The following is a 144,179-nucleotide window of genomic DNA, read 5'->3' on the forward strand; positions in this document are numbered from 1 at the left end:
AGGAGCTCCCCGGTCAATATAAAGACCTTTAAAGGTGAGCATACTTTTGCATTATTCTACCTGGCTCCTACCACTACCTCCACAAAACCCTACAGATTTGAGCACATAATCTAGGCTGACAGTTCATTCCAATACTGAGAGAGAGCTGAGTTCTTGGAGTTACCAACTTTTCAGGTAAGATTTTAGACCTAGACCTTCTCAGTGATATTGCAAATGCCATGGCACTATTTGAATAACAGCAGAGCATTCTTATAGTATTCTAGCCAACATTCCCCTATTAACCAACACCATCAAAAATAGATTATCTAGTAATTTAGCAATTGTGAGGCCTTACTATGCTTAAATTGGCTGCTACATTTGCATATATAACAGTGGTTGCACTTCAGAAAGTAATCCATTGTAAAGCACTTTGGGATGTCAAACTATATAAATGCGAACTTGTTTATTCTTTCTTTCCCATTCTCTCTGGCCCCCCTCCATTCATTAGCTGGCTTAGTTTGTCTTCTCAGGTGAATGCAAAGGATTTCATGCTGTTCTTCTAAGAAGAGCAGGAGAGTTCTCCTGATGTCCTGACTAGCATTTATCCTTCAATCCATACCATAGAATTATATGGTTACAGAACAGAGGAAGTCATTCGCCCCTCCGTGTGGCTGCAAGAGCAACTCAGCTAGCCCCACTCTGCTGCCCTTTCCCTGTAGCCCTACAATTTTTTACTCTTCAGATAATTATCCAATTTCCTTCTGAACGCCACCACACAATTTTCCTCCATCATGCTCTCAGGCATTGCATTTGAACTAAATGCTGCATAAAAAAAGATTTTCCTTATGTTGCCTTTGGTTCTTTTGCTACTCACCTTAAATCAGTGTCCTCTGGCACTTGATTCTTCTACCAATGGGAACAGATCTCCCTAGCTACTGACCTCTCATGACTTTGAATACCTCTATCAAATTTTCTCTCAACATTCTCTAAGAAGAACAACCCCAACTTTTCAAATCTAGCCATGTAACTGAAGTCCCTCATCCCTGGAGCCATTGGAACTTATTTTCATAAGTCTTTTTTGTACCACCTCTATAACTTCACATATTTCCTAAAGTATGGTGTCCAGAATTGAGCAGAATACTCTAGATGAGGCTGAACTAGTGTCTTTTAAAGGTTCACCATAACTCCCTTGCTTTTGCATAACCTGTGTCTATCTATAAAGCCCAGGTTCCTATATGCCCTATTAAGCACTTTCCCAACCTGCCCTGTCATCTCCGATGATTTGTGCAGATATACCCCCAGTCCCTCTGGTCCTGTATTCCCTTTAGAATTGTTTGGTTTATCTTATACTGCCTGTCCTCATTTTTCTGACCAAAATGTGTCACTTCACACTTCTTTGCATTAAACTCAGCTGCTAACTGTCTGTTCATTGCACCAGTCTGTCTATGTCCTCTTGATGTCTATCACTATTCTCCTCACAGATCACAATACTTCCAAGTTTTGTGTCATCTGCAAATTTTGAAACGCACCCTGCATATGCAAGTTTAATATAAGATCAAGAAAAACAGTGATCCTAGTACCAACCCCTGGAGAACCCCACTGCATACCTTCATTCAGTCTGAAAAACAACCATTCACCATTACTCAGTTTCCTCTCACTCAGCCAAATTTGTATCAATGCTACCACTGTCCCTTTTATTCCCTGACTTTAATTTTGCTAACAAGCCTGTTTTGTGGCACATTATCAAATGCCTTTTGGAAGTCCATGTACACTACATCAATCACATTACCCTCATCAACCCTCTATGTCACTTCATCAAAAAGTCAGTCAAGTTAGTTAAACACAATTTTCCTTTAACAAATCCATGCTGGCTTTCTCTAATTAATCCATATTTGTCTAAGTTACTTGTTAATTTTGTCCCAGATTAAAGTTCCTAAAAGCTTTCTCACCATTGAGGTTAAACTGACTGGTCTGTAGTTGCTGAGCTTATCCTTGCTGCCTTTTTTGAACAATAACATTTAAAATTCTCCAATACTCTGGCACCACCCCTGTATTTTAGAAGCATTGGAAGATTATGGCCAGTGCCTTTTCAACTTCTACCCTTACTTCCTTCAGTATCCTTGCATGCATCTCATCCGGTCCTAGGGAGGTATCAACTTTCAGTAAGGCCAGCCTTTCTAATACCTCTTTTTTAAAATCAATTTTCAGTCAATTGAGTGCCGAAGCTACCTTCTCTTTCACTATAACTTTAGCTGCGTCTTCTTCCTTGGCAACATGTTCATTTAGTATCTCAGCCATGCCCACTGCCACCATGCTTAAATCCCCTTTTAGGTCCGTAATTAGGCCCACCCCACCTTTTACTATCCTTTCTACTATTTATATGCCTATAGAAGACTCTTAGATTCCCTTTTGTACTAGCTGCCAGTCTCATCTCATACTCTGTCTTTGCTTCTCTTATTACTTTTTCACTTCTCCTCTAAACTTTCTTTTCAGCTTGGTTCTCACATGTATTATCAACCTGATACCTGTCATTATATAAAGCTAAAAAAAGTTTAATTGGTCTTTTCTTTAATGGGATATGGGCATTGCTGGCAAAGCCTGCATTTATTGCCCATCCCTAATTGCCCTTAAGAAGGTGGTGGTGAACCGACTGCCTGAACCATTGCGGTCCGTGTGGTAAGTACACTCAGAGTGCTGTTAGGGAGTGAGTTCAAGGATTTTGACCCAGCGGCAGTGAAGGAGCGGTTATATATTTCCAAGCCAGTGTATGACTTGTGGAGGGGTTTGCAGGTGGTGCTGTTTCCATGTTCCTGCTGCTCTTGTCCTTCAAAGTGGTAGAGGTCTGAGTTTGGAAGGTACTGTTGCAGGAGGCTTGACGAGTGCTGCAGCGGATCTTATTGATGATACCCATTGCAGCATAGTGTGTTGGTGATGAAGGGAGTGAGTATTTAAGGTGTGGATGGGATGTCAGTCAAGCTAGGTGCTTTGTTCTGGATGGTCTCGAGCTTCTTCAGTGCTGTTGGAACCACGCTCATCAATGCAAGTGGAGAGTTTCCATCACACTCCTGACTTGTGCCTTATAGATGATGAACATGCTTTGAGGAGTCAGGAGGTGAATTACTTGCCACAGAATTCCTATCCTCTGACCTGCTCTTGTAGCCACAACATTTATGTGATGGTCCAGTTAAGTTTCTGGTCACCCCAGGATGTTGATGGTAGGAAATTCAGTGATGTTAATGGCCTTGAATGTCAAGGGGAGATTATTAGATTCTCTCTTATTGGAGATGGTCATTGCCTGGACCTTGCTGTATACTAGTTAGCTGCCACTTTCCCCTTCTATTACAGAATTAACTACACTTCTAAAGTACTGAATAGGATGTCCCAAAGCACCTCATAGTCAAAGATTGTGAGAAAGGTATTCTCTAAATACAAGTTCTTCCTTCTTTGCATAGTTCTCAGGATTTAGCACTGCTTCTCCTATACCCAAGGCACCCAACCAGGAGAGTCCAATTGAAAGGTGACGTTATCCTAGCTTTAATGGTGTAAGTAAAAGTATAATGTTAATAATAATGGGATAATAGCATTAACTGAACTATTTTTGGATAGTCCTTTCTTGATTTCTGTTGGAAGGGCAGGAGCAACAGCGAATCTTGGATACAATTGAACCATTCATCACCCAGTTAGATATTACAGATGTTTTCAACAAAGAAGTTCCAAATGAATTATTTGACATATTGCTATTCATTTTTAAGTTGCAATACAATATATGGCGGACAGTCCATGATATTTAGCATTCTGAGCAAGGATATTTAGTGTGAAGTCAATTGGCACCTTATTCTAGCATGTCAGACAGAGGTGTGAATTACAGTTCACCTGTAATCCTTATAGTGGGTGATCAGATTCTGTTATTGGATAGTTATACATTAAACATCAAATTGTGACTTTTTTTGGTTTAGGTGGATTTCTATCATGTTGGAACCATAACTGTTTCAACCAACCCCCACTCTCCCCCCCCCCCCCCCACCCCCCCGCCGACTTGTATCATTTTATTTTCAGTTCATTTGGATGCATGTTTGTTCCTCCCTGTCAAATATTAAAAGCATGTTTGTTCTCTTAATTTGGTTACATGTATCTCAGAGAAACGAATACATTTTGTGGTATCAAACAGAGGTAGCTTATAATTTATAACAGGTGGTATTAAATGTCATTTGATTTTCCTAGAATTGTGTGTGTTTTCATTAGTTAGTTATCCTATAGTTGCTTTAAACACTTTTAGGTTAGATATTTGAATTGCAGATTTTGTTGAAACTTATGTACCTGGTTAGATATATTATGACTGTTTCAATAAAACTGGAGGCAGCACAGTATGGATTGAAACATTTATTATGATAATATATTGTAACTTAGATTAGTTTATAAGATTTTCTTCAAAATAATGTTTATTTAGTATGGGATTTAACAGGAAATTATTCTAAAATATTTAAATCTATTTTGTGTTTTACCATGGCAGGTGGAGAAAACAGAACATCTTAGTAATTAATAAAAAAAAAGATTATTTAGAAGAAAAATATTTTAATCCTTCTGTAACATGACAAGTCTTTCAAAATTAAAGAAACTATTATAAATTCAAAATTTTGGACAAACAATTAAGCAAAAGTATTTGTAACAATTGGAGTGAAGGCTCAAATGTCCAAACTGTAACTTTCAGCATGTATTTCATGTGATGCATAATTATAAAAATAACTTCATCAGTGTTGAAAGGAAGTCTGTGGGAGTTATGACTATGCATTGGCAGGAAGTGACAACTTTTGAATTTCCTGAGGTACGTAAAACAGCATGCATAACTGACCAATTAGAATTCTATCCCAGTCCCCTTTTGTGTACACCCTTTCACCTTTAGATTTCCAGATTTTTAACCAGTTTAAGTAATTTCGTTCATGCTGAAAGTCTGCTGCAAACTAAATGGATTGGCAATTGAATTAAAAACACCTGTAAATTACTTACATGAAGAGGATAAATTTGCTGTTTTTAGTTTGACTGTTAAGGGCTTTAAATTTGAGAATGAAATTTGAAAAACGGGAATTCAAAGGACAAGATCAATTTCATTATTATACTGCATTTACACAGAGAAATTCCAGCCTGTTTGTATTAATGATGTTCTGTTTTAGTTGATTCCCACTTATTCCATACAGTTGAGATTTAAATATGTCGTAAATCATGAGACTATGGTCCCATGGAAATGATGATTTGCTAGAAATGCGTGGTGTGACTATAGCTATTGCACGAACTATTTTTAAATGAGTAATTTTGAATGAGAACCACAGAAATTTCAAAGTAATTTCTGTCTTCATTTTCTCCTCTTGCAATACCATTGTAACAGGTCAGTTATACTGAAAAACTTGCATTTTTTTTCAAACGTTTTGTTGAAAATAAAGTTTAGGTAAATCACTAATTTGTAATTGAAAATATTTTTCACACCTCTTTACCTACTGGGGGATTTCAATGCTGGAGTGGGCAGGGACCATGAGGCATGGTTCCCCCTGCCTTGGACATCATGGTCTGGGAAAGCTAAATGAGAATGGACAGAGACTACTTGAGCTTTGCTGCTACTATGAGCTTTGTGTAACTAACATCTTCTTTCGGAGCAAACTATGCCACAAGGTGTCCTGGAGACATCCAAGATCAGGGCAGTAGCACCAGCTGAATCTGATCATCATTCAGATGTGACTCTCTCAACAGTATTCTCAACACACGCAGCTGCACAGCACTGACTGTGACACACGTCACTCCCTGGTGTGCACTAGGGTCAGGATTCAACCCTTGAAGTCTTTTCATTCAAAGCGGAAATGCCATCCATGTAGCAACATCAGCCATTTTGCCTACCCAGATAAAAATTGACTGTTCCGTGACTCGGCATTCACGTTCTCTGGCATTCCCACACAGAGCGTAGAAGCAAAGTGGAACAAACTTCAAGACAGTGTTTACAATACTGCACTCTTAACATATGGAAAGCAAGAGTGAAAAAATGCTGACTGGTTCGTGGCTAACATCACTGTGATGGAACCTGTCATTAAACTCGAGCGGTCTGCTGACATTAATTATGAGAGATTTGAGCAAGAAAACTCTGAATGCACAAAGACCTGCTCAGAGTAAAGTCCAACCAACTGCTAGGCACCAGTGACTATTGTTACAATTCTGCCAGAATATCCAGATGTTTTTCAACACAGGGAATGTGAAGGGCATGTATGAAGAGATCAGAAAGACCACGGTTCCATCAGCAAAGAAAAGTGGTCCATTGAAAACAAAGGCAGGGGAGGTCATCACTGACTAATAAACAGTTGGGGAGATAGGTGGAACACTACCTTGAGTTGTATTCTATGGATAACACTGTCACCGAGGAAGTTCTAGACACCATAAAAAGCCTGCCTGTGAGGGCAGAGCTGGGCCAGGATTTCCTGGTCGGCAAGTGGGGGGCGGGGCCCGCTCACCGATGCATAAACTCCCGACATCACCCCACCCCATTTCAATTTTCAGGTCGATGGGGGCTCAGCCGAATCAGCTATGTGCCCACCGACCTGTCAATGGCCTATTGAGGCCATTGACAAAGTAATTAACGTATTTAGTGGACCTGCCCATCCAACCTTAAGGTTGGAGGGCAGGCCGGGAGCCCTGACGGGCATTGGTAAAAACATGAAACCTCATCCACGGGCGGGATGAGGTTTCATGTATGTTTATAAATTTTTAATTAAAGTGAAACTGAAAGTGATGGACATGTCCCAACTCAGGTGACAGTGTCACATGAGGGGACATGTCAGGGAAATTTTTTTTCTTTTTTCAATATTTTTTAATGTGTAGTCGATCTCCCTGAGGCAGCACAAAGCCTCAGGGAGATCTGTGCGCTCTTTAGTGCGCATGCGTGAAAGAGTACATTCTTGGCTCAGGGAATCCCCCCCCCTCCCCCCCCAAACACAGAGAGTGCATAGCGCTTCCTTGTGGACGTCACATTGAGTGGGCCTTAATTGGTCTGCCCACGTAAGATGGCGGTGTGCCCCTGATTGGGGGCACCGATCGGAGGCATGCCTCCACGTGCCCGCTCTTGAACTTCTCCCCTCATGGGGGGAAAATTCTGCCCCTGGACATCGAACCCACAGTGGAGGAGCTTAGCAAAGGTATTGACTCGCTTGCCATGGGCAAAGCTCCTGTTGCTAATGCTATACTGCCTGAACTCATCAAGCACAGGAAACCGGTATTCCTGCAACATGTGCATGATTTTATCTGTCTTTGCTAGAGGGAGGGGACAGTGGGCCAGGAGATGTGTGATGTGAAAATGCATGACCCTGTGCAAGAACATGAGTGACCCAGTGATTGCAAGGCACCTACCTGTTGAGCATCACAGGAAAAGTATTTGCGCATGTTGGTCTTGTCAGTCTGCAGATCCTGGCTGAACAAATCTATCCCCAATCCCAGTCTGGTTCGAACTTGAAGATCTACAACTGACATGATCTTCACTGTCCGCTATATACTGCCTTCATCGATGTCACCAAGGCATGAGAGCAGAAGTGGTCCATTTAAACTGCTGGTGAAAATTGGCTGCCCACTGAAGATGCTCAGTGTGATCTCTTTTCATGGTGTCATGATGGGTAATGTCACCTATGACGTGGCAGCATTGGAATCCTTGGAGATCTGCAGTGTGATCAAACAGGATTGTGTTCTGGTGCTTACTTGGTATTTTCTTCTGTTTGCTCATGCCATATGCCTTCAGGCCAGCTACAGAGTGTGTCTACTTACATTCCAGAACTGATGGAAAGGTGTTCAGCCTTGCTCGTCTGAGATTCAAGACAAAGGTGACCAAGTCCTTCATCAGAGTTTTGCTCTACGCTGATGATGCTGCACTAGCATTCCATACTGAGGAACATTTGCAGTGGCAAGTGAACATACTCTTTCAAGCCTGTAAAGAGTGTGGTTTGACCATCAGCATCAGGAAGAAAAATGTCATACCAGTATATGAAGTAGGAGCAGGAGTAGGCCATTTGGCCCCTTGAGCCTGCTCCACCATTCGGTAAGTTCTTGGCTGATTTGATTGTAACCTCAACTCCACATTCGCACCTACCCAGCTTCTGCTGCTTTTTGAGGAAGAGAGTTCCAAAGACTCATGACCCTCTGAAAGAAAATCTCTCCTAATTTCTGTTTTAAATGGGTGACCCCTTGTTTTTAAGCAGTGACCCTTAGTTCTAGATTCTCCCACAAGGGGATACATCCTCTCCATGTCGACCCCGTCAAGACCCCACAGGATCTTTTATGTTTCAATTAAGTCACCTCTTACTCTTCTAAACTCCATCGGATACAAGCCTAGACTATCCAACCTTTGCCCATAAGATAACCCGCCCATCCTAGTTATTAGTCTAGTAAACCTTCTCTGAACTGCTTCCAATGCATTTACATCCTTCCTTAAATAAGGAGACCAATACTGTACACAATACTCCAGATGTGGTCTCACCAATGCCCTGTATAACTGATGCATAACCTCCCTGTTTTTTTATTCAATTCCCTTTGCAATAACTAATAACATTCTGTTGGCTTTTTCAATTATTTGTTGTACCTGCATACTAACCTTTGGTGACTCATGCACTAGGACACCCAGATCCCTCTGCGTCTCAGAGCCCTGCACCATTTAGATAATATGCTTTTTTTTTATTCTTCCTGCCAATACGGACAATTTCACATTTTCCCACATTGTAGTCTATTTGTCAGATCTTTGTACGCTCACTTAACCTAGCTATATCCCTTTGTAGCCTCCTTATGTCATCTTCACAACTTAATTTCCAATCTTTGTGTCATCAACAAATTTAGCAACCATACCATCGGTCCCTTCATCCAACTCATTTATATAAGATTTAAAAAGTTGAGGCCCCAGCACTGATTCCTGTGACATTTCATCTTGTCAAGCAGAAAATGACCCTGTTATGGCTACTTTCTGTTTTCTGTTTGCCAGGCAATGTATTATCCATGCCAATATGTTAGCCCCTACACTATGAGCTTTTATTTTCTATAAAAACCTTTGATGTGGCACCTTATCAAATACTTTCTGGAAATCTAAGAACTGTATGTCCACTGGTCCTCCTTTATCCACAGCACGTTACTTCAAAGAACTCCAATAAATTGTTAAATGTGATTTCCCTCTCTCAAAATCATATTGGCTCTGCCTTATTGCCTTGAAATTTTCCAACTGCCCTGCTATAATGTCCTTAATAATAGCTTCTAACATTTTCCCTATGAGAAGTGTTAAGCTAACTGGCCTGTAGTTTCCTGGTTTCTGTCTACCCCGCACCACCAGCACCCCCCCGCCAACCTTTTGAATAAAAGAGTTACATTCGGTATTTTCCAATCTAATGGAATCTTCCCCGAATCTGGGGAATTTTGGAAAATTAAAATCAATGCATCAACAATCTCACTAGCCACTTTTAAGACCCTAGGATGAAGTCCATCACAATCCGGGGACTTGTCAGCCCACAGCTCCAACAATTTGTTTAGTACCACTTCCCTGGTGATTGTAATTTCATGAGTTCCTCCCTCCCTTCCATTTCCTGATCCAGGATGTTGCCATATCGCCATCTATCGGCATTGACAATGTGACGCTGGAGGTTGTTGATAGCTTCACATATTGTGGCTCCGCAATCAACAGCAATCTGTCACTTGATGCTGAAATTAACACTTAAAAGTTGCAACTGTTATGTCCAAACTGAGTAAGAGAGTCGAACAACAGCAGCCTAAATGAGAACACCAAACTGAGAGTCTACTAAGCCAGTGTCCTCAGCATACTCCTCTGCAATGGTGAGACCTGGACAATATATGTTAGGCAGGAGAAAACACTGAACAGCTTCCACCTTTGCTGTCTCAGCTGTATCTTCAGCATCTCTTGGCAGAACACAGTTACCAATTCAGAGGTTCTGGAGTGTGCTAATTTCATCAGCATACACTCATTGTTAAGATAAGGATACCTGTGATGGCTTGGCCACGTTTGTCAGATGGATGACGGCCATATAACCAAAGACATTCCATATGGTGAATTGGCCACTGAGTCATGACCTCCTAGGTGTCCTTACCTCCGCTACAAGGACACCTGCAAGTGAGATATGAAGATGGCAGACATTGACACTGACAACTGGGAGACAGTTGTTGACAACTATTGGAGGCTGACTGTTTGGAGTAGCAGTGGAAGAGGCGAACAGAAACAAAAAGCTTATCTGGCCGAGAAGAGGGCCCAGAGGAAACAAAGCCAATGAATCGTGCATCTTCTCAGCCCAGGAGAAATGCAGCAGGAACTGCCATGCCAGAGAGGTCTCCTGAGCCACACTAGTTGATGCCCAATACAGGGATAACCACTACAGCGGAAACCATTGTCTTATGAGATGGCAGGCTGCCATACCCAATTGAAAATACTTTTCAAAACGAACATTCTAAGCACTTACATTGAAATTTACCTGTTAATGAAAGGCACCAAATAAGTATTTCTGTATGACTTTAAGTCCACTTCACTTCAGATACATTTCCTTTTGCCCAACACAAAAATCCACAAACAGAAGTTCTGAAGAAGAGTTGCATTGGGCTTGAAATGTTAACTCTGTTTCTCTCTCCACAGATGCTGCCAGACCTGCTGAGTTTTTCCACCACTTTTTGTTTTTATTGCAAACATCCACAAACAAGCCCACACTTACTATGAAATGAAATTTAACATTATATGCAAAATAAGCTGGGATTGCAGGCTGCAGGATGAACAGTGAGCTGTGCACTGAAAATAATGCTAGTAGTCAAATGATCTTGATCTCTGACTTGTGTTTGAAGTACATCCCCACCCACTGCAACCCCTAACTTTCCCAAGGTTGTAAATCAGTACTTGTTGGTACACTGTACAACTAGTGAGAGCTATAATTGCAGCTTTTTGCACAGTTGAATTGTTCGCAACACCTTCTAGTCCAGAACATGCGGAATCCTGCCTGAATGACATGTCCCCCGCACACCTATTGCCTCCAACACCTTGTTTTTGCTGCAGCATCATGTACCACACCATGGGGCAGAAATTTTCACTTAGTGGGCAAGTATGCGTCCGACCTGTTTGAGCGTGAAATGGTGCGCATTAACGTCGGCTGAGCACGCTGACATCAAGGCGCAGTTGTGCAATAGTTTGGTCAGCGGGTGCTTGCCAGAATTGGTAGGGTGCCTGGTGACAAAAGGTCTGTTAAGGCCTTTTAATTAAAATTTTGACTACCTGTCCAGCCTAATGGTTGGCAGGCAGGCGAAAAGGCCAAATGACCTTTGCATTTTTTTTGGAAACCTCATCCATGGGTGGGATGAGGTTTCCAAAAGCAAATAAAATAAAAGTTTTGCAATTGAATTAATAACATGTCTCTACTCATGTGGCAGTTACACGAGGGTACATGTTTTATTACCTTTTTATTTTTTTCATTTTTTTTAATATCTCTTCATCACCCTGAGGCAGCTCCATGCCTCAGGGAGATTATGCATCGCTCACTCGCGCGCATGCACGAAGTTTGTGTTTGGCCCGCTCACCTTCCTTACGCGCTCCTGTACAGGCAGCGTTCAGCGCTACCACTCACGTTTTATGTTGGGCGAGCCTTGATTAGTCCACCAGTGTGAAATCGCAGCGCGGTGGCAATCGCGGGCAGTGGACAGCTTCCCAACCACCCCCACCCGCCCCCACCGAGCCTGCCCGCCAAGGGCAAAATTCTGCCCATGGAATAACGTCTATGGGTGTTTGCGCTTTAGACATGCAGCCTTGCCAAGCTGGCTATGTCCAGCAACAGTGGCTCAAAGCTAGATGAGGCTCCATCCCAGCTTTGCAACCAGGTGTTTCACCATTGTCTAGCTGAAGCATTTATGCTGCACAAGTAATTAACTCTGTTCTCACTAATAATGCTACTTAAATCTGTCCTTCCCTTAACCAGAAGGCATGAAAGATACAGGTGTCTTGTCACAGAGGTATAATGTTGAACACTAATCCCGTTGCAATGAGCGTCACTCGATTGACAGGAGACTTAATTTTATCCAAGCTTGAGGTCAGTAGTCTCTATTTGCCCACATTGTTCTCTATGAAGAATCAAAGGACTGAAATTCGCCCAGACATGCTTGTCTTACCTACCCAATCTCTCCTGGACAACCAGTTACTGAGTAAAAGCAGATGAAGGCAACCAGCTTGACAATTTGATTATCTTATGATGTTCCCCAAGGAACTTGGAGAAAAATAAAGCTCCTTTATGGGGGAAGTGCTGCTTTAAATTCATATCTACAGTCTATGGCTATTGCGCACACAGTTAAATAAATGGACCAGACTAGGACACAAAAATGTAGCCATTGTGATGTTGGACTAGCAACACAGAGTTCAAATCCTACCATCACAAACTTTTAATTCTTTCATGGGATGTGCACATCACTGGCAAAGCCAGCATTTGTTTTCCATCACTAATTGCCGGTAAGCTGACTTCTTGAACCGCTGCTGTCCATCTGGTGTAGATAGACCCACAGTGCCACAGTGCTGTGGCGGCTCTTTGATGGAACTGTCCAATTTACTCTCATAAACCCCATAATTGTGAAACACAATCCAACAAATCTTGTAATTCGCAGGCTAGCATTCATAAAATGAACAATTATCGTTTTCACTCATTGTATGGTAATTGTACCAATGCCATAAAAACCTATTGGTTCACTGATGCTCTTCAGGGAAGGGCGCATGCCAAAACTACCCTATTTTTGAATAACGTCAGGCTGAAATGCTAGCCAGCTCTCTATCCAAGCTGTTCCACTATGCCACTAGCATTATCCAACAGGTATGTCACAAAAACAGAATATGTCTAACCCAGTCAATTATTCCATTAACAGCCTCCTCCTACTAATAGTCCCAATTAAGCAACACCTACTCACCAATAAACTGCTCATCAGAGTCTTGATCCAGAATGCCCTTGAATTAAAGTAGCATTCAATCAATGAAGGAGCCCCAGTAAAACTGAGGGCAGTGGGCACGATGAGGTGAAGGCATTGTTCTGAGTCAATAGGAAAACTTCCCAATGAATGAATTTATACTTAAGATAAAGGGTTGAGGTTGTTAGAGTTCAACCATTGCAGCCCTCGAAGATTGTAGGACCTCTTCAGAGAATTGTCTTTGGCCCAGCTTTCACTTCTGCTTCATCAAGCCCTCTCTATGAGGGTTCAGGAATGGGGCTGTTCACGTAGCTTAGCTCCATTCATAACTCCTCTGAACTGCAATTGTACATTTCAGCCTGTAGCAAGCGTTGGACAACATCCAGACTTAGTTTGACAAGTGGCAGGCAATATTCATGCCACATGACTGCCAGATAATAAGGGAAGTCCAACGACTTTTCCAAATTTCAAAGGCATCAGCATTTCCAAACATCTTGGGGGCCATCACTGATCAAAAACTGAACTGGACAAGCAATATCAACGCCATGGCCATAAAATCAGAGCAGAAGATGGATTCTCTGTGTTGATTGGCTCACCTCCCACCCCCCATATCTCCACCACATGCAAGGTTCATCAGGAATGTGGTGATGGAATGTGTAGGAACAGGTGTAGCTGCAAGAATACTCAAGGAGCTCAATACTATCCAAGGCAGTGTTGTTTACTTGATTGATGTCCACATTACCAGAATGAACATTTACTTCCTTTATCACCAATGCATTATGGCCACAGTACTGAAATGGCCCTTGTCAAAGTCACAAATTACATCCATGGTAAACTGTTCCTCCTGTCTGCAGCTTTGGACATTCTTGACCATACTGTCCTCCCGAGAACAGTATCTCACTCCATTTTCCAGCTTGGTGCAAGTACCCTTGCCTGGTTCAATTCTTATCTATCTTGTTATAGCCAGAGACTCATCTCAATGAGGAGATGGTGACATAATGGTAATGTCAATGGTCTCGTAATCCAGAGGCCCAGGCTAATGTCAGAGGATGTGGGTTCAAATTCCGCCATAGTAGCTGGCAGAATTTAAATCCAATTAATAAAACCTGAAACTAAAAGCTAGTCTCAATAATGGAAACCATTGTTGTAAAAACCCATCTGGTTCACTAGGGAAGGAAATCTGCCATCCTTACCTGGTCTGGCCTTGATGTGACTCCAGACCTGCAGCAATGTGGTTGATACTTCACTGACCTCTCAGTTGTGCATAAAAGTAAAACAAAACTGGACAGACCACCTGTCATCAACTTAAGCGCTGGCAACAACAATGGCACACCCAGCCCTGTTGCCCCAGCAAAGTCCTCCTCACTAACATGAGGGGGCTTGTGCCAAAATTGGGAGATCTCTCCCACAGACTAGTCAAGCAACAGCCTGACATCACCGAATCATGCCTTACAGCCAATGTCTCAGACACTACCATTGCCATCCTTGGGTATGCCTAGGACAACCTAGTGATTTCCACCTACTGCCCTCCCTGAGCTGATGAATCCGTACTCCTCCATATTGATCAGCACTTGAAGGAAGTACTGAGAGTGGCAAAGGTACAGAATGTACTCTGGGTGGAGGACTTCAATGTCCATCACTAATTGTGGCTCAGCAGCACCACTATGACCAAGTCCTAAAGAACATATCTGCCAGACTAGGCCTACGGCAGGTGTTGAGACAACAAACGAGGGGAAAATCTACTAGACCTGGTCCTTACTCAACTACCTGTCACAGATGAAACTGTCCATGACAGTATTGGTAACAATGACTACTGCATAGTCCTTGTGAAGACAAAGTTCCATCATCACACTGAACATACCCTCCAGTGTGTTATGTGGCACGACCACTGTGCTTAATGGGATAAATTCAGAACACGTTTAGCAGCTCAAAACTGTGTATCTATGAGGCACATCAGCAGCAGAATTATATGCAACCACAATCTATAACCTCATAGCCTGGCATATCTCTCACTGTACCATTATCATTGTTATGATCTGGCTAGGGACCAATAACTTTTTGTTTAAAATAGACAAAAATTGAATTCTTTGTTGTTTAAGAGAATAAAGCCACAAGATGTCTTAAACAAACTGAAGAATTTTTACTATACAAGAGTCAACTAAGCAAACACTAAATGCTATCTATCCTATACTTGCACATCCAGAATTAACATGAGCTAAATATGCATTAACTGGCAAACTGTGGTCAAATATGAACTGTGAATTGTACATTAAATGTCAAATAAAGCTAAGTCCACTTTTACTAATTTACTCAGCAGTCCACTTAGATTTTAGGGATCACTGTAAGTCACAAAGCCCTGCAGACTCTGTCCTCCTCATGAGGAATTTCAGTTCCTCTCCTTCAAAGAGCCAGTCTGATCTCCAGCCGACAGCAGCTCTACTCCACCCAAGTTACATGGGTACAACCCTCACCAAAACGCACACTATTCCGAGTGCCTCTCATCTCTACTCCCAGACCCAGCCTTCTTGGTCTTCTTTTCCATCTGAACTGACCTCCTTCGAGATTGAATCCCTCTGTGTTGGCCAGGCTACACTGCAGCCTCTGGATGACAGGGCCCCAGCTCCCCAGCTGAGCTGCTGCCAACAATTCTGACTAGGATTAACCTGTGTCCTGTTAAATCTTTCAACAGGATTCAGGCTGCCCTAAGGCAGGGTCTGATGTATCAAAACCTGGTACACACTGTATCTTGAATGTTACAATATGTAGTTTGCCAACAGGTGCTAAATTACAATGGCTCAATACCCTCACACCATCAAGCCAAGGGATCAACCTTGGTTCAATGAAAAGTGCAGGAGGGCATACCAGGAGCAGAACCAGGCATACCTAAAAATGAGGTGTCAACCTGCTGAAGCTATAACACAGAACTACTTGCTTCTGCTTCTGCTTTATTTATGTTGGCATCATGGACCAAGACCCATATCCTGCCAATATTTATATGGGTAGCACTAGCTGTGATGGTAGCCCTGATAAAGAAAGTTTTTCAATGGAAATAATCTAAACGGGAATCTTGAAGATTTCAAGTGATGGAGCTGTGATTATTTCCTTTGGCAGCCTGTTCCATTGTGCGATTGTTCTTGGGAGGAAAAATTGTTGATACGCTCTCTTGGGGCAGAATTTTACACTGATCGGCAGGCGTGCTCCAGAACGGATCAGGTGTGAAATCATGTAAGATGTTGTTGGGCAAGTTCCCTGATGTCATCCCACGCTCGCGTGATATTTCAGTCAGTAGGTGCGCGCAAAAGTTGCAAGTGTGCCTACCAACAATTCAGAGGGCAATTAAGCCCATTAACGGAGCAAGTGATTCCAAATTTTTGTGGTCCATCCAACCTTGCAGTTGGCGGATGGGTGAATCGGCTAGGGGAACTTTGCATTTTTCATGAAACCTCATCCAAGTGCAGGATGAGGTTTCCGTTATTAAGTAAAATAAAAGTCAAAATCTATGGACAGCACTTTTATCATCTATGGACAGCCCACCGATTCTCACAGCTACCTTGACTACAGCTCCTCACATCCTGCTTCCTGTAACGACACCATCCAATTCTCTCAGTCCCTTCACCTCTGTTGCATCTGTTCCGATGATGCCACTTTCCAAAACAGTTTTTCTGACATGTCTTCCTTCTTCCTTAACCGAGGTTTTCCACCCACGGTGGTTGACAGGGCACTCAACTGTGTTCAGCCTATCCGCTGCGCCTCCACCCTCACACTTTCCTCTCCCAAGCTGTTCCAGTATGGTTACAACACTGGCATCCACCCGACAATATGGCAAAGCTTGGCCATAGATTTAGGAGGCTTTTGAAGGTGAAGCTGAAAGTACAAAGTTGGTGTTGTTTGGGGAGGGAGTTTCAAAGGTGGAGCTGAAGGCAGAATAGGAGGAGGGAAGGACGCACAGAAAACCAGAGTCAAGGGAGTAGATGGGCTGTAAAGCTGGCGAACGTTGCAGAACCAGGTTGGGCAAGACAGTGAAAGTATTTCTAGGCAGGGTTTTCAATTTGATCTACTGAAGGGTAGGAAGCCAATGTAGGTCAGCAAGGATGAAAGTAATGATTAGTGGGATTGCTGAGGAAGGTGTGTAGTGGTGGATGGTGCAATGCGCAGGACAATATATAGGAGGCGAAATTTTTGGATGATTTGGATTTATGGAGGGTGGAAGTTGGAGAAGTCATCTAAAGGTGCCAAAAGTGAAAATAGGGAATTTTACGGTGTGGAAGGGAACTGTGCTGTGAAAGTAAACAGTTTCAGCTTTCATTCAAATTCAATTAGTGTACCTCAATTAGTACAGTGCCTTACAGAAAAATACAAAAATGAATTGAGTAGATGATGGTCTGTAAATGCTTATGAAACCAATTGTTCTCTCTTTGGTGAGTGCTTCAGCCCAAAGAACATGGAAAGCGCTTATTTTTAAACGCTTATATGTAAGAAAATACTAAATAGTTTTGGATATAAGACAATATCGATTAGTCTCCTAAAAGTCAGAAGGCGGCAAAAAATTTGGGATCGAAGGGTTACATCTTCATCCATAGTATGTTAATGATTGACAGGACATTAAAAAAGTGCAGTAGTGGTGAAAATTAAACATTGTAATGTTATTGATATTACACTAATTAGAGTTTCTGGCTATTACTAATTGGAATAAAAAGGAAATCAAGAATTAGAGCATAAATATCAACACCGACCAGGTGGGCTGAAATTACTTAATTTTTTTTTGTTTGTTCATGGGATATAGGTGTCACTGGCAAGGCTAGCAATTATTGCCCATTCCTCACTTTTCTTTAGAAGGTGCTAATGAATGCCTTCCTGAATCAGTGCAGTCCTTGAGGTATAAGGACACTCGTAATGCTATTGGGGGGAATTCCAGGATTTTGACCCAGCAATGATTAAGGAATCTAGAGAAAATTCCAAGTCAAGATGGCCAGTGACTTTGGTGGGGTGGGGAAAACTTGCAGGTGATGGTGTTCCTATGCACCTGTTGCCTTTGTTCTTCCAGGTGGTAGAGGTTGTGAATTTGGAAGGTGCTGAAGAAGGACCCTTGGAGAGTTGTTGCAGTGCATCTGGTAGATGGTACACACTGAAACCATGGTATGTCAGTGGTGGAGGGGGTGAATGTTTAAGATAGTGGATGGGGTGCTAATCAAGCGGGCTGTTTTGTCTTGGATTGTGTTGAGTTGGAATTGAACTCATCCAGGCAAGTGGGGAGTATTCCATCATACTCCCGGCTTGTGCCTTGTAGATGATGGAAAGGGGGTAAATGAATTGCTCCAGAATATCCAACCTCTGACCTGCTCATGCATAGTATTTATATATATGGTCTAGTTAAGCCTTTGGATTTCTGGCCTAGTAACATAACCACCATGTTAATGTTCCACATAATGATATGGTATGTAATTCTACTCTGTGTAAAAAAATTGTCAATTTTCATATTTAATGTAAATTTTCTTCTCCATTTAGTATTGCTGCAATTCAATGCTGAGATTATAGTGCCACTTCTCTGTACACAATTACATTGCTAATGCTAGAAATAAGCAAGCATTCTATCAATTGCTTCTTTTCTAACAGACACTTCAATGCCAATGTCAATTCTAATAGTTGAGCAGTTTTATGCATGTGTTTATGTAGAAATGTTCAGAAATATTTTGCATACTTAGAAAGCTGTAGTAACATTTGCTGTCTGCTCACACTCTTATGAAGCTCATGTCGAGAAATATACTGGAAATTTGATGAGTACAAATATTGCTGCAAAACAGATGGAAATAATACATGTAGAAATGATTCAATGATATTATACAAAAATTCAATATTTTAGTTTAAATTTGAGGTCAGTAATTTAATTAGTCAATATTTACAAATTAGGGAACAGCAAGGTGTCTTAGTACAGCTGATGTGTTTAAACAGAAGCCAAAAGTAAATCAGAATCCGTGGACACAAAACGAATTCATAGTGACCTATACAGGCAAGATAATCACAGAAAAATGACGTGTGTTTTATAACTATTAACTCAAAATTGAAATGTTTATCATATATGTGTAATCCAACAATAGCTATGGTTCAGGAACCTATTCATTACACATAGAAGCCAACTAGATCAGCACTCGTGATTTTATTTCTATTGCACCAAGTGACATTACATGATGATCATTGTGATTATAAACTTTTATTAGTACAGCAGTAACACAGACCAAAATATAGGAAATACCTGCAAGCATTCTCTGCTTGAAGCTCTTATATTTTGAAGCAGCCACATAAGATCGATGCAGATAAAGGAATGAAACTGCACTTTGGTCCATTAAGACTGGAGGTGTACCACACTGTAAAAACTCAAACCCTTGAAGAGTCATCTTCCACAGAGGGAGCCTCATACCTCATAGTTTTATTTTGCTGGGTATTCTCCTGAGTTATACTTCTAATTTTGCATTGATATGCACTAAAATCACTTTGCATTGATAAAGTAGCAGTACAGTCTCCACATTAAAATTGTGAAGGAGTAGTCACATTTTAAATGTATCCCCAAAATATTATGGGGGTACAGCAGTGTAATGGCTATGTTATTAAACTACATATACAGAAACTGAATGAATAACTCAGCAAAAATAAGTTCAAATGCCACCGTGGCAGCTGAAAATTTGAATTCAGTTTTTAAATATCTGGAAATAAATATCAATAAAAGCGACCATTCAGCTGTTCGATTGTTGGGAAAACCCCAACCAATTCACCAAGGGAAGGGAAGCTGGCCTGTGTTGTGATTCCAGTCCCATATCAATGTTAACAATTAGCTATCCTTAGGGGTGACCTTGAAAGTTGGTCAGTAGTATAAAACTACTTCATGGTTCAAGAAAAGGGTCCCCAACCTCCTCAGAGCAGTTAGGGATGGGCAATAAAGGGCAGCCACGCAAGTGATATCAACATCCCGAGAATGAAAGATTTTTTAAAAATTAAATATTTTAGGCAATCTGTTAAATTCAAAGGTTGTTGGGGGTAGGCAGATGTGGACTTGAGGCCACAATCAGATCAGCCGTGATATCATTGAATGGTGGAGCATGCTCAAGGGGCTGAATGGCCTACTCTCGCACCTAATTTGTATGCACGTATGATTGTAAATTATACTTGCTTTAAAATACCTGTGCTGTAACTAAATTCTGGTAAATTTTGAAATATTAAGTGTACTGAATTTAAATGTGATGCTGAATGATCATACCATGTAAAAAGTTAAAAATTTAGAAAAATCGTTTGAAACAAATTGGTGTTAGTAAAGAATTTGAGGGAAAAGCACAAAATATGAACATTTTAAATTGTGTATCACAACAACAATGAATTTCTCTTGATCCTTGGGACATCTCGGACTCTATTTCCATTCACCTGTAACCACTGAATAAACACAGTTTCTAGCCGATGTGTAAAGCTTCGGCCAGTTCTTGGAAAAGGAGTTACGGGGATCTGTAATCAAACAAAATAAAAGTTGATGTATATAATTCAGCAGGAGCTTTACAATGTGATGTGCTAAAATGCTGACATTTACTGTAAGTTCAACTTTAATTTTTTAAATATGGTTACTAATTTTTCGAACAAAATGTACAGGGAATTCTCCCTTCCATCTCGCCCCAAAGTAATTGCTATTTGATTTCTTCATTCAGGAATTTCTTCCCTTCCTCCAGGGAGCTGCTGCAATCTGATTAACACAACATGAGCAAAGTCAGGAATTTACCACCTGGGGAAAGCATGTTGTGCAAATTATTGTATTGATGGACAGGAAATCAACTAAAAAAAACCTAGTATGTTCAATGTTATAGGAATACAGTTCCTAGTCCATTTACATGGATTAGAAAATGAAGTGTAATGGAATGTCCAAAATAGAAATGGAAGAACTGACATTCGTGTATTCAATACAATAGAGGGGTTTTAAACCAGAAGATGGGAAAGCCATCTGAATGAGGATGGAGCTGCATTCCTTCTCAATACAAAGTTATGAATCCCTTTCTACATTCTCTCCCTTTCATGGACTATCTGCAAAGGTGGGTTGTCTATAAGTGGAATGAAAGAATGAAACAATAAGGAGATGACCGGTTTCTCCAACCTTCCCCAATGACTCGAGCATGTGCAAGTCTCCTTTTGCCATCTCTATTTGAGTCATGCTTGGTAACTCTCTGGACTGGAGATTGAACTTGTTACCATTGCTACCACCACCACTCAATATAGGCCAAAATAAAAAGAAAAAAGTTTGACATATTTGAATAGTTCAGGCAATGTCCTGAGAGCAAACATTGTTAGTCAAATAAGTAAATATAATCACTGATTGGGTGGCAATTTGATGCATGTGCTACAATGAATATAGGATTTTAAACAACTTCGGCTAAATTTTTTAATGTACATTTAAATCCGTATAAGTCTTTTAATGTCTTCCCTCAGAAGATCCAAAAAATACAATATGAACACTCAGCATTAAATTTCAAAGTCAAGGAAGTAAAAGACTGCACAGGATAAGAGGCTGCACCTGACAAAGTGCACCAACCTGATGAAAGTGCTGAATGCTCAGGCAGCCAGAAAGAGCACGATGTAATCTCCTCTGCCATGGCTAAAATTAGAAGTGACTGAGGCCATGATTAATGAGCTTTCCTACAGCAGAAATAGTCTGACTCCAAGGACCAAAATGAAACAGGACATAAAGAGTCCAAGTAGTCAGGCTTTGAAGGCTTGTGTAAAGCCATTCAATGGAGAAAAATAATGAAAACCAATCTCTCTGGAGGTGTCAAAGTTGAAGGAGCATACAGGTAATTCTTGCCAAAACTAAGTATTTCCACCAGTCTTGAATTTCTTAATTTCTGGAAAAGTTAGTATATCTTTGATATAAAAGTTAGTATATCTTCTATTCATAGCACAAGGCACTTTAAATTGCTTATACTGTCCATTCAGACATAATCATAGAGTCATCCAAAATCTATTATGAGTACATCGCCTAAATGAGAATGAGACAGAAGTTTCTCTACCTAGATTGTATGATATTCCCTACTGAAGGCTTAAGCAGTGAGAAACTCAATAACTGACTATCCCTCATGACCTCAGCCCTCCCTACGTAATCTCCTTCAACCCCACAATCCTCAGGATTATTTGCATTCCTCCCATTCTGGCCTCTGAGGCTTCCTTGATTTTAAATTGCTCCACCACTGGTACATGTGCCTCCAGCTGCCAAGGTGCTAAGCTCTGGAATTCCTCCCCTAAACCTCTCTCCCTCCTTTAAAATGCTTTTTAAAACCTATCTCTTTGGCTAAGCTTTGATCATCTGGCCTAATTGCTCCTATTTGTCTCAGTGTGAAACGTTGTTTGGTTATGGCTCCTGTGAAGTACCTCGGAATGTTTTACCACATTAAAGCCACATTAAAGGGTGTGTGTCAGAGGTAGTCCCTTCTGCAGGAGTCAGCTGCAACCTACTGGATGGATAACTGCATCTGGTCCTCTACACTCACCCAGCTCTCACCTGTGGCTCCATGTAGCTGCTTGTGCACGGTAGCAACCACACCTTGGGTAACTGCGTAAGTTTACAGGTCAGACTAGGTGAGGGTTGTATGCAGACTAGTGTCCACATGAGAGAGAACGCCCATCTCCAACCACTCTTTGTCAAGTGCACAAAAAACTGCCTTAATGGATGTAGCAGAGGGAATGGTATTCCTTTACTGGTACTGAAAGCATCGCAGCACAGCTTTGAGGACAGCTGTAAAGTTAATCAGCATGGGCACAGGAGGTACTGCAGATCATCCACAGTAGTTGACCATATCTCCAGTCATCTTGCAAACCACTGGGAACAGATATGCACGAATGAGAGGATGTTTCTTGTGAGCATACCTTACCAACTCTTTCACACACATCCTGTTATATCCCAAATCCCACACACTATGGGGAATCGTCCCAGATTTGCACTAAGCGCGGTAGTGGGTGGGTAAAATGCCGCTTTACCTGCCGGCTGTGATAACGGGTTTTCATGCCATATTGTCCCAAACCCGCCACATACTTGTGCATTCCCGGGAAACACACCGCTTCAATGGTGGGAGGGCTCTGATTCACCTGCCATGTCATCACCTCGTTGCTTCATCACGCCAGGAATAACCAGTTCTGAAGAAGTCATATGGACTCAAAACATTAACCCCGTCTTTCTCTCCACAGACGCTGTCAGACCTGCTGAGTTTTTCCAGCAATTTTTGTTTTTGCATAACATTTAAAGTACTGCCTCGCTCAGAGCTTTCAACCCAGGACTGTAGCAAAGAAGACATGGCCCCGAAAGGCAAGAAGACTGCAGCCCTTGAGGGCCTTTGGATGCTGTGGAGGCCCACTGTGATGTCCTCTACCCCCGCTCTGGCTGCGAGAGGGGCAGCTACATTACCACTCTAGCTTGATAGGCAATGGCAGTGGTGATCAGTGCCAATGCTGCACAGAAGAGGTTGGCCATCCAATGCAGATAGAGGATGAATGATCTCATCTGTGCAGCAAGGGTATGGCAACCATCTCATCACTTTAAACTCACACACTCAAAAACCCATCACACATTCACTGTCAGCTCACTCACTGCCAACTAAAGGGACATCACCACCCATTCTCACACACATACCCTCACATGTCCATCAGGTCTCATCTCCTCTGGAAACTGCCTCCTCAGCCCTTACCATCTTGAGGCCACTGGCACAGATCAACATGCATCCCCACACACACCCTGGGATACCCTCCTTCCCCAGTACAGCCCTCGCCCTGCAGCCTCTATCCTTGCCTGAGGCCACCTCTCCCCCTTCCCCAAGCAAGACCTTACCCTTCAGCCGTTGAAAAGCCACTGAAATATGGCTGATCTGGTAGATAGAGATCTACCTGTGAGCCCCCCTAAAAGTGATGTGGTGCTGTCTGTGACACCTGGCGCTGATGACTGCGAGCGCTGACTGAAGCAAGGTAGGCAAACAAACCTTGAAGTCCCAAGCGAAGTGCAGCCCACCCAAGTGCATACCTTATATATGCCGTTGTGAAACACTTCAGTGTGTTTTTCTGCCAATGTTGGCGGATGATCCAGCGGGGGTGGGGTGGGCTGGCCTTATAATGAGGTTCCCAACATCCGATAGTGGGGAACGCAGTCTGCCATCGGCGTGCGGAGCAGACAATCATAAACTGGTTTCACGACGTCGTGAAACTGATTTTTGGCCTTCTCGCCATTTTGTCAGCCCTCACCACCGAACACGCCCGATGCCGGCGGGCATGGAAAATCCCAGCCTATAATATATTCCAGGCAAGACAAAAAGAAACAACGGGACTCTACTTAGCTTCTTGGAGCGTATAAATTCTACTCGATAACGACAGCATTTCCTGAGCCCAGCTCAGGCTGGCAGGGCACTATTGTGATACGATATTGATATTGCTGCTGTAGGCAAAACCTGTCCTACAGAGGAAGGCCAGCTAAGAGAGCCATCAGCAGGCTACACATCCTTCTGGATAGGCAAGTGAAAAGTGGGAGGCAAGAGGCAGGTGCTATTAAGTTTGACAGCATGAAAAATTTTGAATACTCTTCCTAGGGGCATAAAAACACCACCTCATGACTCTATGCCTACATCTGGTGAACAAATATGTGACAACCATTAGTGCATACACTCCAACAATGACTAACTATGAGGATATCAAGGACAAATTCTACGAGGACCTGCACAAAGCTATTGCAAATACTCCACAGGAGGACATGTTATTTGTGATGGCGGATTTCAATGCAGGGTTAGGAGCTATCGGGCTTGGGATGGTGTCCTGGGGAATCAAGGTGTGGGGAAAAGCAACAACAATGACATGCTTCTGCTGAGCCTTTGCAACCTCTGGAATATGTCAATCATTAGCATCATCTTGGATGCACCCAAGATCTAATCACTGGCATCAGGTTGACTTTATCATCACCCGGCAGAATCATGTAAAAAATGTTATGATCACCAGGGTTAAAAGGAGTGGAGTGCTCTACAGACCAAAGAATGCGACACTCCAAAACAAATTTACTATTTCACAGAAGTCCAAAATGCACTATACCCTCCCAAGAAAGCGAGATGTGCAGAAACTGGCATCCTCAGAGAGCTGTGAAACAATTCAGTGTCAGACTTGAGGAACAGGGTTGTCCTCCAAAGAAAGTTCAGTTCTTAATGTTGAAGTGGTATGGTCAATCTTCAAGGGCAGAATCTTCTGTCTGTCGGATGGCCTGGTCGGGAGCGGCCGCACCGCCATTTTACATGGGTGGGCCAATTAAGGCTTGTGATGCGCGCCCAGTAGTGCTCAGTGCTACCTGTGTGGGCGGGGAGATGAAGGAGAGTCAGGGCCTGCACACAAAAGAGTGCAGAAATCTCCTTGAGGCACGGAGCTGCCTCAGGGAGATTAAGTTAAGATTCAAAGTTTCAAATAAAGAAAGAATAAAATTATTTAGACATGTCCCCTCATGTGACAGTGTCACATGAGCTGCAACATGTTTATGAATTGTTTGAAAAATATTTATTAATTTAATAAACCCTTCATGAAACCTCATCCTGCCCGTGGATGAGTTTTCATGCAAAACACAAAGGCTGTCTGGGCTCTTCGCCTGCCTGCCAACCTTAAGGTTTTTGGGCAGTGTTCAGAATTAGTTTAATTAGTTTATTAGTGGCCTTAACAGGCCTTTGACAGTTCGGCGGGCGCATGCTGAAGGCGATTACATGCCCACAGAATGGAAGATCGGAATGAGGCGCGGTGACATCGGGACGCACGCCCACACGCCGACGAGAAAATTCTGCCCCAAGTTTTGGAAGCTGTCAATGATGTCCCGGGAACATAGTAAAGAAATCACCAAGGTTGGTTTGATGAAAATGCTGATCAAATTAAGGAACTGCTACAGGAGGAAAATGTGTATTCAGCTTGGCTGGGAAATAAAGATACTTTCGCTGCTAAGAAATCATTCCAGGAGAGCAAAAGGAACCTGCAATGAAAACTACAGAGGATGCAAGACAATGATGGGCCAAACAAGCCAGAGGGCTTCAAATCTGTGCTGATCAGCACAAGCTAAGGAATTTCTATGAAGCCCTGAAAATTGTGTATGCTCCTCTCTCACGCAGCTACCCACCTGTTCTTAGCACTGACAGGAAAATCTCCTGACAAACAGGACAGTTATCAGAGCGCTGGTCGAGCACTATAGGGTGTGTTTAACCACCCATACACTGTAAATGGGGTAGCTATGGCCAAGCTTTTAGACTGGCTCAAATGTGATAACCTGGACAGCAAACCCTCTGTTAGAGAGGTTGACGAAGCCATCAGACCCCTACCCACATGGAAAGCTCCAGGATGCCAGGAGAAATTTGCAAATCTGCTGGCCATCAAACTCACAATTACATCACATAATGCGGGATCAACAAACCATTTCCCAGGAGTTCAAAGATGCCACCATTGTTCACTTGTACAAAGAAAAGGACAAAAACCTGTGTGTGACAACCACAGAGGAATCTCTCCGCTTGTAATAGCGGTAAGATTCTAGAAAAAGTTCTACTCAACAAATTGGTAAGCCACATAGAATAATGCGTACTGACAGAATGTCAAAGTGTGTTCAGGAAAGATAGAGGAACTTGCAACATGATCTCCACCCTTCAGCAAATACAGGAGAAATGCCATGAACAACAAATGAAACTACTGTGCCTTTGTTGACATGATGAAGGCCTTTGACACAATAAATAGACAGGCCTTGTGGAAAGTCTTAGCCACACTTTGATGTCCTGTCAGAGTTGAGAATCTGATACAGCAGTTTCATGATGGAATTATGGTCAGAGTCACTGACTGTGGTGAATACACTGACCCCGTTGATATAACTAGTGGTGTGAAGCAGGGGTGTGCCATGGCCCCTGTGCTCTTCAGAATATTCTTTGCTGTCATGCTTTCTGGAGTATTTGATGGAAAGGTTGATGGAATCTATGTCCAATTCAGAACATATGGTAATTTCTTCAACTTGAGGCAACTGAAATCTTCAACTAAGGCGTCAGAGATGATGAAATGGGAATTGCTGTTGGTCAATGAGTGTGCCCTAATGTCACACAGTGAGCATGGTTTTCAAACAATGACAAAAGTGGCTGGTGACTATGGACTAACCATCAGCTCAAGGGAGACAGCGAAACTCCACCAACCATCACCAAATTCTGACTATACCCCACTACTATAACTATCAATGACACAATGCTGAAGATCTGTATATGAGCTCACCGATCTTGGAAGCACAACCTCCAGAAATGTCTGCATTGACAGCGAGGTGATAACTAGAATTGCCAGAACAAGCTCAGCTTTTGCCCATTTATGCAAGTTACTGTGGAGGAAGCGAAGTACCAATTTCACAACAAAACTTGCTATGTATAAAGCTGTGGTAATACCTTCCCTCATATATGCCTGTGAGATACGGACTACCTACTCCAGACATAATAAACAGTTGGACAGCTCTCACATGCGAGGCATTCAGAACATCATGGTCATCAAATGGGAGGACAAAATGCCCAACACTGAGGTACTTCAAAAAGCAGTAATGTCTGGGCCCAGGCATTTTCAGATGGCAGAGTTTCCCTTCCTGCCATCCAAAGAGTTGATATTACCTGTCCCACAGCCATTTAACGCTCCAATGAATGTTAATTGGCTGGAGGTCGGACTTCTGCCCCTCAGTTGGGAGGAAGCTCCGCCTCAGAGAACTACCAGCCAATCTGATTGGCCGTTAGCTCTAGTCCCGGCAGTGCCAGAAGCTGCATTGGACAGGGTTGGTACTGTAAGCAGTCTCTGGAGTCAAAGTCCCGGCAGTCCAGCATCTGGTAAGTTTTGGGGGTTTTAGGGCAGGGAGGAGAGGTGCGACTTGAGGGGCATAAGCAGAGATGGGGGGCTTGTGGAGTTGCTTGTGGAGAGGCTAGGGAGGGAGGAGACAGCTGGAGCAGCCAGATGTTTTGGGAGGGGAGGCACCCAATGGTAAATGGAGGCGCCCCACCCCTACCCCCCTTTCCTGCACGTGGCGTGAGCAGGGTCACTTTTCTGACTTCTCCCATGCCTCTGAACTCCTCCTGCCAACCTGAAAATTGAGGCTGGGAGGGAAATGGCCCTTAAGTGGTATTTAATTGGCTATATAAGGGCCTCAATTGGAGCGGGGGCATGGAGGCCAGCCTAGGCCTCACTTGTCCGACCATAAAATTGTGGGAGCCAGTGGGAAGGCCATCTGAAGAATTTTATGGCCACACCCGCACCTACAAACCTGCTGGTGGGGGAACATACCATTCTGCCCCTGGAACTGAAGTACTCATGTTCAGAGTCTAGCTCAGATGGAGTGGACATGACGGACGATAAAATCCCTAAGGTGGTCATGTATTCGTAACTTAAACTTGGACACCCCTGAACGATAGGACAAGATTAAGGTTCAAGGACGCCTTGAAGTCAAACCTCAGGAAATGTGGCATGTCCACCACTGACTGGGAAAAAATGAACAAGAACTACCTGGCGAGCAACCTCAAGTACTTTGTTGTTTCCTTTGAACAGCAAAGAATACAGGCAACTAAGGACAAAAGGCAAGTTAGAAAGACCAGGCAATCCCAACAAAAATCAGACAATTCATCCTTGCCTGCACTTTGGGAAGCCATGTAGATCTGAAATCAGGCTCCACCGCCATGTTCGAATGCACAACAGATGACTTTACACACATAAGAAATAGCCATCAGCAATAAGAGGAACTGATGATCACGATGATAAATTCAATTTGTGCTGCCCTATAGGTGGATGCACCAAAACGGCTCATAGGAGTGCGGGGTGGGGGGGGGGGGGGGATTCTCCAGGTATTCTGACACCATTGATCCTTCAACAAACATGAAACATTAAATATGGCACCCAGAGCGCTGAAGCAGCAAGGTGATGGTGTGGCGGGCGAATGAGAGCCCGCCTGCCACGGAAATGGCGTGTTTCCTGGGACTACATAACTAATGCAGTGGGTTTCCAATGACACGGCGTGAAAAGCTGCCATTGCGGCTGAAGGGTAAAACATTTTTTTTTAACTTGCCCGCTGCCGCACTTAGTGCAAATCTGGGATGATTCTATCCACTGTCTTGGATAAATCGCAATTCTTCCAGCTCAATACTGGTAAGACCAAAGACAATGGGTGGAATTTAATTCCATGTGACAGGAAACATGGTGGCCAGGCCCACTTAATCATGGGAGAGGCAACACAGGAAAACCTCCCACAATTAAGCCGGAGGTGAGAAGGGGCCACTGCAAGAAACTTGCCCACTTGGGGTAGGATGCCAACTAATGAGCCCATTGTCACCAATTGTCCTAGAGCCCACCAAAATTTAGTGGTAGCTCAGTGATTAAATGGGAATCATACAGTTTCCCTGTGCCCCCCCAAGGCCCATCCATCAGAGACCATAAGACATAGGAGCAGAAATTAGGCCATTCGGCCCATCAAGTCTGCTTCGCCATTCAATCATGGCTGAAAAGTTTCTCAACCCCATTCTCCCACCTTCTCCCCGTAACCTTTGATCCCCTTACCAATCAAGAACCTATCTATCTCGGTCTTACATACATTCAATGACCTGGCCTCCGCAGCCTTCTGTGGCAATGAATTCCATAGATTCACCACTCTCTGGCTAAAGAAGTTTCTCCTCATCTCTGTTCTAAAAGATCTTCCCTTTACTCTGAGGCTGTGCCCTTGGGTCCTAGTCTCTCCTACTAATGGAAACATCTTCCCCACCCCCACTCTATCCAGGCCTTTCAGTATTCTCTAAGTTTCAATCAGATCCCCCCTCATCCTTCTAAACTCCATCAAGTATAGACCCAGAGCCCTCAAACATTCCTCATATGTTAAGCATTTCATTCCTGGGATCATTCTCATGAACCTCCTCTGGCCCCTCTCCAGGGCCAGTACATCCTTCCTGAGATACAGGGCCCAAAATTGCTCACAATATTCTAAATGTGGTCTGACCAGAGCCTTATAAAGCCTCAGAAGCACATCCCTGTTTTTATATTCTAGTCCTCTCGAAATAAATGCCAACATTGCATTTGCCTTCCTAACCACCGACTCAACTGCAAGTTAACCTTAAGAAAATCCTGGACTGGGACTCCCAAGTCCCTTTGCATTCCAGATTTTGGAATTCTCTCCCCATTTAGAAAATAGTCTATGCCTCTATTCTTCCTACCAAAGTGCATGACCTCACACTTCTCCACTTTGTATTCCATCTGCTACTTCTTTGCCCATTCTCCTAACCTGTCTAAATCTTTCTGCAGCCTCCCCGCCTCCTCAATACTACCTGTCCCTCCACCTATCTTTGTATCATCTGCAAACTTAGCCAGAATGCCCTCAGTTCCTTCATCTAAATCATTAATGTATAAAGTGAAAAATTGTGGTCCCAACACTGACCCTTGCGGAACTCCACTAGTCACTGACCGCCATCCTGAGAAGGACCCCCTTATCCCCACTCTCTGCCTCTTGCCAGACTGCCAATCTTCTATCCATGCTAATATCTTGCCTCTAACACCATGGGCTCTTATCTTACTGAGCAGCCTCCTATGCGGCACCTTGTCAAAGGCCTTCTGGAAGTCCCAGTAGAAAATATCTATTGGCTCTCCTTTGTCTAACCTGCTCGTTACCCCCTCAAAGAATTCTAACAGATTTGTCAGGCATGACCTCCCCTTGATGAAACCATGCTGATTTTGCCCTATTTTACCATGCACTTGCAAGTATTCTGAAATCTCATCCTTAATAATGGACTCTAAAATCTTACCAACGACCGAGGTCAGGCTAATTGGCCTGTAATTTCCCATCTTTTGCCTCACTCCCTTCTTAAACAGGGGGTTACATTAGCGATTTTCCAGTCCTCTGGGACCCTCCCTGACTCCAGTGATTCCTGGAAGATCACCACTAACCCCTCCACTATCTCCTTAGCTATCTCCTTCAGAACGCCGGGGTGTAAGCTATCTAGTCCTGGGCTCTCCTTCCTTTTCAGTTTATTCATAATTTTCCGTGAAGTTGAATCCAACCCCCCCACCCCGCTCCCCCCCGCCACTACATGCTAACCTTCTGCTTTTTTTCCCATTAGTCATACTTCTTGCAGTTTCACCCTTCCCTTCCCTCCCACTTTCTAGCTTAAAGTCCTGCTGACCACCCTATTTATCCTTTTCGCTAGAACATTGGTCCCAGATCGGTTCAGGTGGAGACCGTCCTAACGATACAGATCCCTCCTGTCCCAATACTGATGCCAGTGCCCCATGAAATGGAACCCCTCTTTCCCGCACCACTCCTTTAGCCACCTGTTTACTTCCCTTATTCCTGCGTCCCTATGCCAATTTGCACGTGGCTCGGGTAGTAATCCGGAGATTATAACCCTTGAGGACCTGTTCTTTAATTTAGTTCCTAGTTCCTGATAATCCACAAACAGGTCCTCTTTCCTAGTCTTACCTATGTTATTTGTCCCGACGTGGACCACAACAACTGGATCTTCCCCCTCCCTCTCTAAAATCCTTTCAAGCCAGTCAGAGATGTCCCTCACCCCGGTACCGGGCAGGCCACATACCATGCGGGATCTCGATTCTGCTTACAAAGGATGCTATCAATTCCCCTAATTATAGAATCCTCTACAACTACCACTTGTCTTTTTGCTCCCCCCTCTTGAATGGCCTCCTGTGCCACGGTGCTGTGGTCAGCTGGCTCATCCTCCCTACAGCCCTCTTCCTCATCCACACAGGGAGCAAGTACCTCGTACCAGTTGGACAAGATCAAGAGCTGAAGCCCCTCTGTTCCTGCCTCACTTGCAGTCACACCCTACTGACCCTGACCACTGACTGAACTTGAGGTAGTGAATCTACTGGGTGTGACCGCCTCCTGAAACAAAGCGTCCAGGTAACTCTCCCCCTCCCGGATGTGCCGCAGCATCCGGAGCTCGGACTCCAGCTCATCAATTCTGAGCTGGAGTTCCTTCAGCAACCAACACTTGCTGCAGATATGGTCACTGCAGCTCGCAATGGGATCTGCCAGCTCCCACATCATACAGCTACATATCAGCCTACGAGGGAGTGTGGGGGTGGGGAAGGGGGTGGGTGTTCCTTTGCTGTCAGGCACTCTGTGCATGATTGAGGGACTCGGCATTGGAAAGGTGGGGTGGAGGTGCTAAAAGCTACGCCTTGCCCTTGTCTCTGACCTGTTGCCCTCCTTCCCCCATGAACCCCATCCTGCCTTCACTCACCTGTGTCCAGGGATGCAGTGACTAACCCTGGTGAAGGCCTCAATGCATTACTGGCAACAGTGGTGCTGTCAGCAATGGAGAGCTGCCAGCCCCTAATTGGTTGGCAGCTCTCTGCAGGGGGGCTACTTCAGCTATTGGGGTCCTAAATCGCAGAATGCTGGCCAGTCAAGTGCCTGAGAGGCACATAATTTTGTTGTGCTTCTCCCACGGAAATGAAATGGGACTCTTGCTGGTTCTCCAACTAATGGGTGAGACCTCTGTCACCTACATTAAATTCAGTTCATTGTCTTCAGCCTCACCATAAACTTTATTATTGTCACTGATTCATTCCCATTCCTGGCCACCAAATCAGTTTGAGCCAGACTGCTCACAAACTTGGCATCCTATTCTAGTTCTTGTATTCACTTTACAAAAAGGCTGTAGAAACATTGGAGAAAATGTGCAAATAATATTTACAAGGATGAGACCAGAACTGAGAGAATGCAGCTTTCAAGAAGGGCAGAACAGGCTAGGGTTCTTTCTTCAGGTCAGCTGCTCCCCAGAATGCAAATTTTGTGCCTTCAGCCTTTCTTACATTTAAGTATTTTCCCCTCCAATATGAGTGAAGCAATATTACATAACCTGTAGACCCCACCATCGTTGAAGCACCAGGACAAGTTATAGAAAGTGGCTTTCCCTAGATTGAGCAAATCAACATTGGTTGTCAACAGCTAGATAGGGAAAGAGTTGAGAACAGTAAGAATGAGCAAAGCCAGGGAAGAGCAACCAACAGCTAAATCTGAAAGGGTAAAAGATAAGACAAAAACAGTAGCAATCAATTATAAATTGATAAGAAGAAAAGGACATCCTTCTCCCAACTATTCCCTACCTTCATCAAATGGATTCATCCACATTGGGCAAAAAAATAAATCCTAGGAAAGTAGGCAAAAGAATCTAAAAGACACGTATGGACGATTACCAGGGTGTGTACGTACAGAAGCACTTAGATACCCACCAAATTATCTCCCTCAATATAGATGCCAAGAATCTGACATCCAAGATGTTAACTACAATGAACCGCATTTAAAATAAATATTTCAAAATCTTGCACAACAATGGCATCAAAAACCTCAAAAGAAAACATAACCTTTACTTGGCACAGAAGTTTTAAATTTAATACACATATATTAAAAAAGACAAGTTATCAAATTTAGTAACTACTATGTGTATATTTTTTATTTTACCCTGGTTTGGATTAGTGTCTTGGTGCCATTTTCAGTCACAGTAGTAACTTTTGGCAGTGCACTAAGCATTTCCAGGTCTGAACGGCAGCCCATCCTGTCCTCTAGAAACCAGATGTCACCTTGCCCAATGTCCTATATAGCATAAACAAGGGGGAAAAAGTGTAAATCAATCTGTACAAAAATAAATCAGATGTTTAAAATCAGTACTAGTTGTAGGGTAACAGGTTAGATTCAGGGTTATGATTCTATGATAGTATATAGCCTATAGAGTTACATTGCTAAATAAAGATTTTCCACAACAAGTTTACAATTTTGGGGAAAAAAAATAAAGCTATTGTCAAATTCCTTTAGTCACATAGCAATATATAATGTTGAGATAAATACGGTGGCAAATAAAATACATTTAAAAACTTTAAATTGTTGCCATTTTATTGGTGGCTGGAGAAAACTGTTTCACAAATTAAAATCAATTTCAAAGTTAAAATGGAACTGTTCAAAAGTTGTCCATTCCCAAACTTCAAATAGTACTAATAGATTGTTTAAATAATCCAAAAACAGTCAAAATGTGATTAGAACATTGAATCATATAGCACAGGAAGAGGCCATTTGGCCCATGATGCCTGTGTTGGCTTTTGAAGGAGCTATCTAATTAGTTTCAAACCCCTGCTCTTTTCTTTATAGCCCTGCAAATTTTCCTCTCCATATATTTATCCACTTTCCTTTTGAAAGATATTAATGCATCTGCATCCACAACTCTTTCAGGTAGTGCATTCTACATTATAACAACTCACTATGTAAAAAATGTTATCCCTCTCCTGTTTTTGTGCCAATTACTTTAAATATGTGTCCTCCAATTACTGACCAACCTGCCAATGAAAACAGTTTCTCCCTATTTACACCTTCAAAACCACTCATAATGTTGAATAACTTTACTAAATCTCTCTTTAGTCTTCTCTAGTCTTGCCACATAACTGAATTCCCTCATCCCTGAAACCATTCTAGTAAATCTCCATTGCACTCTCTCTCCAAAGCCTTGATATCCTTCATAAAGTGTGATGCCCAGAACTGGACTCAATATCCTAGCTGAGGCCTAACCAGTGATTTACAAAGATTTAGCATAACTTCCTTGCTTTTGTAACTGTATCTCCGGGCTGAATTTTACGCTGATCAGGTGGGCGTGTGCCTGACCCGATCAGGCGTGAAATCGCAGGAGATGACATTGGGCAAGTGTCTCCGAAGTCACCCGGCGCTCGCGCAAAAGTCGGAAGCGCACCCACCGACAATTAAGAGGGCTATTAAGCCCATTAACCGTGCAATTGTCTGTCATTTTACGTAGCCAGTCCAACCTTGCGGTTGGCAAACGGACAAATTGGCCAGGCAGCCTTTACATTTTTCATCAAACCTCATCCAAGGGCGGGCTGAGGTTTCCATTATTAAATAAAATAAAAACAGAAATCAATGGATAGCATTTTTATAATCTATTTATTCAGGTGCCTGATTGCGATGCTGGACATTTTTTTCCTGATTTTTCAAAACTTTATTTCCTGGGTTTCGGGTCTTTAGCTCCCTGAGGCAGTTATCTGCCTTCAGGGAGTTTTTTGTCAGCACTCACCCATGCCCACGTTAATGTCATCACCCGCCCTCCTTCTGCCCCTACCCCGGCAGCGCTGATCTTTTCAGCGCATGCTTCACACGGGCCAGCCAGCGTGAAATCGCGGTCCGGGCCGATCGCGATCAGCGGTCCGTTTCCCGACCACTCCCTGGCCTGCCAATCGTGCCTTCCCGTCGAGCTGAAAATTCAGACCTTTATAAAGCCAAGGATCCTTAAGCTTTATTTTTTTTTTAAAAAAAAACCTCATTAATTCGCCCTGCACCTTCAAAGACTTGTGGATGTAAACCCCCAAATTTCCCTGTTCCTGCATCCCCTTTAAAATTGCACCATATATTTATATTGTCTCTCCTCAACATTCCTTCCAAATCCAAAATGTTTGCATTAACCAACCATTTTAAATCCTACCTTACCATTAACAAAGTTTCGAGACAAAATTATTATGATTGCATCCTCAATAAAAACAATTTCCGAGGGCAGACCAGGTTTGCTGAAACACAAGCCTGCTACTTAACTGGTTAACTTTGTGCTGTGAAGTCTCGGCCAACTTTGGCATTAGTAACAAGGTATCATATATAGTATTAACACCGAGTAGTTATAATTTACTGGCACTAACAGATCTTTGTTCATAAATATATAAAGGATTTTGATAAATTATTGATTATTAATAAAGTTTGTGAATAAACAATAAACAACATTTAATTGTGACAATTACCCTGAAGCACTAGCTTTTACTGAGTGAAGACATAGCACTACCCTTTGGTTACAAGAGACTAAATTCAACTCAAAAGCTCAGATAAAGAAAAGAAAAATTTATTACATTGGAATTTGCTGTGAGAAGAGAATGAAAGGCAAGAGCCCTTAGTTTTTCAATGGGATTTTGAACAGGACATTGTTGTCAGTGGGATATCTAACTGGTCTGGTGCATCTGGGACCTGTGTGAACAAGGCAAGCAACCATGTATTTCTTTAAACAATAAGATTGAAAAAAATCATTAATGAGCAGTGTAGTCTGAATCAAAAAATGTCAGTTAGAAAAACAAAGTCAATGTCGCATTGGGTAGAGAAAGTAAAATAAAGAAAAGGCAGGAAAGTTTGAATTAAGAAAGAGGGAGATTAATGACAAAGTAGAAGTTAAAAATCTTTAAATCTTCAACGTTAATTAAAAGCTGAAGGAATGACATTTCACACTTGTAGAAGTTCATTTCCAGTGCCAGAGAGGTTGTTAAGTAGTTATTAAGACTTCCAACACTGCTAATAGCATACTTAGACTGGAATGGTCAAGTCCTAACTTGCTATAGTGAGCTTAGTCAATTTCTGCAAAGTCAGTACAGAAGAGACATGCTGTTCAATGCATTTGAATGGAGAGTCAGAAGTCAAGATGCTGTTTTTATGCAGTTCATGGAGGGGAAATGCATTGTAGACAACAACTTCAGGATTTTTACATTTACTGATAAACACACGCATGTTCACTGGAAGTTGCTGTCCAATTTGTGCGTTAGTAATAGTGAGAGCAATTAACCTAACCAGAGGAGGAGGCTCCAAAAGTATCCCCCATCTTAATGATGGGCAAGCCCAGCATGTCAGAGGAAAAGATAAGGCTAAAGCATTTGCAACCATCTTCAGCCAGAAGTGCTGAGTGAATCATCCATCTCAACCTCCTCCCGAGGTCCCTTTTAGTTGCCAGTCTTCAAACAAATCAATTCACTCCATGTGATATCAAGAAATGGCTGATGGCTATGAATACAGCAAAGGCATAGGTCCTGACAGGATCCCGGCTGTTGTACTGAAGACTTGCACTCCAGAACTAGTCCTGCCCTTAGCCAAGCTGTTCCAGTACAGCTAAAACACAGGCATCTACTAGACAATGTGAAAAATTGTCCAAGCATGTCCTGTCCACAAAAAGCAGGACAAATCCACTTTGAATAATTACTACCCTGTCAGTCTACTCTCAGTCATCAGCAAAGTGATTGAAGGTGTCGTCAACAGTGCCGTCAAGCAACAAGCTACTCACCAATGCTCAGATTGGGTATTGTCAGAGCCACTCGGCTCCTGACCTCATCACAGTCTTTCTCCAAATGTGGACCAAAGAGCTAAATTCAAGAGGTGAGAGGGATTGCCCTTGACATTAAGGCAGCACTTGCCTCAGTGTGGCATCAAGGAGCCCTAGCAAAATTGAAGTCAATGGGAATCAGGATGAAAACTCTCCACTGATTGGAGTCATTCTCAACACAAAGGAAGGTGGTTGTGGTTGCTGGAGGTCAATTACCAATGCACCAGGACATTGCTGCAGAAATAGTAGTGTCATAGGTTCAGCCATCTTCAGCTGCTTCATCAATGAGCTCTCCTCCATCATAAAGTCAGAAGTGGGGATGTTCGCTAATGATTGCATAAGTATTCAGAACCATTCACAACCCGCAGATACTGAAGCACTCTGTGCTTGCATGCAGAAAGATCGGGGCAAGTAACAATTGCCGCACAAGCAATGACCACCTCCAACAAGACAGAATATGATCATTTTCTCTTGACGGTCAATGACATTACCATCCCTGAATCCTCCACCATCAACATCCTGGGGTTACCATTGACTAGAAACATAACTAGACCAGCCATATAAATACGGCTAAGACAGCAGGTCAGAGGCTAAGAATTTCTGTAGCGACTAACTCACCTTCTGACTTCCAAAACATCATCCACCATCTACAAGGCATAGGTCAGGAGTGTGATGGAATACTCTCCACTTGCCTGGATGAGTGCAGCTCCAACGATACTCAAGAAGCTCGACACCATCCAAGACAAAGTAGCCCGCTTAATCAGCATCCCATTCACCTCCTTAAAGATTCACCCCTCCACCACTTCCACACAGTGGCTGCAGTGTAAACCATCTATAAGCTACACTGGAGCAATACGCCAAGTTTCCTTCGACAGTACCTTCCAAACTCAAAACCTCTACCACCTAGAAGGAAGGACAAGGACAGCAGATGTACAGCCACCTACAAGTTCCCCTGCAAGCCACACACCATCCTGACTTGGAGCTATATTGCCATTCCCTCACTGTCACTGGGTCAAAATCCTGGAACTCTCTCCCTAACAGCACTGTGGATTTACCTACACCACATGGACTGCACCGTCCATGAAGGCGGCTCACCACCACCTTTTCAAAGGTAATTCAGGATGAGCAACAAATGCTGGCTTTGTCAGAGATGCTCACATTCCAAGAATGAATAAAAATAATTAGCCTTACCATCATTTCCTCAGGAAAGCCTAACCCTTTATGTCTAAAATCAACTGCACAGAAATCCTTATCAGCAAAAATCGCTACATATACAACTAATATAATAGTCATATCATTAAAAAGCAAATGATCTCGTTATTATCTGATTGCTGTTTGTAGGACCTTTGGGGGAGGGGGGAAGGACAAGGAATGGGATCTCCATTTTACAGGATGTAAACTTTGATGTAATTTGCACAGAAATCTAAAGCCATTTCCTGATTGTGCCAAAAGTTAGAACTCTCATATGCGCAAGAGGAAACCCTGCACGAGGGGCATGCCCTCTGTTCTGGGATACTTGCATGCATCAAATTTGATCATGTTTTGATAGATGTTGGTAATTCATTACATACAATATGTTATCAGCATATGGAGAGATTTTCTGCACAGTTTCTCTGGCTTGTGCTTGGTAGATGTCCAGATTTGCTCTGATACATTCTGCTGTAGACTCTGCAACCAGAGGAATGTGCAGACAGGATAGAGTTTTGATGGAGGGGGAATACAGGAAACTCATGGTAATTAGTGAAGTGCGAAGGCAGGATTTTCATTTACCTCTGCAGTATATTGTTAAAAGACATTCCTTTAAATGTCTTGAGGGGGAAATGTCTATTCTTATTAGCCGAATTTCTATCTGGTGTCCAGGGAAACTACCAGAGCAGGAATATTGGTGCTACTGCAATGTGAGTCGCATTGAATAATGACCTTGTGTAATTCTTCAAAGTAATCTTGTATTATGCAGAGAGACAATATAAAATAAAGGGTAAAATTCTAAAAGGGATGCATGAGCAGAATGATCTGGGTGTATTTGTGCATAAATCATTGAAGATGGCAGGACAGGTTGAGAGCGCAGTTAATAAAACATTCAGTACCCTGGGCTTTATCAATAGGGGCGCACTGTACAAAAGCAAGCAAGTTAGAATAAAGTCGTATAAAACACTAGATTGGCCTCAACTGGTGTACTGCGTCCATTTCTGGGCATCACACTTTAGGAAGGATGTAAAGGCATTAGAAAGGGTGCAGAAAAAGTACATAAGAATGGTTCTGGGATGAATAATTCAGTCACGCAGAAGGATTGGAGAAGTTGGGACTGTTTTTTCTTGGAGAAGAAAAGGTCGAGAAGTGATCTGATAAAGGTATTCAAAATCATGAGAGGTTTGGATAGAGTAAGTAGGGAGAAGCTGTTTCTATTGGTGGAATGAATCAGAAGGCACAGATTTAAGGTAATTGGCAAAAGAAGCAATGGCGACATGAGGAAGAACTTTCAAGCAGCCAGTAGTTAGGAGCTGGAATGCAGTACCTGAGAATGTGGAGAAGGCAAAGTGAATTGAGACTTTCAAAAGGGAATTGGATCATTATCAGAAAAGGAAGAAAAATTGCAGGGCTATGGGGAAAAGGCAGCAGAATGGCACTAGGTGTATTGCCCTTTTAGAGAGCCGGTACAGAAGTGACAGGCCAAATGGCCTCCTTCTGTACTGTAACCATTCTATAATTCTATAAGCCATCTGATTTACATGGAGCAACCTGAAAGTTCAGATCTTGGTCAATAGTTAGTTGTCTGCTTTGAGGACTTACATTGGTATGTGTGAAACGCATTAGGTGTGGTTGTACTTTATTACACAATACTGTAATTGCGTTGATGGCTTCTGAGGAGGTATTTGTCACCAGCGCAAATGGAGGAATTTCAACGTGAGAGGGATCAGCATGGAGATTAAAGCCTTGATCAGGTCCTGGGACCTTCCTAGAAAAGGGAATTTTCATGGTCTGTTGGACCTAGCTGGCTAATTTGGTGCATTGAGCAATTATGTGCTTTCCACAGAGCCAAGAGTGCCAGGTTACATTGGTATTGAACAGTTTCTTGTTACATAATTTGGGACTTGTTTTTAGAGTGAGGTATAAAAGCTTAAAACTACTCTGCTGTTCTCAGTGTGCTGAGAAGAGTGTTATGAGAAATTGCCCCAGTTTGTATTCCTCTTCTTAATATTTGGTACTAGCAGGCCAGAGAGGCTTTTCAGTGACCTGATAACCTGTTATTTAGTCTTTCTTTGGTCAATATCAGGACTGTTTCAGTATTTTCTGGTGGTCTCAAGAAAAAGTAAAGTTTGGTAAAACAGTAAAACATGTTAATATAAAAAGGAAAGCTATTTATATCATGCTTGCAATTAATCCTTTGACCCTACTTCAAAAAAGTGCAAAAGATCTCTTTCACAGTTATTTTGTAGCTTGGACACATTACATTCAATCTTAAAAGTGTGGTCTATCAAATCACATTAAATAGCATTGTTTTAGTAATATGGACCTGCTATATTTTTATTCCTACTTCCATTTGTAGAGCTCCTTTGTTTTGTTTAACTCTTAATTGTGAACAATTCAATAAAACCATTCATAAAGATGTTTAAGTAACATCTTGGTTCCTCTCAGGTGATTAATCTCCAGCTTTAGTGCTGCAGAGCACCACCTAGTGGAAATGAGTGCATTAAAGCTATTCTGCATTTCACTGCAACAAGAATTTGGTTTTGGAACAAGTCATATACTAAAATTATAGTAATTACAAAATAAAGCAAGTCATTTATTCTTTCATGGGAATTGAGCATTGCTGACAAGGCCAGTTTTTGTTGCCCATTCCTATAAACCCATGAACTGAGTGGCATACCACACCATTTTAGAGGACAGTTAAGAGTCAATCACATTGCTGTGGGTCTGGAGTCACATGTAGGCCAGACCAGGTAAGAACGGCAGGTTTCCTTCCCTAAAGGACATTAGTGAAACAGATAGGGTTTTGTGACAATCGATAATGGTTTCATAGCTGCCATTACTGACACTAGCTTTTAAATTCCAGATTAATTCCGATATATTTAACTAAAGAAACAAACCAGATGTGCTTAAATAGAATATTATGAATGAACATATGTAGATTAAATAGGACATGCCAGTCAATTGTGAAACTACAATTCAATCAGTCAGGTAAAATTAAATCTTTTTTTCATTTAGACAGATACAGTACACTTGTAATTCAAGGCTAACTCAACTTATTAGATAGTTCATGTGCTTCAGGACAGTATTTTTACTTTGCTTCTTTCTTTATGTTGCCTCTCTTATCACCCCACACAACTACTGTGGGAGGTTCCCATAGATCTATATTTGACCCACTTTTTCCTCATCTATGTGCTATCCTGAAAGCTATCATCTGCAAATATTAGCTCAACATCCAACCAAAGAACTCCCTGCCAATCTCTCAATCTTTCAACTGACTGTGTTGTCAGACTGTTCTCCAATAATCATCTTGGATAGCCTACAATTTCCTCTCTCTAAATATTAGAAAACTGAACCATTAGTGGAATCTTGTGCCCTCCCCTGTGGTGAGTTTGGTGGCAAGGGGTATTTCATCAGGTGGGAGGGTGGTGGGTGGGGACCCTGACACCTTCCAGCCTCCACCCCAATTAGGTCCGTGGTGAGAAGGCCCGTGGATGACGTGTTTGCTTGTGGGTTCCCAGAGAGTTTCCCTCGTTCAAAGGCACTCAGTGCCTGATCAAGGGACCTAGCAAGGTGGTGGGGGCTGTAGTGATGGGAGTTCTGAAAGCCAACCCCATGCCCTTGCTGCTGACACCTCTCCCTCACCCTATCCTGTGACCCCTACCCCACGACCCCCTTCCCACCATCACTCACCCTGTGCCTGGGTCCCTCCTTAATCTGAGGCATCGGTGGGTGTAGTACCAGCAGTTGTCACCAATTCACCAGTAACGCTGCTGATTACAGAAGAGCTACCTGCAGCCTTTTTTAAATTCGTTCATGGGATATGGATGTCACTGGCTAGGCCAGCATTTATTGCCCATCCCTAATTGCCCTTGTTCTGAGGATATTTAAGAATCAACCACATTGCTGTGGGTCTGGAGTCACATGTAGGCCTGACCAGGCATGTAGGATGGCAGATTTCCTTCCCTAAAGGACATTAGCGAAACAGATGGGTTTTTACAACAATCGGCAAAGGTTTCATGGTCATCAGACTATTAATTCCAATTTTTTTTTATTGAATTCAAATTTCACCATCTGCCATGGTGGGATTCGAACCCAGGCCCCCAGAGCATTACCCTGGGTCTCTGGAATACTAATCCAGAGACAATACCACTATGCCTTTGGTTGGCTGGCAGCCCTTGGCAGATCAAGCTTCTGCCCCCCCCCCCCCCCAAGATCCTTGATCCCAGGAGAGACCTGCTGCTGGCTTGTCAAATGCCTGAGTGGCACAAGATGCGATGGGCTTTCTTGAAAAGAAGTGACACAGGTGCCTCACTGGCTCCAGACGGTGCCGAGATCCCCGTTGCCTCCACAACATTTCACCCATTGTCCTTGCCCTCAACCACGGAGTCTCTAACCTTTAACGGCCCAAATCCCTCCCCAGCTGTTGTCTCAGTATAAATAAGACTGTGTGCAACTACAGTGTCCTATTAATCCTGAGCTGTCAATCCCATATTCTTCTCCATCATGAAGGCTAACAACTTCCATCCCGTTTTCGTCAGTCATCTTCCACCAAACCTCCAGACAACTATTTCAATGTCCACCAGTTTAGTCTCCATTCCTCCCTATTCTGTAAAATTCTCCAAAGAGTTGTTACCCATACTCAAACCAGCAATAAGTTCATCAAGTTCAACACTCCTGTTCTTCCCACATTGTCTCCCGATACTCTAGAAAGCTCAAATTTAAAATTCTCAATTTTGTATTTGAATTGCTCCTTCCCAATCTCCAAACTCCTTGAGTCTTACTATCTCATTATTCCTCCGTCCATTTCTGTACCCACCCCCACTTTACACTACTGTTGGCAGCTGAATCTTGCTGTCATATCCAGCTTTAACTAGTCTTTATTGCTTAAACTATCTAATGCCTTAGTTTGAACTTATTAACATACCACTGATGGTTGCCAACTTTCCAGAATTCTCCTGGAGTCTCCAGGAAATAAAGATTAAACCCCAGGACACTGCTGAAGAAAAATCATCGGCGCATTAAAGATGGTGCTTTTAAAAAAAAAAATGACAGTTCCAAGTTAAATCTTGTAAACTAGCTCCAATTTTCTTATATTCAAACTTTTCACATGACTAGCTTAAGATTGTACCTCCTTCCCTAGCCACAGTAATCAGACCTACAAGCAAGTTTAGCACTGTCCATTATATGTTAGCTTTGACCTTCAGGTAACTTTTCTGTTTAAGCACTTGCTAATCTCCCTTATGTAATGGATTTACTGGTTTAGATATGACAGAACTAGAGTGTGCCATTTTGTCTGTAACCTCAATAATTAGCAATTGTTAAACAGTATCATATTGTAGTTTTATAAGTCATGAGGTCTCAAATGCAAAGTAATCTTTATGAATGAAATAAAGTGAAGTTCATTGTTTCTCTATGTGTGGACCTTGACTCAATGGTACCATATTTACCTCTGAGTCATAAGATTGAATGTTCAAGTCCGACTCCAGGGACTTGTGCACACAATCTCCAATTCTCAGAGGTGCCGTATTTTGTATGAGACATCAAATCAAGAGTCTGGTGGATAGAAAAAAATCCCAGGACATGGGATTTCTCCTGTTTTTCTAACCACCATTTGTTTCTCAGCGAACACCACTGAAATTAATTAATTATCTGGTCATTTATCTCATTACTGTTTGTGGGAATTGACTGCTATTTTTGCCCACATTACCATAGTGATTACATTTTAAAAGTGCTAATTGGCTGTTACGCTCTTTGGGATGTCTTGCAGATTTAAAAGGCACCGCAAAAATACAAATTTTATCTTAGTGTTTATTACATTAATACATATTTATTGATTTCAATGAAGGTTAACGCAAACATAGAGATCAACGTCATATACACTAGACAAACTAGTTACCTTTGTTTCTTTTTTAAAATTGAAAATCTGTGGTGTGAGGACTCATTCAGTGACTGTAACTATATATTACTACTATGAGCCACAGATACGGTGATTCAAACGCTGGACTCTTACCGGATGCACTGGAAGTATTTAGAGTAGGACTAAGTGGAAAGAAGTTTTGGATAGTTAACGTTTTGGTACAATATATAAATGAGTTGCACAGGATTATCTTGCCTTTTGATTTTGGTCAATTCCCAGTGTAGAAAGGAGCTTCTGTCGAGTGTGCGATACATTCCAGCTGGATCTTGAGGACACTTTATTTAAATCTTGAAGGACTTCCCAGGCACTTGGAAATTCAGGACTGAAACAGAACAACAATACGAAGAAATAGACAAAATGGTTTGTACACTTGTGTGTTTGCTGTTTAGCCTGTACAGCAAGTAGGTGGGGTTGAGGGAATGAGACATTAATTCATTCAGACTTCCTCAATTAAATTTGCTGACAAATATTGATAGAATGTGCCACTGCATGGTGATGTTTGGTGTGGAATTCCAACCCAGCGCTGATGAAGGAACACTGTCATATGTCCAAAAATAGGTTTAAAGGTTGGTGCTCAAACATTTGAATTACCATCCTGTACCAATGTGAGAGATTAACACCTAACTGACAGCCAAGAAAACTCACTTAAAGAGCAGTCCCGATTTCAGTTAATAGGGAATTAGATTCTTGCAAAAACTCTTGGAACACAAAGTTCTCTCTGGCTCCTTGAATATCACCCTGCTCTTCTTCTGCTCTCAATCTTTTCTGTCATGATTTTTATGCCTGTTTAGTATGTCTTTCTGCCTGTGTCTGCCCTGTCCCCTTCTGTTTCTCTGCAGCTCCTACTCTTGTTTTGCAACGTTAAGAGTAAATCTTGACGTTGCTCAATTCCCAAAGGATTCGAGAGTCAAAGCTGTGTAATCCGTGATGGGTTTGTGAACTGAACTGTGAGCAGTCTCTTTTGTGGGTTGAATGGGAATTGCACAGAATGATGCTGGATTGTAGTAACATGCTGCTGTAAAAACCTCAAAAGGTTTGAGATAACAACACGAGTTAGAAATAAATGCAAGATTTAAACTCAGCATTACAAAACAAGAGTAGGAGCTGCAGAGACAGCAGAAAGGGACAGAGACAGAGAAACATACAAAACAGGCAGAGAGACACATGCAAGAAAAGGCCGGGAAGAGAGAAAGAGCAGGGTGATATTCTAGGAGCTGGAGAGAACTTTGTGTTCCAAGAGTTTTTGCAAGAATCTAATTCACTATTAACTGAAGTCAGCACTGCTTTTTAAATGAGTTTTCTGGGCTGTAAGTTGGGAGATAATCTCACACATCGGTACACAATGGGAATTCAAATGTTTGAGCACCAACCTTAAACCTATTTTTGGATGAATAACACTGTTCCTTCATCAGCACCAGGTCAAAATTCTGGAATTCCTTATAACACATTGGGGAAGCATCAGCACGAGCACTGCAGCACTTCAAATAGATGGTCCACCATCATCACCTCAGGAGCAGGCAATAAATGGGGTCCTGCCAACATTGCCCATAATCACATGAACAAAAGATTTTAAAAATGAGAACAAAATCATCTCTGTATATTTTCCACAGAATAATTTATACACAGTTAGTTAGAATTTGGCCTTATAGTTATGGGAGCAGAGTGGGTCAATCATGGAACTAAGCTGCATTGGTCAATTTATTTTTGTTGAACCTGGACTGATAAGTAGTTGATCAGAGACTTCACACAACAGGTAAGATGCACTATTTAGAGTGCTACATGTCCAGCTGTTAGTTGTCAGTTTATTGTGTGTTCTAGGCCTATGGCAGTTTTTCATTTAATTTGTTCTCATCTGAGTGGTTGGATGACATGTCTTCCAGGCAGACAGTATGTCACAGTATTTAACAGTAATAGGAACTTTAGTAATGGCATGTCTCAGATTACCATATTAATTATGAAAAGGCTGCTTTTGTTGCTAACGCTGTGCACGTGCTGTTCTAATGTTTTACACCTTGATGTCATTGCGAGTGACAGAGTAGGTTGTGGCCAGTAGAAAAGATGGTGCTGCTCATATTGTCACGGCTGTGTTTTAGGTGGTGTCCTTTAATTCCAAATTGAAGCAGATTGGCTGGAGTGCCTGTCACTCACGAAGAGGGAGTCAGTTTTCCAGGTCGGGGCCCCAGCCAGACTTGGGCCTCATGCAGTGGTCCAAGCGGGAGTCAGGTGGAGGGTTTACAGAGGAGAGGGGTTGATGGGTGAGGGGGAGGAAAGGGATGGGTGTGAGGAGGAGGGGGAGGTGGATGGGCGTGAGGAGGAGGGGAATGGGTGTGGGAAGAGGAGGGGGTGGGGGTGAGATGAGGAAGAGGTAGATGGATGTGAGGAGGAGGGGTATGGGGATGGGGTATGAGGAGATGAAGGATGCTATACCAAGGGAGGTTTGATTTATCAAACTTTTATCTCCCTTTCACTAAAAGGAGCTTTCATGGCTAGAACACATGGGAGAATAAAAAGTTTTATAATTATAGAGAGCAAAAAACATGCAAGGAGTTTAGAAATAGTTTTTCTTTTAAAAATTAGGAGGTAAGCAAGCAGAGGGAAATATTTTTAATATGCTTTAGCTGCAGTATAACCTCCTTTAACCAAACTATTTGGGGAACATGGAAATCAATTTACATGAGTTGAGATGAATTGTGGTTCACCGTACATATTTAGATCACAGAGTTACTCCTTCCGGCAGGAGGGTGGTGATGGAATTTGGGACAGGAGTAACCAATTTTTATTTTTTTTTAGGCTTCACAGCAAGTCACAATCATGTGTGATGCATCTGGGAGGGGGAAAGTTACTTGGATGCTTTGTTCCAAGAGGCAGTCACACCCCTTAGGTGAAGTACTTCAGATTTGGACATGGCCAGGGATAGGAGGGTGTGACTAAGAGTGAGACAGGCATGGGGATCGGGAAGGTTGCAATGAAGGCACCTCAGCCCTTGCAACTGTCCAACAGGCTCGAGGTTCTTGCAACTTTTATGGACGAGAGCAGGGACTGCAGGGAGGATAAGCAAACTGACCACAGCACTGTGGTGCAGGGAGCCATTCAAGTGGGGGAAGTAAAATGTAATGCAGCATAGTTAGGGGGAAGATGCTGCTCTTTTCAGCTGAGAGCAAGAGTACTGAAGGCTGTGTTGCATGCCCGATGCCAGAGTTAAATATATTTCCTCAGGGTTGGAGAAGAACTTGGAGTGCAAGGTGAAGGGTCCAGTTGTCATGGCCCATGTGGGTATCAATGACAGGTAGGACTAAGAAAGAGATTCTTTTGAGAGAGTATGAGCAGCTAAGGACTAAATTAAGAAACAGAGGTGCAAAGATAATAATTTCTGAATTACCAGCTAAGCCACGACCAAATTGGCATAGGGTAAATAAGGCTAGGGAGTTGAATTCGTGACTCAAAGATTTATGTGGGAGAAATGGGTTTTGACTCATGTGGCACTTGTACCAGTACTGGGGAAAGAGGGAGATGTGATGTTGGGAATGCCTTTTCCTGAACCATGCTGGGACCAAAATACTGGCAAATGGTATAATTAGGGCTCTAGAAAGAGATTTAAACTAAATAGTTGGGAGGAGGTGGCAGGGTGCGTGTGAGGAGAGATTTGGAAGGTTAAAAAGCAAGGACATGGCAATAGTGCAGGGTAGCGATGAGGGTATGGTGACCAGAATACGACGGGAAAGGATAGAGCATTCAAACATAAGGTTGCACCAGCAAATAAGTTAGGGAAAAATAGTAAAAAAAGACTGAATACAAGGCTCTTTATCTGAATGCACACATGATTTGTAGCAAGATGGATGAATTGATAGTACAAATAGAAATAAACAAGTATGATATGAGAGCAATTGTAGAGACATGGTTGCAAAGTGACCATGCCAAATATTCAAGGGTATTTGACATTTTGGAAGAACACGACAAAAGTAAAAGAAGGTGGATAACTTTGTTAATGAAGGAGGAGATCAGTACAGCAGTGAGAATTGATATTGGTTTGGGGGATCAAAATGTAGAATCAATTTCGGTGAAGATAAGAAATAGCAAAAAGGAAAGAAGTCACCAGTGGGAGTTGTTTACAGGTCCCCTAACAGTAGCTGCACTGTAGGACAGGGTATACAACAAGAAATCATGGGGGCTTGGAAGAAAGGTACTGCAATAATCATGGGAGATTTTAATCTTCATGTAGATCAGACGAACCAACTTGGCAAAAATAGCTTAGAGGATGAGTTCATGGAATGTATTCAGGTTAGTTTCTTACAGCAACAAATACTTGAACCAACCAGGGAACAGACTATTTTAGACCTGGTAATGTGTAATGAGACACGATTAATTAAGGACCTCATAGGCAAGAGTGATCATAACATGGTGGAATTTAACATTCGGTTTGAGGGTAGTAAATTTGGGCCTGAAACTAGTCTTAATCTTAAATAAAGGCAATTACAAGGGTATGGAGATGGGAGTTGGCTAAAGTGAAATGAGAAAATAGGTTAAAAGGTGAGAAGGTAGAGAAACAGTGACAGACATTTAAGGAGTTATTTTATAACTCTCAACAAAGCCATATTCGATTGAGAAAGAAAGATGCTATGAAAGGCTGCACCATCTGTGGCTAACTAAGGAAGTTAAGGATGATGTCACATTGAAAGAAACTGCATATAATGCTGCAAAGATTAGGCCTGAAGATTGGTAAAATTTTAGAAATCAGCAAGGAATGACTAAAAAAAAGGGAGAAATTGGAAAATGAGAAAAAACTTGCAAAAATTATTTAAAAAAACTGAGTATAAACTTCTGCATGAATAAAAATGAAGAGAGCAGCTTAAGTAAGCATTGGTGCCTTACAGGACGAGCCTGGGTAATTAATAATGGGAAATAAGAAAATGGAAGAGGTTTTGAAAAGTATTTTGTATCTGTTTTCACAGCAAACGAAACAGAAAGTATCCCAAGAATAACAGAAAATCAAAAGACAAAGGGGAGGGAGGAACAATCACAATCACTAGAGAAAAAGTACTAGGAAAACTAATGGGACTAAAGGTTGACAAGACCCCTGGACCTGATGGTCTGCATTCTGGGTTCTTAAAGGATCTGACTGCAGAAATAGTGGATGGATTGGATGTAAACCTAGATTTTGGAATTGTCCCAGTGAATTGGAAAGCTGGAAATGTACAGTTTAAGATAGGGCCGAGAGAGAGGAAGCAGGATACTATAACTCAGTTAGTCTAACAACTGTCATTGCTGGAGTCTATTATTAAAGAAGTAGTAGCAGGACAGTTAGAAAAATCATAATACAATCAGGTAGAGTCATGATGGTTTTGTGAAAGAGAAATCATGTTTAACAAATTTATCAGAGTTCTTTGAGTATATAACAAGCTGGTTGGATAAAGGGGAACCAGTAGATGTAATGTATTTGGATTTCCAAGAGGCATTCGATAAGGTGCCTCATAAAAGGTTATTGCATAAGATAAAAGCTCCAGGTGTTGGGGTGATATATTAGCATGGATAGAGGTTTGGCTAATTAACAGGAAGCAGCAGAGTCAGGATAAAATGGGTAATTTTCAGGTTGTCAAATTGTAACTAGTAGGTTGTCACAAGCATCATTGCTGGGGCCTAAACTATTTTAAATTTATATTAATGACTTGGATGAAGGGACCGAGCGTACTGTAGCTAAATTTGCTGACAATACAAATATAGGTAGGAAAGCAAATTGTGAGGAGGATACAAAGTAAAGGGATATAGATAGGTTAAGTGACTGGATAAAAATTTGGCAGATGGAATATAATGTGGGAAAATGTGAGGTTGTCCACTTTGGCATAAATAATAGAAAAGCAGAGTATTATTTAAATGGAAAGAGATTGCAGAAATCTGAGGTAGAGGGACCTGGTTGTTCTTGTACTTGAATCACTAAAAATCAGCATGCAGGCGCAGCAACAAATTAAGAAGGCAAGTGGAATGTTGGCCTTTATTGCAAAGTGGATGGATTATAAAAGTAGACAAGTCTTGCTATAGCTGCACAGCACAATGGTGAGACCACACCTGAGGCTGCATCTTTCGGTCGGTGAGCAGGGGATGGGGCCCATTCACCAACATGTGAAATGACTTGGACTGACTTTGGGCATGCATCCCAAAAATCATTTAGATTTTCAGTTCGGCGGGCACGCAGCCGACTCTGCTGTGTGCTCGCTGAACTGTCAATGTCCACTTAAGGACTTTAAAAAAGTAATTAAGCTAATTAAAGGACCTATCCGTCGAACCTTAAGGTTGGTGGGCAGGCGAGGGGGCCAGGCGGACTTTAGAAAAAACATGAAACCTCATCCACGGGCTGGATGAGGTTTTATGAGGGCTTTAAAGTGCTCATGAAATGTTGAAATAAAAGAAATTGACATGTCCCAGCTCATGTGACAGTGTCACATGAGGGGACATATCAGGAATTTTTTTCTATACTTCCACAAATTTTTTAAACTTCCAGCAATCGCCCTGAGACAGCACTTTGCCTTAGGGAGATCTGTGTGCTCTTTCATGCGCACTCCCGGCTCAGGGAATCTCCCCCCCACCTGCACAGGGAGCGCACAGCATTTCTGAGTGGATGTCACACTGGGTGTGCCTTAATTGGCCCGCCTATGTGAAATGGCCCGCTCCCGCACATTCCCCCTAACGGTGGTAAATGTTGCCTTTGGAGTACGTGTGCAGTTTGGCCTCCTTGTTTAAGGAGGGCTACACTTGCACTGGAAACAGTTCAGAGAAGATTCACTAAGCTGATCCCTGGGATGAAGGGTTTGTCTTAAGAAGAAAGGTTGAGCACGTTGGGCCTATACTCACTGGAGTTTAGAAGAATGAGAGGTGATTTTATTGACACAAGATTCTGAGGAGGCTTGACAGGGTAGATGCTGGGAGAAGGTTTCTCTTTATTGGGAATCTAGAACAAGAGGACACAGTTTAAAAATAAGGGGTCTCCCATTTAAGACGGAGATGAGGAGAAATTTCTTCCCTCAGAGGATTGTTAGTCTTCTGAATTCTCTTCCATTGAGAGCGGTGGAGGCTGGGACATTAAATTAAATTAAATTAATTGAAGACTGAGTTACCCAGATTTTTTTATCAACAAGAGAATTAATGGTACAGGAGGGCAGGCAGGAAAGTGGAGTTAAGGCCACAATCAGATCAGTTATCACCTTATTGAATGGCAGAGCAGGCTCAGAGACCCTCCTGTTCCTATTTCTTATGATCTTATAGCCACCCACTAAGTCATGGGAAGGATGTCTGATGTCCAAATGCCTTCATTTATGCCTCATTCAAGCTAATTGCCTTTCTGGGCAACACACTTGAAAAAAATAACTGATTTGATGGTACCTGGCTAAGTTCCAGCAGAAAGGAACTATCACCCTCTTGTGCTCATTTTGCCAAGGACACTAGTAGTTGTAAGTTTGCAAAAAAACTCTGTCTGCACCTTTATGTTTTCCTCTCCCTTGCATTTCATTTGTAACTCGCTCATCCTTTTGTTTGTTTCCCTTACTGTAACTCTACTTTTGTTTCTCTTTCTCTCTCAGTATTGCCCCTCCTCCATCACTTTAATTTCTCTCATTTTACATTTTCTCTTTCTCTTTCTTACCTTTCTTTTCACTCCTGGAGCTAAAGAGCTTCCCTTAGCTTCCTTGCTATTATTGCAGGTGTCTCAGGTGTTGGATACTCAGGGCTCTCTGCATGTGCTCTCTTTCCTCTCTGGTTTCTTCTACGTTCCATCAAACTTAGTGTTTACAGGATGCTGGCATTCGAGGATCTCAGCCTTGCTCTCATCTGTGTATTCATGGCTCTCACATTCACTCTCTTCCTCCTGTGACCTTGTCCCATTTCTGCCCTTCACTTCTCTTACTCACTTTCTATCTCAGCTTTCTGGTTCTCCCTCTCTTGCACAGCTTATTTATCCTGGACTCTGTGTCATTTCATATTTCACCTTCCTCTTGGGCCTTGGCTGGAAGTTGGTGGCACTGCTGAGCAGACTCTTTGCAACAATGATTGGGAAATGAAACACAATCTATCTGCCTATGCCACTGATGCAATCATACTGCTGGTCTGCATCTATCTATCTTGTACTGAAGCGATGGCATTCTTTTCTAGAAATATCTACTTCCCAGAATCCTAGGCCTGAAAATAACGCAGAAACTACAGAGATATGAACATACAAAAAAAAAAGACAGAAAAAGACCAGCTGGTTCATTTGAGTCTGTTGCATTGAACCATGTGGCAATATGACCCCCAATGCTCCTTACATATTAGCAGACACGGAGTCTCCTGGCAGAAGCAAAAAAAAAACAGATTAAAAAAAACCCGCTGGGTTAATTCAAGAGAAAAATAATTCTGGAAAAATTTCTCACCAATCTCAAATGGTAGATCAAAAATGGGTTCCAGGAGATAATAATTGTCACAAAATATATTACCCAATAATTGTACAGTGAAGGAGTACTGGTACAGTGTGACACTGACTAACTTGAAACTACTTGCAAAGCCCAAGACTTGTCACAATCTCACCCTTTCCCTCTGCTGCCCTGAGATATAGCTTCAAACTGCTTCTGCCTCAGAATTCAACCCTTTCCTTAGATTCTCTACATCCCATTTTCCCTATCCCTAAATTATTTTAAAAGGTACCTTCTTCCTCCTCCCCTGCTTCCATAAAATACCCTTCACAGAAAATCACTAGCTTCACATCCTATATATGATGTATCTTTTCTGTCCATCATCCCCCTTCTGCTCAAAAATAACCCATGTGCACACATGCACACACTTATAGAAATGCTCAAAATCATTTCTCTATTCTGGTCAAAATCTGCTTTCTTCTCTTGGTTATTGAGGAAGGATGATTGATCGAGTGAGTGCAGCCATTAAGTTTGTAAAATTAATGCTATCACATTTAAAAAAAATGTTACTAACCACAGAGTTTAGAGTACAAATTAGATCAATTTTACTTTGAATTAGAGTGCAGGGGTGTGGTCCAAAGGTTGGCTTGGAGTTGCAGCATTCAACACTCACATGCCTCAGATGTTTTATGGCCTCCTCACACAAAGTGACTAGTAATTTTTTATTCGTTATGGGACGTGGGCATCAGTGGCAAGATTAGTACTTGTTTCCCATCCTTAATTGCCCTTGAGAGCAGTTAAGAGCCAACCACATTGCCGTGGGTCTGGAATCACATTTAGGCTAGGCCAGGTAAGGATGGCAGATTTCCTTCCCTTAAGGTCTTTAGCGAACTGGATGGGTTTTTATGATAATCGACGATAGTTTCAATGTTTCAATTACTGAGACTAGCTTTCAATTCCAAATTTTTTTTGCCAATGGACTTTATGGATCTAATCATGAAAGCTTGCAGACTATAGTTTGGACACTTCCAGACTAACAGTATAGCTCAATGTCTGTTATTGACAAGAATTGTATCTTGACTGGGGTATTTCTATAGATTGTTAAACTCCGGTTCTTTAATTATCTGTTGATAACCTAAAAGGAAATGATTGATCCTTTGCTGACTCTCTGTAGGCAGCCGAAAATAAGTAATTAAAGTGTTCCAGCTTAACAATCTAGACAAGCACACTGCATAGATTCCATTCTCATCAATTTGACAGATGGTAGCTCGGATTGCAACTATGACATGACCTCAATGTTGCACCTTTCCTATCCGGTTGGAAAACTATTCAGCATGAGCTACTCAGAGAATGAAGCTCCAGTTTTCAGAACCTGTACATGTCTATTGGGATATTTTTGTGACTGAGCTAACTTCAGAAAGAGCAATAGATCATAGATTAGTACAGCACAGAAGGACGATTTGGCCCATCAAGTTTCCCACTTAGTTAATTAATAATTCTTGTTCGAACCGGAATTTATCATCATTAGATGGCATTGTTGTTTCTTACTTTGTTATATTGATTTTTGCAGTCACTTGATGAGTCCCATTTTGTGTCTGAAATGTGTCAAAGTTGTCTAGCTGACCAAGAAAGTTGTTAGCCCATGCTAGATTATATGCTTAAATCTTGGAGCATGGTTTTAGTTCACAGATTCTGTTTCAGTGCTGAGTGTACTGCTAACACTAAGCCAAGCTGATAAACTGTATCATCTATTTCTTGTACAGTGAGGCTACAAAACTTCAGTTTCACAGCTGCTCTAACAGAACTCATTTACTGTAATGTTCATTTACCTTGTCTTTGCTTTAATGGCATCACTTTCTTCTCCATGTATCTTGAGAAGTGTTGGGATGTCTTCAAAGGAATGTTTCATCGGTTCAGATGGAAAGGAGTTCTGAAAAACCTTCTCCAAGAGATTCCTTGTATCAGCCTAAAGAATTAAGATATTTCAGATGCAATATTCTTTGATGTTTCACTTTTCCAAGGTCACAAGATAATTACGGATGAGAAAGCCCATTCAGCCCATCTTATTCGTATGTCAATGTGGCTTAGTCAGTTGCACTCTGTGGTAGCGCAAGGTTCTGGATTCATGTCCCATTCCAGGACTTGAGCATAAAACTCTAGGCTGACACCTCCAGTGCAGCTCTGAGGGAGTGCTGCACTGTCAGTAGTGCCAACTTTTGGATGAGACATTGAACTCAGGCTTCTTCTGCCTGCTCAGGTGGATGTGAAAGATTCCATGACACTATTCCAAAGAAGAGCAGGGGAGTTGTCCTGATCAATATTTATCCCTCAGTCAATCACAAAAACAGACTAACTCGTCAGTTTCACATTGCTGTTTGTGGAAGTTTGCTCTGAGCAATTGTCTTGTATTAGATCATATCTCAGACACCTTCTTTACAGGCTAAAAAGAAAAACAAGTTTCAACAGCCCTTCTTTACAACTTGGGTATTAGGTATTCGATAGTAGCCTAATGGTTCTTCTCTACATTGCCACCACCACTTGTTTATCTATTGTGTGTGTCAGCTACCAGAGCTAGTGTGAATATTCAAGGTGTGCCCTAGTCAGAGCACCAACAATTTGATCATGAAAGTGGAAGGATTGAGAGAGGTGGTGGAGAGGTAGAGCTGGGCTTCATCAGCACCCAAGTCAAACCTCCATTTGTTGGGACTACCCTCATCTGGTTCCATTCATGCCTATCTAATTGCAAGCAGAAGAACATCTCTAACTTCTCTAGCTTTGCCTCCAACACCATTACCCCTGAAATCCCTCAAGGATCTATTCTCGACTCTTCCTCATCTGTATGTCCATCCTTGGATGTGTGTGCCAACTTCCAGATGCACACTGAAGATGTCCAGCTCTCCCTTCCCATCATCTTTCCTGACCCCTCCAACTGACTTTGTGATATTAGCCAGTTTACCTGACATTCAGTCCACAATGAGCCACAGAATCTTCTAACTAAGCATTAGGAAGACTTCTCTCCTGTTATTGTCAGGCTGAACCAGATTGTTTTCAACCTCAGTATCCTATTCATACGAACATACAAATTAGGAGCAGAAGTAGGCAATTCGGGCCCTTGAGCCACCTCCACCATTCAATAAGATCGTGGCTGATCTGTTTGTGTTTTGAGTTCTACATTCCCATCTTTCCTCGATAGCCTTTGATTCCCTTGCCTAACGAGAATCTAATGTCATGCTGAACTTCAGATCTATTCTGCAGCATTATTCCTATCTCAGTCAATTTGCTGCTGAAGCCACCATCCACACTGTTGCCACCTCCAGACTCAACTCTGTCAATTTTCCCTTGAATGACCTTCCATCCTCCACTCCCCTGAAACCTCAACTCTTCTGAAACCGCGATGCTCATATTTTGTCCTTCAACAAGTGTTACGTGGCATAATCCTGGCTTTCACTGAGCTACATTGGTTCCCAGTCCTCCAATGCCTCCAACTGAAAATTCTCCTTTGCCTGGATGCCTCCCTCTCCATCTCTAAGACCCTCTTTAAAACCCATTTCTTTCACCAAGGTTTTAGTCACCTCTCCTAAAATGTCCATTTTTGGCTTAGCCACTGAAGTGCCTTGAATCATTTTTCTACATTCATGGTGCTATAAACAAGAACAATTTGCATTTATTTTAACATAGTTACTTGTCCCACATCACTTCACAGGAGCATTAACAAATCAAATTTGACAATATAAATATGAATTGCTGTGTTTATCATATTTCGAGGTTTCTATCCATGTTTCCATTGAAAGGGTTTCGATATGATGAATGTTCAATGTATGGATTTTCAATTGAAGGGAGATTAAAAGGGAAAGGGGCTCATTGGACCAATTCCTGGATAAGGGAATTGTCCTAGGAGGGATTGAGTAAATGAGGCATTTATTCTCTACAGTTTAGAAGAATGATAGGTGATCTCATTGAAACATATGAAATTGATAAGAGGCTTGTGAGGGTAGATGCCAGGAAAATGTTTCCCTTAGTTGGGACTCCAGAACTAGGGTTCACAGTCTCAGAATAAGGAATCAGCCATTTAGGACTGAGATGAGGAGAAATATTTTCACTCAGAGGTTGTGAAACTTTGGAGCTCTCTATTGCTGAAAGCTATGGATGCTCATTCATTGAATATATTCAAGTCAGAGATTGATAGAGTTTTGAATACTAAGGAAATCAAGGGAAATGAGTGTAATACTGAAAGGTGCAGCTGTGGGAGAAGATCAGCTATAATCTTATTGAATGGGGGACTGACTCTAGGAGCCAAATGGCTTATGTCCAAGGTTAGAATTTTCCTCACAGATACATGCCCCAGTTGTTGGATTGATGAGGTGATTGATATGGTATTAAACCAGGCATTGAAACTTCTTAAAAATTCATTTACGGGATGTGAGTGTTGCTGGCTAGGCCAGCATTTATTATCCATCTCTAATTACCTTGAGAAGGTGTTGGTGAATTGCCTTCTTGAACTGCTGCAGTCCATGTGATGCAGGTACACCCAGAGTGCTGTTAGGGAAGGAGTTCCAGGATTTTAACCCAGCGCCAGTGAAGGAACAGCGATATATTTCCAAGTCAGGATGGTGAGTGGCTTGAAGGGGGACTTACAGGTGCTGGTGTTCACATGTATCTGCTGCCCTTGTCCTTCTAGACGATAGTGGTAATGGGTTTCGAAGGTGCTGTGGAAGGAGCCTTGGTGAGTTTCTGCAATGCATCTTGTAGATGGTGCACACTGATTCCACTGTGTGTCGGTGGTGGAGGGAGTGAATGTTTGTGGAAGGGGTGCCAATCAAGCTGGCTGCTTTGTCCTGGATGGTGTCAAGCCTCTTGAGTGTTGTGGGAGCTGCACTCATCCTTGCAGGGAGAGTATTCCATCATACTCCTGACTTGTGCCTTGTAGATGGTGGACAGGCATTGGGGAGTCAGGAGGTGAGTTAGTCGCCAAAGGATTCCTAGCTTCTGATTTGCTCCTGTAGCCACACTATTTATATGGCTAGTCCAGTTCAGTTTCTGGTCAATGGTAATCCCCAAAATGTTGATAGTGAGTGATTCGGCGATGGTAATGCCATTGAATGTCAAGGGGTGATGGTTAGATTCTCTCTTGTTGGAGATGGTCCATTCCCTGGCACTTGTATGGCGCAAATGTTACTTGCCACTTGTCAGCCCAAGCCTGGATATTGTCCAGGTCTTGCTGCATTTGTACATAGACAGTTTCAGCATCTGCAGAGTCGTGAATGGTGCTGAACCTTGTACAATCGTCAATGAACATCCCCAGTTCTGACCTTATGATGGAAGGAGGGTCATTGATGAAGGAGCTGAAGATTGTTGGGCCTAGGATAATATCCTGCAGTGATGTCCTGGAACTGAGATGACTGACCTCCAACCATCTTCCTTTGTGCTAGGTATGCCTCCAACCAGTGGAGAGTTTTTCCCCTGATTCTCACTGACTCCAGTTTTATACAGGCTCCTTGAAGCCACAATTGGTCAAATGTTGTCTTGGTGTCAAGGGCAGTCACTTTTACCTCACCTCTGGAGTTCAGCTCTTTTGTTCATGTTTGAACCAAGGCTGTAATGAGATCAGAAGCTGAGTGACCCTGGCGGAACCCAAACTGAGCATCAGTGAGTAGGTCATTTCTATGTTAGTGCTGCCTGATAGCACTGTCAATGATCACTTTACTGATGATGGAGAGTAGACTGATGGGCCGGTAATTGGCCAGGTTGGATTTGTCCTGCACTTTATGTACAGGACATACCTGGGCAATTTTCCACATTGTCCGGGTAGATGCCAGTGTTGTAGCTGTACTGTAAAAGCTTGGTTAGGAGCGCAGCAAGTTCTGGGCACAAGTCTTCAGAACTATTGCCAAAATGTTGTCAGGGCCTATAGCCTTTGCAGTATCCAGTGCTTTCAGCCATTTCTTGATATCACGTGGAGTGTATCGAATTGGCTGAAGATTGGCACCTGTGATGCTGGGGACCTTCAGTGGAGGCCGAAATAGATCAACTACTCAGCACTTCTGGCTGAAGATTGTTGCGAATGCTTCAGCCTTATTTTTTGCACTGATATGCTGGGCTCCTCCATCATTGGGGATGGGAATATTTGTGGAGGCTCCTCCTCCAGTGAGCTGTTTAATTGTCCACCAGCATTTGCGACTGGATAAGACAGGACTGCAGAGCTTCGATCTGATCCATTGGTTGTAGAATCGCTTAGCTCTGCCTATCACTTGCTGCTTATGCTGTTTGGCACGCAAGTAGTCCTGTGTTGTAGCTTCACCAGGTTGACACCTCATGTTTAGGTATGCTGGTGCTGCTCCTGACATGCCCTCCTGCACTCTTCAGTGAACCAGGGTTGACCCCTGGCTTGGTAGTAATGGTACAGTGGGGTATATGCTGGGCAATGAGGTTACAGATTGTGGTTGAGTACAGTTCTGATGCTGCTGTATTGTACTCAACCACATCACCATCATAGACAATAGGCAAGCCATTACCTGATCTCAGGTGCTTTTAACTGGACAGCTCTAACAAAGAGCTGCCAAAAGCAAGATGACCGAAATGGCCTCCTTCTGTGCTGCATGATTTTAATCTCTTATTCATTGACAAAGTAATGGGATAAGTCATCAACAATGCTATCAAGTGGCACTTACTCAGCAATGCCCAGTACTGGTTTTGTAAAGGCCACGCTGCACTACAACATTGAACCAAACTTGCAGATAATACTGAATTCCAGAAGTGAGGCAAGTGACTGCCCTTGACATCAAGGCAGCATTAGATAGAGTGTAGCCACAACCTCAGGATAACTGAAGTCAGTGGGGATCAAAGGGAAAATGTTCACAAAAGATGACGATTGCGGTTCTTAAAGGTTAATCATCTCAGCCCTGGATATTGCTGCAAGATTTCTTCAGGCCAAACTATCTTTAACTGCTTCAATGACCATCCTCATGCATAAGGTCAGAAGTGGGCATGTTTACTAATGATCACAGAGTACTCAATTCCATCTGAATTTATCAAATAATAAGGCAGTTCATCCCTGCATGCAGCAGACCTGGACAACATCCAGGTTTTGGGTGTTAAGTGGCAAGTGACATCTATGCCACATAAGTGCTAGGCAATGACTATCTCCATCACCTACAAGGCACATGTTTGGAGTGTAATGGGATGCTCTCTACTTGTCTGACTGTGTACAGGTGCAACACAAGAAGCTCAACACTATCACAACAAAGCTCTCTGCTCAATTGACACCCCATCAATGAGCTTAAACACCCACCCCCTCCTTTACCCTCATACTGTGGCTGCAGTATACAACCTACAACTGCACATAGATCACCGTCCCTTCATTATCACCGGGTCCAAACCCTGGAACTCTATTTAACAGGATTGTCTGAGTAACTGCATAACATTGACCTTAGTTGTTCATTAAGGTTCAAAAGGGAAATGCTGGCCTTGTCTGCAACACCCAGTCCAGAAAATTAATTTAAAAATTAGATTCTGAATATTAAATTCAGTTCCATCTTCTAGAATGAGACAGATTTCTGATATTTGCAAATCGTTGTCATTCTTTTGTGCCACAACATCCTGCAGCTCTGGCATTTGATTTCTATTGCTTCTCATGTTCACATATATACATCTTATTGTAGATTTGTCTTGTTTCACATTGGCAGCTGCTTTTTAAATTAATTTTAGGTTCACGCACTCAGGGCTCAGGGTTTCTTTACCTCCCTATCTTAACTGCTTTCCTCCCTGCCCTCACCTCTACCTATGTAGTTTAAATGATTCTCAATTCCTGTCTCAATTTTACTTGTGATCTCTTTCCCCACCCCTCCCAGCACCCTCCCACCCCCCTGCATTGGTTTAATTGCATCACACATCTCCTGTGCCAGTCACACAATAGGGGGTCTGGGGGTATTGTCTGGTTGCAGCCCTCGCATTCAACAACAGACTTATTCCTTGCCAAAGTGTCAATACTGATGAATGACTATTTATCCAATCTCAATTGTGAAAAACGTAGTCATATCCAATTGTGTTTCTGTAGAGTTTTAGATCATATTTATGGGTCTGTTTTTTGGAGAAAGCAGTCAACATTTCAGTTTTGTAGCCAGATGGTGTTTAAATCCTATGTCAATCAGGGTTCTAAATACATAGGGGCAATAAGCGGATTGGCCCTCGAAACTTCACAAACAGCCTGCGAAAAATCAAAGACTTGGGCGAGAAGTTCAAAATATCCAAAGGTCACCCTCATACATACACTTTCACCAGTGCGGAACTCCGAAATCCGGAAACACCAGTGTTTTTTTTAGCCGACCCACAATTCTCAGACTCGCCATTTGTGGCGCTGCAACAATCCCTGGGCCATTTAATCGATGCCGGGCAGATGATTGGCTGCTTCAAACTTTGCTGTGTATCTCTGCTGCTTGCGCTTTGTATCCAATCCAATGCGTCCAGTGTTGGACCCTCACCGGTAATCTGTGCACTCTCACAACCCTACGGCCGTATTGTGGCGTTGCTTCTGCATCTTTATGCTGTGCCCTGCTCTCTCCCAAATTCTGTTGTTGCTTGTGTTATTTTCATTTCAATGCGAGCTGCTGATGGGAGGAAAGTACTGATCTGTAAATAAGTCAGGATTTTAGGTATTCTGAACTGCCAGCTACGATTCTGCCAGCCGATCAGCGCTCTCGGTTTCACTCTGCCTGTTTTCCCACCTGCTTTTTATATACCCCTATTAAATTAAAAAAAAATGCTCCCCCGCCCCTGACCAAACCGCACAGCAAACAGACGACTGCAATCAAAGATAGTTACAGGTCAGTACTTTCCCGGCAATCCTGAAGAGTGGGAGGAAACCCTGCACACAAACACATACATATTTAAAACGGTGAGGAGTGCACTCCCTCACCAGTTGCAATGTCACGCCGGTGGGGAGGGGCAAACAGCGATTTGATTGATGTCTGACATTAATTTCATCTTCTGTAACCTCTCCAAGGACCCGGCAACAAACCGGGAGAGAGAGAGAGAGAGAGCCATCAGCAACCCACAATGAAATGAAAATAACACGAGCTTCAAACAGCTCAGACCTGGACAGGGAGAGCGCAGGGCAATGCATAAAAATGCGTGTGTGTCTGTTCGAAAACGGGGTCACATTTATTATTGAAAATGAAAAAGGAACCTCAGGAAAACAAAAAAAAAAAGCCCCAAATCAAAAAGTAGCTCTCCACAAAATTAAGCCAGGCAAACAGCCCTCGAAAAACAAATTATTTTCACCCCTGCTGTCAACCAATGCAAACTTTCAGGTGATAGTCTGTTCTACAGTGCAAGAAGATAGTTTATGTCTAGAGATTATGTTCAGAGGGAAAATAAATGGTGCCTTATGCACATAAAACACTTCTGTTCACAGCTCAAATCTTGTCCTGGTAACAATGTATAACAGCGCAAAGGGGAGAATCCAATAGCTAGTACAGAGTAAAGGTATTACTATCCTTGGATACTTATGTCATTGATCTAGATATAGGGCAGGTTTAGGCAAGCTCCCAATAATAGGGAATATGATATCTCCTTCTGGGTGCGGCTTTTGATGACAAAATAACTAGCCATAAAGCTCAAAAATGTGACACTGTTCAAAACAAAATGAAAACTTTCAACTTTTGTAAATCACTGATCTTTTGCATGTTAATTATTTTCTGCAAACTGCTATGGAAAGAATATTTAGAAGAATCAAACAAAGTTAAAGATGTCACACAAGAGTCCTGTATTTTATGGAAAAATGGTAAGTACTGTGTTTTAACTAAAGGTTTCCTTGCACATTATATTAATAATTGTAGTGTAGTTAGTCCTCAAATATATACCAATACCCATACTTTTCTACATTCTAGTACAAACTGGTATTTACTTTAGTGGCAGTCACAATACTGTAGGCCTTCAGGCCAAAATGACAGTCTTATCTTTATGACCCTCCAAACTTTAACTTAATAGCTGAGCAATGCTGCCAAAAATATCTTACAACATCATCAGTTGCCAACTTCAATTGAACCTCAGCAATAAGTGCATTTCCTCAATATAAATGCTGACAGATTTACAAGGGAGAGGTTTCTTTGTTCCTACAATTTATGACATTTAGAAAACTTTTAATGTTGGGGATATTTTGTTTATAAAGTCATCACTGTTGATCACACCAGAAGCACTTCCTGATAACCTCTGTTTAATTATCAAGTCAAATGCCTCTGGAAGGATGATAGTTTGTCACTCTGTTTGCCTGATGTGGGAGGTCAGCTTTATTTATTTGAACCCGGTTATAAGTGACATCTGTATTTTGTCCTGGGAATACATGAGATTTTAATTCAATTAACCCAGCTATCATAGCTGGAAAAGATTCAACATAGCATCTAAAACAGGAAGGTTGATTGACAGCCTCATGTTCAAGTATATTTTGAGCAAATCTCTCAACTCAATTCTTCTTTCACAGCTTGTGGTGGTGGTAAGTCTCATGGAGTATTGTGGGTCATTATAAATCCTCACTCAGAAGAGTTACAGCATGGAGACTAATCCAAGTATTGCACCTTTTGTCATTTTTGTGTTAAAGAAGGAGGTTGAGCTCTAGAAAAATAGTGCAAGTTGCTGCATTGTTCCAAATTGCTGCTGGTGTAATATTAACAAACCAATCCCTTTAGTTTATGACCATAAACAAAATTTAACCATTTATCCTTCCACTATCTGAAGTCCAGGGAATCATGAGGTAAAAATATTAATAAAGTTACTATTCAATCCCTGGATAATAATACAGCACTATATTTATATTTAAGGTCAAACTTTAATTTGTTAAGAGTGAAATTTCACACAAAGCTGAGCAAGAGAGAAATATCTGGTTAAAGCTTGAAATCTATGGTGGTAGCAATCTTGAATTAAGAGTATAACCCAGAGGGCAAAAATAGACTTTTTTTTTACATTTCAAAAATGTGCAGAGACTATGGGCCGAATGACCTCCTTCTACGCTATAACAATTCTGTGAGTATGTGATTTTAGCAGGAGCATTCAGCAGAACTTAGATATGTATGAGAAAGGTGGATCATAAGAGTTAGATCAAGTACAGATGAGAAAGCCAAACAAACAGGCTGTAAAGTAACAATGCAGAATTGAGGAGGTGCAAGAAGATAGCATTTAAAAGGAGAAAAGGAATGATAGCTCAAAATGACAAAAAGATGTAGCATCAGCACACAGAAGCATCACATAAGTATGAGGCAGACATCAGCATGATCATTGACTGAACAATTTGTGACACACCCAGCTAAGGTGAAAGAAGATAGAAGTGAAATGAATCTGTGATCTGAAAAAAAATGATATCAATGTCCAATTTCAAAATTTAATTCTGGGTATGAATGATTTTAATCTGCATTTGAATTGTCAGCAGGACAGCATATTTGGAACAAGCACAGAAACTGATCCCATCACTCAGTGGGGAAATGTTAACAGTATTTTTGTGACGGGAACCTGAATTCTGTATAGAATATAATACTGGCGTTTCTGCTAAAAATCTCATCAAAAGGCTTAAAGGTATAAAAGAGCCTAACTAGATATACAAAATATCACCTCTGAAGCTGTGCAACAGCAAATTCAAAAATATATAACTTACTAACACTTCTTCAGGCACATGGATGTCTACCAGAGCAGATCTATTAATTGATTAGCTTAACTTGTTTGAAACTATTAATACCAAATAATACACAGTACTGAGGTAAAGCCTGCAATCTTGCCCCAAAGAACTTGAGAGACATACAATGGCAACATAGTTTCCTCAGCCTCAGCTGTTGCTAACAAGGTTTAGGCTGTAAGCCAGAAATATTCTGAGGGTAGAAATTCATCTTAGGCGGTGGCGGAAAATGGCGATATCAAATCAGCTGCCTGGGAAACGCAGCACCTAATATCTAATGCCATTGACTACAATAAAACTAAATATCAGGCCACGTGGATAAGCAGGCAGACACTTTGGTACTGCCCATTTTGCACCAGCATCTGAGATGAATCTCTATCCTCTGGTTTATGACACTTTCTCTCTATTCTTCATCAGATGATACAAAGACCACCAGAATTGGTGCTCTTGAAATGGCTCAATCAAATAACCAAGTAAATCTGTCTTCCTCTAGTTGATGAATGTCTGCCTGGGATTTGAAGTGTTTTTATTTAGCTTTGAGCTAAAGACCCAATTCCAGTCTGATGATTGAGATCTTATCTTTGCCATGGGTAGGGTAGGGATGAAATTGCAGGGTGAGACATCTCATAATGGGAAACAAAAAAGTTAAATGTGATATGGGCATATATCACACCACTTTTCGTATGAACAAACAACTTCCAGTGAGGAAAATGGAACAAAATTCTTCAGTTGACTCAAAAGGAGAATGCTTCCAAAGCCTTAGCAAAATGCAGCTAACATATTTGTGAGCAGAATGAAAATATTACAATCAACTAATTTTATATCTCAACACCTGTATCCCCTTAGAGCTTTCCAACCCAGTTTCCTTTTGCATTGATTGCTGGAAAAAGCCCTCCCCCAAATCACTCAACAGCTGCACTTTCAAACTCCAAACAGTATAGCCTTGGCCCTTCATTCACAACAATACTTTTGCAGCTGTCAGTTTGCTCAACCACATCCTCACTTGCACCTTTGATACACTTACTCCCATTACTCTCTCCCACCTTGGCCAATACCCCTGATATAAAGCCTATTTTCATTCCTTCAAGACCATGAAGCAGACTTGAGCATACCTGGTGCACTACTGATTTATCCACACACCACTCCAGAATCGGTCTGGCAAACAAAGTTGCTTATTTTCTCCACTACCCACTATTTCCTTAAACCCTGCTTTCTTACTTATTTCTTTCCTATTTAAGGACTTTTGTCATTAAGATTGAAACCTGTCTCTCCCCCTTGTCCAATAAGTCACACATCCCCAAAAGCTGCCTCCTTCTCTAGTCCCAAACCCCATCATTTCTCCCCTATTTTCCTTAATGCTCCCATTCAGTTCACCTTATCCATTAGATCCACCTCTTGCTCCTTTGACCCTATTCCCACTAAAATGCTGACTGATCAGCTTCCCTTCCTGGTTCCCCCATGCTAGCTTACATTGTAAGTGGCTACCTCTGTTCAAGTAGTGACCCTAAATCTTTCAGAACCATTGTGATCATGCTTCTGTAAAAAAAAAACTCATCCTAGACAGCTTCATCCTTCTAAACTAATCACCCCATCTCCAATCTCCTTTTCTCTTAACTTTATTGAATCTCTCAGTAGGTGCCACTGCACTGAAATGGCACTAATCAAGGTCACCAATGACATCCCCTATGACTGTGACCATGGCACATGCTCTCTTCTTCTTGATCCTCCTGCAACCTTTGACAGGGTTGATCACACAATCTTCTGATGCTTTTCCTCCATTGACCAATTCAGTGGAACTGCCCTTGCTTGGTTCTGCCCTTCATTATTCAATCATAACCATAACATTTCTACCAATGGCTTCACTTCCTGCCACCATGCCATTAACTCTGGAATTCTTATGGATCAATCTTTGACCCTTCCTCTTGCTCATCTGTATGTCACCCCTTCCAAAGAATGGGATTAGATTCCACAAGATGACACTCAGCTCTACTTTCCATCATTTCTCTTGAACCCGCCACTGCCTCTGTTGTCAGACATCTAGTTTGGATAAGGTGAATTTCCTCCATTTAAACTTTGAGAAGAGTGAAGCCATTGAATCAGAGCCTGCCAAGAACTCTACATCCTCCCTACATCCCTCTCCCTGACCATTTCAAAGGGTAAGACTATTTGCAACTTTGATGTTCTATTTGACCCCAAGCTGTGTTTCCAACCCCAAATCATCTCCAAAAATTTCCTACTAAAATAAAAGCAAAATACTGCAGATGCTGGAAATCTGAAATAAAAGCAGAAAATGCTGGAAAAACTCAGCAGGTCTGGCAGCATCTGTGTATGTGAATGCATGCAGTATACGAAATAAGGTAAATAAGCTTATGGCGCAGATTGAAATTGGCAGGTATGATGTGGTGGGCATCATGGAGACATGGCTGCAAGGGGATCAGGACTGGGAGCTAAATATCCAAGGATATACATCCTATTGAAAAGATAGGCAGGTTGGCAGAGGGAGTGGGGTTGCTTTGTTAGTAAGAAATGAAATTAAATCAATAGCAAGAAATGACATAGGGTCTGATGATGTAGAATTTGTGTGGGTAGAGTTGAGGAACTGTAAAAGGTAAAAAAAACCATAATGGGAGTTATGTACAGGCCTCCGAATGGTAGTCAGGATGTGGGACACAAGATACACCAGGAGATAGAAAAGGTGTGTAAGAAAGGCAAGGTTACAGTGATCATGGGGGATTTCAATATGCAGGTAGACTGGGAAAATCAGGTTGGTAGTGGATCCCAAGAAAAGGAATTTATGGACTTTGGTCATTAAGATTGAAACCTGTCTCTCCCCCTTGTCCAATAAGTCACACATCCCCAAAAGCTGCCTCTTTCTCTAGTCCCAAACCCCATCATTTCTCCTCTTTTTTCCTTAATGCTCCCATTCAGTTCACCTTATCCATTAGCTCTACCTCTTTCTCCTTTGACCCTGTTCCCACTAAAATGCTGACTGATCAGCTTCCCTTCCTGGTTCCCCCATGCTAGCTTACATTGTAAATGGCTACCTCTGTTCAAGTAGTGACCCTAAATCTTTCAGAACCATTGTGATCTGAAGGTGGATAAATCATCTGGACCAGATGGATTACACCCCAGAGTTCTTAAGGAGATAGCTGAAGAGATAGTGGAGGCGTTAGTGGTGATCTTTCAGGAATCACTGGAGTCAGGGAGGGTCCCAGAGGACTGGAAAATTGGAGCAGCTTGTGGTGGAGCCCACTAGGGAACAGGCAATTCTAGCTTTAGTGATGTGTAATGAGGCAGATTTGATAAGGGAGCTTAAGGTGAAGGAACCCTTAGGAGGAAGTGATCATAATATGATAGAATTTACTCTGCAATTTGAGAGGAAAAAGCTGGAATCAGATGTAACAGTATTACAGTTGAATAAAGGCAACTACAGAGGCATGAGGGAGGAGCTGGCTAGAATTGACTGGGAGATGAGCCTAGCAGGAAAGACAGTGGAACAGCAATGGCAGGAGTTTCTGGGAGTAATTTGGGAGACACAGCAAAAATTCATCCCTAGGAAGAAGAAGCATACTAAAGGGAGGACGAGGCAACCATGGCTGACAAGGGAAGTCAGGGACAGCATAAAAGCTAAATAGAAAGCATACTATGTGGCGAAGAGCAGTGGGAAACCAGGGGATTGGGAAGCCTACAAAGACCAACAGAGGACAACTAAAAAAGAAATAAGGAGGGAGAAGATTAAATATGAGGGTAAACTAGCCAGTAATATAAAAGAAGATTGCAAGAGTATTTTTAGATATATAAAAGGGTAAGAGAGAGGCAAAAGTGGACATTGGGCCACTGGAAAATGACGCTGGAGAAGTAGTAGTGGGGAACAAAGAAATGGCGGAGGAACTGAATAGGTACTTTGTGTCAGTCTTCACAGTGGAAGACATGAGTAACATCCCCAAAGTTCAAGAGAGTCGGGGGGGCAGAGGTGAGTATGGTGGCCATTACCAAGGAGAAGGTGCTAGGAAAATTGAAAGATCTGAAGGTGGATAAATCATCTGGACCAGATGGATTACATCCCAGAGTTCTGAAGGAGATAGCTAAAGAGATAGTGGAGGCGTTAGTGGTAATCTTTCAGGAATCACTGGAGTCAGGGAGGGTCCCAGAGGACTGGAAAATCGCTAATGTAACCCCCCTATTTAAGAAGGGAGTGAGGCAAAAGATGGGAAATTACAGGCCGATTAGCCTGACCTCGGTCGTTGGTAAGATTTTAGAGTCCATTATTAAGGATGAGATTTCAGAATATTTGCAAGTGCGTGGTAAAATAGGGCAAAGTCAGCACGGTTTCATCAAGGGGAGGTCATGCCTGACAAATCTGTTAGAATTCTTTGAGGGGGTAACGAGCAGGTTAGACAAAGGGGAGCCAATGGATGTTATCTTCGTGGACTTCCAGAAGGCCTTTGACAAGGTGCCGCACAGGAGGCTGCTCAGTAAGATAAGAGCCCATGGTGTTAGAGGCAAGATATTAGCATGGATAGAAGATTGGCTGTCTGGCAGGAGGCAGAGAGTGGGGATAAGGGGGTCCTTCTCAGGATGGTCAGTGACTAGTGGAGTTCCGCAAGGGTCAGTGTTGGGACCACAATTTTTCACTTTATACATTAATGATTTAGATGAAGGAACTGAGGGCATCCTGGCTAAGTTTGCAGATGATACAAAGATATATGGAGGGACAGGTAGTATTGAGGAGGCAGGGAGGCTGCAGAAGGATTTAGACAGGTTCGGAGAATGGGCAAAGAATGGAAATGGGCAGATGGAATACAAAATGGAGAAGTGTGAGGTCATGCACTTTGGTAGGAAGAATAGAGGCATAGACTATTTTCTAAATGGGGAGAGAATTCCAAAATCTGGAGTGCAAAGGGACTTGGGAGACCTAGTCCAGGATTCTCTTAAGGTTAACTTGCAGGTTGAGTCGGTAGTTAGGAAGGCAAATGCAATGTTGGCACTTATTTCGAGAGGACTAGAATATAAAAGCAGGGACGTGCTGCTGAGGCTTTATAAGGCTCTGGTCAGACCACATTTAGAATACTGTGAGCAATTTTGGGCCCCGTATCTCAGGAAGGATGTGCTGGCCCTGAAGAGGATCCAGAGGAGGTTCACGAGAATGATCCCAGGAATGAAAGGCTTAACATATGAGGAACGTTTGAGGACTCTGGGTCTATACTCGATGGAGTTTAGAAGGATGAGGGGGGATCTGATTGAAACTTACAGAATACTGAAAGGCCTGGATAGAGTGGATGTGGGGAAGATGTTTCCATTAGTAGGAGAGACTAGGACCTGAGGGCACAGCCTCAGAGTAAAGGGAAGACCTTTTAGAACAGAGATGAGGAGAAATTCTCTAGCCAGAGAGTGGTGAATCTATGGAATTCATTGCCACAGAAGGCCAGGTCATTGAGTGTATGTAAGACCAAGATAGATGGGTTCTTGATTGGTAAGGGGATCAAAGGTTATGGGGAGAAGGCGGGAGAATAGGATTGACAAACTTATCAGCCATGATTGAATGGCGGAGCAGACTTGATGGGCCAAATGGCCTAATTTCTGCTCCTATGTCTTATGGTCTCATGGTTCTCATGGAGAGAGAAACAGAGTTAACTCTTTCTGTTTTATTCCAGAAGTTGCCTGCCTGTTGCCAAAATCTTTAAACATGCCTTTATCTTCTGAATTAACTATCGCAATGCTATCCTGGCCTGCCTTCTACCCTCCAACCTCCATAAACAGCCCATCCTAAAGTTTGATGCTCATATCCAATCCTAGTTTATGTAAATTAGAAACAATAGGAGCCCCAAACTGAAATTGTTCTCCTCTCACCAGCATTTTTGCCAACTAGGGAGGATGTGTAGATCGGTGCTCAATGTGGGAAATCTCTCCCACTTTGGAGCATTATACTGCTGGGGTGGTTTGCACTCTTGGTATCATCTTGATTTCACCTTTCACAAACTCCCGTATGTGGAAGCCTGCTCCTCATCATTTTTCCATGTTTCCTATTCTTACCTGCCCTTTAGCTACTCACACACAATTCCGAGGAAGGATTCAGTACTCGGAAGGTGCCTGACCTGTTGAGCAATCCAGCATTTCCGGTTTTTGTTTCACTGCCACTCATTTAACCAATCTTTCTAAATACAGGTTTTACCATGGCTAGTCTGTGGGCCCAGAATGTGCTAAACTCCTAAATGGCACTTGCTCAGCAATGATAAAAGACTGACTAGCCTAAAAAAGCCACATAGGTGGCAAGAAACAATGCAGTGCCCATTTTTGGCAATATTGCAGCAAAGTCATCAGAAAAACAAGATCTTAGCTGTATAAGATATCATTTGACAGATATGAATTTGTAATTTAACTTCCTTTTTCCAGATAAGCTAGACATTACAACCTTGCAACTCACTTCATTATTTTTTTCCTTCAGCATGTTACAAAAACTCAAGTAGGAGTTTCACCATCAGCATCTTCTTTCATTACCAGTTATAAAATTCTTTGAAATCCTCATTGTTTTGTTTGCTTCGATAGATTTTTTTTACTAAAAGTGGCAAGCACAGATGATATTAGCACTGGCTGAAAGATTTTTAGGGGCAGGTCACGTGAGGAAGCAAAATGAAAGGTTAGAGTTGAGTCACTCCTCAGCTTATCATTCCACCACTAATCAAAGCAACATTTTGCATATATGTTGGAAACTTGAAAAAAGAACAAAAATGCACATAACATTCAGTCAGGCTATTTTCCTTTCTTTACAAATTTTGCCTGACTTGCTGAGTGTTTCCAAACATTTTCTATGTTTACTTTCTACCAGTAATTAATTCCACATTCCAAAGGTTAAATCAGCAACTCTCCCAAGCAATTATCTTAATGATCATTTGTTTACAAAATAACTTGTAATACTAACCTTCAGAGCTGAACCTGCAGAGACAATCTCCTGGTTTTCTGAAAATGGAGAGCTCGTAGGGCACAATGCTCCAGTTGCACCAAAGTCTGAAAATTCAGTTTCACTACAGTCAATCTGAAGTGTGTCATTATCTAACTGGCCATTACTTTCAAATGTTGTCCAATTCACTGCAGAATCAATGAAACTGTCATCAACAAAAGCTGCAGATTGGCCTGGATTGTGGCCTCTAAGTAGTTCTCCTTCAGCATTCCCAGAAAAGTTTAATTTTAACATGTTGAACTTTGGAGCACAAGCATCGATAATTGAAACAGAGGCTTTCAATTCATTGTCACATTTGCCATTTGTGGATTTATGGCGTTGGATTGGAAAGTGATGATTCATGAAGGTGCCATTAAGACTTTTGGAGCTTTGTTTTTGGAAACTCTTCTCAGCAAAATCATCCTTTTCCCTCAAAGACAATTCATGAAATGTACCACAAAACTGAGATGCTTTACCATAACCTGCAAAGTCACTCCATAACTCATTGCTTTCTTCGTTTTTTGAGGTGTTTGTTGAAGCATTAAGCTGTAAACCCTCTCTCACACTCACTAACTCAGCTCCATTTAAGATATGCTTCATGTTGCTAACAGGATCCTCCATGTAGCCTGCTAAGCTGGCATTAATTGAATCACTGGGATCTAATGCTTCTAAGTTGAAAGATCTATGAGTTTCCAGTACAGTTCTCTCTCTTCGGATTTTGTCAATTTCACCAGGATCTTGTTCCTCCATAGAATTCTGGTTCATAGATGGATTTCTGACATCTAATCCACAATCGTCCAAAGGAATAGAAATTTCCACATTTCCATTTATGCTGTTCAGTTTCATGAAGCATTCTGCCATGTTCTGGGGAAAGTTATTTGCATTTACATTTTTTTCATCCTGTTGCAAATGTACTGCTGGTGAGCTTTCTTGATAATCTGCAACACCAGTTATCATGTTGATAGCACATGGTTGATGACAGTGCTACCATGGAATTATACAACGATAATTCAGAAATAACTCTCAAGGGACTGATTGGTTATGAAGTTAAAATGGAAAATGACTTCCATTACTCTATTCTGTTTCTAGCTTTCGTGTAACTCAACATACTTAACATCTCAGTTTAAAGTTACTAATGAAACAGCTTAAAAGAGGAAACAGGTCAGTCTTTGTTAACTGAACTGTGTTGCAGTTTACATGCTTTTGTGTTAATTCAACATATTTGTATTAATTTGCAAATTACATTTGCAATATTTGAACGCACACTTTTATTTTGCAGTTTATGGTTTTATAAATTAGGTTGTATTCCCATCACGGCTAGTGTTGTTTTCATATGACCTTCAGCATTTGTGCCAATTGTCTCCTTCAGTCTGTAAAAAGAAATGAAAAATAACAAAGTGAAACATTCTTTGCATATTTGTCAGATCAAGCATGGTATTATGGAAGTACACAAAAGGCTTTTATACCCAGACCAACATCAGTTCTGGCTTATTAGACACTCTTACAGCGGTTCAAGAAGGTAGCTCTCCACAACTTTCTCAAGGGCAATAAGGGAAGGGCAATAAACATTGGCTTATAAAAGACCATATCTCAAAAATTAATGTAAAGAAAGGTTTAGAAAACTGGATTTGCATAAAGACTTTGCATTTTGCAAGCAAGTAAACACAAGTTTGCTCCTCCTTTCCTGTTTAAGTTTCATCACCAAGAGATGATGAAACAGGCTGTGGTATAATGATAAGACATATCAAAGTCAAACCCAATCATCCTCAATGGCAGTCCACAACAATCTTCAGCAGGGATCCTTGTGCAACAAAATAGGAATTCAAACTTGGGATGATTTCCCTAGCTTGGGGTACCGAGATAATTTGTAATAGCCCCACTATTAGTGTGAAAGAGTTACCAGAGATTTAACCTAAAGCATTTCGTGGTGAAGTGATGGTGCAGTGGTATTATTGCTAGACTAGTAGTCTGGGGATCTAGGTTCACAATCCAACCACAGAAGGTAGGAAATCTGGAGTTAAAAGTCTAGTAATAACCATTAAGCCATTGTCAATTGTTATAAAAAAAAGCATCTGGTTCATTAATGTCCTTCAGAGAAGGAAATCTGGTCTATGTACATACCTACATGTGACTCCAGACCCATGGTGCTGCCCACATCCCCTAAATGAAAATTCTGATCAGTATGCTCTCTGCTCTACTATTTTAGCTTAAAGGAGTGAAAAAGAGAATAAGAAACTGACAGTGGTGGTGTTTGCTCCCAGATGACACTGGGAAGACTCCACACTTTTCTTTAACAATAATGCTGTGGGATCTTTTACATTCAGTGGTACAGGAAAACAAGACCTTGGTTTCACTTCTCACCTGAACAGCAGCACCTCTGCAAATGAGACTTATGATCTTCTGACTGGACTAGTACGACTGGGTTAAACTTATATTTTAAAAAAAGACCTAATTATTTTTGAATTTAGAAGAAAAAATCTGAATAATTAAAAGTCTATTTGCACAGTGCAAATTAATGTTGTATTTTGTTGAATGGGTAGATTTTCAAAAATCTCAAATGTCATTTACCCAATTTTTAATTGGCGCATTTGAGTAGCAGCATATCTGATCTTAAGATAGTGGTGTCCTAACAGTTATCTTTGGTTGACCACAATAATGATCTCAACATAAAATCAGGATATGCTGGAAAAACACAGCAGGTCTGGCAGCAACTGAGGAGAGAGAAACAGCGGTGATGTTTCAAGTCTGTTTCTCTCTCCACAGATGCTGCCAGATCTGTTGTGTTTTTTCAGCATTTCCTGTTTTTATTTCAGATTTCCAGAATGCCCAGTTTTCTGCTTTTATTTTAATGATCTCAACATTATGCTGACATGTCACCTTTGGGTCCGTGGAGTCTTGATGCATGACAAAGGTCATAGCCAGCAACCATTTTGACTAGTGAATTAAATAAGCATAGGGTAGCCAGCAACAACTGCTCTCGGTGAAATAGGAAACCCCTCCTTCAGTGTTTGAACACTGAGCAAAGTTGACAGAGGAACCTTTCTAGCTGATCAATATAGTAATTTTACTTCAGTAAAATGTATGGCACACAAGGATGTTACTCTGATTCAAAATATGCTATGGTCAGTGTATTTTAAAGGGAACACATCATTCATTACTCTCCAAACAACCAGAGGATTCATGAATTCAATGTGAAATACACTGGTTACCAAATTTCAAAGCAGGGAATGAACAGATACAAAAATGTGTGATTGGCAATTACATTGAAATTTTTGAGGATTTGTATTAATTGTGTTTAGTTTGGTTATCAGACAAGAGGGCAATGATTTAATCTTGGCTTAAGTTTACTAAAAAGATTAAGAGGCAAGGCTGAGATTATCCCTGTGAATGTGAACACCAATAGGAAGTTTCTAAAAGATAAATGTAAAAAAGCAGTGGCGACTTTTCCCCCACCATAAAACAAGCTCAAATTAATTAGTTTAATAACTGCAGATCTGTGGAAAATATATATATCAGGAAATATTGCAATTCATCTGGTTCATCCCAAAACTTACTACTTTCAATTGCCCACTCTTGTCAAACATCTAAATCTACCATAAAATGTTCAAACTATGTCTCCCAGTCTATATATTATTTCTCACTGTGTAAGCTAGTTAAATATCAAATAGCCAGTTCACCTTAATTCTAAGTTTGAGCATATAGTTTCTGATTCTGAAATTTGTGACAATCTCAAATATATTGTGGAGATTTTTCAAAGCAGTATTTTTGGAAAATACTTTAGTGAAACTGTCTCATAGTATCAATAAAGAAAGCTACATAGATGACTAAATGACTAAGTCGACTTTAAAAGATGAAAGAAACTATTGCCATATGAATTGGAAAAACATCTTACAAAAAGCTTCTGGATTGTAATTCACATACTCAACATTCTGGAGATGGCAATGTTTAGAAACTTCAGTTAGACATTTCTAAAACATTTACCTTTGGACAAGGTTTTTCTTCGAAAAGAAATTTAATTTAAAAGCCCTCTTTAGTCACCCCAAATATTTTATATGCCTCCTGCTCATTTCTACCTTAACATAATTTTTGGCTGTTCAGATCTAACCATCCTTTCTCAAGTTAGGGTGGTTTTACTTCCACAAAAAAGTCAAATCTTTATTTTTGTAAGCATTGTATTTACAAAGAGTACTCAAGCTTTAAGAATAAATTTCCAACCTCGAATTGAAGCATAATTAAGAAATAGTTTCTAACAGGCCAAATTATTTGAAAGCTAATGCGCTGACATTGGAATAATGCATATGTTCTTAATTAAAGAGTAAAGAATCGTTCTGCTAGCCTCATCAATAGTCAGTTGTGGTATTCCACTTGGTGAAAACACTGCAGGAGTCATTTATAAGGTAGTACAAAGACCATACTGTTGCCAGCTGGTTAAAGTTTGCCCTTCAGCAGGTTAAGTCCTGGTCACACAAACTTTGATAACAGTTTTCTATTGTTTTAACCTCAGTGCTTATATTTTTTGGAATGCAACAGAAACGATTGACAGTACCATAATCAGAAAACATTTTACAGTTCCCTTTGCACATAAAACATGGTCAAGTCTCTCCTGTGGTAATAAAAGATCCTTGTTTTCAATCTAGATAGCTTTCATGTAAATCCCAGATTTTACTGTTATCCCCCATTTATTGTTATTGATTTATCGCCTTCCACCCACCCCTCTACCCCACCCCCGGCAAATAAGATTGAACAACCTTTCAACCTGTGCCATCACCCCTGACTTGGGAGTCTCTAGATTTAACTTTGTGCATACTTCAGAAACATAGTGTCCCACTTTGTTCACCATTTTCTTATCTCTCCTAACACCCCCCTCCCCCTCACAAATTGTATAGCTTAAATATAACAAAAACTAGATAACAAGCAGCTGTGAGTTTGCAAACATTTTTTGCTGAACTTTTTTTTACCCTCTTGATTTTTAATTGGCAAAATGCTACATTCAATCCTTCAAATATACCTCGTTTAAACTTACTAAAACCTCTCAATTATCAATGCAGTTTATTTTACTATACAATATTAGTATTACTGTATTTTAAAATCGTATATTTACAGGAACAGTAATATTGTATTGATATTCACTAATGGCAATAGATATAACTACAGGAATTAACTTAAGACCTGTTAGCCCTTGAGGGACTAGGATCGTTATGAATAGCAGCGCAAAAACAGTATATTAATGCACCCATCAGTCTAAACATGTTGCGCACAATATTAAAATCACTTCACACCCGGAAGTGACAACGCTTATCAATTCAGTTTCACAATCTGCTGTCATTTTGCAAAAGTTGAAAGAAAACATGTACCTACTGACATGAGTGGAAATGATGGCACGTTAACAACACCCTCGTAGAAAAATTCCCCAGAAGACAAGTCTCTCTCCAAATGCTTTCGTGTGCTCTCAGCTTTTCCAATGCATATTAAGAATTACATTTTAAACGAGCATATACGGTCGGTACGTTTCCAGCCAGTACTCTTCCAATTAAAACAGACCCGACAATTCTCACTTATTTGAAGCGAAATGCTCTTACTTTTAGTTTAAATGTGACTTAATTAGGCGCACATCACTCTTGAAAATATACATTAAAGTGGGGTTAATGATCGACCTCGTTAGCATAAATTCAACCCCGCACTTTTCCGATGTCGCGATTAGTAAAACCTTCCCAACCAGCTTTTTAACTCCAACACGAATGTTGATCAGTACCCAGAAAGGGAGAGAGATGCAATACAGCGAGAGCTCAGTAACTCCCACAGCCCCCGCTACAACCAGCAGGACTGGGATCAGTTGCCCTCCGACAACGGGCGGAGCCGGCAGATCCTTAAGCCTGAAAAACTGAACAGAGAAAAAAAAACCGGGGCCAGAGAACAGGAGAGGGTTTCCCGTTTCAGCCTGAATCCTGACCCCCGCCTGCCAGTACCTGTGGCCTGTCTGCTCCGCCGCTCCCCGCTCCTGGGGAACCAGCTATGAGCCCCAGTAAGCAGTCTCAGATTTAAGAGCAGCCCGCCTCCCGGATTCCACTTCTGGAATTGTTACACACGTCACCCAGCCCAACCTTCCGCGCTCTGAGAAAGCCGGGAGATTCGAGCTCTTCCCTGGGCAGTTCCTGGCGTCTGACACAAGCGATGGAAAGCGTATCCTTTCAGGTCGATGATTTCATATGAGAGCAGTTCCCGTCTCTCTCCACAGAGGCTGCCAGACCTGCAAGAGTGCTACGCGCATTTCCTGTTGCGATGTTTTCTTAGGTTGTCTATTGACGCCAAAGTGATGGAGTCACAGGTTTCAGGCAAAAGGTTTGCCTCTCCACAGACGCTGACTGACCTGCTAAGTATTCCCAGCATTTTCCGATTTGAGTCACATACTCTCAACTCTAATTTTGCCCTCCTTGTTAGTCTTTTAGTCATTCTTTGCTGTTCTTTATATTCTGTCCAATCATCTGGCCTTCCACCTATGTTTGCACAATTATATGCTTTTTCTTTAAGTTTGATAATATCTTTAACCTTTCTAGTTAACCATGGATGGTGTGTCCATCCCTTGGACTTTTTCTTAATTGTTGGAATGTATCTATTCTGAAATATCCCCTTAAATATTAGCCATTGTATCTCTATTGACCTAGCCTTTAACCTAATTTTCCAATTTACTTTAGCCAGCTCAGCTTTCATGTCCTCATAATTGCCCTTATTTAAGTTTGAAAACTTGGTCACAGACCCATTCCTCTCTCCATCAAACTTAATGTAAAATTCAGTCATATTATGGTTGCTGCTACCTAGCAGCGCCTTCATTATGAGATCATTAATTACTCCCATTTCATTGCATAATACCAGGTTTAGCATAGCCTGCTCTCTGGTTGGCTCCAGAACATGCTGTTCTAAGAAACTATCCCAAAAACATTCAATGTACACCTCATCTAGGCTATCTTCACCCATCTAACTTTTCCAGTCTATTTGTAAACTAAAATCTCCCATGATTATCGCCATGCCGTTCTGACAAGCTCCAATTATTTCTTCCCTTATGCTCAACCCTACCATGTGGTTACTGTTAGGGGGCCTGTACACAAGTCCCACTAGTGACTCCTTGTCTTTACCATTTCTCATCTCTACCCAAACTGTTTCCACGTCCTGATTTCCCTCTCTATTGTGCTAGTACCATCATTAACTAACAAAGCCACCCCTCCACCTTTTTCTCACATCTCATCCTCCCTAAATACTCTGTACTCTTCAATATTCAGTTTCTAATCCATATCCTCCTGCAGTCATGTCTCTGTAATGGCTGTCAAATAGTTATTATTTATTTCTATGTGCATTCTCAGTTCATATGTTTTGTTTCAAATGCTACTTTATTCAGATACAGAGCTTTTAATTTTACCCTCTAATTCTTTTTATAATCTCCAGTTTCATCTGTTGATTTACTGATAGATTTGTACGCTATCCCTTCCTGTCACTGTCTGTTTTTTATTTTCTGTAACAATACCTTTTTCTTTTGGCTTGTCACTGCTCTTTGATTTGCCACACCTTCCCAAATTTGATCCCTTGCCCCCACTATCTAGTTTAAAACTCTCTCTACTTCCCTAGTCATGCGGCTTGCAAGAACCCAGCCCAGTTTGGGCATAGACTGTCCCAATGGTATAGATCCCACTTTCCCAAGTACTGGCGCCAAACCTCTGGAAACTGGAACCCACTTCTCCCACACCAGTCTTTGAGCCACACATTCATCTCCCTAATCTGATTTGTCCTACGCAAATTTGCACATGGCTCAGGTAATAATCTAGAGATTATGACCTTTGAGGTCTGCTTCTTAATTTGGTGCCTAGGTCCTTATACTGGCTATACAGAACCTCTTTCTTTGTCCTGCGTATGTCTTTGGTACCTACATGGACCATGACAACTGGATCTTCCCCCTCCCACTATGTTGGGATGAGCCAGAAGCAGCGCCTTAGGTGGTTATGCTTCTCTGAGGAGGTAGTGATTGAGTTATGTCAAGACCTTCATGATGACCTGGAGCTTCAAACCAGCATGAGGATGACCTTCAACGGCTGGGAAGATTTCCATCTCTCTTTTGCTCTGTGCAACTAATTTGTTCCAGGAGGGTGCTGGAACATTAGAAATGTGTCACAATTTATCATTCCCAGAAGTACGTAGGAGGTCACAGAGGCAGTCTACAGAAGGAGAGGGGACTTCATCCTCTTCTTCCTGAGGAAGGAAGACCAGGATGAAAGGGCATGTGGGTTTGCCAAAATAGGAGGCTTCCTGGTGGTGGAGGGCACCATCGAATGCTCTGTTGGTTCCTCATGCCAAAGGGAGTGATACTGCAACCACAAGGGCAATGTGCAATTGGTGTGTGACTACACCATAAAATTTATCTTAGTGAATGCCCTCTATCCTGGCAGCACCCATGATGCTTTTATCCTGTAACAGTCAGTACTTCCCACTCACACAGCCATAGAGTCATAGAAGTCTACAGCACAGAAGAAGGCCCTTCGGCCCATCAAGTCTGCGCCGGTCACACAAGCATCCAACTATTCTAATCCCATTCTCCAGCAAGCCCATAGCCTTGTATGCCATGGCATTGCAAGTGCACATCCAAATACTTCTGTCCACCCCATCTATGCCCCTCATAATTTTATACATCTCAGTCATGTCCCCCCTCAATCTCCTCTGCTCCAGGGAAAATAACTCCAGTCTATCCAATTTCTCCTCATAACTAAAACTCTCCAGCCCAGGCAACATCCTGGTAAATCTCCTCTGCACTCTCTCCGGTGTAATCACTTCCTTCCTAGATTGCGGATTCCAGAACTGCATGCAATACTCTAGCTGTGGCCTAACCAGTTTTATATAGTTCCAGCATAACCTCTCTGCTCTTATATTTTATGCCTCAGCTAATAAAGGCAAGTATCCCACATGCCTTCTTAACCACCTAATCTACTTGTCCCGCTGCCTTAAGGGACCGGTGGACATGCACACCAAGGTCCCTCTGATCCTTGGTACTTCCCAGGGTCCTACCATTCATCGTGTATTCCCATGTCTTGTTTGTCCTGCCCAAATGCATCACTGTCTTTAGGCCTTCAAGGGAGACAACAGGATGGTTACGTGGTGACAAGGGCTACCTACTCCACACTTGACTCACTACTCCCTTCCATCATCCTGCCAAGCGAGGTCAGTGGGCCTTTAGTGAAAGCTATGGAGCAACATGTGGAAGAAGCCATTGGTCTCTTAGACCATTCAGGAGGGCTGTCTCCTGTACAAGCCCAGGAGGGTCTCCACGTTTATGGTGGCGGGCTATGCCTTCCAAATTATGAGATCCCAGCCACTATTTCCTGGGATCTGGAGGCTGTCTCAGGAGGGGGAGGAGAAGGACTGAATCATATCCCTGGCAGATACAGTATCCCCATTAACGTGGGTAGGGGCGGGGAGGGAGGGGGGTGGTGCGCAGAACTACATGCATGCAGCTGCACCATTGGGAAGCCTGTTATCCTGGTTAACCCATGTGCCTCCCTGCCTGCAGAGTGTCTCTTGCTAAGATGATACTTCGGCCATAAATCGCTAGATAACTTATTTAGCATAGAACAAGTAAATTAATGTAATCAGTATAAAACACTATTTAGTCATTTACAAAGCTCATTACCTTTCACAATACATCAAAAACAATAAAGATGTGGTTCCTTGGCAAGCTTTCAACATACATTAAAGTTTGATGAAACAATGAAATCACTAACTTAGCGCAGTCTTTGATGGATCTAGACTAAGATGAACTAAACACAAGTTTCTCAATATAAACCTGTGACGAGAAACCCCTAGCCACATAGTCAATCATCAAGAACTACAAAGAATCATTGGTCCTGCCTGTTTACAAGCCTGATCCATTTCTTCATTACAGACTTAGCTGTCAGTCAAGAATCACTTTCTCAGGATATCAGTTACCTCAGGAGTATTGGAATTGAATAACATGGCATGTTTAATTGATTTGTGCCAAATACTTTGAATGGCCTGTCAAAAGGATTCCATTCATTTACAGTGGCAGCAATGCAATCACATATCCACAACCAAGCATGTCTCATCTCTGCCTTGCCCTGAGATGTGCATACTTATCAAGGCACCGTGTGATTCCCTCCAATTTACAGAAAACAGCAGCGACAGATGTTAATCTGTGTATTTTGGAGTTATCGACTGAAAATTCAAATAAATGGTTAATTTTTGTCAGAGTGTGTCTCAGCTTCTTATGGCTTGATATCTCAATAGGTCTTCGAAACAGCAAAGCAAAGCAATGAGAAAAGTCTTTTCTTTAATTACTATTGCTACGCAATCTATTGCATTGCCACAGGAATTTTTTTCCATCTCCTAAAAATGGTAGAGTTTCAAAACATTTAGGTTTTTAACTAAGCAAATTTATGGAACAAAAGATGACAAAGTAGGCAGTGTTAGCTGTGGCTCAGTGGTTGGTACTCGTGCTTCCATGTCAAAAAGTTGTGGGTTTAAATTTAACTCCAGGATGTGAGCACAAAAATCAAGGCTGGCACTCCAAGTGCAGTACTAAATGTAACTCCCCTATTCAAGAAAGGAGGGAGATAGAAAGTAGGGAACAACAGGCCAGTTAGTCTAACATCTGTCACTGGGAAATGCTGGAATCCATTATTAAGAAAGTAGTAGTGGAACATTTAGAAAATCATAATGCAATCAAGCAGAGTCAACATAGATTTATGAAAGGGAAATCAGGTTTGAGGAATTTATTAGAGTACTTTGAGGACATAACAAGCAGGGCAGATAAAGGGGAACCAGCAGATAATGGGGGAATGTTTCCTGCTGGCATCGGGCGTTTTCAATGGCGTGAGCAGACAATATGGCGAGAAGGCCAAAAATCGGATTCACGCCGCTGTGAAACCCGCTTCACTCGCTGATGGTGGGGGTGCATTTCCTGCCATCGGGAACCCCATTGTAATACACCTTTATGTCATTATAAGCCCAGCCCGCCAGAATCATCCAGACCTGCTGGATCGTCTGCCCATGTCAGCATGATTTCATGCCGACATGTTTCACAACAGCATATGAAAGGCATGTAGTTGGCTGGCTGCACCTGAGGTTAACTCACAGGTGAGTACACAGTAACGTTGCGAGGTGCTTGCCTGGATTGCCTGTTGGACTTAGAGCCTGGGGCACGTTGGTTGGGGGTGGGGGAGGCACATATACTACCCACTGCACAAAGGCTATCCTGCTGTTGAGGTGTGTTGGGAGGGGAAAAGGTTGCGCTGTAGTTAGGTGACTTGGGGAGTGTGGGTAAGGGCTGCCCGGCAGTTGAAGGTAGTGCACAAGCACGTGCGGAGTGGGTTGGGTGAGGGAAGCGGCCACACATTAGGGAAACCTTATATAAAATGACCATTCCTCTGCAGCTGAGACAGTTCAGGCGCAGCCACATTGATATGATTGGAGCTGGGCCTCTAGATTCTCTGCCCACTGAGGCAACACAGAGGCATCAAAGTGCTACCAAGTGCTTTTTATCCCTCAGACACAGACTGTAAAGCAGTGAGCATTTTAGTGGACTGAAGAACAATTGGACAACTAGGCACATTGTACAATCTGGAAAAACTCAGCAGGTCTGGCAGCATCGGCGGAGAAGAAAAGAGTTGACGTTTCGAGTCCTCATGACCCTTCGACAGAAGTTCTGTCGAAGGGTCATGAGGACTCGAAACGTCAACTCGTTTCTTCTCCGCCGATGCTGCCAGACCTGCTGAGTTTTTCCAGGTAATTCTGTTTTTGTTTTGGATTTCCAGCATCTGCAGTTTTTTTGTTTTTAACATTGTACAATCTCCTTGTTAAAGCAGGACGTGGAGCAGTCATTGGTGGAAGCACTCACAGCCACTTGCAATGTCATAATTTAGGTTTGGACCAGTGTCACCCATGGTTCAAGCTAACAGTGCTGCCTTGCAGTGTGGGTTAGGAGAATACCTGCACCTGAGCTGAGAGCACAGCATGCAGTCCAGTGGGCAAAGCTGCCATCAATCAGTTGGGTGGAGTGGGGGGGAGGTCGTTGGGGTTTCTGGTATCAATGCAGTGCACTAATCTCTGGCCATCCAAGTGGTGCATTAAGGGGCCTTCAGACTTAATCAGGACAGGTTCTTGATACACTCATGCTAATCCACACACCTCTCTCTTCCTGCAGGAGGAGTACATCAGGGTCATAGAGCCTGGTGATCTAGCTGTATGCCTCGTGGTCTACAGAAAGCGAAGACGATGGAGGAGAGAGTGTCCAAGACTCCTGGCTGTGCAGAGGGAGGAGTAGCACCCTCAGGAAGAAGGGGCAGCTGGGGCTCCCGCACACGGTGCCAAAGAGCCACAGCGAGCCATTGCTGGCCGGCGCCTAGCTAGACCCAGGGGCTATAGACGCTGCCTTTCATTCTGCAGATGACCAAGAACCAGTGTTGCTGAAGACTGCGCATGTCTAGGGAACTGATCAGTCACATATGCCAGCAACGGCAGGGTTTGGCGCTGTGGGGACATGGAGGGCATCCACTGTCAGTGGCCGTGAAAGTGACTGAGGCGCTCAATTTCTACTCCAGTGGCTCTTTTCAGGGCTCCACAGGTGACCTCAGTGGAATATCACAAGCCTCCCCGACAAATGCATCCATGAGGTCATGGATGCCACATTCACGAGGGCACAAAACTTTATGTATTTCGCCCAGGACCAGGACAGCCAGGATGTAAGAGCGATTGGATTTGCCCAGATCTCAGGTTTCCCACAGGTGCAGGGTGCCATCCACTGCAATTATGTGGTGCTCAGATCTCTGTCGCAACTAGGGGTTAACTATGTCAACCGCAAGGGATTCCATTCGCTGAATGTGCAGCTGGTGTGCAACCATCACAAACGCATCCTGCAGGTCTGTGCACCATTTCCAGGCAGTGTCTAGAAATCCTACATTCTCAGTTGGTCACAGATCCCTAATGTCTTCCAGGGTCCACAGAAGCTGCAGGGTTGGCTCCTCGGGGACAAGGGCTACCCGCAGAGGATGTGGCTGATGACAGTCGTGTGACAGCCTCAGGCTGCAGCCGAGCAAAGTTATAACGAGGCTCATGCTGCAGCTTGCAACTTGGTGGGTCAGACTACCAGGATGCTGAAAATGAGGTTCTGGTGCCTGGAGCGATCTGGTGGAGCCCTACAACATGGTCCACAGAGGTTGTCATGCATCATTGTTGTCTGCTGCACCCTTTAAACCTGGTGCTGCAATGCGTAGAGAAGCTGGCTGGAGGAGATGGAGGAGCTGGAGGTCTCCTCCAATAAGGAGGATACTGACGGGGATGAGGGTGAGGAAGTCCTCGAAAGCAATGATGACGGGGCTGAGGCCGTCGCACTGGCCAGATGAGGCAGGCGTGCTCGGGAGGCCCTCATAGCTGCTTGATTTCTGGAGGATGATGATGACAGGCAGTGAGGAGATACCATAGATCCTCACAGTGCATCTATGAATGTTTGACTCTCAGTCTGGCTTATGGCAATGCACATACCCCCTGTGATAATTCTCCTGTCATGGAGATGCAGTGGAGGCCCTAATAGTTGCACAATTGCAGGAGGATGATGACAACATGCAGTGAGGACACTCCATAAACCTCCACATAACCTCTGAGAATGTCTGATTCCTGTATGGCTGAGGGCAGCTCACTTGCTCTCTGTGATCAGGATCATATCACAGAGATGCAGCCATGAAACTTTAAAAGCACCTGATCCTTTGTCTGCCTTCAGCACCTGACCCCTTCAGGAGCACAGCATCAGTGGTCACAGACGCTGAAGAGATGGGGACCAGCCCCACCTTAAAGGTGCTGAAAGCACACGGAGAGAACGACGGAACTCTATGACACCTGTCCATGACATTTTGGCAGCAATGACAAGCACTGTTGATATGCATGCATCAGTAATGTGTCCAGGGAGTGTGTGGCTGGGCCATTTCTTTGGTCTGAAGACTGCACAATGCACAGGGAAGAGGCCCTGGACTGAGACACCTGTCTTTTATCTTGTGCAGAAAGATTTCACATCTGAGTGACAGGAACACTGCTCATCAGAAGTCATAGGCAGGGAGACATTCTTGGGAGTTTATTGAAATAGTGAACAGTATGTGCAAGTGATTAACACCCATGCCCAGGCTGTGTAACTACACAACTACACCTTCTTAACTTCCTTAACCCTGCCACTAAGCCATGGTGCTCCCCGGATATCCACATCAGCAGTGGAGGCAGCCTACTGACGGCTATGCCTTGTCTGTGATGACCTTGGCGGCTTCCCCTGGAGGGTTGAGACCTGGAGGGCCATGGCCTGCTTTTGGAGTCCTGTTGTGTGGCAGTGGCACCCTCCTCTGCCTGTGGAGCTGGAGCTGCTGAGGTTACAGGAAGAGGAAATTCAGATGGGCTGGAGTCACCTGGATGGTCCCGGGGGGTACACCAGCTGATCTTCCTCCCTGTGGGTGCTCAAAGGCTCCGGGCTGACTTCTTGCGGAGAAAGGGTAGCTGGAGCGAGATTGAGCTGCTCTGCATCCCTCTTGTGTACACACTGTTGGAGGCCAACTATGATATTAGCGATGGAGTCGAGCCTGTGCAGCAGTGCAGGAACGAAGTCCTGGACCAAGGTCTCTATGGTGGCCATCATCCTACCAGTGTTGGCCTTGGTGCATTGGCATGCCGGCGCTATCGCCTCAGCCTGAAGGTGGACGGAGTCCTCTGTCTTGACTTGCAATCTGAGGTGTGCAGCGGACATCCCTTCCTGATGTTCCTGAGCTTGCCTTTGCAGCTGCAGTAACTGTGACATGACCGAGTCCTCTGATTCGGACTCTGCAAATATCCAGCCTCGAGCAGTCCTCTGAGTGCCAGAACCTGGCAAGTCCCTGCCGCCGCCTGCTGCGGATCAGACAGTGCAATGTGCTCACCAGATTGTGATCCTGAGGTATTCTAAAGTTAGGTCCCACTGAGGTGTGTATGTCTGCGCTGGTGCAGGATGTGGGTGAGCAGTGTGATGGGACTTCAGGGAGGGTGCCACCAGATTCCTCTTCAGAGGCTTCTTCCGGGCTTGATTGGAGGCTCTGGGTCTTGGACTCCATTGCCTGTTTGGCATATGTGCCTACGGACTCAAGGGGAGATAGTTTATGTATGACAGTGGCCTGTGAAACAGGACTCATCACTCACAGCATGGTTTTCTGATGGATGTTGCACTGCTGGATCCTCATTTGGTAGAACACTGCTGACCTCACCATCAGCACAGCACTAGGCCAGATCCTCGCCGGCCAGCTGGATGGCTCTGTTTTCAAAGTGTGTGAGGACCTTGATTTCAGGCATTCCTCTACCAGTCTGCGACCTCTTCCTCTTGTTATGTACCAGCTTGTCCTGCATAAATAGAGATGGAGAGAGTGTAAGCAGCACACCTGCCAGGCCAGATGATAAGTATGCCTGACATGTGTGTGTGGTGAGTGGACGCATGGACGGGATGAGAACAATGAAGGTGTGTATGAGAGAGTGAATGGTGATATCCCTTGAGCTGGCAGTGAAGAGGGCCCTGTGGATAGGTGATGGGTTTGTGAGTGTGTGAGCTGAGAGTGATGAGAAGAGTGACTTACCTTGGCGGAACAGAGGAGATCGTTCACCCTCTTGCGGCACTGGCTGGCTGTCCTCTTTTGAAGGGCATTAGTGCTGACTACTGCTGCCTCCCAAGCTGGATTAGTGAGGTTGCTGCCCATCCTGCGGCCAGGCGGGGGTAGAGTACATCAAAGGCGCTTGAGGGACATGTCATTGAACCTGGGGGCTGCTGCCTTTTTGCCTTTCAGGGTCTGTCTTCTTTGCAGCAGCCGTGGGCTGGAAGCGCTGAGAGGTGTGCGCGTGGCTGGACTTTAAGTATGGCACCTGGCGTGACGAAGCGGCGAGGTGATGGCGTGGCGGGCAAATGAGAGCCCACCCGCCATGAAAACGGTGTGTTTCCTGGGAATGCATAATCAATGTGGCAGGTTTGGGTCAATATGGCTTGAGAAGCCACCATTGGGGCCGACTGGTAAAATGTCGTTTTACCCACCCAATACTGCACTTAGTGCAAATCTGGGATGATTCAGCCCAATGTATTTGGATATCCAGAAGGCATTTCATAACGTGTCACAAGGAGGGCTACTTACACAAGATAAGTACTTGTGGTGTTATATTAGCATGGATAGAGGATTATCTAACTAACAGGAAACAGAGAGTCGGGATAAGTGGGCCATTTTCAGGTTATCAAACTCTAATCAGTGGGATGCTGCAGGGATCAGTTGTGGGGCCTCAACTCTTTACAATATATATCAATAACTTGGGTGAAGGGACAGAGTGTATTGTGATGATACAAACATAAGCAGGGAAGCAAGTTATGAGGTGGACACAAGAAGTCTGCAAGGTTATAGAGTTAGAATGAGTGAGTGGGCTAAAATTTGGCAGATGGAGCATAACGTGAGAAAATGCGAGGTTGTCCACTTTGATAGGAAGAATAGAAAAGCAGAACATTACTTAAATGAAGAAAGATTGCAGAATGCTTTAATGTAGAGGGATCTTACTGAAACATAGGTTCTGAGGGGGTTTGACAGGATAGATGCTGAGACAAAGTTTCCCTTTGTGGGGGAATCTAGAAATAGGGGGCACAGTTTAAGAATAAGGGATCTCCCATTTAAAATGGAAATGAGGAGGAATTTCTTCTCTCAGGGGTCTTTAATCTTTGGAATTCTCTTCCCCAGTGAGCAGTGGATGTTGGATCATTGAATATATTCAGGGTTGAGTCAGACAGATTTTTGATTGACAAGGGTGTCAAAGATTATGCTGGATAGGCAGGAAAGTGGGGTTAAGGCCACAATTAGATCAGCCATGATCTTATTGAATGGTGGAGCAGGCTCAAATAACTGAATTGTCTCCTTCTGTTCCTATTTCTTATGTTCTTAAGAATAATGGATTGCAGGAGATTGGACACACAACACAAGATGCACGCCGGAACCCTGTGGAAGTCCCGATGCACTTTGGGAATGGGGCAAGATGTTTGAACTTAGAAGGGCATCTGCAAATGTCTCTGACTCTGAGTTAGGGTCAGGGAGTTCAGATAGTTCCACTTACTCACCTGAATATTACCCAAGAAATGTTACCAAGACAGAATATTCCTAGTCTAGCTCTTGGGTAACTAAAGAACTGACCCCAATCACTCACATTAATCCTCCCAATTCCTCCCTTGACTCCCCCCCACCCGGCGCCCGACTAATCCCCCTTAACCCTGGCTACCCTAGATCCAACACAATCTAACCTGACTACCCCTGATCCCCTGATTATCCCCTCAACCAGACCTGACCACCCCATCACCCAGCTACCCCATGACCCCAGCCAACTACCCCTGACTCACCTCATCCATCTCACCCAGCTAACCCACCTACCACCCTACCCACTTACCACCCTATCCACCTGCAATCCTACCCACCTCATTCACCTGCTACCCTACCCAGTTGCCATCCTACTCACCTACCACCTGCCACCCTGCCCACCTACTACCCTACTCACTTGCCACCCTACCCAGCTACCACCTCACCCATTTAACACCTCATACACCTGCCACCCCATCCACTTACCCACTTACCTGACCCTACCTGTTCACTCATTCATCCACTCACCCATTCAATAACATTCACACTGGACATTTAAACTTACTAAATGGCAGCTAATGCCGTAAAAAGGGGATGTGTCCTGTCTTCCTTCCCGATAGTACTGCGATCCAAAGGAGTTCTCTAATGGAGAAGCTGTGTTCTGAAGACTCAGCAAGAAATACGCTAGGGCATTGAAAAGTTCTAGTGGGGCGGCAACCCGATAATGGTTGTTGCTTCGCAGAAGATTCAGGCCAATATATAATGATATATATATTTGCTGTTGATATTACACTATTAACTTCACAAATAAGTAAGACAAATACACGTCAGAATCTATATGCAAGCTATTTTTTTTTAGATTCATTTACTTTTCTTCTTGGGGATCTAGCCTGTCTAATCTCTCTTTCTCTGCATGGTCCAGCCAGCCTGATTTTAAATGGAATTCCACTGATATTCCCTTCGGGAAACAGGCAACTTGGCCCAGTGTTTATCTTTACTTGAGCAGATGCTGCAATCTCATGTGTCTGCTCTGTTCCTTTATTCCCCATCCCTTCCACTAATTATCTAACATATTCTTAACTCTTATTGAACACTCTTCAACTCTGACATACTCATCTTACCTCTGCTCTAGTGAGTGTAGCTTTTTGGAACAAGTTCAGCTCAGTAAGTATCGTGAAGGCAGTTGCTGGAACTTCCTAGATTTTAATAATTGTCAGTTACATTCAAAAGTAACCGGCTGTCTTACGCAATTGAGCAAAACAAAGCAAAACACAAATCTCTCTTCATTTAAAAAATGTTCTGCTTTTCTATTCTTCCTATCAAAGTGGACAACCATACATTTTTCCACATTATACTCCATCTGCCAAATTCTAGCCTACTCACTTAATCTATCTCTATAATTTTACAGGCTTTTTAGTATCACATTCGGTTGCAAGAAAGCACACCTAGCCCAATGTGCTTGAATGTGGCTTGGCTCCCTGCACTTGCAGTAGTCGTAGTGACATGGCTATGATGTTGTCTTTAACTGCAGGTCTGCTCCCTGACCCTTCCCCATTTTGGGGACAAGATTACCTAATTAGGATTACTCAGGGGTACAGTAGCATAGTGGTTATGTCATTGAACCAGTAATCTGGAGGCTTGAGCTAAAGATCCAAAGATGTGCACAAATCGTATCACAACAGCTTGGGAATTTAAAGTCAGTTAATGAAATAAGTGTGAAATAAAAAGCTCATATCTGTAATGGTGACCACAAAGCTAGCCAATTGTTGTAAAAAGATCCCTATGGTTCAGTGTGGTGTAATATGTATTCTTTAGATGTCTCAATGATGAAATCTTGAGACTTGTATATTTAAACATGAGCCCTTTATTGTTAACTATTTACAGATCCCAAGTTACATGCATGGTGTTGTTGCCATGGTGGTAGGCTGCTTCCAGAGTGTTATCACTAGATTGTTCTCTCAGCCCATTACCATGTGACTCTATTCAGCATAGCTTGGGCGGTGCTATTCTCCAGTCCCACGTTAACCCTTGTTCTGTTGAGCCATGCCATTACAATGGCATGCAGGCACATACTACAACCTTCCCCTTACTTCTTCAAATAAAACTTTCCTCACTTCCAACGGAGTATTACAATACAATCTTCACTTGCTATCCCTTCTCCCACCTCAAGTCTCTGACTTTATAGATGTAGACAGCCTGGTGGCTTGACAGTTCTTACACATCTCGGTCTGTCACAATTGGGGGATGGTTCTGTGGGCAGAATTTACCGTTTGTTGGGCGGGCCTGACCCAATTGCGGGCGAGTGCAGAGCCGATCACCGCCAGCGATCAGGGCCGCAACGCTATTTTTCATGCATGGGCCAATTAAGGCCTGCCCAGCGTGACGTCCGCTGGGAAGCACTATGCACTCCCTGTGCGGGCGGAGTGGGGAGGGTGTGGAATCCCTAAATGCGAGAGTGCACTCTTTTGTACATGTGCACGGAAGAGCACACATCTCCCTGAGGCTAAGTGCAGCCTCAGGGAGATCGCCTTGACTTTTAAAAATATTAAAAATAGAGAAAAGAAAAATCCCTTACATGTCCCCTCATGTGACAATGTCACATGAGTTGGGACATGTTCATAATTTACAGAACATCTTTATTACAATTTTTAAAACACATCATGAAACCTCACCCTGCTGCTGGATGAGGTTTCATGTTTTCTCTATTTGCCGCCGGGGCTCCTGGCCTGCCCGCCAACCTTAAGGTTGGACGGGCAGGTCCTTTAATTGTTTTAATGATCCTGTCAATGGTCTCAAGTGGCTATTGACAGGTCAGCAGGCGTACAGCTGATTTTGCTGTGCCCCCGCCTTCCTGAAAATTTAAATGGGGCGCGGTGACGTCGGGGTTTCCACCTGACATCATCCCGCATCATTTTACGCGTCGGCGACTGGGCCCCGCCCTCCCCTGCTTGCCGATGGCAAAATTCTGCCCTGTGTTTCTGGTACTTGGTTACCTCCATTTGATTTGCTTTTTGATCTCCTTTGAGTTGCATTTCTCTTAACAACCCATCTGCTTTTTTCAGACACTGTGGGTTTGTCCCTTTCCTTCTGAAAGGAATGTGCACTCTGTTCATTCCTAGATGGACTCGAATTGTTTTTTCCCTGGTGTTTGCCATGTTCTTGCTGGATGTATACATGTTGCAAATGGAATCTTCATTTCCACTTGTTTCACAATTTCAGCCAAACACTTGTTTGCTGTTTTATTTTCAAATCTTTTTGCAAGCTTATGAATCTTTTCATTCAGCTCATCTTTTTCTTCTTCTGGTGCTTTGCACTTCAGTGTCGGAGTTACATTTTCTGATCTCATTTCTGTCTTTTCTTTCCTTGTCCTTCATTTTAGATTGACTGTTGGCCAGGTCTGTTAACTTAACTTGTTTCAGTTTTGTAATTGTGTTACTCATGGCTTCGTTATCTGCTCGCAGCTTGGAAAGTCCTACGACTTTTCCTTTCAATGTCTCCTCTTTCTCATTCAACTGCTTCTTCAGCCCTTCAGTCAGTTTTTTGTAGCTTTTGGCTTCCTCCTGGAATATAGAACATTGCTGAGTCTTCTCTGCCAACTGGTTCTTCAGTTTGTTCAGGTTGATGTTAAACCCATTTTGCTTCTCTTCAGAATGTTCCAGAGGAATAACTTTGACCAGAGGGATTCTTGTAGTGTGTAAAGGCCTGGCAACAGGTTTTCCTTTTCTTTGTGAAGCTCACTTGCTTCACCTTGAGTTTCCCTGTAATTCATTAAAATCTCCTTGAGTTTATTCTGCTGTGCTTCCATTCTGCTGTTTAAAACCGTCTTCATTTCTTAATGTTGCAGAATGGTCACACATTCCTTTTGCATTTGACCTTGAAGGGCAATTAACTGTTCTTTCAACTGTTTATTTTCTTGTGGACCTCTTGCCAACTTACTCTGGGAGTCTGTGCATCGTTTCTGCTCAGCTTGACTCAGTTTGAATCTTGTCTTTTAAATCTTCCGGTTCAGCTCTGATATGAGCATTTTCCTGTAGAACAGCTTCATTTACTTTTTGCATGTTTTGCTTCTTTTGAGTTACCTCAGATAGCTTTCCTTATTTACAACCATCTGCGCATGCTGCACTGCCTTCTGATGTGTCAGCCTTTTCAAAAAACTCTATTTTTGAGCCTTTCGGCTGCTTCTCAGCCATTTGTTTCTCTGTGCTAAACTCTTTGGCTCATGCATTTTATTGCACTGGTATGGTCAGCAACCATCTTGTGGTTTACTTGAATATTGTCTCCCTCGCCCTGGGGCCTTTTGCTGTCCACCCTCTGGGGTGTCTTGTTGCTCTTGACATTTTATTGGGAGTTGCCCTCTCTCTGGGATTGCCTGTTGCCCTCAGTGCTTTATTGAGAGTTTCCCAACTCTCTTGAGTCTTTTGTTGCCTTCAGTGCTTTATTGGGGGTGTGCTAGACCACTCTTGTGTCTGGTATTACCATTTCCTTATCCAAAACACATCTGGTTCTTCTAATTTCCTGCCCATGGCCATTTATTTTTCTCATAGTTATAGCTTTAAATGTCATTGCCCCTTTAAGACTGTCAATGCAGTAACCGTTTTTTTTTCACTTCAGGCTATCTGCAGCTGTGGATTTCCTTTGTTGTGATCTTCCTGCACATTTCTGGGTTTTGGCAGCAATCCTGGGCCTTTTATTTTAAAACTTGTTAAAACTTCAAAATAACACAATGTCTCTCCTGGGGAATTCTTTCTTCTTTTCCTTTTAATCTGCAGAAATTTTTCTCTTCTTTGTTGAATCTCCCTTTCTGTTCGGTGCCCTTTTTTAAAACTTAAATCTGCAGCATTTCTTTGTGTGTGATCTGCTTGCTTTTTTTCACAGGGTTATTTCACTTGCAGTGGTCTTCCAGCTTCTCTATGGATGTGCTGAGCCCTGGGACCACCAACTATTCTATAATGTAAATACAGCTTCTGTTTTTATAATTTTTGCTCACTATTTTGTGAACCAACCAGGTCCTTTGACTCTGTGTCACTCAGGGTCTTACAAGTTTTTTGTAGCGTTGCTCACCCATCATATGATCTAAACAGTTTTTGCTCTGCATCACTTGGGGTCTTGCAATGGACTTCCACTCACTCTGGTGGATTCCTTGACTTTTAAGTCTGTAGCAAAGCTTCTTCAACTGTTTCTTCAAGTTTCCTTCTCTGGTGCACATCTCTCTATGACAGCTTTAGCTGCTTTTAGTTTTTCATACCTTGAAATACTGTTCTGGGTTCATTGTTTAAAATGCCACCTTTCATATCACTGCTGATGTGAAATCTTTTAGTAGTGACCACCGTTGCCAACCATGTGTAACATGCGTTCTTCAGATGGCTCAATGATGAGATGTTGAGACTTATATATTTAAGTATGAATCCTTTATTGCTAACCTTTAACTATTTACAGCTCTCAGGTTACTCAGGTTGCATGGTGCTGTTGCCATGCAGGAAGACTTCTTCCAGAGTGTTCTCTTCAGATTGTTCTGTCAGTATATTACCATGTGACTCTATACATTATACTGTGGACAGTGCTATTCTCCAATCCCACATTAACCCTTGCTCTGCTGAAAACCTTTACATTACAATGGCTTGCAGGCACAAACTATAACACAATGTGTCCTTTAGAGAAGAAAAGCTGCCATCCTCACTCATTCTTCCCACATGTGACTCCAGACCCAAAACAATGTGGTTTACTCTTAACTGTTCACTTGATGCCGAGCAAACCATTTAGTTGCACCAATACAAAGTAGTATAACAAGAATAAAACCAGAAACATCACTTGGCTTTGACCTTGTTATCAGATTCGGATGTGGGAAAGACACACCTAGCTCGGTTGACCTTGTGAAGTCCTCTTTGCTAACATGCACTTTGAGGTAAAATATTTCAAAGATTCACAACCCTTTGAATGAAAAACATTCTCTTTGTTTCAGTCCTAATTGTTTATTCCCTTATCCTGAGTCTGTTGCCATCATTATATCATTGTCGTATTAGTGCTGCTTGACTGCTTCCACAACCTATCATTATCACACTGGTGGGCTTGTAAATTCACAGTTTGATCGGCAGCTCCAACTGATTATAAAGGGATTAGCTGTCTTTGATGTGGGGCAATGAATACAAATGTTTGTTTTTATAAGGGATTAATTATTTGAACGGATTTAAATGTATTAATTGAGCTTTTATCAATGAGAGTGTTTTTTTCAATATAGTGAAGTCTGTAATAGTTAATTAGAACTATACTATATTTCATCTCGGTATGGGTTCTGCCCTTGGTGGATATTGGGTGAGTTGGCATGGAGGGTGCAAGAGCAAAGGGTGGTGGGTGGGAAGCGCAAGTTGGCATGAGTTGGCACTCAATTGGCATAGGGAGTATAAAGGGCCATGGGGTGGGTAGAGGAACATGATGTGGCATGAGTTGGCATGGGGAGTGTATGGGTGGTGAGGCGGTGTAAGGGGTGAGAGTTAGAAAGCCTGGCTGTTTTTATTATAATTGGGACAAAATCCCAGAGCACTGGTGTAGGCCTTTTAGCAACTGCCTTGGTAGCCCCTGTGGCTGCCTTCACAATGTTTCTGGGGGCAGCGGTCCTGATACCAGTTAACACCTGCCCTCTGGAACGAAAACCTGGCCGTTCAGGGAAGTTTCTCCCGTGTCAGGTTTGTGGTGTATGGAAATTTCCTAACTCTGCACACCCGATTTGGGGGCCAAAATTTGGGCCTAATTAATCCACCCACCATCAGCATAGCCGCCCTGGTCATTGTTTACAGGTGTGAATAACTCATACCTTCTTCCTAGTAAGACAACCTGGGCCAACCTTTAACCTTTAACAACCAAGCCACCCAAGCTTGTTGTTGGGGAGAATTCAGAGCAGGTCACATGACCTTGTTCATTCCTCCATTTTACAGTCCCAAACCATAACAATCTTACAAACTTCATAGTTGTAAGAAGAATATTAAAGAATGTGCTCAGCTTATCAATTCTTCATAGTTTTTTTCCCTCTGCCAAATTGCCAGCAGGTCATAGCCAAACTGTTCAGGTAATTTTTACTTGAGTGCCACGTTGATGAATTTAGTCTAAACTAAGTTAAGGTGAAACAAATTAGCTATAGTGTAGGTGTGGCTGTATTAAGGAGGTAAAAAGCCGCAAACCTCTTACCATATTGATATGTAGTAGGCAGGGAATGCAGAAAATTTTGAATTACACATTGCACAACAGTTTGTGAATTCTCATGCAGAGCACTCTTCATGGAGTATTGAAGACTGATGAAGCACATAGATGTATCATAGACACTTGGTATGGAATATCTTTAGGTTGTTACCTGGACTAGAATGTATGTAGGATTGTATCTAGAACAGCCTTTATCAAGGTACAACAATGGTTAAATAGAACTGTGTATACTAATTTGGAACAGTTGTATTCAAATTTACTAAACTTAAATTGTCAGTGGTAAGCTTTCTCAAGGAGATTATTTGAATTCAAACAATTTCCTCCATCCAGATTGCAGAAGAGGGTAGATGATTGTCGAAGGGATATCACTGCTGTTTCTAGAGTTCATGTGACAGACGTTTCTTAAGATTTGCAAGCGGACTAGTTGAAACAAAACCCCTATATCTAGATATTACTAGCATAAAAATATTTAATTTATAGAAAAAATTAGAAGAAAAAAGTACCAAAAGTTAACTTTTCTATGAGCATCTAAAACTATAGATTAGTTGGTTAATTCAAATTTCCCACTTGCCCATCAAATCAAAAGACAGGTTTGGCTGAAAAAGGCCCTTTGCCTCATTTGACCTTGTCCTTCTCGAATACCAATCCACTGATTTCCCGTTACAGGATCTAAATGTATCTTACATGAGTCCTGTCTCCTGGATGCAAAATCTACCTGATAACCTTTTCCAGCTGTTTGAATAGGGAGTTAATAGCTATTATGCTTATTGTTAGAGTGCATCATCAGTGATATCAGATGATGTTACATCCCATGTAGCTGGAACCTGAGAGAAAAAAGTTCTGATGAAGTTTTACAAAAGTCCACCCTATAAATAGTGTAAATAGCCAACAAATGTTTATTAGTTTATTACAGCATGGTTTTCAGCTTTCTTCTATCAAAGACATCCAGGCCCCAGTCATGGTATTAGTGAATGGTGGTAGCGGTGTGCAAACCTTTTTATAAGGATCCCCCTTGATGCCGAGAATGGTGGGTAAGTGCGAAAGCAGTCAGCTCAGCAGACCGCGTGTGAGAAATGCCCATAGCAGCAAATGGAGTGATGACTTGTTGCCGGAGTCCTGCAACAGCTGAAAATAGGCAGAGATGTGGAGAAAGCCTTCCCCTTCCCAAATCCCTGGACAACGTGGAAGGCCCCTATCAGGTTGCGCACTGGATCAACTGGTACTGCTGTTTCAACCGCTACTGCACCGCCTCTGGACTCGAGGAGAAACCAGATATGGATCAGTGTGCTACTATACACAATCGGCAGCAGAACCGAAGACATTTTAATATGGCAATAGGTCAATGCGGAAAGCGCTGGATATTTAGTGCCTTCAACCCCTACTTAAGTTTGAAACAGGATACTAGTACTGACTGGGAAGTGTTCGATAAAACCACCCATAAATCTGCAGCAAGTACTGATTCCTTTCAAAATGATCGTTATCGGCTGCCAGTGCACGGGGATGTGACAGGGGACCCAGCACATCCACAATGAGCAGAGCAGGATGTGACAGTGCACAGTCACGGCCATTATTAGATGTTTCCATTGTTGGGGGAAACGATTGCATCGCTGCCACGTCTGTCCAGTCATTAATGCAGAGTGCCACTTCTGCCACAGGACGAGGCATTCTTAGCCAGTCTGCAGCAACAGAAAGCTTTCAGCTCCAGGTCAAAATTTAAGGACAGGCTACTCCCAACAACAGCTTCTAAAGCACTCAAAAATCCTTGTGAGTATCAACCACTTTTTTTATATGAGGTCACAGAATCTAAAAGGCATTTTCGGAAAATAATGACTAATGACCACAACATGACTTTTAAATTGAATACAGGAGTGGAGTGTCCATTCTCTCTGATAAAACCTGGGTTCCTCCAGCCAACCACCACCCTACCCTTGGCCCAGGGAGCAATCCACTGAAGGTACAAGGCCAGATGACTGCCACTCTTCGTTATACAAGGAGAGAAATTACTGAAGCTCTTTACATCATCCACAATCAGGAGTCCTTCCCACTGAGCTACAGAGCTTCCACTGACTTGTGCCTTATTTGCAAGATGGATGAGCTGGTCAATCAAGATAGACCTGACAAGTTCAAGAGAGAATTGCCTAAGCTGTTCATTGAATTGGAGAAGCCACAAAGAGCATACCACACCACCTTGAAATCAAGTGCTAAGCTGGTGTGCTTACTTACCCTCGCAGCAGGTTCTGCACCCTCTCTTACAAAAGGTCAGGAAGGAGCTAGACATCATGCTACACCAGGGGGTGATATCATCTGTTACCCAGCACACCTCTTGGTACTCCGACATGGTACCCGTACCTAAACCTAATGGCTCTTTGTGTATTAATGTCAATCTTACACAATTGAATAAGGCAGTAGAAAGAGAAATTTGCCCCGTGGCATCCATTGGTGAGAGTTTGGCAAAGCTCACGGGGAGCTAAGTCTTCATGAAATTAGATGCCAACAGTAGCTTTTGGCAGCTTCTACTGGACAAAGAGTTCAAACACTTAACTATGTTTATCACTTAGGAAGATTGTTTTAATCACCTCCTGTTTGGAATCACTCCGGCATCGGAAATCTTCCAATGCACTATGACAGGCATCTTAGAGGGTCTTGAAGGTGTCGTCTGTCATATGGATGACATTCTCATCCATGGCTTCACAATGATGGAACCTGAGTACGAGCAGTACTGCGACATTTGCAAGCTCCAGGTGTCACACTAAACCACAAGTAAGAGTTTACCAAATCCACCATCAAGTTCCTGGGCCTCATTGTCAGTAGCTCGGGAGTTAAGGCAGATTCCCAAAAGACAGAGACGATCAAGAATTTTCCATCGCCCCTTAAGCGGCTGAACTAAAACACTTTTGGTTAACCAGTTGGACAAGTTTCTGCTCAACCTGGTGCATATCAACAAACCCCTGAGAAAGATTTTAAAATAAGACTAGGCTTGGCATTGAGACACACACCAACAACAGGCCTTTGACACAACCAAGCACATGGTCACGTCTACCCAAACCCTAGCCCACTAACCCCTAGTGCTGCCCACCATTGTTGCAGCTGAAGCCTCCTCCATTGGCTTAGGAGTGGTTTTATTTCAAGTCCACCGCAATGGCTCCTGATGACCAGTCTACTATGCCTCCCTAATGGATACTAAACAGTGGTACGCTGTCAACGAAAAAGAGGGCCTGGCAGTCACATAGGCCTGTGAAAATTTCTCTGATAATGTCCTCAGGCTCAAATTCACATACAGACAGGTCATAAGCTGTTAGTAACCCTCCTCAATACCAAGCAGCTGACAAAGATACCACCCCAAATCCATAGGTTCCGATTACGCCTTATGCATTTTGATACTACCACAAAATATGTTCAGGGCAAATCCCAGACCACAGTTGATACTTTATCCCACATCCCTGTTGTGAAGCCTGCCTGGAATGATGTCTCCTTTGTTACATAAAATCCTATGTCTCTGTCAACCAAGTTTCTCCCAGCAACTGCTCAAAAATTGGAAGAGATTTGTACAGCTCAGAAAGCTGATGCGGAACGTATGCAAGTTCGGGAGTATTGCTTTACTGGCTACCCTGCATACTTTCCCACTAATTGAATTTTAAAGCAATACTTTGAGCAATGGCATCAGCTTAGCCTTAAGGATGACCTGCTAGTCTATAACGGCCACGTTGTTATTTCCAGGGACCTCAGGCTGGACATTCTCCATTGCTTACACCAGGATCATCCGGGCATTGCCAAATGCTGGAAACAAGCCTGCAACTCTGTCTGGTGGCTTGGTATATCAATGGCCATTTGAAGACATGTTCCCTAATTGTTCAACATGTGTTATTCATAGGTAAGACAGCAAGGAGTCCTTGATGGCCTTGTTGTGGTGAAATTGAAACACCTCAGTGACTCAGGTACAGTTTTCAATCATTTATTCAAGTGAACATAGGGAGATCCTGTCTTAGTCAATCCAATCTAAATCAGTACTCTGCCTTCTGAGTTGTTACACTGTCTTTTGTACATTTAGTCCCTGTCTTTTCGTGACTGCAGGTGTGTTCTTGGCCAGATAGGCTCACAATCTATCACAATAGGTGCAAAGCACTTCAGATCAACTGTCCCGTTCTGCTGTGTATCTTGGCATTCCAGTGACTGACACCTCGTTACCTGCAATCACTGTCGCAATAAGCGTTAGATGTTGTAGATCTCCTGTCTCGTCTTATGTAACATTCTAATGACTGACATCTATCTACCTATAATCACTGGGGTCACACCCACTGTGGGCTATTCTGGACTAGTTTTTGCTGTGTCCTTTGTCTAGGCTAATTATGTCAAATATCCCAGCAGCCTTTGCTTTACAGGTTCCTACTTAATACCTTTTCATGGCTAAAATTACTGCTGCTGTCATGCTACGCTACCAAACACGTAGGTTACCTTTACTAACAAATGAAAAACACCTTGTACACTCTAACAGCCTTGCCTTTCTCATCTTGCCCATGGGGACACCTTGGAATGAATCTGTTCAATTTCATGGGTAAACATTTCTCATTGTCATTGACTACTAATCCCAATGGATTGAGGCCAAGTGACTACTTAGTCCCACCTTGACGGTAGTTATTGCTATTCTTAAAAAAGATTTCCAATGCATTAAATGAAGAGATTTGGATTTCAAAGCGATCTTAATCTGTTTACAACTAGCCAGATAAGCAAGGCTAAGGAATGTGTTTATTTTTCCCATAGATTGATTGACAATACATTGGCAATGTGAAAGTTTTATGTTATGAGGAAGATACAGTTTCAAAGACATATGGAACAATAGAATTTACATATTAAAAAGAGACAAACATATATAAAGAAGAATAAAAAACTGTGTTAGAAGGCCATGTAAGATCTAACAGGAGTGTGTGAAATAGCCTTAACAAAGCCTCTAGCCATGTGTACAGAAGTCTGTTCTATAACAAAACTGAAGTTGGGGAAAAGCCATTTGGAATTCCACTGTCAAGTGGGTATTGTGTTAACTTGTTGGATCTGTTTTAAATCAAAAATCTATTCTGGATTGTTGCCTTGAAGGGAGTGTAACTGGGGTTCAGGTTAATTAGGAATTTTAGGAGTTATTATGGTAGTAATTGTAATCTTATGTATGTGCTTGAAATCTTTTATATTTTGTGAATAAATATTTTAATTTAATTTTTAAAATCTCTAAAGGATTTGCTGGACTTATTATTTCTGAATTCAGTGCACACATCTCGTAATAAATACAAGTTGCAAAACCATTGTGACAGCACAACCAAGTTTCCCTTGTAGATTTGTTCCACCTGGCACACACGATCTGCCACATCATAACAGTAGGATAAAAATGTAAATAGTGTATTGTAGAATGAAAGACTTGGAGGGGAGGTATAGGATAAGGGGTTAATAGCTATTTGCTAATTGTCATAGTGCATCACCTGTAATTTCAGATGATGCCACATCACATGGAAACCTCAGAAAGATTCAGATGAATTTCTGCAACAGTCTACCCTGTAAGTAGTGTAAATAGCTAATAAATGTTTATTAGTTTATAACAGTGTGGTTTCCAGCTCTATTCTATCAAAGTCGTGCAGGCCCCAGTAATAGTATTAGTGCACTCCTCGTCTTTGTGTAATGCAATACATTCTGTTCTGTTCTAAATTTGATTTTCAAAACTCTGAACTTATCCTTCTGGCCTGGCATTTATGAAAGTATTATTTTGCATTTACTTTTTCTATCTCGATAAGGATGATAGTGTACTTTGGAATGCTTTCTGAGGTATCTCCTTTCAAAGTCAAAGAGTCATAGCTTATCAAATTGATCCTCATCGGTATTCCTTCTGACACTAAGGCCAGGCATTTAACTGTAAGGATGGTGGGGGTGCAGTTTGGGTACAACTGGAGGCTCAAATGCCCGAGAAATGCCAGTGTGCTGGAAACCTGACATAATCCTGCCCACTTTCCGATTTCACCAAGGCGCCTTCTGAGGCAATTGGGAATTCCCATGGTGTGTCTTGTCAGTTATTTAAATATTTGAATAACCAATTAACTGAGTCTTTATAACACAGGATTCTTGCATTAACAATCAGCGCGTGGGTTTCCTGAGTTGTGTGGAACTTGCCAGGGTAAATAAGGGAGAGCATAGCAGGGAGCCAGTGATCAATGAAACAGATAGACTAGAAAACCTTTAAATGGTGAAACTGCACTGCTGCTGGCCTGCCTATGGGAAAGACTTTTACTGCTTTAAAGGAGATTTCCAATTTTTTGCAAATTATTTCACTTATCTTGGGCTCTACTCAGCTTGATCTGAGTTTCCCTGCTCTCATCTTTCACTGCAGCACGGGAGCAGCTTATGCAGCTCCAACTTGGACCTGTGATGAGGGGAAAGAGAAACAATCCCATCAATGCCACCAACACCAGCAGTAGCAAGAATAGCAACAGTGACAGAAGCTGCCTTCTCTGCAGCCACAGGACAAAGAGATGGGCACAGAGCTCCAAATCGAAGGAGGTGATCCTTCGAGCACAGGGTGTACTGGTAGAGGATAAGTTTCCTCAATATAATGGAGCAACAATACCCCAGGAAGCTCAGGCTTTCATGGCAGTTTGCTGCAGATACCAGCAGCCTCCTGGAACAAGACCTCCTACCAAAAGGGTCAGGTGGGCATGCATTGCCAGTGACTGTCAAAGCCGGCACAGCCTTGAATTTCTCAATCTGGGCTCCTTGCTGGTGAGATCTGCAGAATATCATGATCTGGTGTGCACAAATGTATTTCCCAGATGACTGATTGAAACTTATAAGACTTATCAAACACAGAGCATTCTTGGATTTGTTGCAGTGACTGGATTCCTACAGGTACAGGGAGTCATTGCACAAATGTAGCAATCAAGGAGCCCTTAGATCAGCCTGGAATATTTATCAGTTGCAAGAGATTCCCTCCCTCAATGTTTAGTCTAATTGCAACCACCAGAATGTTCTCATGCATGTCTGTGCTAGATAGCCTGGAATCTACCACATTCATTAATTCTGTCACAGTCACATCATCATCAGGTTTTTGCACCTCTAAACAGAGTGAGCGCATGGCTCCTTGGCGACAAGGACAACCTTCTGAGGACTTGGCTCATGACACCCATGAGGAGCCCTACCACTGATGCAGGGAGAGGTACAACAAAGCCAATGATCGCAATGGCCTTAAGGATGACCATTAAGCAAGCCATAGGGTTGCTGAAGATGCGATTCAAATGCCTAGACTGATCTGTCAGCACCCTTCAGTATGTACCAGTAAGGGTCTCAAGATTGGAGCTCACTGCAGGACATCACTGCAGGAGTTCCTCAGGGCCAGCCATCTTCAACTGCTTCATCAATGACCTTGCTTCCATCATAAGGTCAGACAAGGGGATGTTCGCTGACGACCGCAGAATGTTCAGCACCACTCGCGACTCCTCAGATACTGAAGCAGTCCATGTCCAAATGCAGCAAGACCTGGACAACATCCAGGCTTGGGCAGGCAAGTGACAAGTAACATTTGCGCAACACAAATGCCAGGCAATGACCATTTCCAACAAGAGAGAATCTATCCATCGTCCCTTGACATTCAATGGCATTGCCATTGCTGAATCCCCCACTATCAACATCCTGGGGGTTACCATTGACCAGAAACTGAACTGGACTAGCTACATAAATACTGTAGCTACAAGAGCAAGTCAGAGACTAGGAATCCCGTGGCGAATAACTCACCTCCCGACTCCTCACAGCCTGTCCACCATCTGCAAGGCACAAGTCAGGAAAGTGATGGAAAACTCTCCACCTGCCTGGATGAGTACAGCTCCAACAATACTCAAGAAGCTTGACACCATCCGGGACAAAGCTGTCCGCTTGACTGGCATCCCTTCCACAACATTCACTCCCCCCACCATTGATGAACAGTGGCAGCAGTGTGTACCATCTACAAGATGCACTGCAGAAACTCACCAAGGCTGCTTAGGCAGCACCTTCCAATGACCACCACCACCTACAAGAACAAGGGCAGCAGGTATATGGGAACACCATCACCACGAAGTTCCCCTCCAAGCCACTCATCATCCTGACTTGGAAATATATTGCCGTTTCTTCACTGTCGCTGGATCAAAATCCTGGAACTCCCTTCCTAACAGCACTATGGGTGTACCTACACCACAGGGACTGCAGTGTTTCAAGAAAGCTGCTCACCACCACCTTCTCAAGGGCAATTAGGAATAGGTAATAAATGCTGGCCTAGCCAGCGGCACCCACATCCTGTTAAAAGATGAACAAAAAATAAATTGGTAGTGTTCTGCTATGCCTTGCACTAGATCTCACTGCAGAGAGGATTGGAGCTGCAGGAGGAGGAAGATGTCAACTGCTTGGCATCCTCTGTTGGGGAGGAGGAGAAAGATGAAGAGGAGGAGGCTTATGTCACCAAGGTATCTGCAACCATTCACCTGGCTGCCAGAGAAACCCATGATGGGCTCATTCAGGCACATGTCAGATAAATGGAGGGCATGAAGCTATGTAATACTCCAGTACGAAAGCCACCCCTTACAACACAAACCACTTCCACATTCAAAAATCCTTCCATCACATTCATGCCCTTTGCTTGTCTTCCACTCGTCATCCAATAATATCATCCTCCTGAGGGCTAATGCCCGTTTGGACTTTGGAAAGTGACAATGGAGATGGTTGGACAATGGCGGATTCAAATAAAGTGCTTGATTCATTTCCACAATGCCACAAACACAATATAATTTATATTGTTATAAACAGCCAATTGGATCACCTTGTGCAATGAAGAAGTCTTTCTCTGATTCTTTCTTTTACTGTCCTGTGGTGCCAGTCCTGTGGCTTCAGCAGAGGTAAAGGCAAGTTGCTGGTTCCCCAGATTTGACTGCTCAGATATGTTTGGCTGTTGGCCAGTGAAGGCCCCACCAAAGACTGCCCCACCTGTACCTGTGCAGAGACAGACTTGGCTATAGGAACAGGAGGCAGCAGATGGGGCTCTGACTGGGGGCTGGGGCAGGGGAAGAGAAGTAGACCACCTTGAGAAGAGTTCTCACTTCTATGTGTCCTTTCTCCGTCTTCACTCTGTTGGCCCACCTGCACTTCCCTGCTAGCCAAGAGATGAAGAGCACTTTACTCTGCTTCAGAGAGACATTGAATGGCCAAGGTGAGACTTTCTTCTGTTCTATTTAAAGTGACAATCAGAATGAGTAGGTCATAGATCTGGGCCATGCAGGTGGTCACATTTTCCATGGAGGTGGATATTAACACAAATGCTTGAGACATCATGGCACTCATGTTTGAGGTGGAATCCTCTAATCTCTCTCCAAGTGTGTGCATTGCTTCTGGAAAGAACAGAACCACAAAAATTTCCCAGTAATGCTGCAGAATATTCTGCTTTTTGTGGATGAGCCTCAGAAATCAGTATCTGCGTACAGCTGAGCAAAGCTTGGGGTGTTCTGCACCTCCAATGGCAACTCTCCGCTGCTGTCCCTGTCTCCAGCACTTGCACCTGCTCTGCACCATGTGATAACCCAGCTATGTCTCTTGCACCCTCTTCTGAGGACCCCTCAACTTAGTGCAAAATCTAATTCTGTCACCAGGTCTGTGGGATACCCCCATCACTCCACCACTTACACCCATCGAGTGTGCCACCCTGCTGATCTCCAACGCCTCCTCCTCTGCAATGGTCAGGGTAGGTAAGGGCGGAATCTTCCGGCCCCGCCAGCAGTGGGAAATGTGGCGGGTGGGGGCACGTAATTTGGTGGGAGTCAAAAAATCTGTTTCCCAGTGGCAACATAAACTGTTGGAATTTTGTTCTCCTGACTTTCAAAGCAGGTTAAAGGTGGGTCGAGCTTCCCGATGAACAATATCGGATCTCATGCATGCTTGTTTCAAGGCCATCTCACCGGAATTAAGTTCGCCCTCCAAATTAAGTTGCCCACCAGCGAGACTTTAAAATGTTCAGTTTTGCGACTGTATATAAGTGGCGTGCACCTGGCGAACTTCACTTCTTCCAAAACTTTGAGGTAGATATTGCTTTCTCTTTCTTGGGACCTCGCATAACTTCATTCACATCGAGTGCCAGTAGCAAAAGCTCCGCCAATGCTGGACATGGGTGGCAGGCTATGCCGGGGGGGAATAGGGGGCAGTGGATAGTGTCCGGAGAAGGAGATGGGGAGCAGAGTGTCCAGGGATGGGGGAAGAAGAGTGTCTTAGAGGCGGGATTGGTGGTGTCACCAGTGGAGTCCTGGTGGGAGGGGCGGGGTGATGAACTCAGGGCACTGGTGATAGGAGGGAACAGTCACAGTCAGAAGGGGGAGTGGGATGGGGCAGGATGGCTTGTCCAGGGTGATAGTCTGGTGGTTGAAGCTTTCATCGGGTGGGTAACAGAGGGGGACAAGACAGGTGGTTCAGATAATGGGAGGGAGCAGGGTCAGGGTGGGCATGGGGACAGTAATGGGTGTCGGCTCTGAGGGGAGGGAAGGCATGTGGAGGTGGATCGCAATAGGGTCCAGGGTAATGGGGAGAGGTTCATGGGTGACAGAGGTGGGAAGAATGGTGATATTGAGTGGGTCAAGTGTGATGGAGGCAAGTTGGTGGGTGATAGGTGGAAGGTATAAGGTGGTGGACCGAGTTGGTGGACAGCACACTATTTTCCAGATTTGATCTTGACCACACAATTAGTCAGTCAGTGAAATCCTTTGAAGTACGAGGAGGATCTTTTCAAGTGGGTAAAGTTCAAGGTCGGCACAAGAGGCCGACTAAAGGGACACCCTAATAATTATGAGGCAACTGGAAGTCAACCATGCCCAGTTATGTTCTCCTCTCTATGGTGAAGCCTACATGGCAGCAGGTTTACTCTCTATTCAATGGTCTCACAACATTGAGATCCCAGCAAGGCGTGGAGCTGCCATTCATTATGTGCCATTTGCCATCGGCTGTACTCAGAGGCAGGGGTGAAGGGAGGAAGGGAGGTGGAATATCTCCAAAGGGCTCGACTGGTGGAGGGCAGCTAACCTGTGACTCCAAACCTTTATCCATGAATGGTTGTGGCTGACAAAGGTTCATGTGGTTAGTCTTTCTACGCTGCCAAGGCAATGATCTCTCTAGAGTATTGAGGGTAGTGGAGACAAACAGAACAGTGTCAGGGGAAAGCTTCTTGCACATGGTTCTCATTACCCTGGTCAAAAAACAATGTCTCCATGCACGGTCAAGTTTGAACAGGAAGAACACCCATCTCAGGCCCTCCAGAATATCCTTCACTTGGAGGGAGTGGAGTGGGGACGCCATGTCCAGATGGAAGCCATCAAAGGGCTCAGCACTACCCTGTTTGCTTTGAGATGCAGGGAAACCTGCTCACATAATTTACTACTTCATTTCATTCACACATTCACTGAGGTGTTGATGATGCAGGCTGCTGGCAATCCTGCCTTGGTAATGACTCTCATCCAGATGAGGAGATGGAGGGCCCATCTCAGGTTGGCACAGGGCCAGGAGAAGCAATGACCCGAGCAGCAAGAGGCAGCACGGTCTCTAAAAGGTCAAGAGGCTGGTGAACAGGGTCCACTGCAACAGCGAGCATTGGCCTGATCATGGGTGTAATACAGACAATTTTCTTATCTAAAAATGAACGAAAGGCCTTGCCGGAGGTGCGTTCGTATGTCCGGGATGTGGTTGCTCGTATCTGCCAGCTTCTTCAGTACGAGTTGTGGCCACAAGGACTCTATAGGAGTAATGTGGAGCTGGGGCGAGTGGGGGAAGCCTTCCCATGTCTTGCTTCCATTTTTCTTCTTTCTGCTGCTTTCAAAAGCAATGTTGTTTTCAGCTATTCTGACCACTTTAAATAGAGACCCCTTCATTGACAGGCGTGTGTCCACACTCTTGTCAGGAAACCTAGAAGCAGGATGCTAACACCGTGGCTGCGTTAAAACTGCAAAGACCACTGCTGAATCAATCAGGCTCTGACCTGCTGCTAGTTCAAATTAAATATCTTCTGTTTATTATCAGATGAAAAGTTGCACTGGGTTGCTTAAGGTTTTAATTTCCTCCCTGACTGATTCAGTTAGTCATGCTTTCACTCATAATTCAGATGGCTGTGGATTCAAGTTTTAATATGTACTTGAATGCATAATCTAGGCTGACATTTTAGCATAGTAATGATGGAGTGCTGCATTGTTGGTGCGGCTGTCTTTCAGAGAGACACTGAACTGCCTTGCTAGTCAGCGGATGTAAGCAATGCTTTAACACTATTTGAAGAAGCGGGAGCTCTCGCAGTATCTTAGCCAATATTCACTGCACAATCAACATTGAAAAATTAGATAATCTGGTCATTTGCTCAGTTGCTGTTTGTGGGACTTTGCTGCTTGCAGCTGAATTCTTTCACTGTGGCTGAGTCAAAATCCTGGAAATCTCTACCTAGCAACATGGTGGGAGTGCTTTCACTGCTTGAAGTGCCGTGGTGCAAGAATGCCCTCCACCACCTTCTCAAAGGGAATGAGCAATAAATGTCAACCTTGCCAGCTTCACTCACATTCCCAAATAAATGATATAAAAAACCTGTCTATCATGTTTACCTATAGTGCAGCGACATTCATCATTGTAAGGTAATCCTGGAATCAGCACTATATAAATGCAAGTATTCTCCACCTATCACTGGCTGCTTGTCCCAACAAACCACCCCCCCCCGCCTTAAGTCAGCTTATATTTCACCCCTTTCCTAATTTTACTTAGTTCTGTTGAAGGATCATGAGGACTCGAAACGTCAACTGTACTCTTCTCCGCCGATGCTGCCAGACCTGCTGAGTTTTTCCAGGTATTTCTGTTTCTGTTTTTGTTTTTACACTTGTTGTATAAGTGCTGGCAGAATGTTTAGAAATTGTGTTTTGCATTTGCTGCTATGACCCCCTGTTTTTCTCTTCACACTCCTAATATCTTTATTTTGAATGAATTAAACATAGCAATTTAGATCATTTGCACTTACTGTTTTATTAAGACAGCAGCAACAGTGTAAAGTCCAGAGCCTGTACAAAACACATATGCCAGCTTGCACGCCAATAGGATACAAAGTAATACAGTATATTTCACAGAAATATGTAATGTTGACTAGAATTGACAGGGTGCGGGTACCTGACCCAGTTGTGAGTTCAAATCCTATCATGGCAACTTGGAAAATTGAATTTATTAGGTGGAATTTTCCCATCCTGTCTGCGGCCGGTTTCGTGGCGGGCTGGAGCAGGGAATCCAGTGGCAGGCAAAAAGTCAGAAATCTGCTAGCGTAACAAGTTTGCAATTCCCTTGATGGTGGGTTTCCAGCAGGTCGGTTATCCTGCTGACTAGTGGCGTGAACGCTATTTGCATTCATTAACATCTCATGAATTAAAACAGCTGCTCGCCGGGATCTCGTTATGCCTTCCAATCTTGCTTCCAGTCTCGCCAGCGGGAAATTATGTTGGCCTCAAACCCGTTTGAAAAGAGGTGACGCGCACAAGTCAGCCCTCATTTTGCTGGTAACTTTGAAGTGAGCGCAAGATACATAGCTTACCTGCCTTAGCGCTGCTCTGGCCTTGTTGCAATAAACGCCATTCTGCTGAAGCTGTAGGATTGGTCTGCTCCTGCTCTTTGCCTACATTGTCGTGAAGAACACCACTGTGCTGTGGTAATCATGCACATTTCAAAATCTAACACTTCAACTGGGGGTGGACTGTGAGGTGAGGGTGGGTTGATGAACACAAGGTGGGCAATGGGGGAGAAAGGCTGTAGAATGGCAGTGAGGGGGAAGGGTGAAAATGAGAGGGGAAATGGGGAGGGAAGGCTGTGGAGTGGCATTAAGGGGTAGAGTGAACACGAGTGGCCCTTTCTGGGGTCACCCTCTGACCTCTTATTGCTGCAGGAGTGAACAGAAAGAAAGGAGGTAGACTTCCTTGCTATGAAAGCCACTGAAAGATTCATTGGCACTGTTAATGGGCTATTCAGAACTCAGTGGCTTCACATCACAGTCACAGCATCTCAAGAGTAACACATAGGAATGTAGAATTTGGGAATACAGGCAATAGTGAAGGAGGCACAGCTGTATCATATATGGCATTTCATCAATGAAGGCCTGTCAGCTGTTCATCAGATTTGATACTCCTAATGAACCAAAGGGCATCCACTCACAGCAGACACATGGGAACACCACCACCTAGGGGTTCCCCTCCAAGCCACTCACCATCCTAACTTGGAAATATATCACTGTTCCTTCACTGTTGCTGGATAAAAATCCTGGACTACCTCCCTAACAGCACTGTGGGTGTACCGACACCACATGGACTGCAGCGGTTCAAGAAGGCAGCTCACCACCACCTTCTCAAGGGCAATTAGGGATGCACAATAAATGCTGGCCTAGCCAGCGACGCCAACATCCCGTAAATGAATAAAAAAAACCTAATTGGTCATTAATATGCCACATCGGATATTGGAGTGCAGAGTTAGGTTGGGTCACTCATCTCAGTTAAACCTTAGTGTTCCACACAGGGCTCAAGATGTTATATAACTGCAATGTTATCTTGGTCACCTCGATGTGTGTGCTAGTGTCTCAGGGACAAGGTGGCATCAGCCACCATACAAGTAGGGCAGGAAAAGCTATGGACCCTTACAGTTTCCCAACATTTAATCTTGCGAGCTTCACTTTCTTGCCCCTGGAATCATTAATGTCTTCAATGTTTCCTTTCAGAGAGAAGGTAAAGGCACATATGGATCTAGGGCTCAATGCTGCCTTTGTCAGGGGCCTAATGCAATGGAGGAGGAGAAGGAGGGAGAGGCGATGCCGCACGCAACTCCAGCAGGAGGGACACGGTCAAGCGGAGCCAGAGAGTGAGCAGGAGGGTCAGGAGGAGAGACCCAGACAACAGGGGGCAACTCACCAGAACTAAGCTTTATTGCAGAAGAGTCTCCTATTTACAGATGAATGAGAGGCAATGCCATGCACGTCTGCACTTGTCCTGAGCTCTGGTACATCACACATCACATAGGCCACATTCTTCATGAAGACCTGATGCTACGTGGAGTTGGAGGGCATCCCCTGCCAGTGGCTTTGAAGGTGACCGCAGCACTCAATTTCTTGGTCTCTGGTTCTTTCCAAAGATCAACAGGTGACCTGTGCAGTATTTCTCAGTCCGCAACACATCGATGCATAAAGGAGGTTACAGATGCGCTTTCCAGGAAAGGCCATCATTATATCAGGTTTGCTCTAGATGAAGATAGCCAGGCTATGAGATTCATTGGCTTCGCCGCCATTTCAGGCTTTCCAAGAGTGCAGGGTGCATTAGACTGCACCCACGTGGCTATACAAGCTTCATGGCAACAGGCCCTAATGCTTATAAACTGCAAAGGCTACCATTCTATTGATGTACGGCTGATGTGTGATCACCAGAAGCACATACTGAACATTTGTGCACGGTATCCCATGACTCCTACATCCTGAGTCACTCCCAGGTGCCTGAGATTTTTGAGAGGCCATTTTGCCTGCAGGGGCGGCTGCTTGGGTATAAGGAGTACCCATTGGAACACTGGCTGATGATACCGGTGTGTCGCCCTCAGAGTCCATCTGAGGAGAGGTACAACGCTGCTCACAGCTCCACATACTTCCTTAAAGAGCAGATCATAGGGCTTCTGACGATGTGCTTCAGATGCTTGGACTGCTCAGGTGGTTCACTCCAATACACTCCCGACAGGGTCTTCCGCATCATCACAGTGTGTTGCGCCCTTCACAATCTGGCAATACAAAGAGGTGAACTCCTGCTAGCGGATGAACTGAAGGAGGATAAGAGTTCATCGGAGGATGAAGATCCGAAGATCCAGGAACATCAGGAGGCTGCTGAGGGTCTCTGTATGAGCATGATCACGCCATGGAGGAAGGAAGATGTGGAAGATGTGCCCATAATACATTAATTGCTGACAGGTTCCAAGAAGAGTAAGGTTAAGTGTGGGAATATGGCCACATCTCTCCTAGCCCCGCCCTGACTCCTGCAAGAGCTGGTGCACCTGGAGGGAGGTCAAGGTGTCTGATCCCCATGTCTCCTATATCTTTCATCTCAGGGGATGTCCACCCACTTGCAGTGAGAATGAGTCCTGCATTCACATTTGTGTGTTCTGACCTCATGAATCGCCAGGCAATGATCTTTGCTTTGGTCCATGGGGCCCTGTGAGTGAGCTAGTTCTGGGAACTGAGAGTCCACTTAGGAACAAGAGCGATGCAAGAGAAGACTTGAAGCCTTCACCGCCATCTAATGATACAAACACTGCTGCGACTGAGATGTGGACATGCCTAGGGATTTCCTCTTCCTGTGAATGTCTTTTCTTCTGCCACTACCACTGAGGAGCCATAAATGCCGCTAGATTATCAATGCTGATGAGCTGCCCTCACTCAATGATGTTCTTTGAGGAAGAAGGATTAGAAATGCTTACATTACACATCTCAAATAAAGGTTTAAACACATCTCCCTGACATCAACTGAGGTTCACATCACAGGAATGTGAATCTCACACTGGGACACTATCACTGAGCGGGAGGAAGGCTAAACCTCAAATTAAGAATTCTGAAGAACAAAATCTCAATGCAAAATGTTGCCCAAAACATTCACATAACCATCAAATATATTCACAAAAGTGCAATTTAGTTACATGTATAGCAAACCCATGACTCAAAAGTGGCAATAATTTTTCTTAACTTTCCTAACTCTAGCGCTACACCTGGGTGCAGCTCCAACATCAGCAGCCAAGGTGGGGGCAGCCTGCTGACTGCTACATCCTGATCTGTGATGACCTTGGCGAGCCTCCTCTGGTGCCCGAGGCCTGGAGGGACCCAGCCTGATAAGGGTCACCTGTCAGGGGCATAAGCACCTTTGGTGGCCTGAGAAGCTGGAGTGGATGGGAAAAGGGGGCTCTGGGCAGCTGCACACCCTTGGAGTGCCCTAAGGGGTAGCCCCCAAGGGTGTGTGGCTGTCCTCCCTGTAGGTGCCCGAGGGACCCGTCCTCACTCCTGCAGGAGATGGTGCACAGGGAGCGTGGTCAAGGTGCCTCGTCCCCATGTTGCCTACATCCTGATGGTGCCCACCAGGGTGTGTAGCAATGGAGTGCAGGACTGAGTGCAAATCTGGCAACACCTGCTGGACCGAGGTCACCATGTGGCCACCAGCCTTCTCATGGTGACCTCGAGGCACTTGTACGTCAGAGCCATGACCTCAGACAGAACATGGATAGTCTCCATCATTCACTGTAGCCTGCTGAGTGACTGCCGAATCTCTGCCTGATGTTCTGCCACCGCCTGTCGTTGCATCTTCAGAATAAATTTGGGGGCTGCTTCCAGAGGCTCATCAACTGACTTGGCCTGAGCAGGTGGCTGGTTTCCAGCAGCCCTCTGAAAGTACCTGCCTCTGACTTCTGTGGGGTCATGTCAGTGAGGTGTTCCCCAGAAAGTAAGCCCGAGCCTAATCTACAGCCGTGCCCCACCGATGTGTGTGTCTCTGAGCTGGGGGAGGGTGTGTGTGAGCTCCATGATGGTTCTTCTGGAGCTTGCTCTTCGGACGTGGTCTGGGGGCTTGGACTGATGCTGGACTGGCTTGGGGGCCTCGATCTGCTGGTGCCTAGAAAATAGAAAATAGAGTTTCAGTTAATGAGCATGAGCTAGATAAGACTCCATGTGACTCAATGTGATTGTCAGGAATTGATGAAGTGATGGATCTGTGAACCGTACTGAGTTGCTGGGAGAGACCGATCTCCCCTTCCCCACAGGAGTGATCCCTGTCCTCTCCAGCCAGCTCAGCTGCAGCCTCCTCAAACTCAGTGAGGGCAATGATGTCGGCCGTCCCTCCCCCAGTCTGTGATCTCTCGCGCCTGTTGTGGGCCAGTTTGGCCTGTATGAAGAAGAAAGAAAGGCATTTGGTTGGAAGGGATGGAGCAGAAATTGGGTGAGATGCATGTCCCCTGTGTGTGGCGAGCCGTCCCCAGAAGGGCCAGAGGATGGAATGTGAGCAACATGATAGATGGGATGGTGGTAAAGTGAAAGTCCTGGTGAGAGAATGAGTGTTGATATGTGCCCCCTGCATATGGTCATGTGAGATCCCTGAAGAGAGTAGCCATTTCAGCACATGATGCCATTGATAGGAGTTTGATATTGGCGGGGAATTGAAGGATGACTTACCCTGGCAGAGCGGATGAGATCATTCATCCTTTTTCTGCACCGGATGGCATTTTGGACCTGGTTGCCAGCCACACTGAACCTGCCCTGTGACAGCCTCCCAGGCCGGAGAGGTGAGGCCGGTGGCTGGTGCACTTCCTGCAGCCGTCTCTGTGAGGCAGGACTTGCCTGTGCACCCACGCTCTGATCAAGGCCTGGAGGGCCTGACGGGTGAAGCGGGGTGTTGCCTTCTTCTTGAGCCTTTCAGCCCTCTTCCTGTGGCTGGAAGACATCTCTGAATATATCTGGAAGAGAGGTGGGTTGGAGAGAGTGAGATTATTTGTTGGACTGGCCTTTAAACAAGCCTTTGACCCCACCAGCTGACGACAGAGGGGAATGAGCTTCTGACATGCCAGGTGATTCGGTCCGATACTTGCCTGTGCATAATTAATGACCCTCAAGTGCGGAATCAGATTCAAGTTCCCACCATTCCAGACAGCGGTGTGAACACCGCCAAAACTGCCTGCCACCACACTTAATCGCTTAAATGGAAAATTCTGCCCATTAAATCTGGTGATTTGTGAACTACCACCAGATAAAATAACCATGGCTGCAGTGTTGTAGTAAAACTAGCCTTCAAGAAGGTACCCTCCCACCATTACCCAGTCTGGACTTTCATGTGACTCTAGTCCCAAACTTTGTGGTTGACTCTTAACATCCTCAGCGCAACAAGGATTGGGCAACTAGGGAAGGAGCACTGAGGACAGCAAGGTCAGGAAATGTATTCTGGGTGGAGGATGTCAATGTCTATCATTGGGACTGGCTCAGTAGCAGCACTACTGACCAAGCTGGCTAAGTCCTAAAGGACATATCTGCCAGTCTGGGCCAGTGGCATGGATGAGAGAACCAACGAGAGGGAAATCCTACCTGACCTCGTCCTCATCAATCTACCTTTTTCAGGTGCATTTGCTCATGACAGCATTAGTAGGAATGACCACTGCACAATTCTTGTGGAGACAAAGTCTCGTCTGCACATTGAGGATTCCCTCAATTGTGTTGTATGGAACCGTCACCATGCTAAATTGGATAGATCCAGAACTGAGTTAGCAGTTCAAAACTGAGCATCCATGAAGTGCTGTGGGCCATCAGCAGAGGCAGCAGCAACCACAATCTGCAACGTCATGGCCCAGGTTCTCTCTTTTATTAAACCAGGGGATCAACCCTGCTTCAATCAGCAATGCAGGAGTGCATGCCAGGAGCAGCACCAGGCATATCCAAAGATGAAGTGCAAACCTGGTAAAGCTAGAACACATGACTACATGCATGCATGTTTAACCCATTTATTAGAGTTCATTGAAGGAGTAACATGTGCTGTGTCTAAATGGAAGCCTGTAGGTGTACTGTACTTGGGTTTCTAGAACACATTTGACAAGGTGCCACATCAAAGGTTAATGCAGAAAATAAAATCTCATGGTGTAGGGGCACCATGGTGCAGAAGGCAGCTCACCACCACCTTCTCAAGGGCAACTAGGGATGGGCAATAAATGCTGCCACAACCAGCGAGGCCACATCCCCTGAATGAATAAAAAAAACATAATAGCATGAGTCTTTGTCTGACTGGCAGTGGAAGCAGCATGCTATAGATGGAGTTAAGTGATTCCTTAACCAATGGATCTGCTCAAAGCTCTGCAGTCCTTGTCCAGTCTTGAACGATGCTGAACAATTAAATAAGCAACTGACAAGTCTCTGGGTCCAGATGGACTTATCCTAGGGTCTTAAAAGAGGTGGCTAATGAGGTAATAGATGTGTTGGTGTTAATTTTCCAAAATTCCCTAGATTCTGGAACGGCTCTATCAGACTGGAAAGTAGCAAATATAACCCCTCTATTCAAGAATGGTGGGAGACAGAAAACAGGAAACTACAGGCCAGTTAGCCTGACTACTGTTGTGGGGATGATGTTAGAATCAATCAATAAAGAGGTTATAGCTGGGCATTTAGAAAAACTCAAGGTAACCAAGAAGAGTCACCATGGCTTTGTGAAAGGGAAATCATGTTTAACCAATTTATTAGAGTTAATTGAAGGAGTAACATGTGCTGTGTCTAAATGGAAGCCTGTAAGTGTACTGTACTTGGATTTCTAGAACGCATTTGATAAGGTGCCACATCAAAGGTTAATGCAGAAAATAAAATCTCATGCTGTAGCAGCTCACCACCACTTTCTCAAGGGCAACTAGGGATGGGCAATAAATGCTGCCACAGCCAGTGAGGCCACATCCCCTGAATGAATTAAAAAAAACATATTAGCATGGGTCTTTGTCTGATTGGCAGGATGTGACGAGTCAAAGTGGAAGACCGAATTATTTGAAAACATATGGATCATCTGAGAAGTAGAGAGACATTCCAACAATCAGCTATTCTGCCTGTAATTAACGTCAAACCATTAATCCAAGGTGACAGGTCGACCTAGAATAGACTTAGCTAATGCTTTTGTAGAATTGCCTAACCCTGAACTGCCACTTTCTGTGATGTACCCGATGCTGCAGTTCCTGATTACGTCGATTCATTGTGAAAACCTAAAGTGGTAGAGCTATGCCGCTTTAACCGAATAAGAAAACAACCTCAGTGACTCAATCGTTAATCACTTGACCTGTATATATGTATATGTTGTGGATTAAAATGTTCTTTGTAAATAGGAAATTTAAAAAAAAACTAAAGAGGAAGGAAATGTAGTGATTGAAGGTATAACCTTTCTTATTGCTTCTTAATGGTCATGTAATTGTTCTTGACAAATGAGCCCTAAGCGCGGGTAATCCAGGGTGTTGGGGGGATGGGGGGGGGGGGGGGGGGGGGGGGGGTGGTGGGGGGGCGGTGGTGGAGGTGGTGGGGGGTAGAGTTTTCTTGTTGTGGACCTGGTTCAAGCATGTAGCTTCTAAAAATGCTCTGTAATAAAGTTATCTGTTTCAAGTAGAAACCTGTCCAGTATGTCAAGTCATTACACGGGGGTAGATGGGAGTGTGGAATTTGAAACACAAACAGATCAGCCACAATCGTATTGAATGGTGGAGCAGGCTCAAGAGGCCAATGGCATGCTTCTGCTCCTATTTTGTAAGTCCACATGTTCCTATGGAAGGGGAAGCTCCATAGACATCCCACCTTCAATATGGAGGAGCCCAGCAAGTCAATGCAAAAGATAAGACTGAAGCATTTGCAACCATCTTCAGCCAGAACTGCAGTGATTGATCTATCTCAGCCACCTCCTGAGGTCCCCAGCAACAAATATGCCAGTCTTCAAACAATTCAATTCATTCCATGTGATATCAAGAAATGACTGGATACAGTATAGGCTATGGGCCCTGACAGCAGCTGGCTACAGCACTGAAGACTTGAGCTCCAGAACTAGCTGCACACATAGTCTATCTGTTCCAGTAAATCTGTAAAACTGTTAATTACCCAACAATGTGGAAAATTGTCCAGGTATGCCCTGTCTACAAAAAATAGGACAAATCAAATCCACCCTTTTACTGTCCCATCAGCCTATTCTGAACCATCAGCAAAGTGATGGAAAATGTCATTGATGGTGCTATTAAGCAACACTTCCTCAGCAATAATCTGCTCACTGATGGTCAGTTTGGGTTCCAGAATGGGCATTCAGCTCAAGAAGTTATTACAGTCTTGTCCAAATATGGGTAAAAGAGCTGAATTAAGAGGTGAGGTGAGATTGACATCAAGGCTGTTTTTGACTGAATGTAGCATTAAGGAGCCCTAGCAAAATTGAAGTCAATGAGAACTGGAGGAAAAATTCTCCACTGGTTGGAGTTGCAAAAGAAGATGGTTGTGGTTGTTGGAGGTCAATAATCTCAGCCTTAGGGCATCAATGCAGAAGTTCCTCAGGGTAGTGTCCTAGACCCAACCATTGTCAGCTGCTTCGTCAATGATCTTCTCCGCATCATAAGGTCATCAGAAGCGGGGATGTTCACTGATATTTGCTGACTGTTCCGTACCCTTCACATACAGAAGTAGTCCTTGTCCACTTGCAACAAGACCTGGACAACATTCAGGCTCGGGCTGATAAGTGGCAAGTAACATTGCAGCCACACTAGTGTCAGGCAATAACCATCTCCAATGAGAGAGAATCTAACCGTCGCCCCTTGGCATTCAATGGCATTTTCATCGCTGAATCTCTCTCTATTGGGATTACCATCAATCAGACACTTACTGGAGCAGCTATGTAAATACTGTGGTTACAAGAGCGTGTTAGTGGCTGGGAATTATGTGGCAAATAACGGACCTCCTGGCTCCCCTAAGCCTGTCCAGTATTTACATGATACGATTCAAGATTGTGATGGAATACTGTCATCCAGGAAAAAGCAGTCCACTTGATTAACACCCACCAACGGTGCATTGTGGCAGCAGTGTGTACCATCTGCAAAATGCATTGCAGCAACTCATCAAGGCTCCTTCGACAACACCTTCCAAACTTGTGAACTCTACTGCCTAGAAGAACAAGAGCAGCAGATGCTTGGGAACGCCACCATGTGCATGTGTCCCTTCAAACAACACGTCAGCCTGACTTGGAACTATATTGCCGTTCTTTCACACTGGGTCAAAAACCTGGAACTCACTCCTAACAGAACTGTGGATTCACCAGATGGACAGCAGTGGTTCAAGTGTTCACCACCATCATCTCATGGGCAATTAAGGATAGGCAACAAATGCCAGCAATGCTCGCATCTCAAGAATGAACAAAAAAATGTCCAAGTATGTAAAAAATACATTATGTTTTGTTTCTCTCCACGTTTGCATTTTAACTTGGGAAAATTGAAGTAAAGTGTAGCTTATTTCCTTTTGCGAGCAACATTTTGTCTTGCAACATGTTGAAGATTATTAATCTATTTGCGTCAGCTCGTGGCAATGTGTGTAATCTTAGACTCTTTATTAACCTTTTCAGAAATCATTTGCCAATTAATTTATTGCCTTGCATTGCTGGCACATTGTTTTGCACTCAGAAATTCTTGCTGTTCAATTTGAGATAAGGAAGTTGAAACAATCACATTGCTCACACAAATTTCAGTACAATGTAGCAGATTATAGGTCTTCATTGTGTGTTTCCTAAATTCAATGTCATTTTCTATTGCTTATCGACAGAATAGAATGGAAAGCTGACCTTTAAACTTGTTAATTTCTGGTAATTAAGATTGTAAATTTAAATTAATATGTAACTGACTGCTCCCTGCCAGAGGAACTTTCAATTTGGTTGTTTTGAAAACCTTTGTGAAAATGGTTTGGTGATTTGTTTTGCTCTAAAGTTTTTAATTCTATAAAATTTCCCTTTCTACCTATCAATTGTAAAATATCAGTCACATTTTGAAAATTGGCAACTTTGGAAAACCAAAGTATTAAGATAAGAACACAAGAAATAGGAACAGGAGTGGGCTAATCAGTCCCTTGAGCCTGCTTCATCATTCAATAAGGTCATGACGATCTGATTGTGGCCTCAACTCCACTTTCCAGCCTGTCGCCCTTAACCATTGACTCCCTTGTCAATCAAACACCTATCTAATTCAGCCTTGAATATATTCAATGACTTAGCCTCCACTCCTCACTGGGAAAGAGAATTTCAAACACTAACAACTCTCTGAGAGAAGAAATACCTCTTCATTTCTGTCTTGAATGGGAGACCCCTTATTTTGAAACTGTGCCCCCTAGTTTTAGAGTCCCCCAGGAGGAGAAACATTCTCTGTACCCTGTGAAGCCCCCTCAGAATCTTATATGCTTCAATAAGATCACCTCTCATTCTTTTCAACTCCAGTGAGCAAAGACCCAACTGCTCAACCTTTCCGCATAAGACAAACCCTTCATCCCAGGAAACAGCCTAGTGAACCCTCCCTGAACTGCTTCCAATGCAAGTCTGTCCTTCCTTAAATGAGGTGACTGAGACTGTACACAACACGCTAGGTGTGATCTCAGCATGCCTTGTACAGCTGTAAGACTTTACAACTTTTACATGTTACTTTAAAGCATAAAGAAAATGTCTTCATGATTATGAATATTGATGAAATCCATCTTTGACATTACAATATTAGGCAGAGTTAAATGTTGAACCTAAATGTCACCCACATGGTACTAATGGTAAATCATTATCTGAGTTTTCAATCAAATAAACAGAGTAGTAGCTAGTGTTTTCCCTTCATTTATTGTCAACACGAGGGGAGATGATTCCATTTCATTGTCAATGTAGGAAAACCTACACTGGGAATTATATTCGTTAATTCTTTGTGCATTTGAAAATTACAAGGAAATATTTGCATGTATGCCACCAAAATAGGAGGTTGCAAAGCCCTTGGAGTAGACCTTGCAACTACTCAATGTTGGGATCATACAGACTTTGCTTTTACAATGGGATTAATTGGCTGCCACTTGAAATTCTCAGTGGTGCAGTGCAGGCTTATTATAATATTGAAAATGATGTAAATGAGGGCATTTGATAAAGTTTCCCCAGAGAAAATTGCCCCATTTCATAAATTGGGAGAGAATATTTACCATCACATTTGACTTGGAACTATATTGTCGTTCCTCCACTGTCATTGGGTCAAAATCCTGCAACTCCCTCCAGAATTGCACTGTGGATGTATGCACACCACATGGTCTGCAGCGGTTCAAGAAGGCAGCTCACTACCACCTTCTCAAGCACAATTGGGGATGGGCAGAAAATGCTGGCCTAGCCATCCCATGAGTGAATTAAAAAAAATTCCATTGCTATTTCTCAATACATCAGCTATGGTTGCTCATAAATGAGTACAACGACATCAGTGGTTTGGGTACCATATTGTACCAAAATGAAGCAGAAAGGCATTATAACATAAAACTGTAATGTGTACTGATTTATGAGATGAACATTACAGAAAACACAACGAGAAGAACTGAATGGATTGCAAAAGTTATTAAAGACACCTCAGTAATGAATATGGAATCTGTTTTACAACTGCTGATCCAATTACAGATCTTAAACTGCAGGTGGCATCATCCACACAGAAACGAAGCAACAAATTCTTGTTGAATGAACTTCATTTTGAAAAACAAAATAGGTACTGCTTGGTAGTATACTGCAAAACTACGGTCCTAAGCCTTCAGCTCCATCTCTCTCCCTGGCCACTGTCTGAGGCTAAAACAGACCATCTGTAATTTTGGTGTTTTTTTTGACCCAAAGATAAACTTCCAAATATCATATTCACTCCAGCACCATGACCACCTACTTTGAACTCTGCACCATCACCCATCTCTGCTCTTGCCTCAGCTTATTTGCTGTTGAAACCCTCATCTATGCTTTTATTACCTCTGGACTTGAGAAATCCAATACCGTCCTGGGTAGCCTCCATTGTAACCTTCTATAAACTTGAGCTCTTCAATACTCTGCTACCTAACTTACACCAAGTCCCGTTCAAACAGCATTTTTGTGCCCGTTGAGGAACATTGGTACCCGGCATGGCAATGCTTTGATTTTAAAATTATCATCCTTGTTTTCAAATCTCTCCATGACCTTGTCCATCCCTATCCCTGTTACCCCTCCAGCTCTATAATACCCACACCAAGATCTCTGCCTTTTTGCATTCTGGCCTCCTGAACATCCTCGATTTTAATTGCTCCATCATTGGTGGTATGCCTTCAGCTGGCTAGGCCTTAAGCTCTGAAATTCCATCCTTAAACTTCCCTTCCGCTCCACCTCACTTAAAATGTCTCTTAAAACCTACCTCTTTTATTACCTGGCGTACTATTTCCCTTCGTGACTTGGTTTCCAAGTTTGTTTGATTCTGTTCCTGTCAAGGTCTTGGAACGTGAAACCACAGTAGAGGTGCTATAGAAATGGAAGTTGCATAAATTTTTTATAAATCCTTTCCAGTGCATGCATAGATGTAATATTTCTCATGTAGAACTAGGAGAAATAAGTGGGGACATGCTTAAAGCATTGTAAGTCTATTGCGTTGTGCTGCATTTTTCTGGAAGGAAGTTGGGGGGGTGGGGGTTGTTCTATCTTCAGGGACTGGCCATTGCTGATTGGGGGTGACCCCTCCTAGAACACCCCCTTTCTTCCTACACGCCTGCCTACCCTTCTTCCTGCCCTACCCGCCCACAGCCCCCCATGCCCCCAGCCTCCTTTCCTGACCTGCCCAAAACCTCACTGTCCAAGACCCTGGATGCACCTGGCTTCGTTGGTCTATGGGTCTTCTTCCCCTTCCCGACAGCACCCCCTAATTCACTCTTGGCACTGAAGGGATTGATGGACTCGCCGACCAATTGCATTGGCTGGCAACTCCAGTGAGGAGCGGAAGTCCCACACTGGTCCCGTTAAGCCCGCCCACAGTGCTTTATGGCTGCAGGGCAGGCTGACATGGAGTGGGTCAGCTCCACGCTGACTTTGCTTCTGAGGAAGAGGAAGTGGGGAGCGAGTTCTTTGTCCCCCTGTAATATTCAGTCTCTTGTGGTCACCAGGGCCTGGATTTTCCGGCCCCATTGTGGTCAGGACCCGCTGTGGGTGAGGTGGTGCCCCAGCCAGCAGTCCATTGACTTGTGGCAGGACTGGAAGATCCCAGTGGCAGGCAGGTGTGGAAAATCCCGCCCCAGGTCTTTTCAGATTGTCAGTGATCAATATTGAAATTTATTTCTCAAGTCACTGTTTATGTAGTTCAGTGGAGCTGATTAATTTATCTTCTTATCTTCAGCCCCACTTCAGAAATTGAGAACAAACAGGAAATCTCTTTTGTTGCAGCATTTCCTAATTGACCTGAACACATGACTGCCCTCCACATAACCTTTGAACATCTTTATTCAATCAAGATTTAGTATTTGTTTTCAGGAATGGGAAAACAGCTCATTTGGTGAATGTTACTGTGCGATACGATGTGCATAACATCACAGAGCCAAACACGTCTTCCCAGAGACATACAGATACAAACAGTGCCCAACAGAACACAGCAGAGACAAACACAGCCAAACAGAGCCAAACAGAACCTGGCAGAGGAAGAGAGCCAAACATAGCCAAACAGAGCCAAGCAGCATCTGGCAGAGCCAAAGAAAGCTAAACATAGTCAAACTGAGCCTGGCAGAGGCACGCAGAGACTGGCAGAGCCAAACAGAGCCAAATAGAGCCTGGCAGTGCCAAACAGAGCCAAAGAGAACCGAACAGAGACAAACAGAGCCAAACAAACACTGGCTGAGCCAAACAGAACCAAACAGAGCCCAACAGAACCAAATAGTGCCTGGCAGTGCCAAACAGAGCCAAGCAGAGCCAACCAGATCCTGGAAAAGCCATACAGACAAAGAGAGCCTGGCAGAGCCAAACAGAGACAACCTGGGCCTGGCAGAACCAAACAGAGCCAAACAGAGTCTGAGAGAGCCAAACAAAGCCAAACAGAGCCAAGCAGCACCTGGCAGAGCCAAAGAGAGCCAAACATAATCAAACTGAACCTGGGAGAGACACACAGAGACTGGCAGAGCCAAACAGAGCCAAACAGGGTCAAGCAGAATGTGACAGAGGCAAACAGAGCCAAGCAGAGCCCAAAATAGCAAAACAGAGCCTGGCAGAGCCAAAAAGAGCCAAACAGACCCTGGCAGAGCCAAACAGAGCCTGGCAGAGACAAACAAAGCCAATCAGATTCAAGCCAAGCCTCCCAGAGGCAAACAGAGCCAAGCAGAGCCCAAAATAGCAAAACAGAGCCTGGCAGAGCCAAAAAGAGCCAAACAGACCCTGGCAGAGCCAAACAGAGCCTGGCAGAGACAAACAAAGCCAATCAGATTCAAGCCAAGCCTCCCAGAGGCAGACAGAGCCAAACTGTGCCAAACAGAGCAAAGCAGAGACAAACAGAGCCAAACAGAGCCAAATAGCGCCTGGCAGAGCCAAACTGAGCCAAGCATTGCCAAACAAAGCCTGGCAGTGCCAAACGGAGCCAAACAGAGCCAAACAGATCCAAACAGAGCAAAACAAAGCAAAACAGACCCTGGCAGAGCCAAACAGAACCCAGCACAACCAGACAGAGCCTGGCAAAGTCAAACACAGCCAAACAGAGCCCAACAGGACCAAACAAAGCCTGGAAGAGCCAAGAAGAGCAATTGGAGTCAAACAGAGCCAAACAGAGCCCAACAGAATCAAACGGAGCCTGGCAAAGTCAAACACAGTGAAAAAAAGCCAAACAGTGCCTGGCAAAGCCAAACAGAGCCAAACACAGACCAAAAGAAGCAAACAGCCGTGCAGAGCCAAAAGAGCAAACAGCCAGAAAATGCCTAGCAGAGCCAAACAGAGCTACAGAGAGTTGTACAGAGCCAAGCAGATCCAAGCAGAGCCAAACAGAGCCAAACAGAGCGCAACAGAACCAAACAGAGCCTGGTAGATACAAAAAGAGCCAAGCAGAGTGAACGAGAGCCAAACACTGCCTTCCAGAGCCACGCAGGGCCAAACAGTGCCAAACAGAGTGAAAAAGAGCCACAAAGAGCCTTGGCTGGCAGAGCCAAACAGAGCCCAGCAAAGCCAAACTGACATCAACCTAGCTAAACAGAGCCGAACAGAGCATGGCAGAGCCAAACAGAGCCAAAGAGAGCCAAGCTGAGCCAAGCAGACCCTGGTAGGGTGAACCAGAGCCATACAGAGTCAAGCAGAACATGGCAGAGGCAAACAGAGCCAAGCAGAGCCCAACATAGCCAAACCGAGCCTGGCAGAGCCACAAAGAGCTGAACAGACCCTGGCAGTGCCAAACAGTGTCAAACAGAGCCTGGCAGAGCCAAAAAGAGCCAAACAGACCCTGGCAGAGCCAAACAGTGTGAAACAGAGCCTGGCAGAGACAAACAAAGCCAAAAAGATTCAAACAAAGCCTCTCAGAGGCAAACAGAGCCAAACTGTGCCAAACAGAGCAAAGCAGAGACAAACAGAGCCTAACAGAGCCAAATAGTGCCTGGCAGAGCCGAACCGAACCAAACATCATCAAACAAAGCCTGGCAGTGCCAAACAGAGCTAAAAAGAGCCAAACAGAGCCCAATACAACCAAACAGAGCCTGCCAGTGTCAAACACAGCCAATCAGAGCCTGGCAGAGCCAAGAAGAGCAAACGGAGCCAAACAGAGGCAAACAGAGCCCAGTAGAACCAAACAGAGACTGTCAAAATCAAACACAGCATAAAAAAGCCAAACAGAGCCCAGCAGAGTCAAACAAAGCCAAACAGAGCCAAACAGAACCAAAAGAACCAAACAGAGCCTGGCAGAGCCAAAAAGAGCAAACAGAGTCAAAAACTACATAGCAGAACCAAACAGAGCCACAGAGAGCCACACAGAGCCAAACAGACCCTGGCAGCGCCAAACAGAGCTCAACAGAGCCAATCAGAGCCTGGTAGATACAAAAAGAGCCAAGCAGAGCCAAAGAGAGTGAAACACCGCCTTCCAGAGACACACAGGACCAAACAGTGCCAAACAGAGCAAAACAGAGCCACAAATCACCAAACAGAGTCAAACAGAGGCTGGCAGAACCAAACACTGCATGGCTGAGCCAAACAGAGCCAAAGAGAGCCAAACAGAGACTGGCAAAGCCAAACAGAGCCAAACAGAGCTTGGCAAATCCAAACTGAGCCTAAGAAAGCCAGAACAGAACCTGACAGATCCAAACAGAGACTAGTAGAGTGAAACAGAGCCAAACAGAGCCTGGCAAAGCCAAACTGAGCCAAACAGAGTATGGCAGATTGAAACAGAGCCTGCCAGCGACAAACAAAGCCAAACAGATTCAAACAAAGCCGCCCAGAGGCAAACAGAGCAATACAGTGCTAAACAGAGCGAAGCAGAGACAAACAGAGCAAAACAGAGCCAAATAGCAAAAGCCAGAGCCAAATCGAACCAAACATTGCCAACCAAAGCCTGGCAGTGCCAAAGAGAGCCAAAGAGAGCCAAACAGATCCAAACAGAGCAAAACAGAGCAAAACAGACCCTGGGAGAGCCAAACAGAGCCCAACACAACCAAACAGAGCCTGGCAGAGCCAAACACAGCCACACAGGACAAAACAGAGCCCAGCAGGACCAAACAAAGCCTGGCAGAGCCAAGAAGAGCAATCAGAGCCAAACAGAGCCAAACAAAGCCCAACAGAACCAAACAGAGCCTGGCAAAGTCAAACACAGCACAAAAAAAGCCAAACAGTACCTGGCAGAGTCAAACAGAGCCAAACACAGACCAAAAGAACCAAACAGAGCCTTGCAGAGCCAAAAGAGCAAACAGAGCCAGAAAGTGCCTTGCAGAGCCAAACAGTGTCACAGAGAACCGTACAGAGCCAAGCAGAGCCAATCAGAGCCAAACAGAGCCCAACAGAACCAAACAGAGCCTGGCAGATACAAAAAGAGCCAACGAGAGCCAAACATGACCTACCAGAACCACGCAGGGCCAAACAGTGCCAATCTGAGTGAAACAGAGCCACAAAGAGCTTTGGCTGGCAGAGCCAAACAGAGCCTGGCAGAGCCAAACCGAGCCCAACATAGCTAAACAGAGCCAAACAGAGCCTGGCAGAGCTAAACTAAGCCAAACATATCTAAACAGAGCCAAACAGAGCCTGACAGAGCCAAACAGAGCCGATGAGAACCAAGCTAAGCCAAGCAGACCCTGGTAGAGTGAAGTAGAGCCAAACAGGATCAAGCAGAATGTGGTAGAGGCAAACAGAGCCAAGCAGAGCCCAACATAACCAAACAGAGCCTGGCAGAGCCAAAAAGAGCCAAGCAGACCCTGGCAGAGCCAAACAGTGCCAAACAGAGCCTGGCAGAGACAAACAAAGCCAAACAGATTCAAACAGAGTCTCCCAGAGGCAAACAGAGCCAAACTGTGCCAAACAGAGCAAAGCAGAGACAACCAGAGCCTAACAGTGCCAAATAGTGCCTGGCAGAGCCAAATGGAACCAAACATCACCAAACAAAGTCTGGCAGTGCCAAACAGAGCCAAAGAGAGCCAAACAGATCCAAACAGAGCCAAAGAGAGCAAAGCAGACCCTGGCAGAGGCAAACAGAGCCAAGCAGAGCCCAACACAACCAAACAGAGCCTGCCAATGTCAAACACAGTCAATCAGAGCCTGGCAGAGCCAAGAAGAGCAAACGGAGCCAAACAGAGGCAAACAGAGCCCAACAGAACCAAACAGAGACTGTCAAAATCAAACACAGCATAAAAAAGCCAAACAGAGCTTGGCAGAGCCAAACAAAGCCAAACAGAACCCAAAAGAACCAAACAGAGCCTGGCAGAGCCAAAAAGAGCAAACAGAGCCAAAAATTACCTAGCAGAACCAAAGAGCCACAGAGAGCCACACAGAGCCAAACAGAATCTGGCAGAGCCAAACAGAGCCTGGCAGATAAAAAAAGAACCAAGCAGAGCCAAAGAGAGCGAAACATGGCCTTCCAGAGACACACAGGACCAAACAGTGCCAAACAGAGCAAAACAGTGTCTGGCGGAGCCAACCAGAGCCAAGCAGCAACTGGCAGAGCCAGACAAAGTGAAACACTGTCAAACAGAGCCTGGCAGAGACAAATAAAGGTTGGCAGGACCAAACAGAGCCAAACAGAGCATGACTGAGCCAAACAGAGCCAAAGAGAGACAAACAGAGCCAAAGAGAGCCAAACAGAGACTGGCAAAGCCAGACAGAGCCAAACAGAGCTTGGCAAATCCAAACTGAGCCTAAGAAAGCCAGAACAGAACCTGGTGGATCCAAACAGAGACTAGCAGAGTGAAACAGAGCCAAACAGAGCCTGGCAAAGCCAAACTGAGCCAAACAGAGTATGGCAAATCGAAACAGAGCCTGGCAGAGACAAACAAAGCCAAACAGATTCAAACAAAGTCTCCCAGAGGCAAACAGATCCATATAATGCTCAACAGAGCGAAGCAGAGACAAACAGAGCAAAACAGTGCCAAATAGCGCCTGCCAGAGCCAAATCGATCCAACCATTGCCAATCAAAGCCTGGCAGTGCCAAACAGAGCTAAAGAGAGCCAAACAGATCCAAACAGAGCAAAACAGAGCAAAACAGACCCTGGGAGAGCCAAACATTGCCCAACACAACCAAACAGAGCCTGGCAAAGTCAAACACAGCCAAACAGAGCCCGGCAGAGCCAAACACAGCCAAACAGAACCAAACAGAGCCCAACAGGACCAAACAAAGACTGGCAGAGGCAAGAGGAGCAATTGGAACCAAAACAGAGCCAAACAGAACCAAACAGAGCCTGGCAAAAAAAAAGCCAAACAGTGCCTGGCAGAGTCAAACAGAGCCAAACACAGACCAAAAGAACCAAACAGAGCCTTGCAGAGCCAAAAGAGCAAACAGAGCCAGAAAGTGCCAAGCAGATCCAAGCAGAGCCAAACTGAGCCTGGCAGGGCCCAACAGAACCAAATAGAGCCTGGCAGATACAAAAAGAGCCAAACAGAGCCAACGAGAGCCAAACATGATCTTCCTAATCCACGCAGGGCCAAACAGTGCCAAACAGAGCAAACAGAGCCACAAAGAGCCTTGGCTGGCAGAGCCAAACAGAGCCTGGCAGAGCCAAACTGAGCTCAACATAGCTAAACAGAGTCAAACAGAGCCTGACAGAGCCAAATGGAGCCGAAGAGAGCCAAGCTGAGCCAAGCAGACCCTAGTAGAGTGAAACAGAGCCATACAGGTACAAGCAAAACATGGCAGAGACAAACAGAGCCAAGCAGAGCCCAACATAGCCAACCAGAGCCTAGCAGAGCCAAGAAGAGCCAAACAGATTCTGGCAGAGCCAAACAGTGCTAAACAGAGCCTGGCAGAGACAAACAAAGCCAAACAGATTCAAACAGAGCCTCCCAGAGGCAAACAGAGCCAAACTGTGCCAAGCAGAGCAAAGCTGAGACAAACAGAGCTAAACAGAGCCAACTAGTGCCTGGCAGAGCCAAACCAAACCAAACATTGCCAAACAAATCCTGGCAGTGCCAAACAGAGCCAAAGAGAGCCAAACAGATCCAAACAGAGCCAAAGAGAGCAAAACATACCCTGACAGAGGCAAACAGAGCCAAACAGAGCCTGCCAAAGTTAAACACAGCAAAATCAGAGGCCGGCAGAGCCAAACAGAGCTAAACAGAGCCAAACAGAGGCAAACAGAGCCCAACAGGTCTAATCCGAGCCTGGCAAAGTCAAACACAGTGTAAAAAAAGCCAAACAGAGCCTGGCAGAGCCAAAAAGAGCCAAACAGACCCTGGCAGAGCCAAACAGTGCCAAACAGAGCCTGGCAGAGAAAAGCAAAGCCAAACAGGTTCAAGCAGAGCCTCCCAGAGGCAAACAGTGCCAAACTGTGCCAAACAGAGCAAAGCAGAGACAAACAGAACCAAGCAGAGCCAAATAGTGCCTGGCAGAGCCAAACCGAACCAAACATCATCAAACAAAGCCTGGCAGTGCCAAACAGAGCCAAACAGAGCCCAACACAACCAAACAGAGCCTGCCAAAGTCAAACACAGCCAATCAGAGCCTGGCAGAGCCAAACAGAGCTAAACAGAGCCAAACAGAGCCCAACAGAACTAATGAGAGCCTGCCAAAGTCAAACACAGCTTAAAAAAAAGCCAAACAGAGCCCAAAATAACCAAACAGACCCTGGCAGATACAAAAAGAGCCAAGCAGAGCCAAAGAGAGCCAAACATGGCCTTCCAGGGACACACAGTGCCAAACAGAGCAAAATAGAGCCACAAAGAGCCTTGGCTGGCAGAGCCAAACAGAGCCTGGCAGAGCCAAACTGAGCTCAACATAGCTAAACAGAGTCAAACAGAGCCTGACAGAGCCAAATGGAGCCGAAGAGAGCCAAGCTGAGCCAAGCAGACCCTAGTAGAGTGAAACAGAGCCATACAGGTACAAGCAAAACATGGCAGAGACAAACAGAGCCAAGCAGAGCCAAAGAGAGCCAAACATGCCCTTCCAGGGACACACAGTGCCAAACAGAGCAAAACAGAGCCACAAAGAGCCTTGGCTGGTAGAGCCAAACAGAGCCTGGCAGAGCCAAACTGAGCTCAACATAGCTAAACAGAGTCAAACAGAGCCTGACAGAGCCAAATGGAGCCGAAGAGAGCCAAGCTGAGCCAAGCAGACCCTAGCAGAGTGAAACAGAGCCATACAGGTACAAGCAAAACATGGCAGAGACAAACAGAGCCAAGCAGAGCCCAACATAGCCAACCAGAGCCTGGCAGAGCCAAGAAGAGCCAAACAGATTCTGGCAGAGCCAAACAGTGCTAAACAGAGCCTGGCAGAGACAAACAAAGCCAAACAGATTCAAACAGAGCCTCCCAGAGGCAAACAGAGCCAAACTGTGCCAAGCAGAGCAAAGCTGAGACAAACAGAGCTAAACAGAGCCAACTAGTGCCTGGCAGAGCCAAACCAAACCAAACATTGCCAAACAAATCCTGGCAGTGCCAAACAGAGCCAAAGAGAGCCAAACAGATCCAAACAGAGCCAAAGAGAGCAAAACATACCCTGACAGAGGCAAACAGAGCCAAACAGAGCCTGCCAAAGTTAAACACAGCAAAATCAGAGGCCGGCAGAGCCAAACAGAGCTAAACAGAGCCAAACAGAGGCAAACAGAGCCCAACAGGTCTAATCCGAGCCTGGCAAAGTCAAACACAGCGTAAAAAAAGCCAAACAGAGCCTGGCAGAGACAAAAAGAGCCAAACAGACCCTGGCAGAGCCAAACAGTGCCAAACAGAGCCTGGCAGAGAAAAGCAAAGCCAAACAGATTCAAGCAGAGCCTCCCAGAGGCAAACAGAGCCAAACTGTGCCAAACAGAGCAAAGCAGAGACAAACAGAACCAAGCAGAGCCAAATAGTGCCTGGCAGAGCCAAACCGAACCAAACATCATCAAACAAAGCCTGGCAGTGCCAAACAGAGCCAAACAGAGCCCAACATAACCAAACAGAGCCTGCCAAAGTCAAACACAGCCAATCAGAGCCTGGCAGAGCCAAACAGAGCTAAACAGAGCCAAACAGAGCCCAACAGAACTAATGAGAGCCTGCCAAAGTCAAACACAGCGTAAAAAAAAGCCAAACAGAGCCCAAAATAACCAAACAGACCCTGGCAGATACAAAAAGAGCCAAGCAGAGCCAAAGAGAGCCAAACATGGCCTTCCAGGGACACACAGTGCCAAACAGAGCAAAATAGAGCCACAAAGAGCCTTGGCTGGCAGAGCCAAACAGAGCCTGGCAGAGCCAAACTGAGCTCAACATAGCTAAACAGAGTCAAACAGAGCCTGACAGAGCCAAGTTGAGCCGAAGAGAGCCAAGCTGAGCCAAGCAGACCCTAGTAGAGTGAAACAGAGCCATACAGGTACAAGCAAAACATGGCAGAGACAAACAGAGCCAAGCAGAGCCAAAGAGAGCCAAACATGCCCTTCCAGGGACACACAGTGCCAAACAGAGCAAAACAGAGCCACAAAGAGCCTTGGCTGGTAGAGCCAAACAGAGCCTGGCAGAGCCAAACTGAGCTCAGCATAGCTAAACAGAGTCAAACAGAGCCTGACAGAGCCAAATGGAGCCGAAGAGAGCCAAGCTGAGCCAAGCAGACCCTAGTAGAGTGAAACAGAGCCATACAGGTACAAGCAAAACATGGCAGAGACAAACAGAGCCAAGCAGAGCCCAACATAGCCAACCAGAGCCTGGCAGAGCCAAGAAGAGCCAAACAGATTCTGGCAGAGCCAAACAGTGCTAAACAGAGCCTGGCAGAGACAAACAAAGCCAAACAGATTCAAACAGAGCCTCCCAGAGGCAAACAGAACCAAACTGTGCCAAGCAGAGCAAAGCTGAGACAAACAGAGCTAAACAGAGCCAACTAGTGCCTGGCAGAGCCAAACCAAACCAAACATTGCCAAACAAATCCTGGCAGTGCCAAACAGAGCCAAAGAGAGCCAAACAGATCCAAACAGAGCCAAAGAGAGCAAAACATACCCTGACAGAGGCAAACAGAGCCAAACAGAGCCTGCCAAAGTTAAACACAGCAAAATCAGAGGCCGGCAGAGCCAAACAGAGCTAAACAGAGCCAAACAGAGGCAAACAGAGCCCAACAGGTCTAATCCGAGCCTGGCAAAGTCAAACACAGCGTAAAAAAAGCCAAACAGAGCCTGGCAGAGCCAAAAAGAGCCAAACAGACCCTGGCAGAGCCAAACAGTGCCAAACAGAGCCTGGCAGAGAAAAGCAAAGCCAAACAGATTCAAGCAGAGCCTCCCAGAGGCAAACAGAGCCAAACTGTGCCAAACAGAGCAAAGCAGAGACAAACAGAACCAAACAGAGCCAAATAGTGCCTGGCAGAGCCAAACCGAACCAAACATCATCAAACAAAGCCTGGCAGTGCCAAACAGAGCCAAACAGAGCCCAACACAACCAAACAGAGCCTGCCAAAGTCAAACACAGCCAATCAGAGCCTGGCAGAGCCAAACAGAGCTAAACAGAGCCAAACAGAGCCCAACAGAACTAATGAGAGCCTGCCAAAGTCAAACACAGCGTAAAAAAATGCCAAACAGAGCCCAAAATAACCAAACAGACCCTGGCAGATACAAAAAGAGCCAAGCAGAGCCAAAGAGAGCCAAACATGGCCTTCCAGGGACACACAGTGCCAAACAGAGCAAAATAGAGCCACCAAGAGACTTGGCTGGCAGAGCCAAACAGAGCCTGGCAGAGCCAAACTGAGACCAACATAGGTAAACTGTACCAAACAGAGCCTGTCAGAGCTAAACAGAGCCAAAGAGAGCCAAGCTGAGCCAAGCAGACCCTGGTAGAGTGAAACAGAGCCAAACAGGGTCAGGCAAAATGTGGCAGAGGCAAACAGAGCCTCCCAGAGGCAATCAGAGCTAAACAGTCCCACACAGAGCAAAGCAGAGACAAACAGAGACTTCCAGAGCTAGATAGCACCTGGCAGAGCCAAACTGAACCAAACATTGCCTAACAAAGTCTGGCAGTGCCGAACAGAACCAAAGAGAGCCAAACAGATCCAAACAGAGCCAAACAGAGCAAAACAGACCGTGTCAGAACTAAACAGAGCCCAACACAACCAAGCAGAGCCTGTCAAAGTGAAACACAGCCAAATAGAGCCTGGCAGAGCCAAACAGAGCCAAACAGAGCCCAGCAGAACCACACAGAGCCTGGCAGAGCCAAGAAGAGTAAACGGCGCCAAACAGAGCCAAACAGAGCCTGGCAAAGTCAAACACAGCCAATAAAAGCCAAACAGAGACCACCAGAGCCAAACAGTGCCAAACAGAGCCCAAAAGAACCAAACAGAGCCTGACAGAGCCAAAAAGAGGAAACAGAGCCAAAAAGTGCCTATCAGAGCTGTACAGAGCCACAGAGAGCTGTACAGAGCCAAAGAGACCCTGGCAGAGCCTAACAGAGCCAAACAGAGCCCAACAGAGCCAAACAGAGCCTGGCAGATACAGAAAGAGCCAAGCAGAGGCAAACAACGCCTTCCAGAGCCATGCAGGGCCAAACAGTGCCAAACAGAGCAAAACAGAGCCACAAAGAACCAATCAGGACCAAAGAGAGCTTGGCAGAGCTAAAGAGAGCCAAAGAGAGCTGAACAGAGTAAAGATTCACGTGGCAGTGCCAAACAAAGCCAAACATAGCCAAACAGAGCCTGGCAGATCCAAACAGAGTCTGCCAGAACCAAACAGAGCCAAACAGAGCATGGCTGAGCCAAACAGAACCAATGAGAGCCAAAGAGAGCCAGACAGAGCCAAACAGAGACCGGCAGAGCAAAACAGAGCCAAACAGAGCCTGGCAAAGCCAAACTGAGCCAAACAGAGCATGGCAGATTGAAACAAAGCCTGGCAGAGACAAACAAAGCCAAACAGTTTAAACAAAGCCTCTCAGAACCAAACAGAGCCAAACAGAGACTGGAAGAGCCAAACAGAGACAAAGAGTACCTGGAAGCGCCAAACAGATACAAACAGAGCCAAACAGAGTCAAAAGGACCCAAAGGGAGTGATACAGAGCCAAAGCGAGCCAAGTAGATCCAAACAGAGCCTGGCAAACAGATCCAAACCTTGGCTGGCTGAGCCAAACAGAGCCTGGCAGAGCCAAACATATCTGAACAGAGTCAAACAGAGCCTGACAGAGTCAAACAGAGCCAATGAGAGCCAAGCTAAGACCAGCAGACCCTGGTAGAGTGAAGTAGAGCCAAACAGGGTCAAGCAGAATGTGACAGAGGCAAACAGAGCCAAGCAGAGCCCAACATAGCCAAACAGAGCCTGGCAGAGCCAAAAAGAGCCAAGCAGACCCTGGCAGAGCCAAACAGTGCCAAACAAAGCCTGGCAGAGACAAACAAAGCCAAACAGATTCAAACAGAGTCTCCCAGAGGCAAACAGAGCTAAACTGTGCCAAACGGAGCAAAGCAGAGACAAACAGAGCCTAACAGTGCCAAATAGTGCCTGGCAGAGCCAAACTGAACCAAACATCACCAAACAAGCCTTGCAGTGCCAAACAGAACCAAAGAGAGCCAGACAGATCCAAACAGAGCCAAAGAGAGCAAAACAGACCCTGGCAGAGACAAACAGAGCCAAACAGAGCCCAACACAACCAAACAGAGCCTGCCAATGTCAAACACAGCCAATCGGAGCCTGGCAGAGCCAAGAAGAGCAAACGGAGCCAAACAGAGGCAAACAGAGCCCAACAGAACCAAAAAGAGACTGGCAAAGTCAAACACAGCAAACAGAGCTTGGCAGAGCCAAACAGAGCCCTACAGAGCCCAAAAGAACCAAACAGAGCCTGGCAGAGCCAGAAATAGCAAACGGAGCCAAAAAGTGCCCAGCAGAACCAAACAGAGCCACAGAGAGCCGCACAGAGCCCAACAGACCCTGGCAGAGCCCAACAGAGCCAAACAGAGCCTGGCAGATACAAAAAGAGCCAAGCAGAGCCAAAGAGAGCCAAACACTGCCTTCCAGAGCAACACAGGGCCAAATAGTGCCAAACAGAGCAAAACAAAGCCACCAAGTGCCAAACAGAGCCAAACAGTGCCTGGCAGAGCCAAAAGCACCTGGCAGAGCCAGACAAAGCCAAACACTGTCAAACAGAGCCTGACAGAGCCAAACAGAGGCTGGCAGACAGAACCAAACAGAGCCAAACAGAGCATGGCTGAGCCAAACAGAGCCAAAGAGAACCAAAGAGAGCCAAACAGAGCCAAACAGGGACTGGCAAAGCCAAACTGAGCCAAACAGAGTATGGCAGATCAAAACAGAGCCTAGCAGAGACAAACAAAGCCAAACAGATTCAAACAAAGCCTCCCAGAGGCACACAGAGCCATACAAAGCAAAGCAGAGACAAACAGAGCGAAACAGAGACAAATAGCGCCTGCCAGAGTCAAATCGAACCAAACATTGCCAACCAAAGCCTAGCAGTGCCAAACGAAGCCAAAGAGAGCCAAACAGATCCAAAGAGAGCAAAACAGAGCAAAACATACCCTGGCAGAGCCAAACAGAACCAAACAGAGCCCAACACAACCAAACAGAGCCTGGCAAAGTCAAACACAGCCAAACAGAGCCCAGCAGAACCAGACACAGCCAAACAGAGCCAAAGAGAACCAAACAGAGCCCAACACAACCAAACAGAGACTGGCAAAGTCAAACACAGCCACACAGAGCCCGGCAGAACCAAACACAGCCAAACAGAGCCAAACAAAGCCCAACAGAACCAAACAGAACCTGGCAAAGTCAAACAAAGTGAAAAAAAAGCCAAACAGAGCCCAGCAGAGTCAAAGAGAGCCAAACACAGACCAAAGGAACCAAACAGAGTCTTGCAGAGCCAAAAGAGCAAACAGAGCCAGAAAGTGCCTAGTAGAGCCAACCGAGCCACAGAGAGCCCACAGAGCCAAGCAGATCCAAGCAGAGCCAAACAGAGCCCAACAGAACCAAATAGAGCCTGGCAGATACAAAAAGAACCAAGCAGACCCAAATAGAGCCAATCACCGCCTTCCAGAGCCACACAGGGTCAAACAGTGCCAAACAGAGCAAAACAAAGCCACAAAGTGCCAAACAGAGCCAAAGAGCCTGGCAGATACAAAAAGAGCCAAGCAGAGCCAGAGAGAGCCAAACATTGCCTTTCAGAGCCACACAGGGCCAAACAGTGCCAAACAGAGCAAAACAGAGCCACAAAGTGCCAAACAGAGACAAACAGTGGCTGGCAGAGCCAGACAAAGCCAAACACTGTCAAACAGAGCCTGGCAGAGCCAAACAGAGGCTGGCAGAACCAAACAGAGCCCAACAGGCCCTGGCAGAGCCCAACAGAGCCAAACAAAGCCTGGCAGATACAAAAAGAGCCAAGCAGAGCCAAAGAGAGACAAACACCGCCTTCCAGAGCCACACAGGGCCAAACAGTTCCAAACAGAGCAAAACAGAGCCACAAAGTGCCAAGCAGAGCCAACCAGTGCCTGGCAGAGCCAAATAGAGCCAAGCAGCACCTGGCAGAGCCAGACAAAGCCAAACACTGAGAAACAGAGCCTGGCAGAGCCAAACAGAGGCTGGCAGAACCAAACAGAGCCAAACAGAGCATGGCTGAGACAAACAAAGCCAAAGAGAACCAAAGAGAGCCAAACAGAGACTAGGAAAGCCAGACAGAGCCAAACAGAGGTGGCAAATCCAAACTGAGCCTAAAAAAGCCAGAACAGAACCTGGCCGATCGAAACAGTGCTTGGCAGAGACAAACAAAGCCAAACAGATTCAAACAAAGCCTCCCAGAGGCGAACAGAGCCAAACTGTACCAAACAGAGCCAAATAGCACCTGGCAGAGCCAAACCGAACCAAACATCGCCAAACAAAGCCTGGCAGTGCCAAACAGAGCCAAAGAGAGCAAAACAGATCCAAATAGAGCCAAAGAGAGTGAAACAGACCCTGGCAGAGGCAAACAGAGCCAAATAGAGCCAAATACAACCAATCAGAGTCTGCCAAAGTCAAACACAGCCAATCAGAGCCCGGCAGAGCCAAACAGAGCTACACAGAGCCAGACAGAACAAAACAGAGCCTGGCAGAGCCAAGAAGAGCAAACGGAGCCAAACAGAGCCAAACAGAGCCCAACAGAATCAATCAGAGCCTGGCTAAGTCAAACACAGCATAAAAAAGCCAAACAGAGCCAAACAGAGCCCAAAAGAATCAAACAGAGCCAAACAGAGCCACAGAGAGCTGCACAGAGCCAAACAGACCTTGGCAGAGCCAAAGAGAGCCAAGCAGAGCCCACCAGAGCCAAACAGAGCTTGGCAGATACGGAAAGAGCCAAGCAGAGCCAAAGAGAGCCAAACACCGCCTTCCAGGGCCACACAGGGCCAAACAGTGCCAAACAGAGCAAAACAGAGCCACAAAGTGCCAAGCAGTGCCAAGCAGAGCCTCGCAGAGCCTAAGAGTGCCAAATAGAGCCAAGCAGCACCTGGCAGAGCCGGTCAAAGCCGAACACTGTCAAACAGAGTCTGGCAGAGCCAAACAGAGGTTGGAAGAACCAAACAGAGCCAAATAGAGCATGGCTGAGCCAAAGAGAGCCAAACAGAGCCATACAGAGACTGGCTGAGCCAAACAGAGCCAAACAGAGCCTGGCAAAGCAGAACTGAGCCACACAGAGCCAAACAGAGCCTGGCAGAGCAAGGCAGAGCCAAGCAGAGCTTGGCAAATCCAAACTGAGTCTAAGAGAGCAAGAACAGAGCCTGGCAGATCCAAACAGTGCCTGGCAGAGACAAACAAAGACAAACAGATTCATACAATGTTAAACAGAGCAAAGCAGAGACCAGCAGAGCCAAATAGTGCCTGCGAGCCAAACCGATCCAAACATTGCCAAACAAAGCCTGGCAGTGCCAAACAGAGCTAAAGAGAGCAAAACAGATCCAAATAGAGCCAAAGAGAGTGAAACAGACCCTGGCAGAGGCAAACAGAGCCAAATAGAGCCAAATACAACCAATCAGAGTCTGCCAAAGTCAAACACAGCCAATCAGAGCCCGGCAGAGCCAAACAGAGCTACACAGAGCCAGACAGAACAAAACAGAGCCTGGCAGAGCCAAGAAGAGCAAACGGAGCCAAACAGAGCCAAACAGAGCCCAACAGAATCAATCAGAGCCTGGCTAAGTCAAACACAGCATAAAAAAGCCAAACAGAGCCAAACAGAGCCCAAAAGAATCAAACAGAGCCAAACAGAGCCACAGAGAGCTGCACAGAGCCAAACAGACCTTGGCAGAGCCAAAGAGAGCCAAGCAGAGCCCACCAGAGCCAAACAGAGCCTGGCAGATACGGAAAGAGCCAAGCAGAGCCAAAGAGAGCCAAACACCGCCTTCCAGGGCCACACAGGGCCAAACAGTGCCAAACAGAGCAAAACAGAGCCACAAAGTGCCAAGCAGTGCCAAGCAGAGCCTCGCAGAGCCTAAGAGTGCCAAATAGAGCCAAGCAGCACCTGGCAGAGCCGGTCAAAGCCGAACACTGTCAAACAGAGTCTGGCAGAGCCAAACAGAGGTTGGAAGAACCAAACAGAGCCAAATAGAGCATGGCTGAGCCAAAGAGAGCCAAACAGAGCCATACAGAGACTGGCTGAGCCAAACAGAGCCAAACAGAGCCTGGCAAAGCAGAACTGAGCCACACAGAGCCAAACAGAGCCTGGCAGAGCAAGGCAGAGCCAAGCAGAGCTTGGCAAATCCAAACTGAGTCTAAGAGAGCAAGAACAGAGCCTGGCAGATCCAAACAGTGCCTGGCAGAGACAAACAAAGACAAACAGATTCATACAATGTTAAACAGAGCAAAGCAGAGACCAGCAGAGCCAAATAGTGCCTGCGAGCCAAACCGATCCAAACATTGCCAAACAAAGCCTGGCAGTGCCAAACAGAGCTAAAGAGAGCCAAACAGATCCAAATAGAGCCAAATAGAGCAAAACAGACCCTGGCAGAGCCAAATAGAGCCCAACACAACCAAACAGAGCCTGTCAAAGTCAAACACAGTCAAACAGAGCCCAGCAGAGCCAAACAGAGCCCAGCAGAACCAAACAGAGCTTGTTAAAGTCAAACAGAGCCAAACAGAGCCTGGCAGAGCCAAACAGAGCCAACCAGAGCCCAGCAGAACCAAACAGAGCCTGGCAAAGTCAAACACCGCCAAAAAAAGCCAAACAGAGACTGGCAGAGCCAAACAGAGCCAAACAGAGCCCAAAAGAACCAAACAGAGCCTGGCAGAGCTAAAAAGAGCAAACAGAGCCAAAAAGTGCCTAGCAGAGCAAAACAGAGCCACAGAGAGCCGTACAGAGCCAAACAGCACCTGGCAGAGCCCAAGAGAGCCAAACAGAGCCTAACAGAGCCAAACAGAGCCTGGCAAATACAAAAACAGCCAAGCACAGGCAAAGAGAGCCAAACATCGTCTTCCAGAGCCACACAGGGCCAAACAGTGCCAAACAGAGTCAAACAGCACCGGGCAGAGCCAAACAGTGCCAAAGAGAGCCATACAGATCCAGACAGCACCGGGCAGAGCTAAACAGAGCCAGACAGAGCCCAACAGAGCCAAACAGTGCCTTGTAGAGCCAAAAAGAGCAGAGCAGAGCCAAACAGAGCCAAACAGAGCCTCCCAGAGCCATAGAGAGATAAACAGTGCCAAACACTGCCTGGCAATGCCAAACAGGGCTAAAGGGTGCCACGCAGAGCCAAATGGAGCCTGGCAGTGCCAAACAAAGCCAAACAGAGCCCAGCAGTGCCAGACAGAGCCTGGCAGAGCCAAATGGAGCCAAACAGAGCCCAGCAGATCCAAACAGAGCTATACAGAGTTGACGTTTCAAGTCCTCATGACCCTTCGACAGAACTTGAGTTCGAGTAGGACTCGAACTCAAGTTCTGTCGAAGGGTCATGAGGACTCGAAACGTCAACTCTTTTCTTCTCCGGCGATGCTGCCAGACCTGCTGAGTTTTTCCAGGTTATTCTGTTTTTGTTTTGGATTTCCAGCATCCGCAGTTTTTTTGTTTTTAGAGCTATACAGAGCCTAACAAAGCCAAGCAGAGCCAAATTGAGCCACAAAGAGCCCATCAGAGCCAGACAGAGCCAAACCAAGCCTAATAGTACCTGGCAGGGCCAAACGGAGACAAACATAGCCAAACAGACCCTGGCAGAACAAAACAGAGCCAAACAGAGCCTGGCAGAGCCAAACAAACACAAACATAGCCAAACAGATCCAAACAGAGCCTGGCAGATCCAAACAAGCCAAACAGAGCCTGGCAAATCCAAACAGAGCCACACAGGGCAACACAGAGCCCGGCAGAGACAAACAGAGCCTAACAGAGCCCAATATCACCTGGCAGAGACAAATGAAGCCAAACAGAGCCTGGCAAAGCTAGCCAGGGCCAAACAGAGCCCAAAAGAGCCAAACAATGACAAACATGGCCAAATAGTGCTGGCAGAGCCAAACAGAGACAACCATAGCCAAACACAGCCAAACAGCACTGGCGGATCCAAATAGAGCCAAACAGAGCCTGGCAGAGTCAAACAGTGCCAAAGAGACCTATACAGATCCAGGCAGACCCTGGCAGAGCCAAACAGAGCAAGATAGAGCCCAATAGAGCCAAACAGGGCCTGGCAGAGCCAAAAAGAGCTGTGCAGAGCCAAACAGAGCTGGACAGAGCCTCCCAGAGCCTTACAGTGCCAAATAGTGCCGAACAGAACCTGAAAATGCCAAACAGTGCCAAAGGGGACCAAACAAAGCCAAATAGAGGCTGGCAGAGACAGAAAGAGCAAAACAGAGCCCGGCAAAGTCAAACAGAGCCAAAGAGCACCAAACAGGGTCAAACAGAGTCAAACAGAATCAAACAGAGCCAGCCAGAGCCAAACAGAGCCCGAAAGAGCCAAACAGAGACAAACATAGTCCAAATAGCGCTGGCAGAGCCAAACAGAGACAACCATTGTCAAACAGTGCCTGGAAGAGCCAATAGTGCCAAGGAGAGCTATATAGATCCAGACAGACCCTGGCAGAGCCAAACAGAGCCAGACAGAGCACAACAGAGCCAAAAAGGGCCTGGCAGAGACAAAAAGAGCCAAGCAGAGCCAAACAGAGCGAAAGAAAGCGTCACAGAGCCATACAGAGCCAAACACTGCCCAAAAGAGTCTGGCAATGCCAAACAGGGCCAAAGGGAGCTAAACAGATCCAAGCTGAGGCTGCAGAGCCAAACAGAGCCCGGCAGAGCAAAACAAAGCCAACATAGCCAAACAGGACCAAACAGAGCCTGGCAGATCCAAACAGAGCCAAACAGAACCTGGTAAATCCAACCAGAGCTGAACAGGACCACACAGAGCCTGGCAGTACCAGTCAGAGCCAAACAGAGCCCAATAGCACCTGACAGAGCCAAATGGAGACAACTGAGCCTGGCAGAAACAAACTGGGTCAAACAGAGCCAAACAAAGCCTGGCAGTGCCCGCCAGAGCCAAAGAGAGCCCAAAAGAGCCAAACAGGGACAAGCATGGTCAAACACAGCCAAACAGTGCCTGGCAGATCCAAACAGAGCCAAAGAGAGCCATACAGATCCAGGCAGACCCTAGCAGAGCCAAACAGAGCCAAACAGAGCCAGACAGAGCCCAATAGAGCCAAACAGGGCCTGGCATAGTCAAAAAGAGCTGTACAGAGCCAAACAGAGCTGAACAGAGCCTCCCAGAGCCTTACAATGCCAAACAGTGCCAAACAGAGCAAAGCAGAGACAAACAGTGCCAAACAGAGCCAAAGAGAGCCAAACAGATCCAAGAGCCAAACAGAGCAAAACAGACCCTGGCAGAGCCAAACAGAGCCGAACAGCACCCAACACAACCAAACAGAGCCTGTCAAAGTCAAACAGATCCTGGCAGAGCCAAACAGAGCCAAATAGAGCCTGGAAGAGACAAACAGAGCAGAGCGGAGCAGAGCAGAGCCAAGCAGAGCCAAACAGAGCCTGGCAGAACCAAATGGAGCCAAACATACCCAACTGAGCCAAACAGAGCCTGGCAGAGCCAAACAAACACAAACATAGCCAAACAGATTCAAACAGAGCCTGGCAGATCCAAACAAGCTAAACAGAGCCTGGCAAATCCAAACAGAGCCAAACAGGGCAACACAGAGCCCAGCAGTGACAGAGCCCAACAGAGCCCAATAGCATCTGGCAGAGACAAATGAAGCCAAACAGAGCCTGGCAACGCCAGCCAGAGCCAAACAGAGCCCAAAAGAGCTAAACAGAGACAAACATGGCCAAACAGCACTTCGCAAATTCAAACAGAGCCAAACAGACCCTGGCAGACCAAACAGAGCTAGACAGAGCCCAATAGAGCCAAACAGGGCCTGGCAGAGCCAAAAGGAGCCGTGCAGAGCCAAACAGAACCGAACAGCCTCCCAGAGCCTTACAGTGCCAAACAGTGCCAAACAGAGCCTGGAAATGCCAAACAGGGCCAAAGGGAGCCAATCAGAGCCAAATAGAGGCTGGCAGAGAAAAAAAGAGCAAAACAGAGCCCGGCAGAGCCAATAAGAGCCTGGCAGAGCCAAACAGAGTCAAACAGAGCCAAACAGAGCCTGGCAGAGCCAGCCAGAGCCAAACAGAGCCCGAAAGAGCCAAACAGAGACAAACATAACTAAATAGCGCTGGTAGAGCCAAACAGAGCCAACCATAGCCAAACAGCACCTGGCAGAGCCAAACAGAGCCAAACAGAGTCTGGCAAGCTAAATAGTGCCAAGGAGAGCCATACAGATCCAGACAGACCCTGGCAGAGCCAAACAGAGCCAGACAGAACACAACAGAGCCAAACAGGGCCTGGCAGAGACAAAAAGAGCCAAGCAGAGCCAAGCAGAGCTAAACAGAGCGAAAGAGAGCCTCACAGAGCCATACAGAGCCAAACACTGCCAAACGGAGTCTGGCAATGCCAAACAGGGCCAAAGGGAGCCAAACAGATCCAAGCTGAGGCTGCAGAGCCAAACAGAGCCTGCCAGAGCCAAACAAAGCCAGCATAGCCAAACAGAGCCTGGCAGATCCAAACAGAGCCAAACAGAACCTGGCAAATCCAACCAGAGCTGAACAGGACCACACAGAGCCCAGCAGTACCAGTCAGAGCCAAACAGAGCCCAATTGCACCTGGCAGAGCCAAACGGAGCCAAACAGAGCCAAACAAAGCCTGGCAGTGCCAGCCAGAGCCAAACAGAGCCCGAAAAAGCCAAACAGAGACAAACATGGCCAAATGGCGCTTGCAGAGCCAAACAGCACCAATCAGAGCCAAACACATCCAAACAGCGCCTGGCAGAGCTAAACAGTGCCAAGGAGAGACAATAAGATCTAGACATACCCTGGCAAAGCCAAACAGAGCCAGACAGAGCCCAACAGAGCCAAACAGGGCCTCGCAGAGCCAAAAAGAGCTGAGCAGAGCCAAACAGAGCCAAGCAGAGCCAAACAGAGCCAAACAAAGCCTGGCAGAGCCAAACGGAACCAAACAAAGTCAAAGAGAGCCTAACAGAGCCAGGTAGAGCCAAAGAGTGCCAAAGAGAGCCATACAGATCCAGGCAGACCCTGGCAGAGCAAAATAGAGCCAGGCGGAGCCCGACCAAGCCAAACATGGCCTGGCAGAGCCAAAAAGAGCTGAGCAGAGCCAAACAGAGCCAAACAGGGCCTCCCAGAGCTATACAGAGCCAAACAGAGCCATACAGAGCCTGGGAAAGCCAAACAGAGCCAAACAGATCCAAACAGAACCTGACTGATCCAAACAGAGTCAAACAGAGCCTGGCAAATCCAAACAGAGTCAAACAGGGCAACACAGAGCCCGGCAGAGACAAGTAGAGCCAAACAGAACCCAATAGCACCTGGCAGAGCCAAGTGGAGGTAACTGGAGCCAAACAGAGCCAAAAAGGTACTGGCAGAGCCAAAAAGAGTCAAACAGAGCCAAACAGAGTCAGCCAGAGCCAAACAGAGCCCAAAAGAGCCAAACAGAGACAAACAGAGCAAAACGGCACTGGCAGAGCCAAACAGAGCCAATCAGAGCCAAACACATCCACACAGCACCTGCAGAGCCAAACAGAGTGAAACAGAGCCTGGCAGAGTCAAACAGTGCCATGGAGAGCCAAACAGAGCCAGACAGAGCCCAACAGAGTCAAACAGGAACTGGCAGGGCCAAAAGGTGCCAAACAGAGCCAAAGAGTGCCTCCCAGAGCCATACATAGCCAAAAAGTGCCAAACAGCATCTGGAAATGCCAAACAGAGACAGAGGGAGCCAAACAGAGTCAAGCGGAGGCTGCAGAGCCAAAGAGAGCCAAACAGTGCTCGGCAGAGCCAAACAGAGTCAGGCAGAGCCAAACTGAGCCAAACAAAGCCAAACAGAACCAAATAAAGCCTGACAGAGCCAAAGCCAAACATGGCTGAACAGGGCCTGACAGAGCCAAACAGAGACATACAAAGCCAAACAGAGACATACAAAGCCAAAGAGCGAAACAGATCCTGGCAGATTCAAACAGAGCCAAACAGAGCATGGCAGAGCCAAACAGAGCCAGGCAGATCCAAGCAGAGCCAAACAGAGCCAGGCAAATCCAAATAGAGCCAAACAGGGCCACACA

General features: G+C 44.2%; 1 protein-coding gene across 4 annotated transcripts; it reads right to left on the reverse strand.

Moving 5' to 3' along the window:
* Positions 1 to 19,047: 19,047 nt before the first annotated feature.
* On the reverse strand, positions 19,048 to 77,390 carry LOC121292827. 4 transcript variants are annotated; one of them, XM_041215273.1, is made up of 6 exons: positions 77,095 to 77,390; positions 71,111 to 72,498; positions 54,365 to 54,501; positions 44,359 to 44,485; positions 33,395 to 33,526; positions 19,048 to 20,400 (listed from the first exon to the last, which is right to left on the reverse strand). In XM_041215273.1, the coding sequence occupies exons 2-6, from the start codon at positions 72,083 to 72,085 to the stop codon at positions 20,263 to 20,265; spliced, it is 1,509 nt and encodes a 502-aa protein (XP_041071207.1). In that variant the 5' UTR covers positions 72,086 to 72,498; positions 77,095 to 77,390; the 3' UTR covers positions 19,048 to 20,262. The 4 variants fall into 4 exon arrangements, 3 of the variants coding, with proteins under 3 accessions (XP_041071207.1, XP_041071205.1, XP_041071208.1); XM_041215271.1 differs by lacking the exon at positions 77,095 to 77,390 and adding an exon at positions 76,487 to 77,016; XM_041215274.1 differs by lacking the exon at positions 77,095 to 77,390 and adding an exon at positions 76,483 to 77,016.
* Between the last annotated feature and the right edge of the window lie 66,789 nt (positions 77,391 to 144,179).

This window comes from Carcharodon carcharias, chromosome 20, assembly GCF_017639515.1.
Source record: "Carcharodon carcharias isolate sCarCar2 chromosome 20, sCarCar2.pri, whole genome shotgun sequence".
Classification (NCBI taxonomy): Eukaryota; Metazoa; Chordata; class Chondrichthyes; order Lamniformes; family Lamnidae; genus Carcharodon; species Carcharodon carcharias.

What these genes read in the sequence shown, in the direction of transcription:
- LOC121292827 (XM_041215273.1), bottom strand. Translation starts at nt 72,085, where the DNA reads ATGATAACTGGTGTTGCAGATTATCAAGAAAGCTCACCAGCAGTACAT. An exon ending in CTGCAGGTTCAGCTCTGAAG is followed by an intron (nt 54,502 to 71,110) that starts GTTAGTATTACA and finishes TTAATTCTTTAG; the next exon opens with GCTGATACAAGGAATCTCTT. An exon ending in GAATTGACCAAAATCAAAAG is followed by an intron (nt 33,527 to 44,358) that starts GCAAGATAATCC and finishes TATGCTATATAG; the next exon opens with GACATTGGGCAAGGTGACAT.